The sequence below is a fragment of the Canis lupus genome, chromosome 24 (assembly GCF_048164855.1).
Source record: "Canis lupus baileyi chromosome 24, mCanLup2.hap1, whole genome shotgun sequence".
Taxonomy (NCBI): domain Eukaryota; kingdom Metazoa; phylum Chordata; class Mammalia; order Carnivora; family Canidae; genus Canis; species Canis lupus.
Genome location: NC_132861.1, coordinates 26,474,397 through 26,618,575, shown reverse-complemented (window position 1 = coordinate 26,618,575; position 144,179 = coordinate 26,474,397). Strand labels below are relative to the sequence as shown.

At 35.3% G+C, this 144,179-nt stretch overlaps 2 protein-coding genes, 2 long non-coding RNA genes and 1 pseudogene across 18 annotated transcripts; 2 read left to right on the top strand and 3 right to left on the bottom strand.

Moving 5' to 3' along the window:
* Nucleotides 1-5,735: 5,735 nt before the first annotated feature.
* Nucleotides 5,736-16,618, bottom strand: LOC140615906 (uncharacterized). Its single transcript, XR_012016411.1, has 3 exons — nt 16,421-16,618; nt 8,426-8,538; nt 5,736-6,636 (listed from the first exon to the last, which is right to left on the bottom strand). It is a non-coding gene; the product is annotated as an uncharacterized lncRNA (long non-coding RNA).
* A 146-nt stretch (nt 16,619-16,764) lies between these two features.
* On the top strand, nt 16,765-17,502 carry LOC140616585 (interleukin-15-like; annotated as a pseudogene).
* A 36,116-nt stretch (nt 17,503-53,618) lies between these two features.
* On the bottom strand, nt 53,619-91,925 carry CEP44 (centrosomal protein 44). Of its 13 annotated transcripts, XM_072796017.1 has the most exons (13): nt 91,373-91,862; nt 89,522-89,838; nt 88,831-88,862; nt 83,366-83,502; nt 80,670-80,817; nt 79,170-79,316; nt 78,691-78,810; nt 77,582-77,752; nt 76,402-76,608; nt 75,707-75,782; nt 71,607-71,728; nt 71,313-71,350; nt 67,940-70,544 (listed from the first exon to the last, which is right to left on the bottom strand). In XM_072796017.1, the coding sequence occupies exons 4-13, from the start codon at nt 83,452-83,454 to the stop codon at nt 70,502-70,504; spliced, it is 1,161 nt and encodes a 386-aa protein (XP_072652118.1). In that variant the 5' UTR covers nt 83,455-83,502; nt 88,831-88,862; nt 89,522-89,838; nt 91,373-91,862; the 3' UTR covers nt 67,940-70,501. The 13 variants fall into 13 exon arrangements, with proteins under 13 accessions (XP_072652121.1, XP_072652125.1, XP_072652126.1 ...); XM_072796020.1 differs by lacking the exons at nt 67,940-70,544; nt 71,313-71,350 and adding an exon at nt 53,619-54,531 and having other exon boundaries at nt 91,373-91,865; XM_072796012.1 differs by lacking the exons at nt 67,940-70,544; nt 71,313-71,350 and adding an exon at nt 56,370-59,240 and having other exon boundaries at nt 91,373-91,874.
* On the top strand, nt 89,701-138,242 carry FBXO8 (F-box protein 8). 3 transcript variants are annotated; one of them, XM_072796026.1, is made up of 6 exons: nt 89,701-89,814; nt 110,728-111,064; nt 114,339-114,465; nt 134,159-134,277; nt 135,373-135,569; nt 137,610-138,242. In XM_072796026.1, the coding sequence occupies exons 1-6, from the start codon at nt 89,760-89,762 to the stop codon at nt 137,795-137,797; spliced, it is 1,023 nt and encodes a 340-aa protein (XP_072652127.1). In that variant the 5' UTR covers nt 89,701-89,759; the 3' UTR covers nt 137,798-138,242. The 3 variants fall into 3 exon arrangements, with proteins under 3 accessions (XP_072652127.1, XP_072652129.1, XP_072652128.1); XM_072796028.1 differs by lacking the exon at nt 89,701-89,814 and adding an exon at nt 91,843-91,987; XM_072796027.1 differs by lacking the exon at nt 89,701-89,814 and adding an exon at nt 91,901-92,189.
* Nucleotides 107,180-108,073, bottom strand: LOC140615908 (uncharacterized). The gene is made up of 2 exons (XR_012016413.1): nt 107,918-108,073; nt 107,180-107,631 (listed from the first exon to the last, which is right to left on the bottom strand). It is a non-coding gene; the product is annotated as an uncharacterized lncRNA (long non-coding RNA).
* Nucleotides 138,243-144,179: the final 5,937 nt, after the last annotated feature.

Below are 144,179 nucleotides of genomic sequence, written 5' to 3'. Positions count from 1 at the left end.
CCAGTCCTTAGAGCACCTTCTGTTGGGCCAGTTACTCCCATTCTCCAGTCGCCTGAGAGATACTCCTGATATACCTTGCCTGATGCCTCTTCTTGCATGCCATCAGCCTCCCACCTGGCCTCTCTTTTTGCTGTTGAAGCATGAGAAGATCCAGGACTGCATGAAGTACAACATCTGCACTGGCTCACCCAGCCAGGCCCTGAGGCAGGCAAGCAGGCAGGGAGGCAACTCTCTAACACCAGCTGGCTGGCTCACCCTGAGCCCTAGGCCATCTCAGCTGTCCTGAGACCTGGCTTTCCTGAAGTTTTCTCAAATGCAATTAATGCCATGTGGAATGAACTTGGACCAATAAGAGATGAAAGAGAACATATGACTGGCAGATAAAAATGACTTCATTTCTGCTTTCCTCTATCAGATAGTTGCAAGTTAAAAGGATTCCATACAGCCTTTCGAGAAGAGTCACATGTGACTGACCATGTGTGTTTCTTATAAAGCTGTGGTTTTCCCGCCCTCCTTATCTTTCTTTCTATTTTCACTCATTTTTCCTTCTCTAAAAATTCATACCCAAATAAAATTTTGCTTCGTGCCTCTACTTTCTAAGAAAACCAGACTGGGTCAGGTACCCAGTAAGCCTCCATCCCTTTCCCTACCCAGTCAGTTATTCACTCACTAAATTCCAGTTCCTTTCATCTAATATCATTCACATTTATTCCTTCCTTATCTCTTTAGAGTCAATCTCTTACTCCTGTTCTTACCACTTTTCACTTGGAATTCAACAAAAAGTCTCTTAACTGGCTGAATCAGTCAGAGTTCTCCAGAGAAACAGAACCAATAGGATATGTAGTTCCGATCTGAAAGCTAGCAGGCTCAAGACCCAGGAGTAGTAGATATTTCAGTTGGAGTATAATGGCAGGAAAAACCAATGTCCCAACTGAGAGCAATCAGGAAGGAAATTCCCTTTTAGAGGGTCAGCTTTTTTTCCCCCATATTTAGACATTCAACTGATTAGATGAGGCCCACTCACACTAGGGAAAGCATCTTCTTTAGTCCATCTGCCAATTCAAACGTTAATTTCATCCAGAAACATCCTCACAGACACACCAAAATAATGTTTGACCAAATGTCTGAGCATCCTGTGGTCTAGTAAAAAAATAGTAAAAACACTAAAACACACAAGTAAAAACACACAAAATTACCTACCATAGTCATATTTCCTCTGTTGGTCCCTGATCCTCCAAATCCACTGCACACTGTAGCTCATTTAATCTTCTCAAAAAAATCATCTCCATCTTTCCAATAGACTTTAATAGTTTCTCATGACTTTTAGTATAGCATTCAAATGTCTTTCCCTAGAATAAAAGATTCTTCATGTGTCAATACTAATTGACACAACCTATCCCCTATCATTCCTGTATGTTTATTCTCTGTTCTAAAGTTACTCATTGGGTACTCCTTATCTCATGGACAAACCACCTCCACATTATCGTATATATCAAACTTTCTTCTCCATGTTCCTTCCTTCTATTTTATTTAACCTCCTTCAGAAGTATATTCCATGAGGGCAAAGACCTTATCTGTCTCGTGCCCCCTTACACAGTTTTCAGCATTAATAGTGTGTTGAATAATGGCCAGTCTCTTTTCCTTGAAGCAGAAGGGGTGGACCTAAAGCAGAAAGGGAAAAATATAGCTGTGTCATAGAGCTTATTTCCTTATGCTGTATTGGGATAAACCCTGGATGCTGATGTAGCTTCATGTGACCCATAACATTGCAAAAAAGTGCTCATCTGCCTTGGATTTTTCCCTCCTCCCTCCACCCTCAGAATGCTGAATATGAGAGGCGTCTCTGTGGAGGAACTGAGAAGATAGAAGAAAGCCTCAACCACTTGCTTCCATTTGTGGTCTCACGCCAACCTTTACCCTGCTTGTCTGCTGATGTGGTAGCAACATGAAGCAAAACCAATCTAAAGTATGTCTAACCAGTCATTCTCACCAGTCTTCAAATATAGACTAAACTACATGCTCTGCAATATTTCCAACAAGTAACCAATAAATATTTATTAAATGAAGGAGGGAAGGTGAATGACCAAGCCCTCATTTTCTCTGAAGGAACAACTCAAATCTTACCTCCTTCACAAGAACATTCTCAAGTGCCTTTTTACTAGACCAAAATGAGCTCTCCTAAGTTCCTAAGTTATTATTTTTTTCAGTTTATTATTGGTTTACTTGGCTTATTTTTTTTTCAGACTCTGCAGAACTACACATAAGGCATGTAAGTAAATTGGTAAAATAAGGCCGGTCGAATTATGAAGAATGAAAAAAACCAGCCTGCTAAGAAATGCTGATTCTTTTCATATAATCTAAGAAGAGATCATTACCAAATAGAAATATAACAAAAACTGTAACAAAAACTGTAACTTTAAATTGGCAAGGAAGTTATAGATTATTTGTTTAAATTCTATAATCATTTTTATATGTTTACAATTTAACAAGTATTCCCTTTATAGTCAAAAAGGTATCAAATGTTATTTTCAGAAGAATCATCTAAATGAGTTTCTACTATGTGTCTTCATTCCTAATAAGGCTTTAGGGTAGAAGCTACTCTGCTGATCTACCTTAAAGATATAAAAGAATCAAGGAATCAGCAATCTTGGCTCTGGTTCCAGCATTTATAGGCTAAAGGAAACATTGGGAGACCATGTTCTTTTCTTATTTGAAAAGAACTGAGTAATCTCATATATAGCACCCTAACAATTCGATTTTGTTTTCATTCTTTAGGATGATGTGGTAAGGCCTATATGCCTACTATGATTGTATTCTTTAACTTCAGTTCCTATTAGTTCTAAAATATTGAGCTTGATTTTGGAAGTAAGAATCTAGAAGAATAATTTAGAAATTTTCTGATAAGGAGTCACCTTCCTACAGCAATATAGACAAATTGTCATCTTCTCTTAGCATCATTCTATTTAGAAGCAAGAATTATATTTAATATTGAAGGGCATTAATGAGTTTTAACTATAGCTCTGTCTTGATCCAAAAAAAAAAAAAAAGACATTTTGGAATTTTTTTCATAATGATACCATCAAAGATCTGTGAATTAGTACTAAAGTATCTAAGGCCTTAGGGTCCTGGGAGCCAATTGATGATTCATGGTCTATAAGAAACAGATGGTACTAATAAAACACTATTTCCTTGGAGATGTACAAACTGAAACAACACATGGTCAGAATTAACCAGAATTAAGCATGGGCAAGGGGGGTACATGTTCACAGCTCCCATAGGAACAGTGCCAGAGATGTTCTAACCCAGTCCTCTGTGTCCTGAATGAATTCTCAAAGACTCATATCAGACTTGTGAAGATATGAGTTATGGAAGAGAATGCATGTTCTTAAGTGTAGCATGAGTAAGATTAACTGGAATTACTCATCAGAGCTAGATAGAAGGTCAATACTTATCATTCCATCAGATAGGCTGAATAATGTCCATCTACTAATCCAAAGATGTCTATATGCTAATTCCCAGATTCTGTAATATGTTATTTACCTGGCAATGGGGAATTAAACTTAAAGATCCAATTAAGATGGCTAGTAGGTTGACTATGACATGGAAGACTATTCCATATTTTCTAGGCTGACCTTATGAATGGATGAGGGAGTCAAAATAGTGAGTATTGGAATGATATGATACGAGATAAACTCCACTGGCTATTGCTGGCTTTGAAGGTGGAAGAGGGCCAGAAGACAAGGAATGCAGATGGAAAGAGCAAGAAAATGAAGTATCTCCTAAAGCCTCCAGAAGAGGAACACAGTCCTACCAAACCTTTGATTTTAGCCCAATCGAAACCCATTTTAACTCCAATCTTTGGAATGATAAGATAAATCGGCAATGTGTTAAACCACTATGTTTGTGGCAATTCGTTACAACAGCAATAAGAAACTAGCACAATCAGCAAATAGTTTAAATCTCTGAATCCATTTGTTCGACTACCTACTCTTTATTTACTACTACATAATAGTTGAATTCACTTTACATATTCACCTGCAAACATCTCCATACTTGCTCACAGACAGGGACCATGATTTACTTAACTTTTAGTCTTTGACAACTACTGCAAACCCTTGTTCCAAGAAGTTAAATAAGTTGGTAGTATTTTGCTTACCTCGCATGGCAATAATGCGCTATCAGCTGACAGTCATGGATAGCTCTATCCTCACAGTATTTGAGATTCTAAACAGGAGGATTTCGTTTTAATAATTCAACTCAAGCACTATCTCACTTCTCTCCGGATTTTACCCTAATCATAAAATTTTGAAGACGGAAATGCTAAGTTGTGTCCACTGCTCTCATTTTAGAGGAGAGTACTAAGGCACAGATTGGTGACTCATTCTATTCATTGTTGGTGAGTCTTGCATTAGATCTTGAATCAGTCTTCTTTCCAAAACAAAATGCTGATTCTAGGCATTCAAACTTGCCTTGATTGGCAAGTGAGAACAAAGTAACAATATTTCATATCCTGCCAGCAAATTATCAAAGTCTCCTAATGAATACTAATAAAAACCACAACGAATTCATCAAAATGGAGCCCCTGTTTGGGGATTTTGACAGAGGCGATCTTATGACTGTGAGATGGCTAAGTGTCACTTCTCTAGAGTAAGTATTTATATAAAAAAAGGAATAAAAAGAAATGATATATAATTTGGGTAAAGATAATGAATCATCCTCCAGATGATTTGGTTTTAAAAATGTTTCCTTTCGAAACTAAACTATATGCTCCTTTTTCTGATTCAATCATCTGTAGAAAAGCAGAAATTATCCTCAACTATCTGGCTGCTCACCAGTGAACTATGTGAAAAGACAACAGGCTGTCCAAGCTTACCATTAAAAAATAAATATCTTTGAGATGAAATGTGTCTGTCATAGTAAACATCAAATAAAACTTTCTTATTTTTGGGTATTTGTAGTCAATCTTGAAGTCAATGGTCTTCAGTTGGGTCATGAAGAACCAAACACTTTCAGAAAGTGTCTCATGAAGTCAAAGATTCTTTTTCAAAGACAAAACAAAAATGTGCAGTGGACTTAGAATGCTATCATTAACTTGAAATTTAAACGTAGTTTTCTCCTTTCTTTCCCTGTCATCTTCTTTGATCTCTTCTCTTCTCTATTGGTTGCTTCTGGCTCTTCTCTTTTCATCCTACTGCCTTTTTCATTACAGACAAAGTCTGGAGAGGGTTGAAATGACAAATGGTGTGCTTTTAATAGTCAGCAAATACTACTGCTCTGACCCTGAAACATGGTGACATGGAAGAAGATGGAAGTTTGAGAAGTTGTTTGTTTTGCTGGGAGAAAGAAGATTGGATTTGGCTGGATTTTTAATAAAATGCCTAGAGATTTTTTTTTCCCACTTCTCCACATCTTCACCATCAGAATGTTCTTACTTTCTGTATACAGAGCTATTTATCATATATGGCCTATTTATTTTTTATATGGCTTAGTTTATTATTATTGCTTTTGTGTTCCATAGCATTATTAACTGGCACTAAGACTGATGACTTCTTTTTTAAAGATTTTTTAAATTTACTTATTCATAGAGACACGGGGGGTGGGGGGCAGAGGGAGAAGCAGGCTCCATGCAGGGTGCCCAAGGTCAGACTCAATCCCAGGTCTTCAGGATCACATCCCGGGCTGCAGGCAGCGCTAAACCGCTGCACCCCTGGGATTGCCCGAGTTCTTTTTTAAATATAGTGGACAATATATTGCTACCATACTTTAATCACGCTATTCAATACTTTAATTATGTTAATAGCAAAACAAATTCACCCAACTCCAGATAGGCAGCAGGTATATAACTTATAGAAAAAAATCTAGGTATTTGGAGTCAATTCACTCAAGGAAGAGGCAATTCTCAATAAGTTAAAAGAATAGCATCATGCTTTGGAGGCATCAAGGTCATCTAGTCAAACTACACTGGTTTGTAATTTTTTAAAACTGGAGCCAATAAAATTTAAATGAGGATCTTAAAGCTGCAAAATTAGCTGCAGGCAGAAATGGGATTCAACTCTGTCCCCCTTACTCTCAGACCAGTGGAATGTTAATCACAGATTATTAATCATTGTCTCTGCTGCTGTGAAGCAGAAGCAAGCACTCTTGGTTTCACAGAGCGCAGAGAATAGGAAGGTAAAATTTCAGACCCCTGGAATGTAACTCCAGAGGATCAGGACATGTCACGGTGCCAGAAGTTTTTTTTTTTTTTTTTAATTTGAATGTCCCAGTAACCTAGTGAAACCCTTTAAATAATCTTAAAGACATGCAAATTCCATCCTCAATTGTGTGTGTGTGTGGGGGAAACCTATTATTTACATGCCTTATGAACATTCCAAACTATGGCCTGGCTATTTAAAGAACATAAAGGTGTTAAAAAAAAAAAAAAAAAAAAAAAAAAAAAAGGAGACCAAATAGAAGGCCACAGCGCTAATATCCTGTACATACAACATTCAGGTTAGAATTTTATGATGACTCTGTTGGGCCAGATACAGTGCCCTGCAGGAAACGGGCTTCTTCGTTCTTCGGTCCATCTTCTATGTATAGGTGTTCATATACATACGGATTGGACACATTTGGGATCTTCCTGTGACTTCTCATCTAAAATATCAGAAAATGTTATAGATGGTTACTCCAGCTATGCTCCTGGCTGTACAGAGATCAGAGGGAAGACCATCTTATATGCATTGATATACAAATAAAGAACAAAAGTTAGCACTCCTGTCTCTGATTTATGGTGATCCCTGGAACAGGATTCTCTTTGTCAAAGGCATAAAGCAGGGAACATCAATTTTTTCTTCTAAAGAGCCAGAAAGTAAGTATTCTAGGCTTTGCAGGCCCTATCATCTCTACCAGAACCTGAACTCTGATGTGGTGTGAAAGCAACCATAGATAGTAAGTGAATGTGGCATTGTTCCAATAAAACTTTATTTAAACCCCAAACTAGACTTTTAAATAAATTTCATCTGTCATGAAATCTTTTTCTTTTAAAAATTTTTAACCATTTTAAAATATAAAAACAATTCCTAGTTCCAAGGCCATTCAAAAACAGGAACATTTGGTAAAATATTTGGAATTATTCTCTGTGATATAACGCAAATATCTCTAATTTGTGTTTCAGCAATTCCATATCATTCTAAACCCTTCTGTGTTTTGAGTATGCATAACCACTTGGATGAGGTCCAGATACTTATTTTCTGGAGTGATAGACAGTAAAATCAAGAAGTCACTCCTGTGTCCTGAGATTTGGTGGCTAAATCCCACTCTCCCTTTGGAGTCTGGTGATGTGCTAGGATGATTAAACATGTAGCTCTTTTGGAGCACAGCTTCTGAAGAATCATCCTGAGAGTCATTTCCTGGCTCTAACCAATCTCTCCTCCCAAAAAAAGTCACTGCTTTCATAAATCTTAATCATATACAGTGTGTGGGAGACAAAAGAAGCAAGCAAGTAGAGATATAGCAATGTTAAAGTTAAAGTATTATCACTTACAAGTTCCTGAATCATTTGTAAATATATTTCCAGTGTAAAAAACTTCTACATAGAATGCAAAACAGCAATCTCAAAAAGACTATTAAAGTACAGGTTCCTATTTTATTTGTTTTCTTTTTTCACCAGTGGCTGTCACAAGTGGAAAAAATGAAAGTAAAAGCTATCTAATTTCTGTTTATTCTTTGACCTTCTGAAGGGTGAGCTGTAAATGTTTCTTCCAATTTAGGTCTGATTGAACACTTAGTTGGTCAGACACCTACTCACTGCAGATGCAAGTATGGATCATTCCACTCTTCCAAGTTGCTCAAAATCTATGTAGAAGGCAGGAGCTCCTTCTTTTGGTCATGCCAATATGAATTGAGGTGACTGCTCCAAATATTTCTGTTTCTCCTGTCCTTTTCTGGTCCCACCAGTCCCAAACCCTATATCCTCAGGATTTCTCCAGTGCTCTATGAATTCTTTTCCTCAGTGTCTCCTACTCCCTATGAATCTCTAATGAGTTCCCAAAGTCGTCAAAGAAGGAAGACTCAGCTGGGAAAGACCCCAGGGGACCCAGGACGGATTCTAAACTAATTACTTAGCTAGCACACACTTCCCATATCTATCCTAAGCACCAAAATAATACACTTAGGGGACAGAAGACAGAGCAGGTGTTAAGACACCAAATAAAGAAATACCACCAGGGATGCCTGGGTGGCTCAGTGGTTGAGCATCTGCTTTCGGCTCAGGGAATGATCCCGGGGTCTGGGAATCAAGTCCCACATTGGGGTCCCTGTGAGGAGCCTGTTTCAAACTCCCTCTGCCTGTGTCTCTGCTTCTCTCTCTGTGTCTCTCATGAATAAATAAATAACATCTTTAAAAAAAAAAAAGAAAGAAATACCACCAGCCAGCAACTGTTACCTCAAATTGCATCTTATGCAAGCAGGGAGTGGGCTTGGCAGATCTACTTCATCTCAAGGTAGGCAAACCTTTATGAAGTTCTAATAAGGCTCCCATTGCAATCATTCCCTGAGCTGAAACACATAAAGGATAAAGACTTAGCTCCAGGAGATTCAACTTGCTAGATTTTCTGAACAAGGCATCTATTGTAATTTCACTCTCATAGCAACTACCATGCTGGTCCCCAGCAGGGCCCCAAGGGCTCTACTTTTGAAGTATCAAAAAAACCTTTCCTTACTATGAAGGGACATAGAGCTTTCCAGCAGTCACAGAAGATAAACTTTTCCTCCCTCACTCTCCCTAGGGAAAACTCTGAACTCCAAAGGAAAAAAATAACCCATTATTTTCTAAGTCAGTTAGTGGGTTTGCTTCTTAGGAGAAATAGATAGCACTTGATAAAACTGTGGGCGAGGTCAGGCTTAGGTAGAACTGTGAAGTAGAAGTACCGTCAGCACTGTCCCAGAATCTCTCTGGGCTTCTCTCATCCCTGTGGGCAACCCCTATGCCTCTGAAGCTTACTGCTTCATGTTCTTCTCCAGCCCCACAGAGCTGTCAGTCCTTATGAAAAGGATGCCCATTGTTGGGCATCAGGGACCTGAAATTCAAACTTGACTTTGTCTCTGGTATACTGTACTTAACCTACCCAGGAGAGAGGAAAAAAAAAAAAAAAAAGAAGAAGAAGATGGATGCTAAAAATACCTAGAAATGCAGAAAAAAATATTAACAAATATTCTTTACAATACAAAGATAAACTATGAAAAAAGTAAATCACCAGCAACCAAAAACTAGAAGGAAAGAGGAAACTAGAATATAACTGACTTGAGCTGGTGATCCTTAGTGTTCCAAATTTCTTGTTTTGTTTAGGATTAACTTTGTGTTAGGTCAACTATCTGTGTTGAAATTTTTTTTTCAAGATTTTATTTATTTATTCATTAGAGAGAGAGAGCACAAGCAGGAGGATCTGCAGGTAGAGGGAGAAGTAGGCTCCCACTGAACCTGATGATCCCAGGACCCTGGGGTCATGACCTGAGCTCAAGGCAAACACTTAACTGACCTAGTCACCTGGACATCCCTCTGTGTTGAAATTTTAAAGGTAATCATCAAAGAGCTAAAATAAAGTATGCATCTTTTAACCAGGGAAATTGAACTTAAAAAGCTCACTATTGTATGAGCAGTAAGGAAAAAAGAAAAAAGGCATCTTCTGGGGGGGCCTGATCTTAGGGTCCTGGAATCAAGCCAGAGGCAGGGCTCTCTGCTCAGCAGGGTGTTTGCTCCTCCCTTTCCCTTTGCCCCTCCCCTCAGCTCATGCATTTGCTCTACATCAAATAAATAAATAATAATCTTAAAAAGAAATTTCAAAAAGGCATATTCTTAAAATACACATTTCAAAAAATTCAATATATGTGCATCACCATAATAAAAATCAATGGACTAAATCTGTCAGAGGACAAAGATTTTCATACTGGAACTTTTTTGAAAGCCAACTACATACTGTTTCTAAAAGATACATGTAGGGGCATCTGGGTGGCTCAGTAATTTAAGCGTCTGCCTTTGGCTCAGGTCATGCTTACAGGGTCCTGGGATCCAGTCCTGTTTTGGGCTCCCTGCTCAGCAGGGAATCTGCTTCTGCCTTTCCTCCTACTCATTCTGTCTCTCTCTCAAATAAATAAAATCTTTAAAAGATGCATATAAACAAAATGAATCAGAAAAATAAAATGTAAAGCATAGAAAAAGATACACAGCTATACGTTTTTTAAAAAGCAAAAGCATAGGAAAAAAGTATGTATGACACACATAGAAAAAGATGTATTAACTAAAAAAACCCTAAAGTTATATTAATGTTAAACAAAACAGATACTAAGATAAAATGCTTTTGGAGAGTAAAATGTCATATGAAGATATATAATATTCACATGAAAAGCAAATCTTAGAGACTTTTTGAAGAAAACATAGGTTATCTTTGAAATCTCCACATCAACAAGAATTCCTTAAACAAAGAAAACAATCAATTAAAAATGATACATTAAAAAAAGTTCATTGCCAAAATTAACCCATTACAAAATTAAAAGAAAAGCCAAAGGCTGGGGAAGATGTTTATGAACAGTAGAAGTTTAGTATGCTAAAATATAAAGAAGTTAATAAGTGAAAAGAAATAATTTAATGGAAAAATATACAAAGGGTTTTTGTATGCAAGTCACAAACTAGAAACCTGAACCCAAATGACCAATAAACATAGGAAAAAATATATTCAAGTAAGTATACTCTTGGTGTACTATTTAACAATCACGCTTTCTGATATTTACCCAAAGAAGTTGTAAATTTGTGTCCACATAAAAACCTGCAGCAGATGTTGATAACAGATTTATTCATAGTTGCTAAAATTTGGAAGCAACCAAGATGCCCTTCAGTAAGTGAATGAATAAATAAACTGTGGTACACATAACAATTGAATATTATTGAGCATTACAAAGACGAGCTATCAAACCATGAAACAACATGAAAGAACCTTAGAGGCATATCACTAAGTGAAAAAAGGCAATCTGAAAAGGCCTCGTACTATATGATTCCAACTACATGGCAGTCTAGAAAATGCAAATCAGTGGAGAGGTAGTAAAAGGATCAGTAGTTGCCAGGAGTTGTCTGAATAGGCAAAGTGAGTGTCTGAATAGGCAAAGAATTTTTAGGGCAGTGGAAATACTCTGCATGATACTATAATGATGGTTCATGTCATTATACATTTGTCCAAACCCATAGAATGTGTGATATCAGGAGTAAATCTAATGTAAACTATGGACTTTGGGTGATTACGATTTATTAGTGTAGGTTCATCAGTCATAAAAAATGTACCTCTCTGGGAGATGATATTAACAATAGGGGAACCTATACATATGTGTGGGTAGAGGACATATGAGAAATCTCTGTAACTTCTGCACAAATTTTTGGGAACCTAAAACTGCTCTAAAAATAGTCTTTTTTTAAAAAGATATATTTATTTATTTGAGAGAGAGAGAGCATGTGAGCTTGCATGTGAATGGGGGGGAGGGGCGGAAGGAGCAAATCTCAAGATTCCCTGCTGAGCACAGAGGCCCCCACAGGGCTCAATCTCAGACCTATGGCATCATGACCTCAGCTGAAATCGGTCTCTGAGCCACCCAAGTCCCCTCTAAAAACCAGTTTTAAAAATATATATCTATACATATACTACCTAGAAATAAAGGCACAAATTACAACCACTACATCATTTCATACTAATCAGAATGGCAATTGTTGAAAACCCTGACAATGCCAAGTGTTACCAAAAATGTGGAATTATAGAGCTCTTACCCACTGCTGATTGGAGTTTACCTGGGGAAAAAAAAACATTTTAAGTCCAATCTGCCAAAATCTAGTTGGGTTGGAAATTCATGCACCTTATAACTCAGGAATTCCACCCAGGAAATGTCTCCCACAGGCCCCCTCAAAACCGTACACATAGAGGACAGCTGATACCAGCAGTGGATATATTAGCAAGGAATTTGAAATGAGCTAAATGTCTAACAATGGAATGAATTAATATATTTTATTTTGGTGTATGAGACTATTCAAGAATAAAGCAAATGGTCTAGTACTTCAGTTATCCATATGGTTACTTCTTGGAAACACAATATCATGTTACAGATAAAATGCAGTACAATTTCATTTAAATAAAATTTAAAGATGCCTGAAATTGTTACTTATTTTTAGGGATGCTTACATATGTCACAATACAAGTGGGGAGCAAACACAAACCACATTAGCAGTATTGATAATATATTGTTTCCCAAGTTGGATGATCTAGATATGAGTATTCATTGTATCATGTTCTATACCATTTGGTATGTTTTATTTCATATTATTAATTTTCTCTACATTATATATGTTGATATATATATAAAATATATATACCTATTTACATATTATTTTCATAATTTATCTTTTAAATAAGTGAAAATCTAAAATGTCAACATGCTGTTTTAAGTATCATTGCTACATTTTTAATCCAGAGAAGCTTTCTGGCAATGAAAGATGGAAATGAAACCCTCCTTGCCTTTAAATTATATTGTTCATTTTCTCTCTCAAACTTGTAATCAGAGACGAGTCTGGACACGTGAGTCTTAGCTTTCCACTGTGTGCTTATAATTACTACCAAACCAGTTATACTATCTGATGGGTTCAAAATGCATTGCCTAAAGCTCACCACTTAGTGGCTTACTTTCTAAATTGTTTGCTCCCACTGATCTTCCAAGAGTCAAGGACACATGCTTCAAAAAAAATGAAATAACCAGGAGTTCTCTGCCTGAACACTTCCAATTCTGAGCCAATCCTTCCAATCTTTCTCTTATCTCTCTTAACAGGGACTATGTAACCCTGGTCTCCACATGGTTCTTCTCCATAATTTCAGTAATTAGCTTATCTGCCCTATATTTTACTGAGAGATCTCTAGGAGTAAGCTGATTATTGCATACTTGTTGGTTGTTCTGGTCAGGACCTAGCCAGGAAAATTCATCACGAAGCACTGAAACAGGGGCACCTGGGTGGCTCAGTGATTGAGCATCTACCTTCTGCTCAGGTTGTGATCCCAGGGTCAGGATAGAATCCCTCATCAGACTCCCCGCAGGGAACCTGCCTCTTCCTCTGCCTATGTTCTCTGCCTCTCTCTGTGTGTCTCTCACGAATAAAAAAAATAAAATCTTAAAAAAAAAAAAACACTGAAACACACAGGAGAATTCAAGCTGTTATTTTCCTATGAGATGTTCTATAAATGATAACCTCTTCTTCCAATAAAATTATGTAAGTGAAGGTCTTTCTTTCTTTTTTTTTTTCTAAAGGACTCAAGCATATTATGTTTCCATGAGTCATTTTGTCATTAAAGTCCATATTTTCTGAACTGACTGCATGGTGCAACAGGCCACACAGGGCATGCAAACCTAATTAATATAGCTGAGAGTTTGCAGATGCATAATGGCTCTCTCTGATGTTTCACTGTAGTATTATTTTGTCATATTGTTTCTATGCTGGAGGTGGGAAAGTAACTAAAGTAGTTTACTTTTTCTCATGATCAGGAAAATGGCAATGAGCCAATTCTGTTAAGCCATCTGAGTCTACTACAAATTTTCCAATTAGTCTGAAGGAAATAGTTCACAATATGTGCAAACATTTAGCTGTGATTGTGACCATGTTTGTAAAACTGTAGCAACTGTGTTTGCAACATTTGAAAAAGAGTATGGCACATTCGTACAATGGAATATTAGGCATCCATTTAAAATTATGTTTGAAAATAATATATACTAGTATGGAAATATATTCACAGCATATTGTTAAGGGAAAGAAGTAGATTTCAAAGCAACATATATATGTATCTCTTTTTATATTTAAAAATAGCAAGAATATAAAGTCAAAAGATATGTAACAGGTGAAGAGAATAGTGGCTATCCTTTGCTTTGTAACACAAGTGACTTTTCTTTTAACTTTTCCTAATCTGTACCTTTCAATCTTGTCACAATAATCACATATTGTCTATGTAATAAGAAATTTAAATCCACTTAAATTAACATATGAGATGACAGATTTAAGCAGAAACCAAGTTTTGGTTTTTAAAGATGGAAAAACACTTCAAAAATGTAAAAACTTCAATTTTCTGTCTGCATTGAATACATGAAAAAATGATTACTGGTAACAAAAGGTAAAATTACAAGAAAATTTTATGTCGGCCTTTTGCAAAAGTAAGATCTGCACGATAGAGCCAGCTAAGGATGGACTAGGAAAAATTAACCAAGTCAAGGAACCACTAATTAATTCAAGGACCAAACCTCCTAATTAATGAAAGTTATCAACCATCCCGAAAAGGTGAATCCAAAGAATTTCACAAATTGTTTCAGCTGTTAACAAAGGGATTGGACAGTTGGGCATTCTTGACATAAGGGTGGAACTGCAGGTCTGAGATAGAATGGTGATATATCTCTTGGTATGGAATTATTATTTTTTAAATGAGTGATTTTTGGGGATGCCTGAGTGGCTCAGCGGTTGACCGTCTACCTTTGGCTCAGGGCATGATCGTGGAGTCCCAGGATTTAGTCCCACATCAGGCTCCCTGAATGGAGCCTGCTTCTCCCTCTGCCCATGTCTCTGCTTCTCTCTCTCTCTCTCTCTCTCTCTCTCTGTCTCTCATGAATAAATAAATAAAATCTTTTTAAAAAGTGATTTTTTTAATGTAGCTATTTTTTTAAAGATTTATTTATTTATTTATTTATTTATTTTAGAGTGAGCACAGGTGGGAGGGGCAGAGGGAGAGAGAGTCTCAAGCAGACTGTGCATTGAGTGTGGAACCCCACTTGGGGGCTCGATGTCATGACCCTGAGATCAGGACCTGAGTAGAAACCAAGAGTTGGCCATTTAACCTAATGTACCACCTAGGCACTCTTTGGTGTAGATCCATTTTTACTTCCTTATTCCTAAGGCCTATTGGCCTTAGACAATGTATTCTGTTACATGTGTTAAAAATATTTATTAAAGTGATGAATCACTAAATTCTACACCTGAAACTAATATCACACTGTATGTTAACTAACTGGAACTTCAATAAAAACTTGAAAAAGAAAAAAAAATTCTTATAATTTTAAAAATTTCATTAAATAGGTTTTTCAGTCACTGAGAAGAGATGAGGAATTTTTTAAATAGTGGTTTGGTATCAAAGTGGCTTAACATTTATGAAAAATGAGATTTGTCTTTCTTCTAGCATTTTTTTCTTAGTAGTATAATCATCTAGGAACCTTGAAATAGTGGTAAAATCTTTAGATATCAATATACTACTAGAATTATGCTTAAAATCTTATTTTTTTTTTGAAATCTGAGTCTGTCCAATTAGTTTTTGCAGTTGTTACCATAAAAGTCTTTGAAAGGCCTCTAAGCTTCCACTCAGTCACCTTTGTAGAAGTAAACTTTTGAAACACAAGTCACCAATATGATTCTGTCCCTCCCAAGTGTGCTCTTGGACAATTTAATTGGCTTTCCATTAAGCCAAAGGAATGGCAATCTCTGTTAAGCCAGATATTCCTAACCTTTCAGTGTGGTTGCACATTTACTCACAGTACATGTAGATCTATTAAAAAAAGAAAAGAGGGGCACTTGGGTGGCTCAGTTAGTTAAGTGGTTGCCTTCTGCTCAGGTCATGATCCTGGGGTCCTGTAGTTCACAGGAAAGAGTACTGGAGAGGAATGACTTTACACACAGAGAGAGCTTCAGAAATCTACAGAGGATCATCCTTGAGTCTTCGGCTGAGTTCTGATCAGCACTTGTATGTGAAGAAACTATCAATAACTAAAGAAAGAAATACTCAGAAGGCAAGCCCTAGGGCTCACCCAAAGCTGGAAATAGCTTTTGTGCTCACCGTGAGAACAGAAAGTCTCATCATAGGAGAGCCATTGAATTGAATATTCAAAACATTACAGCCTTGCTAATTCAAAACATTACAGCCTTGCTAATTAGCCCTAAAAACTATTTTGATTCCACCTAACAAAACGTGAAATGACAGTAAAGCTATATACTCTTTACAAGTAATTTAGTAGCCTCCTACAATGAAATTCAAGAATATATAGAAATGTAAAAATATCTAGCACCTAACAATACAAAAATATCTACCACCACCAAAATCTAAAATTTACATTCTCTGCATAAAACCAAGACTTACCAGACATACGAAAGAGCAGAAAAATATCCCCATGATGAGGGGAAAAATCAATCAATAGAAACAGACCCAGAAATAGTGTGGATTCTAGTGGACAAGAGCATCACATAGCTGGTATAATTATATGCCACATGCTCAAGAAGCATTGAGCATGTAGAGACATGAATATATTTTTAAAAGATTCAAACCACTAGAAGTGAAAAATGGGATGTCTGAGTATCTTCTGAATATAAACCCTTAACATGTTCTGTTACCTCTTCCTAGAATACTCTTCCTCTCCCATTTCGTTGCTAAAAGTTGTTACTCAGATTTCATCTCTATTTTCACTTCCTCAAGGAAAATCTGCCTAATTGCTCTTTCACTTTTCTTTTCATTGGGGGTTGGGACTCTCTGGGTTCAGGGCACCCAGGGGGAACCCCAGCTGATTCGATCGTGGCAGTTGAAGCCCGTCGCCAGGGAAGGGAGCCGGGTGGCTGCGCTGGTTGCCACCCTCTGCCCTGAAGCCTAGACTCATTGGAGGAAGTATCCTGGATGGATGGGAACCATTGCCATAGCCCGCTCTTCTTCAATACTTAAGGATTTACCCTGGCATTGAGTAATAAGAATTTCGAAACCACTTTTGAGAACTATTTCCATCCAGTGCTATTTGTGTTAACTTCTGAATATTTTCTGACTGAGGCTGGCATTCATGTCTTCATTTTGGGCTGTATCAGTGCAGGCATTCCTAAAACAGATGCAAACTGGCAGGAGGTTATACTTGATTTGGAAAGAATTGACAATCTTATTCAATCTATACATATTGATACTGTTCTTATCTACTGAAAGTGATGTGCATCCCAGTTGCTAAGTAACAGCAATGAAGTGCTTTCTCCTGGAGTTAGGTGTTATTTCGTTTGAGTCCAACAATAATCCCATTAAGGAAACAGCAGAGAATTTTATCATCCTCACAAACAGTGATTTATCTTCAAAAGGGAATATAACTGAAACAGGATGCAAAGAATGTGAGGAACTGGAGGAAAAAAGTATTAAAGAATTTTTGCAGAGTTTTATACATAGTGTACAAATGTTTATCAACTGTTCTTGATTGTAAATCATCCTTTCCAGCATTTCTGCTATTAACAAACATCTCTCATGGCTTAAAGGAGGTGAAACTCTATGCAGTTCACATAGGCTGCACAAACAAATTTTTCTAACAAGAGGATGATCCTGAATCTTGGATTGGGTGAACTCTTAGAAATGAAGGCAGAAAAATGGCATTGAGTAACGTGGTGTCTATGAACTACCCTGGTACTGATTTTGTTCATTTATTCTTAATTTATTACTGAAATTATACATATTTGTAGCATAATATAAAATATTGAATAAAATTGTGTATATACTCTATCCTTTGGAATTACACTGATATTTACCCCTTGTAAGAAAATAGGGGTTCACGTGACATTTGTTCAGGGGCAATAGTAAAATTGCATAGTCGGCAGGGCTGATGATATGCATTGGTGCAGGCAAACTGTCTGCTCTAGCCAGTGAGGAGCGGCTAACCACCAGCCTTCACTTACTTCTCCAGTAGATATAGCACAAGGAGGAAGAATATATTGGGCTACCAATGAGAAAGGAGGAATAGATACGAAACTGTGCTTTACTCTGTAATTTAGATATTGATACATAAAGCACCTGTTATAAAAGACAGTGCTGAACCCCAGGATGTACAGTGTGTCAGTAAATCTTAGGTGGGAATGACAAAAATAAACTTTCACCAATAGGTGGAATCATGTATAGAAAACCCATGGTTGTAATGTTATATTTCATGCTTTCCCAAGTGCAGGTGTTTTATTTTCACATTTTGTTGCCGTGTTTGTATAATAATAACAAAAAACCCTGCTGATTTGTTAGAGCCAACATTATCTGACATAAAATAATTGTTTATATATTTTTGCACTGTACTGTTTGAAATTTACAAGTTTTTTTTTAATAAAACTATGACTAAAATAGAAAAAAAAAAAAAAAAAGAAAATCTGCCTAATCTCCAAACTAGATCATACCCCTCGGCTACATGATGATACGAATCCAAATACCAACAATTTACTGTCCTTATCACAAATATGCTTTAGGAGATTATATTAAATATTATTTAGGTGATTATGTGTTTAATCCCTGTCTCCATGCTATCCCAAGCACCATGCTGACATGAGTCAATGTTTGGTTTTATTTACTGCCGTCTCCGCTACCTCACATAGTATTGGACACATACAAAAGATTTGACACTTGTGGAAAGAGGGAAGGAATAGGTGGTGGAAATCACCAAGGAAATGGAGAAAGTCTATCTCTTCAGAAGTGTTTACTTATTTATTTATTTATTTAAATATTTTATTTATGTATTCATGAGAGACACAGAGAGAGAGAGAGAATGGCAGAGACACAGGTAGAGGGAGAAGCAGGCTCCATGCAGGGAGACTAATGCCGGACTCGATCCCGCGACTTCAGGACCAAGCCCTGGACCGAAGGCAGGCACTAAACCACTGAGCCACAAGGGATCCCCTCTTCAGAAGTGTTTAAACCCAGAAGCATTATATATATAAAGTATGCAAAAATTGCATACAGTTTCAAATTTGACAGATCAAATATACAAGTCTTGATTGGTGTACATATCTGGTTAAGAAAAACACAAAATTGTTGCCTTTTCTTTAGCTATGGTTCCCAGGAATTAGATTTCTGTTTCTGACACAGATATGCCTAATCTTTAACTTTATAATTAACCTTGGACAACACGAGTTTGAACTATACAAGTCCACGTATATGTGGATTTTTTTTTCAAGAAATAAGTGTATTTTCTCTTCTTTATGATGTTTATAACATTTTCTTTTCTCCAGTTTTCTTTATTCTAAGATTGCATATAACATATAAAATATGCGTTAACTGTTTTCATTATCAGTAAGGCTTCTTGTCAACAGTAGGCTATTGGTAATTAAGTTTTGGAGGGAGTCAAAAGTTGTAAAATCAATGGGATACTTACAAGTACTAGATCTTCACTTGTTGCTTTGATTCCAATTGGAACTTCAGATGGTAGGGGGGACATCTGATGGGGACTGTAAAATGTATTGTTTGTAGCAATAAAATTGGAAAATTGGACCAACTCTATCCCTAAAATTGGAACAACTCTATTCTTACTTATTGCATGTTTTAGAGGCTACAATCTCAGAATATCAGGTAGAAAGAGAGGTACTGGTTGTACTGGGGCAAATGTGAGACATAGTTTTTTTTTGTTTGTTTGTTCTGCTGTTTCTCTAGGTTTTGTTCCTCTAGGATTGCTTTCTTGAAAGATAATTTTAGTACTCTGATTATTGTCAAAAATTGGTTTGTAGGAGGATATTTAAATGTTGTATTATCACCAGTTGAATATTCAAATAGATGAGCTTAATTGATTTTAAGGTGTGTTTTCTTTTGAGATAATGTAATGACTCTTAGTGTTGACTCTGCTACTTACACTGTGTGATTAACAGGATTCAAATGTTTAAATGTTTAACATTAAATGTTTAAACATTTGAATTGGAAGTTAAAAATATGCGTAAATTATGCAAAGATGATGAATGTCCTGGGTAGACCTGTTTGTCCCCTAAGGGAAAAGGCATCTATTAGCACTCTAAAATTCTAAGAAGTCACCAATCCTCTTAAGATAGGACAATCACTTTGATCTATCTGTCATCTGAAAAATTACAGACTATCCCAGCTAGAAAATGGGTCCCCCTCTTCTTCCCAAGCTAGAAATTTGATGCAGGACCAGGGGACCCCTTAACTGTCACCATATACCTTCCTAGATTGCTCTCACAATAGGAAAATAAAATTGCTGATATTGGAAAAAGTAAAGTGTGTTTGGATGTATCTTGTGCAAAATCTGTATTAGGTAGAAGAGGCTATTGCGCTAAGGTAACAAACATTACATGTCATTTCCACCCACAACCATCGACCAAAACTAGTCATGAGGTTCTGATTGCATCAAGGTTGAGAAATAGGAGCTCCGCTATCTCTAGTATGATCCTTATCTTATTCTTCAAGGAATGACACCTGATCAGAGAAATGCCAGCAATTGAGTGTGTGTGTGTGTCTGTGTGAATGTTCATTTGCTCCTCTTGAATCATTTTCTTGTGGTGTCACAGAAACCGGGGCCAGGTTTCATAAGAGAAGAATTGTGCCTTGATGATACTGCTAAAAGATAAACTGAAACATGTTAAATTTTTTTAAGAGTATAAGCAAACTTAATCAATAAATGTATGTGTTCTGAGTGCTCTCCTCATCAGCCATACCACTGTCTCTCTCCTCCTCAGACTTCCTATTTCTTGAAACACATAGCATTGAAATTAGGCTAATTAGTAACCCTACAACGTTATTGTACAACAAACCCTAAGTGCTCAAGTGAAAGGAAGAGTCATACATCTCACACTTGAAATGAAAAGCTAGAAATGATTTTAGTGAGAAAGATATGTCAAAAGCCAAGATAGCCAAATAGTTATCAAATGTGCCTCTCCTGTCAAATAGTTAGCCAGGCTGTGAAAGCAAAGGAAAGGTTCTTGAAGGAAACTAAAAGTGCTACTCCACTGAACACACAAATGTTTAAGAAGGTGAAACAGCCTTATTGCTGATATGGAGAAAGTTTGAGTGGTCTAGATAGAAGATCAAACCAGGCACAGCATTCCCATAAGCCAAAGCTTAATCCAGAACAAGGCTCCAAATTATTTCTGTCCTATGAAGGCTGAGAGGCAAGAAAGCTGCAGGAGAAAAGTTTGAAGTTGCAAGGTTTGGTTCATGAGGTTTAGGAAAGAAGAAAGAAGCCATCTCCATAACAGAAGAGTGCTGATGCAAAAGCTTCAGCGAGCTTTCCAGAAGATCAGACTCAGATCATTAATGAAGACGGCTACACTAAACAATAAATTTTGAATGTAGACAAAACTGCCTTCTATTGGAAGAAGATGCCATCTAGGACTTTCATAGATAGAAGTCAATCCCTAGCTTGAAAGCTTCAAAGCTCAGACTGACTCTCTTGGTAGGGGCTAATGTAGCTGGTGACTTTCAGTTGAAGCTAACACTCATTGACCACTCTGAAAATGTAGGGCCCTTAAGAACTATGCTAAATCTACTCTGCTTGTGCTCTGCAAATGGAACAACAAAGCCTGGTTGACAGCACATCTGTTTACAACATGACTTACTGAATATTTTAAGCCCACTGCTCAGAAAAAAAAGATCCCTTTCAAAATGTGACTGCCCACTGACAGTGCACCTGGTCACCCAAGAGGTCTGATGGAGGTGTATAGTAGGTGGCATGTTGTTTCCATGCTTGCTGGCACAACATCCGTTCTGCAGTCCATGGATCAAGGAGTAATTTTGACTTTCAGGTCTTATTATTTAAGAAATACATTGTGTAAGGCTCTAGCTGCCATACATAGTGTTTCTTCTGATGGGTCTGGACAAAGCAAATTGAAAACCTTCTGGAAAGAACTCACCCTTCCAGATGCCATTAAGAACATTTGTGATTCATGAGAAGACGTCAAAATACCAACGTGAAGAGGAGTTTGGAAGAAGACTCCAACCCTCGAAGTTGACTCCAACCCTCAAAGTTGACTGTGAGGGGTTCAAGAATTCAATGGAGGCAGTAAATGGAGATGTGGTGGAAATAGCAAGAGTTTGAAATAGAAGCAGAGCCTGAAATTGAGTATGAATTGCTGCAATTTCATGATAAAACTTGAATGAGTGAGGAGTTTTTTCTTACAGATGAGCAAAGAAAGTGGTTTCTTAAAATCAAATCTATTCCTGGTTAAGATGATGTGAAGATGGTCAAAATGACAACAAACAATTTAGAATGTTACACAAATGTAATTGATAAAGCAGTGGCAGGTTTGAGAAAATTAAGTCCAATTCTGAAAGAAGTTCTGTGGGCAAAATGCTATCAAACAGCATCACACACTAGTGAGAAATCATTCTTGAAAGGTAGTGTCAATTGATGAGGCGGACTTCGTTGTCTTATGTGAAGAAACTGCCACGGCCACCCCAACCTTCAGCAACAAGCACCCTGATCAGTCAGCAGCCATCAGTGTCAAGGCAAGACCCTCCGCCAGCAAAAGATTATGACTCACTGAAAGCTCAGATGATAGTTAGAAATTTTTAGTAATAGACTGTTTTTTAATGAAGATATGTACACTGTTTTTTAGATGTATTGTACACTCAATAGACTATTATACTGTAAACATATATTTTATATGCACTGGGAAACCAAAAACTTCATTGGACTCATTTTATTGTGCTATTCACTTTATTGAGGTGGTCTGCAACCAAACAGGAAGTTTGGTATGCCTTTGATACTCCTTTCTTCTTATACTCCCTTTGTCTTCCCCCGTTCTCTCTTATACACTTCAGTAATCTCTTCCATGTTTCCAAAATAGCTGTCCTTAACCTCACTGGAGGTAAAGCATGCACAGAAGTAGCTGCAGAGACAGTTTTGATGCTTCTTGTTAGCTGCTGGATTTTGAAGAAGTCAAGGAAGAGATAACAGGAGATTTAAGGTGTGGTTTCTGGCAAGAAACTTCAATCCTATGACTCTTGCTGGACTTAGGGAAGTAAAACAGATGAATCCATAAGCCAGGCTTTAGTCAAGCTAGAGAAGATTGGGTTAGATCAAGAAAGAAGAAATGGAATTGAATGGGACCATGGAAATTGGAAAGGGTGAACAATGAAGGTCATAAAAGATGTTAATATCAGTAATAATGATGATGATAACTAAAACTCATTAAGCACTTGTATGCTAAGAACCCTGGACATCAAGAAATATTTCAAAAATAATGCCAATATTTTAAAACATATATTTCTGCAACCTCCAGAAGATGGTTTGAATATGGACAAGAGATTATTATTTTCCTGATTGTTCAATAAACCTTTGCTAAATAAATTTTTTAAGGTATTGAATTTCCTTAGAAATCTTTTTTTAAAAACTGTTGTACTCATCAGACAAAAGGGCTCAAAATTCCAGGCATTGCCACAAATCATCTTTTGTTTGTTTGTTTGTTTGTTTTTACTTATTCATGAGAGACACAGGTAGAGAGAGGCAGAGAGATATAGGCAGAGGAAGAAGCAGGCTTCCAGCAGGGATCCTGATGCAGGACTCAATCCCAGGACCCCGGGATCATGACCAGAGCCAAAGGCAGATGCTCAACCACTGAGCCACCCAGGTGCCCCACAAATCATCTTTAAAAAAATTTTTTTTTACTTGAGACATATTTTGAGCACGTGCTTTCTCATGATAGGAAAGGAAGGATACTGAAACCATTACTTCATTTTCAAAACTTACTACAAGAGTGTTTAACTGGAGGATGCTGACCTTGGTGGTAAGTTTTCTGGAAGTCAATGTACTATCAACATCTGCCTCTTCCAGGCACTCCTGGTTACATCAGGACTCCCCCACTACAGTCAGCTTGTGGTCAATGTGCTGAAGTCAGGGATCCACTCTAACACAGATGTTTGGAAGAGGGGGTTTTTGACCAAGTTGGGATGCCAAGAAAGAATATCTTAGTTGTTCATTAATTCAACCAAACTTGAATAGACACCAATATTTTCTGTTATGTTCTGAGAACAAAAATGAGTAAAATATGACTCTGCCCCTTGAATAACTGATACTCATTGGAGAAGTTTGGCCTAAATGATAAAAGCTATGATTGTCATAAGACACCCTAAATCAATTCTTGAAAACCCTTTTAAGGAGCAAAATGCTCATTTTCCTATTTAGAGACCACTGTCTTATATTTCAATTTCTCTAATGTATATATTATGTATTATAAAATAATATATAATAATAACTCATATGCAGTATATAACAATAGTATATAATAATATGAGTAATATATAATATAGTGATATTCTCTATATATAATAATTTATAACAATAAATTATGTGTAATAATATAAGATATAATAATATATAGCAGTAATATATAATAATATAAATAATATATAATATAATAATATTCTCCATATGTATATATGTCATATCTATATATGCTATTTATATGTTGTTTCCATATCTTGGCTATTGTGAGTAATGCTGCAATGAACATGGGAGTGCAAGTGTCTCTCTAAGATACTGATTTAATTTCCTTTGCATATATATCCAGAAGAGAGATTGCTGAACCCTTCAAATTGTTTCCCTACACAGCATTCCCACCAACAGTGCATATTGGTTCCAAAAAGGACTAGGTTTTGAGTCCGACAAGTCAGGGCTTAAAAATATGTTCTACCTGCTTCAAACTGTGTGATCAAGTTCACCTCACCTTGCTGATTTCCTGTTTCCTTGAGTTGTAAAAGGAAATTTCATCATAGGGTTCTGAAGATTTGATGATACAACCATTTTATACTGCATAGCACAATATCAGTCACATAGTTACTAAAACCATTTTGCATCTTTTTTCTTTTCTGCTCCCTTGCCTGATTCTACTCAGTTGTGAAATTGGTAGCACAGCTTGTCGGCTTACAAAAGTAAATGCGCTTATTTGGTATGTATAGCCATGCTCTTCTAAAAGGCTTTAGAAACAATCTACTCCATCATATCCTAACTCTCTGTTTTAATGTTGGCATTAATAAAAATGGAATAATTACGTCTTGCTACTTTGCCGAGAGAGCTGAGGTGAGGATGAAGAGGATGCTATTTAAGACTCAATATGAGCATTCAGCATAAACAATAAGTCATGGTAATCAGATCACTTCTGTGGACATGCTTGAAAGAGAATGCTCTGACTTATCCATTACTAGTTTAAAGCATAAAGTACTGAAATTTGCAGTGAGATTAGTTCCAAAGGGCCTCTTCTTTATAACGCAGTGGACGATTTCTTTTATGAAAAGATTCAAGCAATTTCTCAGGAATGTGCTGCTTTGGAGAGATCTGTAGATGCTGAGCACATGAATCAAATTAACTCTTATAGTAAAACATTAATCTAGTCCCCTGGTGCTTTTCCCAAAAGTATTAAAAAGAAGTCACTTATAAAGTGTTGCTAGGAAATTCTGGAGAGAAACTGCAAGAAACAAAATGCAACTTCCGATCATCTGGGCAAGGTCAAGCCTTTTGAAATTATGATGATATGTTCCCCTCTAAGGTTTAGTATATATTCATCTTCATGGAAAGTAACACCTAGATTCTGAGCCCACATTGTCTGTCCGTCTTAGCATTCTGTAATACATATACCCTCCAAAAGATTCGCTTGAATCAAGGATGGATTTTCAAGTGGAAAAGTTATAAGCAAAGAGAAAAACAGAAAAACGTGGGGGCTGAAAGGATAGGGACTGGAAATAGTAGAACAAAGAGGAGTGAAGAATACGTTTTATGCAAAATATCATCTGTCTGAGCACATGCCAAGTTTTTAAGGAAACTAAACATGATAAAAAGTATATACTCAGATGGATTCTTTTTTAAAAAAAAATAGGGTTTTTGGTTTTTTGTTTGTTTGTTTGTTTGTTTGTTTGTTTGTTTTGACAGGGAACTGGAGCACAAGCAGGGGGGAGCTACAGGAAGAGAGAAAGGGAGAAGCAGGCTTCCTGCTAAGCAGGGAGCCTGATGTGAGGTGCCTAGAATCATGACCTAAGTCACCCAAGCACCCTTCCCTCAGTGGATTCTTAAGAAACACTACTGATTAGTTGACTACCTCTCTTTATTAGCTTTGGTGAACCTAGAAAATTTTCTTTAGAAAACTTTTTAATTTCAAAATCCAAGATCACATTTATTATCAAAGCGAAGGAAAAAATAGTGATAAACAATGAAGAGGTAAAGACATTTTAATTGCTTTATAAATAAAGCATTACCAATAATTGTTGTAAACTTATGTTATTCATACATTAACTATTTTATTATTGACTTAGAGAGGAAATTAACAATTTTATTCTTCTAGTGAAATGTATAACCAAACCAAAGCAGAGTTCATCTGCCTAATGTGCAGCAAACCAATAAAAATTATCATGGAGATTTTACGGTGAAGAAAGGCAATTTATTGGTCTGGCACCACCCAGGAGAACAAAGTCCCAAACTCTCTGCAAGTGAGGGCTTTTAAGAGCAAAATTTGGGGCAAGTGACTCCTGTGAAGGTGGATGCCCTTCTTTGGGATGGTATTAGATTCTCCCCTCTCCTAAGACATTAATATTAGCTCTTTATTTCAAAAAACTCTACAATGCTGAGTCTGTTATGCCTTCATATCATATATTTGCTTTAATATCTTTTTTCTTTTTTTTTTGCTTTTTTTGCTTTAATATCTTCTGATCCCAATCAGTCACTCTGTGGGCATGCTTGGAGGAGAATGCTCCAATTTATTCATTACTGATCCCAACCAGGTACTCACAGCAAATGGAATTCATTGGGCATCTGCTCTGGGCCAGGCACAATACTAAACTCTTCCACAGCATGATCACATTCAAACCCCACAACAATGCTACACTGTATTGCCATCCCAACCTCACTGTGCACATCTCATTATAATCATCCCACTTCTCTCTCATCATATCATCCATAAAGTTAGGCTGGCATTGTAGAAGGCAGACTCAAAATTGAACCATTTGGTTGTAAAAATTATCATGATGCCTGACTCACGTAGAAATTTGGTTTAACACTACCATGAATGTTCAAATGAGATCTTGAAAGTGTCTCTCCTACATATAGTCCAAGATCTGATACCCATCATTTTATTCCACGGAAAAAAAAAAAAATGACACAAAAGAACAGCAACATATGCAAATAAATACCTCAAAAATGCCCTTGATGACAATATATATTTAGAATGAGATGTGTAAGTTACTTAATTAATAAGTCATTAATTAAGAAAAACATAGGGTCCCTTGAAACTTGATATTAAGTCAATGTCTTAATTTGCCCCAGCAAGTAAATTTTACAGAAAACCCAGCAAGTGATACAGGGATTTTTTTTTTCTCAGCTTTATCAAAATAAAAGATATGGAATATTTTGAAATATGGTATCATAAAAACGCAGATTTTTGTTCCTCCACCTCACAATCTGGATTGCTTTAATTTATAAATCTAAAAGAAGAAGACATTTTCCCATAAAAGAAACAAAGTGCAGCTGAATTTTGTGTAATTATTAGTAGGAAGAGGCAGAAATAAAGGAATTGCTTAAAATTTCTGAAGATCTTTAGGATTTTGAAGCAGAAAATTGTAAATGCCATCACAGAGGTCAATGCCAAACTTTTTTTCCTCTAAAATTGTTCACTTTCATCCTAGACAGTTAGCCCAAGATTTATTTTACGTTTTATTCTGCCTATAGTCTCTTGCAATGCTATTTATTATACGTTTTAACTTACACCAACGCTAATTTTTTTAAATGATTGGATTTGTTTCTTAAACCTTCCTAATAACCAATAATGTCTATCGTAACAGATTTTTGCTTGCTGAGGGCAAACCAAATTTGGCCCTTTATTTTCTCAGTTTTCTCTAAAACAAAGTCCAAGTGAACAAAACCCCAAACCTCTACTGCCATCCAGTGGTCTCTCTGAATTTTTTCAAATAAAATGATTTCCTTACTTCAGCAAGCTCCATTAGCATTTTAAAAGGAATTTGCCCCCTTAAATTGCTAATGTTTCAAGTATTTTAATCTGAAGCAACTAAAAACAAATGCTTTTTTAAAAAAACTATACATGTCTATCATATGTACGTTATTATCAATAGTTATTTTTACCATTGCAACTAAGCAATAAATACAGTAAAAACTCATTTCCATCTTACTATGTTTCACATGCTATTTCTTTAACTTTTTATTAAAATATAATTCAAAACTCATACATAAAAATTTTATATAGATTCCCATGCAGAGACTGCCAGCCTTTTTCTGGGTAGTTGTACCATTTTAGATACCCACCAGCAATGAATAAGAAATTAAGTTTGAAAAAAAAAAAAAAAAGAAATTAAGTTTGTTGGCATTCTCACCAGCATTGGGAGTTGCCAGTATTTTTTTAAAGATTTATTTGTTTATTTTATTTATTTATTTTTTTAATGATAAATTTATTTTTTATTGGTGTTCAATTTGCCAACATACAGAATAACACCCAGTGCTCATCCCATCAAGTGCCCCCTTCAGTGCCCGTCACCCATTTGTTTATTTTAGTGAGAGAAAGAGAGAAAGAGTGGGGGGCGAGGGGAGCAGAGAGAGAGACAAGAAAACTCCCTGCTTAGCATGGAACCTGATGCAGGGCTTGATCCTAGGACCGTGAGATCATGACCTGAGCTGAAATCAAGAATCTGAAGCTTAACCATCTGAGCCACCCAGGTACCCCCGGAGTTGCCAGTATTTTTAATTTTAGCTATTCTTATAGATATAGAGTGATATCTCATTGGGGTTTTGTTATTCATTTCCTTAATACACATTAACAAATGAGGCTGAATATCCCTTCAAATGTGCTTTTTGCCCTAAGCATCTTCTCCTTGGGAAATGTCTATTTATGTCTTGTGTCCACTTTCTAATTTTTTTTAATTGTTGACTTTGAGAATTCTTTATACGCTTCAGATATAACTCCTTTGTCACATATGGGGCTTGAAAATATTGTCTACTAGTGTGTAACTTGTGCTTTTTATTCTCTTCACAGGATCTTACACAGAACAAAAGCTTATTATTTTGATGAAGTTCAATTTATCAAAAGTGTTTTTGATGGATCGTGTTTTTGATGTCATGTCCAAGTTTTAAGATATTCTTTTGCTTTTTTCCTAAATGCCTTATAGTTTTACATTTTGCATTTAAATCTCTACTGTATTTTAATTTTTGAAAAAGTATGAGGTTTAGGTTGAACTCCATTTTTCAGGATGCCCACTGCTGCAGCACCATCTGTTGAAAATTCTTCCATCGAATTATTTCTGTACCTTTGTCAGAAATCAATTGGATGTGTTTGTGTATAATACATGATTTTTATTTTGCTTTATATTAAATATATTGCATGATGACTCCCAACAACAATCTTTTGATGAAGCTAATATAGAAACATCTGTTGTGCCCAAGATTGCGAATCCGAGAAACCACCAAGGAGCTGACACAAATGTAAGTACAGGAGGGTTTATTTACAAGGTCAAGCTTGGGTCCAAGTATACTCCACACAGCAGAGCAGGGGCTTGGACCCTGAAGTGGGTTACAGCTGGGTTTTTATTGGTTAGTCTAAGGGATTTTCAGAAGGGGTGGAGGAATTTTTTTCCCATTCCAATATGGGGGAAAGGGTGGGGGAGTTTCTTAAGATCTAATATGGGATTCTCTGAGCTCTGTTGTATTTCTGATATGGGATTCCCTGTCAAGGACATTCTGCAGTTTTTTTCTGTAAAGTTCAACTCTTATTAACAGGGGCCTAAGATGGCTGTACTTGTGCTAATGCTAAACTTGAGGTGGGATGGCTTTAATTTCCTCGGCCTCCACACATGAATAAGAGATAATTTATAAAAATGAAAAGGAAAGCTCAATAAAATTAAATGGCTTAGCTAGGAAAACACAAAAAATTATTCAAAGTGAGGAATGGAATCTTACATAATAATCACCTATTAGGTTACAGCCTAATTTTAAATTGAAAGTTGTATCAAAATCAGCAGAAGGCAGGGTCTTTGAAATGACTTCCAAGGTTTAACTCCCAGTTAAGCTTTTTATCAGCTACAGGCCCTTGGGGCTCTAGCTTCTAAAACTTTCAATGTGTGCATTTTGCATTTCCAAAACAAAAATAATAGTGCACCTATCTCCTTGTGTTGCTGTTGAGCTAATAGAAGTAAAACGCTTACTTAGAATAGTGCTTAACATATTAAAAATACAATAAATGCCGGCTATCATTAATCAAATGTGATAAAATATATCTGATAATTCCAGAGACAACTTGAATCAAACCTATCTTTCAACATAAAATATATTCATTCTAAATCTTAAGCAAGTTCTCAAGTCTATTTCTTCACTATATAATGAGATACTTGTGAGGAACAAATGAGTTCAAGTATTAGGAGAATGTATCACAGTTATATAGTATATAGTCCTTTAGCAAATACTGCTTTTCTAAAATGTAAAATACTATTTGTCATATTTTACCATTCTCAGTAAGATCAAATGTTTCTGAAGCCTTAATGTACATATAAAGTATTATGTGAGCTATGACGGTCAAAAAGCAATAAAGGTGGTCCTTATGCTAGATCGCATCTTCTAGGCAAAATGAGGGCAAACAAAATAGAAAAAGGAGGGAAATTATTGCTCCCCATGGTTTATGAGACTAACCAGGTTCAATATCCATAATTTCCAAATGCAGTGTGAGTGATGGAGGATTCCAACACCAACAACTCTACTGACCCAGTTTCTAAAGACAGAGCTAACATTTAGCAAACTCATGAAAATTAAGTTTCTCTGATATCCTAAGAGAAAGAAACACAGATTAAGGAAATCTGCTACAGAAGAACAGCAGTTTGATCAACTTAATTAGCATATATAAGAATTGATTACCAACAAAGAAAATTCCATATGGGGCGTTATGGTTTCTTATCTCTTATGAAAGTACTGATCTAATTCATAATACTAATTTATTGATAATTATTGATAATTATGGGTAAATACTGATAATATTATTTTCTTAAATAGATCATGATTTTGAGACCAAAGTAGAATAAGCTACTTGTCTACTGAGTTCCTGGAGTCTCCTATTAACACCCTATGGTGAGCCAAATCACTGGCCCCCTACCCCTGCTACCTCCTGTTGATTCACCAGGTTGTGGCATATAAAGAGTGACATCTGTTGATTCAGTCCACTTCACTGACAGCAAATACCTGCCTCACTTGTCATGTAGAAGCAGAGAAGATGCCTCAGAGAAGCAACTGAATCTGTTACAAGAAAAGCCAAAGGCTGCCCAAGGCAGTAGTTGTTGAAAAACAAAACCAAAACAAAGCAAACAAAAAAACTACAGCAAGTTTAAGATTTAAAAGAAAAAAGTTGTTCACATTCATGCTTGAAACTCAAGTCTCCACTTGATTTCATCATTTTTTCCATCCTAACAATTTTTCCTCTTAACAATTTTTTGAAAAATAACATCATTGTACTCTTTTTCTTGTGAATTACTTTGTTATATATTTAAGATTTTGAAGACAGCAAATCTTAGAATTGGGAAATAGATATGTATAAATTTCTTTTCAGGATTATGTCCACATCTTTTCAAGAGAAAGAGTCTTGATAGCATAGCCAAGACCTGAATGGTTAACTGAAGCTGAACCCTCTCTGGCATGGGAGCAGGAAAGAGAACTTGCTCACTGGTTACTGTGCAAACTCAGAATCATTCTGAAATTTTCTGAGAGTAATCCAAAACACTCACACGTTTCTTTTAACCAATGACAACCTGTTTTTCCTCCCCCACCCCCACCCCCATGTAAATAAGGTCCACAAACCCAAGGAAGTGTGATCATAATCAGTTTGGGGAGAGCAGACATAGAAATTGAGTCTAAGATTGCTGTTACCATGGGGAGGAAGGGGTATTGTTCATTTTTGACATTTTGAAAATAACTCATAAAACAAGAGTATCTGTACAAAGATTTATAGGGAGCAAGGTATTCTCCTGTATGTTGTTTAACTTTCACAACCTAAATGTAAATAGCAAAGATATAATTGAATCAGTAACATTAAATATATAGCAGGACTTCAGGTTTCATTTTGTTTTTTAGGAAGCTCTGAATAATCTTTGAAACAGAATTGTCATTCTCTTAGATAACACAAGAAATTATTGTATGCATGCAAAGAAAGAAAAAAAGACAGAAAATTATATTAAAGTTAACCAAACAGATTCACTTATGCAAATAGCAACCAGCAGAGCAAAGTAAACTTCACTTGCAAATCTTACAAGTCATAGCCCACACTAAAATTTTAGGTAAACGATACATAACCCTATATTCTTGATCTGCTAAGTTAAATAGTTCTACTTTCTTGAAGGAAAGGGAAAGGTTACATTGCCTGAAGAATTTAGGTCTTATTAACCCTTTCTTCTAGGTAAAGTATCATACCACACACCTCTGTGATAAAGTAATAAAGTGGAGTCCAGTCAAGTTTGTGAGAAATAGAGTACGAGAAGTCTTAAGAAGAGAAAAATAACAAGGAGCACTGGCAATGTCAAGAAGACTCAGGAGAGGGAGATGGAGGGGGATGAATGAAATAGACAAAGGGGACTAAAAGTACTCTTATCTTGATGAGCACTGAGTGATGTAGAAAGAATTGCTGAATCACTATATACCACCCCTGAAACTAATATAACCCGACATGTAAATTATACTGGAATTTAAAAAAAAATTAGTCAACAGCAAAGGGGAAAGCGTGACTGGGACACTGCTAGTAAAACCAGTTTGGGTGGTGTGGAATGATTACATGATGGACAAACAGACATAAAGTTAATTGAGGCTAGACAAGCCAGACAGAGCTACGAGGTCCTGGACAAACGTTAAGGACTTAAAATTTTATTTATCCTTTTGAAAATGGAAATTTATTTATGGCCTTTAATAAGAAAATGACATAATTAAAGGTATTGTTTGGGAAAATTGACCTAATGCTGGTATGCATTTGAATTAGGGAAGTGCAGAGCTAGAGGCAAGAGGACTAGTTAGGAGGCTCCAGGAGCAAGTCTCCCCTGTAGAAGTCAGGGGCAGAGGGAGCAGGAGTTGGAAGGCATGATGCCAATTGGGACTAGCACTGAGCACTTGCAACATGCCAGCTGCTGTCCTGAGCTTCATTTGATCCTGTGAAGTGGACACTAAACAAATTGCCCAAGGTCAATGTACCAAGTATTTGATAAATATATTATATTGAATATGCCCTCCATACAATTCCCTCTATCAGAAAAGATTGAAGAAAGATCAGGGAGGAAAGAATCGGTTTTCTTTTATCACCAGGGCATTTAGCCTGGCCTGTGAGCAAATTTCAGACAGAACTCAAAATTCCTGGAAGACTGTGGCTGCCCACACTCCCACCGTTGAGGTTGGTCCCTTCTCTGAAATACTCAAAGAAATGCTTCCTAGAAATTAAAACAAAAAAAATCATAGTAAATATCTTATTGTAAGTATATTGAAAGAAGAAATCCATGGAAATATCTAGATGGCCTTACACTTCAGGACTCAGACCTTAGATCTCAGCATTCACATTTCATGTACACAGGCCTCTGTCATATGCCTCTTTTACTAATAAGAAAGTGAAGCCTTGGGAATGCAAGCAGCTTACGCAAGGTCAAGCAGGTATGTGATAGGGATCTGAACAAAATTACCATCTTGTCAATGAAGCCCTAGATCATTTCCAGTATATACCACCACCTCATGCTATCCAGAGTTGCATTTATTTTTACTTAGTGGAAAAGAAAAAAGATTGTGGCTGGTAATAGTGAACTATCTCTACTATTTTACACTTATTTTGCTATAAGCACTTCTGAATACTAAAATGTCTTCTGAGACTTCCTCATCAAACACATGATTTATTATTATCTGAAGGAATAGCTTGCTATTCTTCATTCCATATATCAACAGGATCATTTTTCTGACTTTCGTTATCATAAAGAGGCAGAGGCCTCTGTTAAAATCAATGTCGCTCATCTCGTTATCCATAAAGATGTTACATCATGCTGGATTCTTCAAGATGTAAAGGGTGAAAACAATGTAAGTGCATTTCTTTCCCCACTTAGGCTTAAACTACACATCATATGTATCTCCCTTTAAACACTCAATTGTGTAGGCAATTTGAGCTATAATTGTGCTAAAGAACAAAGTTCAAGACATTAACTTAATGTTAATGGCATATGACAGAGGCCTGTGTACATCAAATGTGAATGCTGAGATCTAAGGTCTGAGTCCTGAAATGTAAGGCCATCTAGATATTTCCATGGATTTCTTCTTTCAATATACTTACAATAAGATATTTACTATGATTTTTTTTTTTAATTTCTAGTTCAATGGGTTATTCTCACCACAGTGAGAGGATAGAAACAAAATAGAAAAGAGCTAGCAAATTCATGTTATCTACACAGTGGTCATGGAACTATGGAATTCTAGCCACAGAAAATTAGTATATTTATCATACAGCAGAAACTGTTAAAATTCATAAATATAATTAATTGAAGGGCTAAATTAAGTTTCTATAAAATTGGAGTGAGCACATGGGTTACAAAGAAATGTGCCTATAATAAAAGGAAAGGAAATTCTGTCTCCAGTAATTAGTCCACATTTATTTGTGATTTGTGAGATGCCTAAATCACGAGATAGGGGGAGACTGATTGGCTCCAGTCGATAAATAAAGTTCCCACCTTTGGTTCAGGTTATGATCTCAGACTCAACCTGGCTTTGGGCTCCCTGCTCAGCAGTCTGCTTCTCCCTTGCCTCTGCCCCACCCCTACGCTTTGCTCATACCCTCTCTCTGTCTCAAATAAATAAATAAAATCATTTTTTTTAATTTTGAGAAAAAAAAACAATGAATTTCCTTAAAGGTTTACTTACAAAAAAATTTTTCCGATAAAAATAATGTAGATTTTAAATAATTCTTGCAGATTTAAAAATTTAAAAGTTCAATCATTATGATGGCTTTGGAATAAAATATGCTCTATTTAAGAATATAACCCTAGTGGGGGAACCCCGGGTGGCGCAGCGGTTTAGCTCCTGCCTTTGGCCCAGGGCGCGATCCTGGAGACCCGGGATCAAGTCCCGCGTCGGGCTCCCGATGCATGGTGCCTGCTTCTCCCTCTGCCTATGTCTCTGCCTCTCTCTCTCTCTGTGACTATCATAAATAAATAAATAAATAAAAAAAATTAAAAAAAAAAAAGAATATAACCCTAGTGGGACACCTGGGTGGCGAAGTGGTTGAGCATCTGCCTTTGGCTCAGGGCGTGATCCTGGATTTCCGGAATCATATCCACACTGGGCTCCCTGCAGGGACCTTGCTTCTCCCTCTGCCTATGTCTCTGCCTCTCTGTCTCTCCTGAAAAAATAAAATAATCTTTTTAAAAAAAGAAAAAAATAAAAAAAGGATACCACCCTAGTGTCTAAGTAATATGCCAAAATAAATTCCCTTTTATTTGACATACACATAAAGGAACAAATTAATGATATTGAGGAATTCTTGGAAGTTTGAAGGATTTTCTTTAATATAGATCTTGGGAGTCCATGTACAATGTAAGGTAGACTTTTATTTTTAAGTAAAGAACAAATATACTCCAAGTAACATTCTCACATCTTACTCAATCTAATTGCCAAATTGATTAACAATTTGTATAAGGATACGGTAGGAGAGATTCCTTAGGAACATGAGCACAAAACCATTTTCCTGTCTGTCCGTACCTCTATTTGAAAATGCTGCATTTTCATAGAATGGAAAATCCTGGACTTCTCCTTCACACCACATTGAAAACTTTACTGATCTGATGCGAGACACCACAAAAACTAACCTGGAATCTCAGACAGAATTGGTGCTGACAGGAAGTCAGTTGTATCATTTTACCAACATGGAAGGATCTATTGTATAGGCTGCAATCTTATAGTGTTTAAGAGCAACTGCTCAAATATTTTTACTCTAATATTTGCTTTATAATGACTCCTCCGTGCCTGAAACCCATCTAATATGAGTGTGAATCAGCCAAGATATGCCGTCTGTCTCCAGTAAAGCATCTTCTGAGAGTGTCAGGGAGCCTTCAGATGATACTGAGGTTGTGTAACATTTTACTGCAATGTCATCACATGACAACACACAGGTAAAAGTCGCTTCTGTCAGGAAGGTTTACACTGTCACAGCTGGCTTGGTCTGGATTTACTCTGAAGGTGAGCTTCTCCCACACCTCCAATATTAGTTACAGAGACTACCAAAGAAGGAATCAGAAACCTGGAGCATAACTTAGTAGGGAGATCTCAGGGAAGAATGGAGGGAGTAGCCGAAATGAAAGACATAATGTCACTGGATGCAGGAAAAGACTTTTCCTCCGAATCAAATTTTTAGAAATTACCCTTGACTCTGTAGTCAAAGTTGCAAAGAACACAACTACTTTGAAAATACCTGTGGGAGAAGAATAGTTGAAAACAGTTTGATAAGGCATCTCCATTTAAAGAAAGAATCTTATGTCATCATGATTTCTGGTAGATGAGGACTAATAGAGTATAGAGGCACAGAGATATACTTGATTTAGGAAAAGGCAGGACTCAGTATGATAAACAAAGAAGATCGAGGAAATTATTGGTTTAAACTGAAGGATTAAACCGAAGAATTTGATTACATGTTAAAAATAACCACCCACAAATAGAGTGAATTTTGAAACAATATGAACTCTTGCCTGTGTCTTTGCAAATTGGTGTAAATCACATGCTTTATACCTAACACTTGGTAATTTAGATGAAATTAGATTGAACTCCATGTTTCCATTTGTTATGAAAATCCAAAGACATTCCATGATTGCTGGATACTTTCTGGACAGCTTACTACCTCATGACTTCCTCTGCTTCTTGGGTTCTTGTCCCACACATGCTATCTAAGCACTTCCTCACATCCACCTGGATGTAGAACAGCTCCTTTATTGTGTTCCTCAAAAATCAAACCAAAGCCTTTGTAAGCATACCTGATTTTATTGATGACTGGAGGGATGAAGGGTGAAAACATATAAATTATTATACTGCCCTCTCCCCTAGGTCCATTTTTACCACTTATCAGAAGTTTCTTTCTTGGCTCTTTTTCTCTGCTTTTCTGTTTTGCTGGCTTGTCTTTTCTCTTGTCCCCACCTCTTTTACTCCATATTTCTCCTCCAACCCCATCCCTCACCCCTCTCAGTAGCAAAACAACACATTCCTCTCCTTATTTTGTGCATAGCAGCTTCCCCCTTCTTCTGAAGTGACCATCTGATACCCTCCCAGCATTTATGGACACATTTTCTGAACAGAAACCGTTCACAGAGAAGAATTCTTGACCAAATGTTAGGATAATATTCTCAAACTGTATTACAATTAATATCTGTATTTGAATAAGACAAATTTGGGGCAGCCCGGGTGGCTCAGCAGTTTAGTGCCATCTTCAGTCCAGGGTGTGATCCTGGAGACCTGGGATCAAGTCCCACCTCAGGCTTCCTGCATGGAGCCTGCTTCTCCCTCTGCCTGTGTCTCTGCCTCTCTCTCTCTCTCTCTCTCTCTCTCTGTCTCTCATAAATAAATGAATAAGTAAAATCTTTAAAAAAAAAGACTAATTTGATGTGATCATGTTGAAAATGATTAAGATGGAACCAACGACTTCTCAAAAGTTAACCTCATTAAGTCCTCAGCAAATGCAGGGGAAGAAGAACATTTCCACTACTCTCTGAGGCAATATGGCCAGGAACCTGTGAGTTACATGGACAAAAGACAGATAAGAAAAAAAAGCTTATGATTTTTATTGATGTTAATATATTTTACATGCATGGGGGCTTCACAGGAAAGAAGTGAGAAACCCAAAGAAGTAGTTAGACTCCAGGGCTTATATATATTAATTTAACAAGGGCCAATAAATTGTGGAGAAGTGATCAGATAAAGGAAAGGGAGGTTGGGGGACACTTGGGTGGCTCAGTGGTTGAGCATCTGCCTTCGGCACAAAGTATGATCCTGGACTCCCTGAATCGAGTACCACATTGGGCTCCTTGCATGGAGCCTGCTTCTCCCTCTGCCTATCCTCTGCCAGTCTCTCTGTGTCTCTCATGAATAAATAAATACAAATATTAAAAAAAAAAAAAAGTAAAAGGAGGCTGGGCTTCTAGGGCAGAAAAACCATGTGGAAGTGACTAGAAAATTTATGGGGGCAACTAGTGGAACTGAAAGGATATTTTAGTCAGGTTTGGGTACATAGTCTGGTCTTGGTGCAGCTCTCTATCTCTGGCTATCTAAGGGTTGCTATCCTCACCACGGTACAGGAGGGGAAAATGTATGTCCTGCTTCTCAGGAAGGGCAGAGGGCTCTAATTACAGTCCTTATTCTTAATTGCCTTCAGTTCACAATAATCAGTGTGCCACAGTGGCATATTTGGGGGGTAACAAAGATATCCTGATCTCCTTCACAAACAAGTGAGGCATTTTTCTCCCCACTTGATAGATGAAGGCTCTAAGGCAATATTAGGAAAATTTCCCGACATGACTGGAGTGAGGAGGCCTATAAAACTATTCAGTTCTAGTGGCTCCTATTCACACGTTTCATGATGCTTTTTTATATGGCAACCAAAACGCAATTTTTTGAATGTCTATAATACACACGTTTTGAAACTTGACTATATACTATTTTGTAGTATTTGTTAGCCTTTTGTCTCTGACAGGACAATAAGCTCTTCCAAGACCAATACTAATTTGTGAACTTCTCCTTTGCTATCCCCAAGATTAAGAACCAGTCACCAGGGGATCCCTGGGTGGCGCAGCGGTTTGGTGCCTGCCTTTGGCCCAGGGTGTGATCCTGCAGACCTGGGATCAAATCCCACGTCGGGCTCCTGGTGCATGGAGCCTGCTCCTCCCTCTGCCTGTGTCTCTGCCTCTCTCTCTGTGTGTGACTATCATAAATAAATTTAAAAAAAATAAAAATAAAAAAAGAACCAGTTACCATATTAAATAAGGACTTTTAAATTTCCTTATGCTAATTTTACCATTCTGTGAAGAATTGGGTAAAGCTGCCTTATACAGACTTTAGAATAAAGCTGGATTTATTGATATCTTAAGCTACTACAGGATTAAAACAAGATGAAAACATTTAAGCAAATTATTTTGAAGCATCATCACTCAGGATTAACCTTTAGCAAAATGCTAGGAAATGTAGTTTTACATAAAGAAGCTGGAAAATCCCATTTTCCCTTTACTGTTTTTTTGGGACATTCTGAGGAGTTCCTTTCTCCAAGGCTACCTACTCAGATCCTTTTATCAGGAGCCTAGAGGCATCTAATGGCCCCTCCCTCCACCTATCCTGAGATGTTAGTCAAATAAAGCCATTTCATTGAACAGAAGAAAGAAGAAAGAAAGAAAGAGAAAGAGAAAGAAAGAAGAAAGAAGAAAGAAAGAAGAAAAAGAAAGAAAGAAAGAAAGAAAGAAAAGAAAGAAGAAAGAAAGAAAGAAAGAAAGAAAGAAAGAAAGAAAGAAAGAGAAAGAAAGAAAGAAAGAAAAAAGTGGGTTTAATATAAATATCTGTATTTATAGCTAATATAATTAGCTATAAATATCTAACCACTCATAGTGTATCTGATGCTATTTCTATTTATCTTCTCTCTCTCTCTCTCTCTCTCTCTCTCTCTGGCTGGGAAAAGGTAAGAGAAAAACAGGAAGTGTTAGAAATATTATATCATCAGTTAACTAGAACATTCTTTGGCTTTGATTATCTTTTATGCCTTTCTCCCCCCAAGTGGGCTTAAAACCTTCTATTTCAGAATTTATACTTTTCAGTGACCTTAATAGGTCTAGACATCTTTCTCAATTAGACTGTAATATTTAGCACAATATATACTTTTCTCAAAAATATTTGTGAAATAATGAGTGAAAAATTACCAATATTGGATTAAGTTCCTCAGTTTCCCTCTGTAATTTATCCTAATATTCATTCAAAGTAGTTGGTCCCATGAGGGAGAGTGTGGTTATTAAATCCCTTCAGAGAAGGCAACGTACTTTCTCCATGATTCCACAGGCACCTGACAACACCTTGGCCAGTCAGATGCACTGTGATATCCCCTACAAACAAGATCCCAAGCAGCTCTCTGGTCTACCTAATTTTCTGAGCTAAATTGCAAGGATTGCAGAGAGGTGATGAAACCACACACAGCACACACACAACCTCTCACAAGGAGAGCTCACCCTCCAAACATCACTGCCTTCCCAGGAGGCTCAGCCAGCCCTTCCCTAGGTGTTCAGGGAACCCCTCTGAGAGGACAGCTGGGAAGTAGCAAATCAGAACATAATTCTGATGTTGAATTTATCACTGAGTCTGATTACCTCTTTTCAATACTGGAAAAGACAACATGATATAAAACTAAATTCTCCTTCCTAGGCCTCCTCTGGTAGAAGGCAAACTGCTACACCTTTTCCTTCCACACAATTTTAGTCAACCTAATCCCTCCCTCTATTTTTTAAAGTACAGAAAGGCTGATTAATCTCCTGCCCCTGAATAATCATAATGCAAACACCAACATGATAGGCAAAATTGGGGACAAACATTTGGATATGCTCACCGAAGGCAAATCTATAGTAACTGGTTAATGATTTCTGGCCCTGGGGAGAAGCCAAGGAGTTCAAGTGAAGAAATGTGTAGTAGGATGTGGTTCTTGCACCTTTGACATGGGAATGAAGAGGATCCTTCAGAGCCTGCAGGGAAAAAAAGCATCGTGTTATATGGCCTCTAGTGCGCCATTCCAGCAGATTGAGATACATGGGCAGCACCTCGGCACCCTGAGCAACTGGTCTCCAAATGTAGCCTTTTGGTAGATGATCTGACTCAAAAAGCTTTAGTTTTATGTATTTCTTTAAGAATAGATCCATTGTTATTATCTTGAAATGGAACATCAGAAACACATCAACTTTATGTCTTTCACTTACCTGGAGTTCAAAGTGTTGTAGCAGCTCTGTTTCTTTTCTGTACGAAATTGTTCCAGGTTGACCCAGTTTTCCCCATATGAAGTAAATTGAACAGTTAGGGGTTTACGAGATTTAGCACATGAACTGGATGTCTACATCAAGCACTGTGTCGAGTTGGAATTACTTGCTGTTGGAAAATGAACTGCTATAATAGTTCAGAGCGAATGCTGAGTTTTGTCAAAAATCTGTCACTTTCAATGACAATGAAAATTACATTGAAGAAGTCACTCTGCTTCTGGCTTTGCAGATGGGGTTTTCTGCATCTCATGTAAAATGAATCTGTGGAAGTAATCAAGGAATGTCAAATACCCAATGATGAGATAAAAATGCTGCTTAAGAATTATTAGTTGATTTGGTTTTGTTAGATATTAATCGGAAAGGGTTCCAACTTGTTTTATTGGTACTTAAAATAATCTCTTGACTTAACTTTTTAATTTCATTTCTCTGAAACAAGTCACATGATTCTTTCTCTCTGTGAAAGCACATTTACCAGTCGAAACTACATTCAGTTTTTAAGCTATTGAATTGAGTTTTGTGCTTTAATGAAGTAATTGACTAAACAATTTAACATCAAGCTACGGGAACTCAAAGATGCTCTTAGTGAGTACAAAGTGATAGCAAACCTTTCCTCATCTCATCTGCAAATAGCAAGTAGCTCCCATTGTTTGTAAACTAATATATTTTTACACCAGGAGCAATGTTGTCTTTAAAAAAAATGTCTGTCTTCATGTAAAAATATGAGCACAGACAGAGGGCTGTATTTCAGTGAAAGAGGCAATCAAACCAAGACCAGACCCTGAGGTGGTAGCAAGGGGTCTTATTTGCTTAATTGCTTCTCTTCACCCACACAATATCCTTTTACATGAGAAGGGCAATCTTACAAACAAACAGGGGAGGGAATTGAAAGTACTGAGCCTAAAGCAATAGGATTTTGGACAGTGGAGAGAAATCACCTGGGAAATATTATAACCTTGTTGTCAGAATCCTGGGGTCACATAGGAAGTTGTATAAAGAGGCCTACAGGGACCCATGGATAAAGTAGGAATAGAAATAACATATGGTAAGAACGTGAGAGGAATCAGTCTACCTATCAAATAATTACTGTCATTTTATGTATGCAGGTGGGCAAAAGAGCAACAGGCAACTGGTTAGTCTGATACACGATACTTTTACACACTTGTAATAGTTGCCAAGTTTTACAGTTACCACTATGGTGCTGAGTATAACATTTCAGAAATATTTTTCCAACTGTCTTAAATCCTCTATGGAAAGAGAAAGAAAAAAAAAGGAAGAAGAAGAGAAAAACAGAAAACAATAAGCTAAGCCACTAGGGGTATAATGATGAACAAACCTTACTCAGTCTGTATACCTGAGGAATTCAGTCCTTGGAGTTAAATATTATAGATAGGTAGACAGATGGATAAATTAAAATGTAGCATGGCAAATGCTATTATGGGGATGTGAACAGAATGCCCATGGAGGACAGGGCAAATACTTTTCTTGAGAGAAGTTAGGGTTCTCACAATCTTTGAGGTCGATATTGAAAAAATATCAGCAATTTTCCAAGAAAAAAAAAGAAAATGCAAGTGTGAGATTCCAGTTACAAAGAACAGTCTTGAAGTCTGCCATTTACAGGATGAGCAAGAAGGTCAATGCGAGAAGAGCATGAAGTGTGTGAGAAATAGAAATTCAGGACAGACTTCAAGGTTTGGTAGCAACCAGAACAGAAGGGTTCTCCTCACTCTCTGAGGTTCAGCCTCAGAATCACCTGGAGGAGGGCTTGCTAAATCACAGACTCAAGGATTGTACCCTCAGTACATCTGTGGAGGGACCTAACACTTTGCCTTACTAACAAGTTCCCTGGAGTGCTAATTCTGCTACTCCAGGGACCACCCTTTGAGATACAGGGAGAGACTCTGATATCCTAAGGACTGTTGAGAGACACTAATGAGAGACGATGGAGAAATTGTGGGAAGACACGCAAATCATTGCCTTTGGTTTATAGTGTGAGATTTCACTAGTGTATGGAAGTCTGGTAATAGGAAAATAAATAAGGATTATTAAATATTCTGAGAGAGAAATGAGAGCTTTCTACCTAGTAGAAGCTGGAGGGAAGAAAAATGGCCATGAAATATGTCTCAGGTAGAAGCAACAGGACTTGGCATCCACTTGGATTTGAGAGTTGAGAAAAAAGAAAGAAATGAGGAATGACAAAGTAAGTCTTAGCTCAGGAGAATAGGCACTTAATAGGGACATCAACTGCAGAATCCAGTATACAACACTGGAGCAGGTCTCAAGAAGGAGGGGTAATGTGACTTCTACTTCTAGAAATACTGCTTTATGGTTACTTTTAAAAACATCCCTGTACAGTGCTGGATTAAAATACAAATCCTCTTTAGTGCAGCAAAAACATGACAATATTATAAATGATGGTTATGTGTCACTATGCTTTTGTCCAACCCACAGAATGTACAACACCAAGAATGAATCCTTAGGTAAACTGTGAACTTTGGGTGGTCATGATGAGTCAATGTAGGTTTATCCTTAGTAAAAAAAAAAAAAAAAAAAAAAAAAAAAGGTACCATTCCAGTGAGTGATGTTGACATTGGGAGAGGCTGTGTGGTGGTGGCGGGTGGGGGAGTGGGTAGGAACTATGTGGAAATCTCTGTACTTCCCTCCTTTTAAAAAAGTCTTAAAAAATACAAAATCTTTGATATATGGTGACATACAGTGTCGAATGCTACTCAGAGGTTAAATAGGGTGCAGCACACACACACACACACAAAAGAACTTTGGATTTGGTCAGAGGCCATTCTCTTCCCAGCAAAAATAGTTTTCCTCCATGAAGAGAAAATAAGCCAAATTGTAATCAGTTGAGGAGTGTATAGGACTTAAGAAAGTGAGCACATCAAGGGTCATTGCACTCATAAGAACTATGACATCAAAGAAAAGGGAGGCTGGAAGAACTTGATGGGATGATCAGATCAAGAGAAATTATTGATGTTCACTTGAGGGTATGAAAGGGATTTGAGCATATCCCGGGGCAAAAGCCAGTAAAAAGAAAAAATCCAAAATTCTTGAAATGAGATATAACTGATCAAGCAAAGCCCATAAATAGGCAGGAAGTATTAAGAGATATCTGCCAAAGAATCTGAGTTCTATGCTCTGGTTCTATTGTCACATGAAATGATAATCAGGGCTTCTGGTCATCTGTATCCATGCTTGCAATGACCAGAGTTATCCTTTGACGCTGTCTGTGTGGCTTCTTCAGCTTTGCCAGATCTTAGCTACTCTTACACTTTAAAAACCTACCATGAGCCTACTTAAGCTTTGCCCCCCTAACCCCTGCTGGAAGCCTTGCAGTGTCTGCCCCTTTGGGGAGCCTTGCCAGTTTTCCAGATCCTAATGCAAAGGACACAGACTTCTCTGTTCTCAGGATCCACAAGGCCCCTCCTGTTCTCCCTCAGCTTTGGAGACCTTCTGTGTGTACTGGAGGAGCATTTGTTCCTTTATGTTTTTTTCAAGGCACTCTATCTCTGTCTTCAAATGACACCCCACCCTTTTCCTGCTTCCTGCAAAACATAAATTCTCTGAAAGTTTGAGGCTTTGAAGAACTAAAAGACAGACAGTTTTGTAAACCAGCTTCACTTTCTGTCCTGCCCCTAAACTGCTTGAGACTTTGGGATGAGGGGTAGAGGACAGAAAGGAAACAAAGTATTAACTCTGCTTTACAAGTGAGAATATTGAGGCTTGGGAGACGATTTGTCCAGCTTTTAAAAAGTGGTACATGGTAGAACTAAGAATTCAGCTAAATAAATGCTCATCCCCAAATCCATCCAGTTAACCACCCCACTAACCTCTGCTTTTATTTTCTAAAGATAAAATAATGTGGACTTTTGCACACATCTACTGAAACCGCAAGGGCCTCAGAAAGTCTGCCTTTTATTTATGGTTATGTAGATTTTAAGGATGTGGATTGACCTCATTTCCCAGAGAAATATATAAAAATGAGCTTAACTATGAATATAACATCTAGTATTTGTTTGAAAATTACTGTCTTTAGGGGGATCCCTGGGTGGCTCAGCAGTTTAGCGCCTGTCTTCAGCCCAGGGTGTGATCCTGGAGTCCGGGGATCAAGTCCCACATCGGGCGCCTTGCATGGAGCCTGCTTCTCCCTCTGCCTGTGTCTCTGTTTCTCTCTCTCTCTCTCTCTGTATCTCTCATGAATAAATAGAATCTTTAAAAAAAAAAAGAAAGAAAGAAAGAAAATTACTGTCTTTAGAGTTTTTGAGGACAGGATTAATACTTCTATCTCTCCCCCCCAAAATGTCTCAGACATTTTCTATAAAAAGTAAATAATATTTAGTAATTTATATTCCCACCTATAAATATATCTGGGCTGTTACTCAGTAAGGTTCAGCACTCAGGCACTACATGTTTAAATGGAGAAGGAAGACAAAATGTCCTGGGAAATCAGAGTCCTTAATTACTTGCTACCAGGAAATTATGTGCTTATTTTGAGACACTAGAGCTTTTTTATTTTGGGGCACTCCCAAGTGTGTTACTGATTCATAGTGTAGTAGGGTAAGCAATCTGGTACCTACCCCCCAAAAAAGGCAAGAATGGAATTAGAAAGCCTGAAAAAATCATGATGACCCCTTAGGAAAGAAATATGAATATATATATTCTTATTTCATCCCCTTTTACTCAGTAATTTTACTTTTGAAAATTTAACTCCGATGGTCTTTTGATGTGCCTGCTTGGATAAGCTACGGTTCCCAGTTACTCAGAACCACTTATCAAGGTGTCCTTGTGAAGTTATTTTTTAGATGTGATTAAAGTCCATAATCAACTGACTGTAAATTAAAGAGATTATAAGATAATTTGAGTGGGTCTTATTCAGTTAAAAGGACCTGAAAGCAGCTGAAGCTTCCCAGAAGGCAAAGCTTTGCTTGCAGGCAGCCGTTTCAGCCCATTCCAGAGAGTTCCACCCTGCCCTTCCTGACAGCCTGCCCAATGGATTCCACACTTGCCTAGCTGCCCTCCATGATCATGTGAGCCACTTTGTTATAGTAAGTCTTGTATATCTCCTATAGGTTCTGCTTCTCTGGTTGAACTCTGACTGGTACTCTAAGTAAAATAAATAATCTGAAATTAAGTAAGATGCTCCCTAGAGCATTTTTATAATGGCAAATTTAAATGTGCAATATTATGAGATTAAAGTAATCACAGTATAGTCACTGGATGGGTTTTTAAGTTAAATGCATGAAATTTTGGTAATACAGAACAAACATTAAAGTTTAAGATGCAGGATATAAACTGTATATAGAGAATGGTCACAGTTATGTAAAAATGCACCCCCCCCCCAAAAAAAAAAGCCTCGAAGAGGACTTGTATTAGAAGTTGTCTTTGGGACATGGGATTATTTACTATATTTTAAACTGGGAGATAGGTTAATATTAATCTTTTAAGAAAGTTAGCCATTTATGTTAATGCTGCACACTTCTTCAGAATTAAGGACATTTCCAAATATAAATAATTTTAAAAATACTGCTTTTAAATTCATTGGCGATTTTTCAGAGAAGTCTAGTGCCTTAATCAATTAGAACAATAAGAAAATAAGTAAGTACACAAAAGGCACAGATAAGATAGTTGTTATAATTCTGCTTAGTAAAGAGTTGCCTGAAATTAAATTTTGAGCTGGACATGTTTCTATCAAACTGAGCCATAATTTTAGCACTTGTTATAATAGGCCTAGGTTTTTAAGAATTAATTTTGTTTGTATGCAGTATTACCAATGCTGCTCACAACCCCATCTGTGTGGGTTCCAGTAGCTCTCTGCATATGAATCTGAATGTCTCCCTCTCTTAAGCTGTCTTTGAAAATTAACAATTAAAAAAAAATTTCCACAGTTTTTGCCAGAAAAAGAGTTGAGAAAACATACAGACATAGGTAAAATCAGAGCAATAGACCCATGAGATTATTTAAGTGGTTAAATCCATCTGTATGTATAGAAACGAGTATAAAATGAATTTTCTGTGTCCCAGGATTTGTCCAACGAGGATAAAAACTCAGTATCATACCACCTTCAGTCATTTACCATCTAAACTATTATCACTGCTTAAGCATGTTTTGTACGTAAATTTAAACAGACATTAAATCTAAAGCAGATACGTCTAGAGCGGAACCCATGGTTTTATGTTATTTTATGTGTCTTTCATGTCATGTAAGTACCCATCCAATATATCATGAATACATTTATTGTGCAAGTATGTGTTTATAATGAGAAAAATATTGATATTTCAATAGGTCATATATAAAATCATATATATTTTACATTTTTTATGTATATATACATTTTTTTCTATATATAAAAGGCATGAGAATATGGATTCCAAATACGGGGCCAGTGGGTATTGTTGTTTGGTTGCCTTGTGTCTCTGGATCATGGAGTAACTCCAGATTTTCAGATTTGAAAGAAGTCAAACTTTGGAAGATTTTCAAATCATATAGCAGGGTTTAGGCTAGTGATGTCCTCAAATGCATCTGTGTGCCTCCCTCCCCAGCACCGCTGGGGGCACCAGCTTCTTTGAAAAAATATCCTGTGGAGATGTGCTCTTTAGTCAGCAACCCTGAACTCTATGAGATCATCATCATAATTTCATACAGAAATTTTGGAAGAAGTCAATAAACTTTGGCAATGTGCTGTGGGCATATGAGCTTGTTAGAGAAAACATGTAGTGATGGTGAAGAGTTGATGACAATTTGGGATCCTCTTTTTTGAGGCATCTGTTTTCATTTATATTCAGTTGTTCATCTGCTATTCATTCAGGAAGGTTTGTTAGTAGCTTAGACATATTTAAGCAGTTGAATAGTTGAATCTACATAGAAAGCTAATATAGTTAATGGTCAAAGAAAATTAAGGTAGTAGAATTCATTATATGTATATAATGTGTGTATATATATGTATACATACACACACACACACACACGCACTGCAACAGTGCTTTTTCTTTTTAATTGTAGCCTTATCGCTTTTATTGGCTCTAAAGCACATTATGAATAATGTCGTGGTCCTGAGGCAAGTGAGCTATTCAGTTCTCTGATTCACAATCCGTAGTTTCTGTGTTTTAAAAGTGTCCAGTCCTGTGCTATGGAATAAATGTGGGCCTTTATCCTGGAGCATCAGATAAACTCACTTATATGTAAGGCATTATTTTTATGTTAAGGCAAGTAAGGTTATTTTATTAAATAGAATTCAAAATTTGTTTTGAAACAGAACACTTGGATCATGTCAGGCTATATACCTTTACACCTCTATGACTATACACTTTTGACTCTTCTAGCCACTTTTCATTCACTCACTTCCTTAAACAGAACACCAAAAGCACAAGACATAAAAGAAAATCATTGGTAAATTGGACTTCATTAAAATGAAAAACATTTGCTCTTTAAAAAATGCTATTAAGAAAATGGAAAGGCAAGCCAAAAACTGGGAGAAAATATTCACAACACATGCCAGATGAAAGACTTGTATCCAGAATATATAAAGAATTCTTACAATTTAATAGTAAAACAAGTAACTCAGAAAAAATGTCAAACTGCCAAAGTAGATATATAATACCTGCCAGCAGTGTATGAGAGTCTAGTTACTTATTAACTGTGTGATCTTTGGCAAGTAATGACAACTTTGTCTCAGAAAGAGTGGTTGAATACAAAAATAGTCACAATGAATCTCTCTCCAAGAAGTGGAGTCCACTTCCCCCCACCACACACCCCACCACATTTGAAACCTGGTGGGATTTGTGACTTTCTTTGACCAACAGAATACACTAGAAATGAGGTTGTGCTAGTTCAAAACCTGGGCCTCAAGAGATCATAGAGCCTCTACTCTAGAGCTTTTGGAACCCTGAGACTACCCCTTCCCCCATGAGCAAACACCGCTCCTCTTCCACCCACCCCCCCCCAACCCCAGTTTATAGGCTGGAGAATGAGACACATTGTAGAGAGGCTAAGGCCTTCACAGACCAGTCAAGCTCTGACTCATCAGCTGATCACAAGGGCTAGCTAGCAAAGCCCCGCCCAAACTGCTATCCACAGAACCATGTTAAATTCAGGATTGACAACGGTTATAGCAGCAATGTCCACAATAGCCAAACTGTGGAAGGAGCCTCGGTGTCCATCGAAAGATGAATGGATAAAGATGTGGTCTATGTATACAATGGAATATTACTCGGCCATTAGAAACGACAAATATCCACCATTTGCTTCGAAGTGGATGGACCTGGAGGGTATTATGCTGAGTGAAGTAAGTCAGTTGGAGAAGGACAAACATTATATGGTCTCATTCATTTGGGGAATATAAAAATTAGTGAAAGGGAATAAAGGGGAAAGGAGAAAAAATGAGTGAAAATATCAGTGAGGGTGACAAAACATGAGAGACACCTAACTTTGGGAAACGAACAAGGGGTAGTGGAAAGGGAGGTGGGTGGGGGGTTGGGGTGACTGGGTGATGGGCACTGAGGGGGGCACTTGGCACGATGAGCAGTGGGTGTTATGCTAAATGGTGGCAATTTGAACTCCAATAAAAACATTAAAAAAAAATTCAGGGTTGAGGTTTGAAGCCATTAACTTGGGAGGTAGTTTGTTCATCACAATGGATAATTGATACGGACATATCATCAGTGAGATAAGATAATACAAGTATCTACCAAATTGTATTGTTGAGGTTTAAATGAGATGTGTGTCAGAGCAAGTAAGTATTCAAGTATTTTAGCAATGATTGGTGCTTTGTAATTTTTGATAAACATTCTTTTGTCTGGGAGGAGGCTTTTTCAAAGGCTGGCACTTCCCAGGGCTACTGTCTTATCTGATAACCTATAAAAGTTTCCATTTTGAAAAAATACATTATGGGGGCACTTGGGTGGCTCAGTTAACATCTGCCTTTGGCTCAGATCATGATCTCATGGGCTTGATCTCATCAAGCCCCTGCTCCCTGCTCTGCGGAGTGTCTGCTTCTCCCTCTGCCCCTTACTTCACTTGTGCTCTCTCTCAAACAAATAAATACAATCTAAAAAAAAAAGAAAGAAGAAAGAAAGAAAGAAAAAAAGAAAGAAAGAAAGAAAGAAAGAAAGAAAGAAAGAAAGAAAGAAAGAAAAGAAAGAAAGAAAGAAGAAAGAAAGAAAGAAAGAAGAAAGAAAGAAAGAAAGAAAGAAAGAAAGAAAGAAAGAAAGAAAGAAAGAAAGAAAGAAAGAAAGAAAGAAAGAAAGAAAAGAAAGGTTATGAGCTAACTGGCTGAAAATTATTCTTCCTGACAAGAAAGGTAAAGACACTTTTCTTCTAGATGATGGCTGTTAAATGTAAATACATGATTGGTGCAGAGAGAAAGAAACTATGGTTCTTCTCCCTATTGATCTATCAGCTCATATTCTTCTATCTAATTAAGCTTTTTGTCTTGTGTAGCTGCAAGTTAAATCAAACAGATGTACGGAGGGAGCGGGGGAAAGAGAATGTAAAATTAATATGGTTAAAGAGACAGTTTCCAAGAGGACTACATGAAGCAAGCTTGAGCAGAGTATCTTAATTGTTGTTTCAATGTTAGCTGGGACTCATAGCTGCATTCCATTAAATATTACTGCAAATAATGATGCTCATCAGATTATAATTAGAATTTTATTCCAATGCATCTTTTTTCATGCCCCCAAGTTCAAAAGATATTTCTCAAATATATCCTTAAAAGTGTAAACGCTGATCAAACATTAATCCTTTTTAGTCTTCTCTTATTTTTTTTTTTGCATAATTTTCAAATTTTTACAAAGTCTTTCTCAGCAGTAAGTGCATTAACTGTTACACTAACAAGTGTTAATGTAGTTCCTGTCTTTTCCCGAAAGGACTATAAAACTGCAAGGCTTTTAGGACCTAAGGCAGAGATATAAATATTCAACCCAGGTGTTTCTAAATCACCTTCCACAGTCTCAAACGATGCTATACTTGAATAGCTTTGGCAGGATGTCTTAGAGTGTCTTCTGTTTGTATCTCGTTATGTTACATCCAGAAGAAATGCATACAATAAAGCAAAGCCTGCTGACATATTTATTTTTAGGATAGTTCTGTCATATGAACTTTATAAGCATATTTGAAAATCCAGCTGTGGAAAGGTATGCATACTAGATAAATGGCTATTGGGCACTTGCCAGACCACAAAGTTAAACTGTACATCGCAAAGAAAAATTCTAAAACCAACGTTAGAGCAGTTTGTCTTTTAAGTTAAATCTTCAATTAACCACCTAATTTCTGTTAGTATCGATACAGCAATCTTTTTAATGCCTATTAAAAATAAGAAAATACATTACAGTGTTTTTCTGAAACACTCTTAAATGTTAGGTCTTTTCTGGTTTATAAAAGTCTTGTCTTATCTAAAGTGTTTCTCTTACTATAAATGTCCTCTGTGCCCAATGTAATCAATTTTCCACTTTCAGTAAATTCCAAAGAACTCTACCTTCCAAAAGAAGTGTTGGCTCAACATCTTGGTGGATTGTTTCTATTAGCAAATGCATTATTTAGAGAGGAATGTCACGTGTTCTAGACTTCAATTCCAAGAAGTCAATAGGTTCGATCCTAAGCATTATTTCCTCCAATTAGAAACAAAATGGCATTTATTCCTTCAAAAATAGATTGCTTGAGCCAGAACTTATGGATATGTTCATCCTGAATTATTTTCTCTTTAAACTAAGGCACAGTCTGATTCTAGCTCTATGTATTGAACAAACATCTGAACCTGAACAGTAAATAGTTGTGATTTTTTTAAAGTTTTGTTTTTTTAAGCTTCTATTTATTTATTCAAGAGAGACACACAGAGAGGCAGAGACACAGGCAGAGGGAGAAGCAGACTCCCTGTGGGGACCCTGACGTGGGGCTCGATCCTGGGACTCCAGGATCACACCCTGCGCCAAAGGCAGACACTCAACCACTGAGCCACCCAGGTGTCCCAGTAGTTGTGATTAATGCATACATTGCCTGAGATCTTTGGTCATTCAAATGGGAAGCACGTAACATCTCTGCCACTTTGAGACCCATACCATTTGGGGAGATACTTTCTTAAATATGATCATAAAAATAAAAGTGGATTTTATTTTATTGAAAGGATTTTTTTTTTTTTTTAAAGTATGTGCTAGCAATTTGAGGATTCAACAAATTGCAATGAATGAGCCAAGGCCTGTAAGATATGTCTGGTCCATGGAATTGTGTTTATAAGATGTGTATAAAGTATTGCTGATGTTGTGTGTTCAAAGAAAAAGCAAATGCTGTCTCCATTAATAGTCCTTTCGATTGCCACATATGGTGGCACTGCTGAAATGAATGGCATGGTTCAGTTTAGAATGTATAATCAACACAGGAGCAGCGATCTTAGATCCAAAGGACTTAATTTATTTTGCCATCACCCCAGCTTATGTGGCATACTCTGACCTTAGTGTGACAATCAATTCTACAACAAATGGATTTTCCCTATCCAGCTCTTTTTCTGCTGCTTTCATTGTTATGCTATGTCTTAATTCCCACCCCGCTTAGTCAATGTTTTTGCTTTTCTGGATATATGTATAATACTTATGTGTAGACCTAATAAGCAGTGAGAGGAAAGTAAGGGTGAACCTCTGCAATGTTTGAATTTTTCTCTAGTTACCTTGTACCGACTTTGTATTTTTTTTTCCTGAAGTTGATACAAATATTTAAGTTAATGAAGCAGATCTCTTTTTTTAAGATTTTAATTTATTTATTCATGAGGGATACAGAGAGAGAGGCAGAGACATAGGCAGAGGGAGAAGCAGGCTCCATGCAGGGAGCCCAATGTGGGACTCAATCCCTGAACTCTGGGATCATGCTCTGAGCCAAAGGCGTATTCAACCACTGAGCCACCCAGGCGCCCTCCAGATCTTCCGTTGTTAAGAAATACATTTTTCTACTCTCCATAGCTCCCACTTACAATGACAACAAAGAAATATTAAAACTTTAAACCATGAAGAGAATGGGGTGAAGGGTTACCAGCAGAGGTTTTAACAAATATCTGGCAAATGGAAATCAGATAAACAGGGTTACCTGTGCAAAAGGAAGGAAAAAGCCATAGGTTGGCATGTACCCACTGGGAGAGCTGGAGCTATGAAGGGGGCCAAGCTTTTCAGGCAAAATTCTGGAGAGCCTCTAGACTGAGCAAATGAGCTCCATGAAAACATCAGAGCATGGCAAGGAAAGAAAAACATGGGACCCAAGAAATAAAGACTAAACACAGGAGGAAGGCCAAGGAAAGTTCCATAATGATGAGTTTACACTTAAACAGAAACTCCTACAGATGAATGTAACTTTTACAGACATAAAGACAGGAATAGATACCAATTACCTTAATCACTGTCACCCTGAAAATACTTCCTAAGGAAATAATAGTACATATCATCAAAGATTTCTGTGTAGAAGTGTTTATCATGGCACTTACTGTTTTTAGGAACTTTATAAATCAGCAAAATAAACTCAGAGAGAAAATTATTTAAAAGATTATGGTGTTGTGCCTGGCATGTTGAAGTTCAAATACTTAAATTTTTAAAAGGAAATATTTTGGGGGCACTTGGGTGGCTCAGTTAGTTAAATGTCTGCCTTCAGCTCAGGTCATGATCCTGGTGTCCTGGAATGGAGTCCCACATTGCACTCTCTGCTCAGTGAGGAGTCTGCTTCTCCCTCCCCCTGCTCTTATGCACAGGCTCTAACTCCCTCTTAAATAAGTAAAATCTTTACAAAAATAAAAATTAAAAAAATAAAAGGAAATATTTTGTAGCTATTAAAATCCAAATTGTGCATTGTAAAAAATATTTAATGAACTGGGAAAAGCACATGAGTTTAATGAAAAATAAAAATTACAACTAAAAAATAACATTTATTTTTAACAACCCACACAATCACATAAAAACACAAGACAAAAGTTAGATACATAACACACAACATTAAAGGTTATTTCTTTGTTATGAATTTAGTACAAATTTGCTCTTTGTACTTTTCAAATTGTCAGAATGAAAATGTTCTAACATGTTGAAAGATGAACATGTGGTATATATTCATAATAAAAACAGAAAAGAGATTATATATTCTTATAGTCATTTTATAGGAAGTATGAAAGTTGAAGCTATAATAAGCACCCTTATCTAAAATATTCAAGTTTACATACTCTTTTTGACCTAAGGGTAGAGGAAGTTATTTGTAACTCCTCCAAACTCATCTTTAAAAATTTAACAGGACAGTTCAGTAGTCTATTTTTACCATAAATCTATCTTAAGCAAGAATGTTGATAACCTGAAGGTTAACATGTATTCATTAGTATTTTGTTTTACAAAATCAGAACAAATAATCCAAACAGTCTTATCCTTTTTTAAAACCTAAAAACAAAACAAAAACCAACAAAAAGAAAATCCCTCATGAAATACCTTTTGAACTTTTTCGCTTCAGTTTCTCTCTCATAGCATAATATTTTTAGTTCCCATGCGTAAAGTACATTCTCAGAGCTATAAAGTGTGAGAACATTATCCTGGAAGTAAAATGTTATTGTTAAACCACCAAATATATTTTAACATTGACCATTGGGATGCCTGGGTGGCTCAGCAGTTGAGTGTCTGCCTTTGGCTCAGGGTGTGATCCTGGAGTCCCTGGATCGAGTCCCATATCCGGTTTCTGCATGGAGCCCGCTTCTCCCTCTGTCTATGTTTCTGCTTCATTCTCTGTGTCTCTCATGAATAAATAAAATCTTTAAAAAAAAAAAAAAAAAACACTGACCATCTCGTAACTTCAAAGATATACCAAAACAATTAAAAAAAAAAAAAAAAGAAAAAACAGGTCTCCTTCGACTTTAGCTTTTACAATTTAATCAACTAAAACTGTACTATTAGGGGAAAGGCTAACAATTTTTCTGAAAAGTCTTATGATTTACCTTTGTTAAAATGTGTAAGTTTTGTGTGTTTGAGGGAAGTGCTTTCCTGAGCTATTTTCCTGTTCATCTTGATTCACCTTCCTAATGAAACAGGAAAGCGTATAATTGCCATTACTCTTCACAATCCAGTCTTAAATGCTAATGCTTTGTCATAAATTTTTCTACGTGACTTCAGATTTAAAAAGCCACTTTCATTTATATTAAATGATATTTTGGTCCAGGAAAGTCAAAAGCTATCGATACCCTCTATGTAGAATTCAGTTGGTTTGAATTGTATAATAATAACACAGTACTAATAGCTTTTTGAATGTTTCAAAGTGTTATGGTTAAAAATCATAGTTATTGAATAGTTCTTCTTTGCCATAAGAAGAGATTAAAGAAATAAGGTAATTTTTCCTAAAAAAGTTACACACAATTTTCTGAGTATATCATGATACCATACAGCCTCTGATAATAATGGCAGTATTTTGGTTCACACATTTGAAAAGTCCACAGGTAGATCTGGCTTTGGAAAAAGCTTACTTCAGCAATTCACATACTGTTTTTACCATTGTGCCCTTTGAGATATTGGCTTTTTCTCTGGGTTCACATGGGAGCTTTTCACTCAGGCACAAATAACTATCAGCTCCAGACTTGAATCCTCATATTTACATTGTAGAGAGTAAAAGAGCATCTCTTTTGGTAGCTACCATGGAAAAGAAAAGAGGTTTCTCTTTCTCAAAAAAGACCAAACTCCTTAAGACAAACCAGAATAGAACAAAACAAAACAACCCAACTCCTTGTCCACAGTTGGGTCACCTGCTCACTTGTCAATCAGTATCTGAGAATAAGGAGAATGAGTTATAAGGTAAGTGGATCCACACCTGAATTCATGTCACTTGAAACAACGTGACTCACTCACAAAGGAAAGGCATTGTTGTCCATTAGGAAATATGGGTGAAGTCCCCAAAGGAAGAGAAGTATGAGACTGCACAGCAAATAAGTGTCTATTCTACATATCTATCATAATTATATAGATTATTTCATATTAATAATTGTATGCTTCACTTTTAAGAGAAAACAACCAAAACACCAATTCTGTAGTCTTTAACTCCATGACAAAAATGAGCAATGTTAACAAATCAACATATTTATTTAATTATCTGGAATTACAGATGGGAGATTATTTATCCTATTAGACCCATTTGAAGACATGGTTCTTCAAAAGTGACTTTCTACACGACTAATATCAACATTCTTTGATGACTATCATCCATCCGAGACAGACACATCCCAGCTAATCAACTATTCTTTGATTTTTTTTTCCTTGGTATTTGTCTTTTCTGTCTCTCCTTTCTCTCCAACACTATTTCTTCCCTGTAAACTTGTTTCTCTCCTGGACTGTTACACTGTCCCTAACCAGTGGCATTGGTTGAGGCCTAACCAGTCCTTGTGCCTTACCTTTGTCATCTTCTAATTCCTCTTCTTTTTTATTTATTTTTTTTTATTTTTTATTTTATTTATTTATGATAGTCACAGAGAGAGAGAGAGAGAGAGAGAGAGAGAGGCAGAGACACAGGCAGAGGGAGAAGCAGGCTTCATGCACAGGGAGCCCGACGTGGGATTCGATCCCGGGTCTCCAGGATCGCGCCCTGGGCCAAAGGCAGGCGCCAAACCGCTGCGCCACCCAGGGATCCCTAATTCCTCTTCTAAAACTCACCCTCAACCCCGGGGAATCTTTCTAAAACAAAATTTTAGTCCCCAGGGCTTCCCCTTGTTTCACAAGGTATAAAGCTCCTTAGGATGATATACAAAATTCTACCTCTCCAGTCACTTGTCTACCATTTTTTTTTTTTATAATTTCATGCACATCATACTATGAATACTGTGAATATTCTGACATAGTCTCTAAATACCTGTGGCAGAATTTATCTAAGGTATATGCCACAGTGTGGTATTGCTAATTCTCATGATCTGCACACCTTTACCTTTATGAGATTTTGCCAATGTATTTGCCAAGTAGTTATATGGACTGCATTCCCACCAGAAGTGTTTAAGAACTCCTGTTGACTACAATCTTAATGAAACTTAATATTGTCTGACTTTTAAAATTTTATTAAGTATAGCGGGAACCTCAGAGTATATTTTCATGTTTATATTTGCCCATTCAGGATTTCTTTTCTCAATAATTCCTATTGTTTTTTTATACTGTCTTCTTTCTACTGGATTGTTAACTTATAGGTGTCATTTGTATATTCTGAATACCAATCTGTTATTTTTTTAAGGATTTTATTTATTTATTCATAGGGACACACAGAGAGAGAGAGAGAGGGAGAGGCAGAGACACAGGCAGAGAGAGAAGCAGGCTCCATGCAGGGAGCCCTACGTGGGACTCAATCCCCGGTCTCCAGGACCACTCCTTGAACTGAAGGTGGCGCTAAACTGCTGAGCCACCTGGGCTGCCCCTGTTTGTTTTTCTATTGAAAGAAACTTTGTCTCTGCTTTATCATCTCATATTTTCCTTTGATGGATTAATATTTTTTAAGGGATTCTCCAATTTTTCAGTGAAATCACATGGAAATAAATCACACAAAATTTACAAGTGGAGAATAAAGTATCAGCTAAGAGTCATGAAGGATAAGTGCTCAGAGCCCTTGGGGTTCCTGTTCAACATTTTTTGTTTTCTACAAATCCCTGCAGTAACTTCTGGAAACTCCCAAGGTTCCTGTTGAAGATTTTTTGTTTTCTACAAATCCCTGCAGTAACTTCTGGAACCTCCCAAAGTTCTATGGTGCCCAGTTTGAGAACAAGGGCCTGAGGCTAACTTCTCTGTTTGGGCAAAGAAACCAAGGCTCAGAGATTGAACTACTTGCCCCAGGAGCCCTCAACCAATGCCATCAGGATGGAAAAGGTGGGGGAAATAATGCTAGAGTGGGAAGGGTGCTCAGATGACATCCTTGATCTCAGGCTCTGTTCACCTCCAACAAGCCCACTGCAATAGTTCACCCCCATAGAGGGTGCAAATTGAGAGCTTCAGGCAGTGTGACCTCACATCTTGACTTTGTACCCTTGGCATCCAGACCCCCAGCTTCCCTTCTCAATCTCATAGGCTTCCCTGTGGATATGAATGACATCAAAGAAAGAATTTGAGCACTGGAATCACTTTCTAAATGACTCTATTGGGGAAAACCATGGCTGGCAGAGTAGAAAGGATGGATAAGGACAGTGTAGAAAACAAGAGTTTGGAATGATCTGTCCATTCTCCATGACTGGCAATTTGAACTCTTTGCCAGTTGAGGCTGAAAGGCTTTCCAGGTTGCATGTGGAAAAGACCATCTCTAGTTCAGGTACAGCAGCTGAACAACTCTGGAGTTGGTCAGGCTTGACAGCCAAGCCATAACCACTAGCACATGCCTCTCGTTGATGCGTGTTTTGTCCACAAGAATATCTAAATTATCTGCAGGATACAATGGTGTTGGTTTTAGAGCTCTTAATCCTTTCTAATGTTGACTTTTTCTCAAACAGGTCCAGAGAATTGTCCCTCAGTACACACAAAGGGACTTTGGATTTGTGGGATGGAAGTGGGGCAGTCATGAGCTGTATCTTCATGCACATGATGGGTGTGCACACTGGCCTTAGCTCCAGTGTCCAATTCTCACAGTCTTCGGGATTGGAATTTCCACATCGCTACAACTCAGCTGTTTTCCCCTCCTTGGTGAGAATTCTGGGCATCTGTGGTTTGCTTTATTCATCAAATCAATGAGGTAATAAATCCCCCCTTATACTTAAGCCAATAAAGTACAGCTATTTTTGCAACAGATGCAGGATGTTGAAAATATGGTTAAGTAGCTTCCAGTCTGACATATTTGCAGGGCTGCTGTCTGTATGAACAACCAATCCTTTAGGAATCCCCCATCATTCCAGACAGTAATTCAAGTGCTTAGTAGTAATGTCAGATTTATTTTCTGTCTTATGGCTTGTGTATTTTGTATTTCAAGAACTATTTCCCTACCCCAATGTCATAAAGATAATCTTTTAAATCACAGCTTCTCCAACTTTAATAAGCATATTTTAAAAATGCAGATATAGCTCAAAGATGATGTTGATACTGGTGTTTACAGATCTTACTTTCTTTTCTATTTTCGTATTTATGTCTTTGATCTACCTGAAAATGATTGTGAATAGTGTAAAAAGAGGCTGTAACTGCATTTTCCCCTATATTGGTAGCCATGTATTCCTACAATTATTTACCAAATAATTCATTCTTTCCCCACTAATCAATAAAGCAGTATTTGTCCTATATCTTACTCTCTATATAGTCTGTTTAGGGGATCTCTACTCTGATCTAATAGACTGGCTGCCTTGAAATACAACAGTTACTTAAGAATTTTAATTCTGGGGATCCCTGGGTGGCGCAGCAGTTTGGCGCCTGCCTTTGGCCCAGGGCGCGATCCTGGAGACCCGGGATCGAATCCCACGTCGGGCTCCCGGTGCATGGAGCCTGCTTCTCCCTCTGCCTGTGTCTCTGCCTCTCTCTCTCTCTGTATCTGTCATAAATAAAAAAAATATTAAAAAAAAGAATTTTAATTCTGTTATAATTACTAAAACTGTTATAATTACTACAGCTTTACAAAATTTAAAATATCTTCTTTTTTTAAAGATTTTATTTATTCATGAGAGACAGAGAGAGAGAGAGAGAGGCAGACACACAGGCAGAGGGAGAAGCAGGCTCCATGCGGGGAGCCCGATGTGGGACTCCATCCCAGGACCCTGAGATCAGGCCCTGGGCCGGAGGCAGACACTCAACCGCTGAGCCACCCAGGCATCCCCAAAATTTCAAATATCTTATTGGACAAATCCACACTCCATTTTTCCTCAATTGTCTTAGTTATCTTTGGGGACTTTTTCTTAATCTATATGGTCTTAAAATCTGGAGGAAAACACTGAAAGTTTTGGTTGGAATTAATTGTGATGAAATATAAAATATAAACTGGGTGAGAATGGACAATCTTTATTGAATATTCCTAGCAAGAAGATGGTAAAGCTCTCCATTAACTTACATTTTGTGAGCAGCCCTGGTGGCTCAGTGGTTTAGTGCTGCCTTTGGCCCAGGGTGTGATCCTGGAGACTAGGGATCGAGTCCTACATCAGGCTTCCTGTATAGAGTCTGCTTCTCCCTCTGCCTGTATCTCTGCCTCTCTCTGTGTCTCTCATGAATAAATAAAATCTTTAAAAAAAATTAGTTTTTTTTTAAATTTTACATAAGTTCTATAATCTTCTTCATGAAGCCCAGATGCATCTTTTTATTAATCTATACCTATGTTCATTAATTATCTATTCCTTTTATATATAGTACGTTTATATAAATATATACATATATATGAAAATTTCCATTCATAGCTCCTTTATAGAAATAAAAGTGATTTTTGTATATAGATGTAATATCCCCAAATCCATCAAATTCTACTTATAAAAATTTGTCTAATTTGGTTTTTCTACATAGCCCTTCTCATTACTAAAAATCAGTGATAAAGAGAAATATTAAGAAAGCAGAGTTAAAAGATTCTGTAAAGGAACAAAGACAGACAGACTTCTCATCAGAAATAATGCAAACCAAACAATAGTAGAGAGGCATCTTTAAATTGTTGAAAGGAAGAATAACAAACCTGTTTACCTAAAAATTGGGTACCCAGCAAAAAACTTTAAAAAAACATCTTTTGAAAATGAAAGACTTTTTCAGAATTCATCAGCAAACTAGTGAGAAAAGTTAAAGAAGCCCCTTCAGGCAGAAGGAAAATGATACCAGGAGAAAATGTGGCTCTATATAAAGGAATAAATAGCACCAGAAATGGCAAATATGTGGGCATACATGATTCTTTAAAAATTATTGAAACCTCTTTAAAAAGGATTAATTAAAGCAAAATTAATGAGAATGTTTTGTGTACTTTCTACCACATATAGAAGTAAAATATATAACAAAAAGCTTGAGAGGGAATAGAAGTATGTTAAAATGTTCTTGTACTACTTGAAGTTTTGTAATATTATTTGAAGGTACCCCATAAAAAGTCAAAGATTTATACTGCAAACCTTGGGGCAACCACCAAAACAAAAAAAGCATACTTTAAATAAGTCACTGAAAGATATAAAATAGAAACATAACAAAAATTAAATTAGTGCAAAATAATACAGGAAAAGAAACCAGAACAACAAGAAAGGAAGCAAGAAAAATGGGAAACAGAAACCAATAAGAAGGTGGTAGATTTTAAAGCCAACTATTTCCACAATCAAATTAAATGTAAATGACCCAAACACTCCAGAGATTTTTAGATTGGATGAAAGAACAAGACCAAATTATATGACCTTCAGGAAGCCTACTTTAAATACACCCACAGATATTCTAAAAGATGGGAAATAATTACTGTAATAATACTTTCTAAAGAAAGCTGGAGTGGTCATATCAATGTCAAAGTCAATTTCAGAAGACAGGCTATTACTAGACAAACAGGGCCATTTCATAATGATAGTCAATTAGTCATAAGGAAATAGTCAAAATGTTTATACATCTAACAACAGATTACAAATACATGAGAGTACTAAAAAATTTTTTGTAGCCTCCAACTACAATTATGGTTGGAGATTTCAACCACCCTTCTCTCAATAACTAATAAATAGATCAAGTGGATGTTTTTAAAATTTAAAACTTCTGCCCTTTAAAATACACTTAAGGGGTGCCTGGGTGGCTCAGTCAGTTAAGCGTCTGCATTCAGCTTAGGTCATAATCTCAGGGTCCTGGGATCGAGCCCCTATGTTGGGCTCCCTGCTCAGTGGGGGAGGCTGCTTCTCCCTCTGCCCCTGCTCCTGTGTGCCCTCTCTTACTCAGTCTCTCAAATAAAATTAAAAAAAAAAAAAAAAAAAGAAAAGAAAGAACACAAAAACACTGGGATGCCAGTGGTTGAGCGTCTGCCTTGGCTCAGGTTGTGATCCCAGGGTTCTGGGATGGAGTCCCATGTCAGGATCCCTGCAGGGAGCCTGCTTCTCCCTCTGCTATGTCTCTGCCTCTCTCTGTGTGTCTCTCATGAATAAATAAATCTTAAAAAATAAAATACACTGTTAAGGAAATGAATGAGAAGTCAGATTGGGAGAAATCTTTGTAAACACATGTATCTGACAAAGCACTCTTACAGCTGACTAGGAAGGTAACAGCTTTGAGCCAAACTTCACCAAAGAGGATATACAAATAGCAAATAAGTATATGATGCTCAACATCTTAGAGAAATATAAACTAAAATTAACCCAAGACACCCTTATGCACAGCTTTAATCAGGTCCTATTCACTGCCTTGTTGAGGGAAAGATAACTACCCTAAAATTACGGAGATGGCCCAACAAATGACACCTGATACAGGACAGCTGAAATCAACAGTTTTAAGTTACATGTACTCACAACCTGTGGGAGAAGGACATTGCCTGCCAGGCAGGGCCAGATTGAAGTAACACTTGGAAACAGTAAACAATTAGGGGTTGTGGGAGGTAAGCTTCATAGCATTATGAGGTGCTCCCTGGTTGCTACATCCCTGTGATTGGCTTCTCTGAATAACTCTGTCTGGCTACTCAGGGACAAGCAGGAACTGTGCCTGGTCCCCCTGGTAAGGAGGTTGGTTCTTTTTTTTTTTTTTTTTTTTTAATTTATGATAGTCACAGAGAGAGAGAGGCAGAGACATAGGCAGAGGAAGAAGCAGGCTCCATGCACCGGGAACCTGATGTGGGATTCGATCCCGGGTCTCCAGGATCACGCCCTGGGCCAAAGGCAGGCACCAAACCGCTGCGCCACCCAGGGATCCCAGGAGGTTGGTTCTTATGGGAATCTTATCCATGGCAGCAGAGTCGGGGAGGGGAACTTATGGTTAGGCTGTGGGAGGCCTTCCCCATTTTACCACATATCAAGACGGCACATAATTTCAGCCTGACATTCCATCTTTTTTATTGCCCGCATCCACTAAAAGGTTGATAAAAACCAAGTGTTGGTGAGGATGCAGAGAAATGGAACTCATAAATGGCTGGTGGGGAAATTAAAATGGTATAGCCAATTTAGAAAACACTTTAGCAGTATCTCAGAGAGTTAAATAATCTTATCATGTGACTCAACTATCATTCTTAGATATCATTATCTTCTTATCCAGAAGAAATGAATATGTACTCAAAGCTTTGTATTTGGTTATTCAAACAGCTTTATTCATAATTCCCCAAACTGGAAATAACCATCAACTAAGGCACAATTCAGAAATTGTGGTATTTCCACATAATAAAAGAACTACTCAGCTATATTAAAGGAATGAACTACTATATACAACATGGGTGAATTTCAAAAGCCAAATACTATAGGGTTACATTTACATAAAATTCTAGAAATGATAAAATTAAAATGACAAAATGCAAATTAGTGTTGCTAGGGACCAAGGATGGAGGAAGAAGATTAACTACAAAGAGTTCTATATCTTGATTAGGGTGATGGTGACAAGAATGTACATATTTTTCAAAGCTTAAATTGGTGAATGTGATTGCATTTAAATTATTCTCTAATAAAACTGAAGAAACATGAGGGGGGAAAAAAAACCCTGAAGGCTTTGTTTTTGCTATCACCAAATTACCTCAGGGCGACTGCTGTTTCAAATTCAAGACTAAATTTGTTTTCTCTTGTCCCTTAGGAATTTCTTCTCATTTCTTGTGATATTAATTGTATTTGTTGACTACTTGATAACTTGTTGCACGAGTTTTCATTTTTTAATATCTTGTCTGCCATATTGCTACAAGCTGAAATATTTTCCCCAAATTCACTGGCTTTTGAGGTTTAAATGAGATCAATGTACTTTTGTGCAAAACTTCCTCACTTTTTTTCTTTTTTCTTTATTCATGAGAGACACAAAGAGAGAGGCAGAGACACAGGCAGAGGGAGAAACAGGCTCCCTGTGGGGCCCCTGATGTGGGACTCAATTCCAGGACCCTCGGATCACTCCCTGAGCCAAAGGCAGACACTCAACCACTGAGCCATCGAGGCGTTCCTCCTCACCTTTTTTAATGGGAGAAACTTCCACTAGGGCTAAAAAATAGCAATGCTTAAAATGTGGAGAATGATTTCTAAAGTTACCAACTTGGAAATTAATGCCACATACTATATCTCACATTTAAATACATTACCAGATACAGGAATATCATATCTAAATAAACAGCTGATGTTAAATTGAAATTAGGATGTTGAATTTAGAAATCAGTAAAAGTTGTCTGTGAAATTTGAATTGTATGGTAATATGGGGGTTAGAGGGAGTCTAAGTGTTCATTTATCAAATTACAAAATGAACGGAGATTGTCCCATGTACCAGGCATGTGATAAGTGTGGAGGGTACATCAGTAAACAAAGCTCAGGATGTTTCTCACACAGTTTACAGTGTAGCAGGGAGGACAGATCTTATGCAACAATTGTGAATTGTGGCTTACATAAATGTACAAATTGAAGTGAAGGAAAATCAGAATGCTTTAATAGTATGTAATGGGATGCCTAAATAAACCATGCTAGGGACTTAGGGAATGTTACCTGGAATAAGTTATGTTTAATCTGAAACCATGGGATAAGTAAAGTTCTCTAGACATGGTAGAGAGAATAGGAAACAAAGACTGGGTTAGGGCACCTGAGTGGCTCAGTCAGTTAAGCATCTGACTTCAGCTCAGGTTATGATCTCAGGGTCCTGGGATAGAGCCCCAAGTGAGGCTCTGTGCTCAACGAGAAGTCTGCTTGTTCCTCTGCCTCTCCCTGCTTGTTACACTTTGGGCAATATAAGGTAAAAAGCTGGGAAATTTCTCAGCATACACACAGATATTTCAAAGATAGATATTGGTATGACCTATGCATCTTTAGTGAAGAATCATTTCTGATGAGACACCAAACATTAATTTGTACAAAGTTTACACCTAATTTTGGAAGAAGACTGTTTTAACCCTTACATGTAATTCAAGAGTAAAGAAAAACTGAATGCATTCAAAACCATAAACTATCCATTCAAATGGGGAAATGATCCAAGACATTGAGCATGGGTTATAAAAAGTTGTATTTAGATGAAAGCAGTTTATTTTTTTTTATTTTTTATTTTTTTAATTTTTTATTTATTTATATTTTTTTATTTATGATAGTCACACAGAGAGAGAGAGAGAGAGGCAGAGACATAGGCAGAGGGAGACGCAGGCTCCATTCCCCGGGAGCCCGACATGGGATTCGATCCTGGGTCTCCAGGATCGCGCCCTGGGCCAAAGGCAGGCACTAAACCACTGCGCCACCCAGGGTTCCCTAGATGAAAGCAGTTTAAAAGAATCTGAATTTGGAAGCTTAGATTCAAATGTTGATTATGATGAGAAAGCAAAGGTATGTCAATGGAAACTAGTGCTCCTCAAATTTCGGGTTCCTACAAGTTACTTTGGGTTCTTGGTGCAGTGCAAATCTGATTCAATAGATGGAACTAGTGGCTCAAGATTTTGTATATTTAACAAGATTCTAGTTCAGGATCAATTAGGCAAAATAGTAGACTAATTATTAATGTAATATCACCCCCCTCCATGCAGATACTAAAGTGAAGGTAGTTCTTTTTTAAAAAAAAATTTTTTTTGTTTGTTTATTCATCAGAGGCACAGAGAGAGGCAGAGACACAGGCAGAGGGAGAAGCAGGCTCCATGCAGGGAGCCTGATGTGGGACTCGATACCAGGACTCCAGGATCATGTCCTGAGTCAAAGGCAGACGCTCAACCACTGAGCCACCCAGGTGTCCCAAACACCATCAATTTAAATCAAATTTAAGAAGTCTTAAATGAGAAGAATTGCATTTTCTTAATCCCATTACTTCCCTCCATCTCCAGTCATCATAAACGAGTCACCCCAGCTCTTTGGTAGATTAAGGTGATGGCCTCCTAAATGGTTTCTCTGCTTCTAGCCTTGCCACTTCTTTTTCATTCTCCAGAATATAGCACTAAAATACATGCTTCAAAAACTCAAAATCTGGTTAGATATTCTCCTGCTCACCTTTTCTACTAAATATAAACTGCCCCTGAGGCCTGAATGAAGGAACCTCTAACACCTTGCCCTACAGGATAGCCACTCTCTATGCTACTCCTAGTGAACATCCTTTAAATGGCCTTCCTCTTAAAACCTGGTTTATGCTAGCCCTTTTGCTTAAACCTTCCTTGGCTATCCGTTGTTCATCCGTTAGGACTTACATTAACAGCACAGATTAACAGCACTTCTTACAAGACTTCTCTCCACCCCAGGTTAGTCAGATGCATTACACTTTCTTTTAATTACTTATTAGAAGTTATTACTTATTTAACTGTCTTTTCCTGCTCAGCATCTAGCTCAGTGAGAACAGGAACCATGTTTATCTTGTTCTCTACCTATGGTCAGCGCCTAGATACACTGACATCCAGTAAAGAGGTGTATCAACTTTGATTCTAAATTATTCATTAATATGCCAACAAAGTGTGATGATCCTTTTCTAGAACACATGGTGATTAGATCTTTCTTCAATACATTCTTTCCATTGAAAGGATAGAGCATGACTGACCAGACTGCAACTTCCAACTTGATAAAACTTATCTGGAAACCTTGATTATAATTTCATTATAATTTCATATTCACTTGGTCAACATTTAAGTTGACTGAAATTACTAGGTACCACTTAGTTTGTAATGAATAAACAATTAAACCCTAGGCACTAGGGGGAAATAAACATTGAAGAAAGATTGAAAACCAAGACAGAACCAATGGAGATTAAAGTCATATAAACAAACAATAACTATAAAACTGGTGTAAAAATCAAAAGTATAAATATGGCCCTAAAGCAGCAAAGAGATAAAAGCATACAATTTGGCTTCTGTAGTTGAGAAAAGCCTTTTTAAGGAAGGTACAGTGCCTGGAAGATAAGCTGAGTGGGAGGAAAATCATCCTCAGCAAATGAAATAGCGTGCAAAGCACAACTGAAGAGCTACTAGGTCTATAGGTGATAGCATTGTAGGAGAGGACAGTGAAAATGTAGAAGAGACTGAAGAAAAAGATTTTCACTGTCCAGGGTTTGGGCTTTGCTCAGTAGAATAAGAAATTTAGAGAACATTCTAAGCAATGGGATAGCATAATCTAAGGAACATTTCAAAATACATACTTGCCTATATGAAAGGAGGCTTGGCTGTAAGCAGGAAGGCCAGTGAAGAGTGCAAGCAGAGCACAGGAGAGGGAACACAGTGGCGATGGGAAAGGAGACAAAGGGGTAAAATGGTATACACTGTAGGAGTTAGAGGTTAGGAGTAATCATCTCTGGCTAATGGAGATTGTGTTGTGTTCTTGATAGAAACTGTCACTTTGTAAAAGAAACTAAAAACCAAAACCATTCTAATTGGGATTTAGAGAAGCTAAATTTAGAGAAGCTGTCCAAGTAGTACATATCAACTTATCAACTTCAGGAAAGTGAATGATTGGATCTACAAATTAGGATTTATTATACAATACTCCTATTTCCATCTCTCTACATCCCACTGTTCAACTTTCTTGGGTAATTAGTATTGTGATTCTCTGCTTTTCCTCTTCTTACCACCCATCCATAATATAAAATTCAAATAATTTATACATTTGGGATGCTTAAGCCTTCTGTTTTTAGTTTTAAAATGTTGAGTTGAACATTTTGCATTTGAAACCCTTTTTTAAAAAAATCAAATTACAATTTTCTGAGTAATTTTTAGTTGGCTTCAGAGAGAAAAATAATGGTCCCCATTCCTACAACTATTAGCTATAATAAAAAAATAAAATAAATAAAAATCATTATAAAATAGAAACTTTCACCACTACCACTCCCAAATAAATTGCATGTTGCTACTGCTGTCAGTGCTGCTTTTCTAGCTTCTTTCATTCTGAGTAGTGTAAGGAACCTACCATGTTCACTAAAACATTAAAACTCAAGTGACACAATTAAAGTTTTAATTTTGTAGCTGAACTTTAAAGTTTCACACTCCTCTACCTCTTTACCTTCTCTACAACTTTCAGCTTAAAAGAAAGAGGACAGATGGACCTGGGGATTGTTAAAAAGTAAAAATTAAATCTATAATGTTACTTGAGCTCCAAAAGTGTTGTAGTTTGTAAAACTGACAAGGTCCTTTAATTTTTAATGTTTCCCCAAGAGCCTGTCAATTATATAAAGCTGTGAGTAATGAATGGTATAAAATGCAGTTCCAAAGTCTTTAAGTTTTATTTTTTAGTGAATATATTTATTCCATGTACATTATATTAAAAATTCTAGGACAAAACATAGAACTATTTTTCTCCAACTCCTTATATCTTTGCCTGGGATTTTCACATTGTTGATGTTACTTTTCTTGAGTCTGTTCTAAGTAGTATTTTACTTTACACATTTGTTTAGCATTCTAATACAAGCTTTATCCAGGCCTACTCACAGAGTATAGTACAGGTAGGGCAGCACAAGCTGCAGATGACTTTGTTGGCGGTATAATAAATACCTTTTATCCAGGTTATGGGAGAATTAATGGAATGGAGTTGGTGAAAATTCCCATTAAAGGTTTAATAATGTAGCTCCAAGGAATCTCTCTAAGATTCTCCTCTCTTACTTTCTCAAGACTCTCATGTTAAAAAAGCGGTTTAAGGTTACAAGCTACTTACCAAATTATCTGAGAAAACTTTAAAATTTTTCTACTATTTCTAAAAGAGTTAATAAATAATTTGGCTATTATTCAGTAACTTCAAAGTCAAGTTAGTTTTGTTTTCTGCAAAGATTATGTTGTCAGGGTAGTGTAGAGATTCTTTGTAAGTAAACATAGTGTATGAGTTGATTTTATTAGTTCTTGTTTAAAGTTGTTAGATAAAAATACTATAAAAAGTGGATTCCAAATTTCCAGTTGATAAGACATCTTTTACCATATTTTCAATAGCTACTTATATTTTGCATACTATATGTAAATTAGGACTAAAGAAATGTCAAATCATCTAATTGTGAGTACAATTGACCGCTGAACACAGGTGTCAGGAAGTCTACCCTCCATGCAGTCAAATCCTGCAAATAACTTTGAACTCCCCAAAAACTTAACTAGTAGCCTACTGTTGACCAGAATCCTTTCTAAAAACATAAAAGATGATATAACAGCATCTTTTTAATGTTATATATACTACATACTGTATTCTTACAATAAAGTAAACTAGAGAAAAGGAAATGTTATAAGAAAATCATAAGGGAGAAAAAAATACATTTATAGTACTGTACTATAAAAAATCCATGTTAAAAGTAGACCTGGGCAGTTCTGCACCATTCATACCTGTGCTGTACAAGGGTCAACTGTGTATGTATGCTATATATAGAAAAGAGGGACAGAAGAAAGAGACAGAGAAAAGGAGACTTATTTTTTCTGTGTTGCACAGGAAACGTGTTTTTTTTTTTTTAATTGAGTTTTTCAAAAGAGAAAATATCATTTTTGTTGGGAATCACTTGTTTTAATAAAAGGTAAAACACTGGCATATGAACCACAAGGTGGTGCTATAATTCCATGCTGGTACTGATATTTTTAAAAGTTACTAGTTTTTCCGTTAATAGCTGTAATATCTTGATTTTTATAATTTTTTATAATTAAAAAAATCTGATTTGGTTCATTAATTCTATAAATATTTACTGAAATTGTACTAAATTTAAACTTGTAGTTTTGACTTTAAAAATTCCTAAGCTTTAAAGTCTAATAACCAAACAGAATACTAAAAAATGTTTTCTTTAGTTATTTCTACACAGAATTTTAACTGTTTCATGTGACAAATATCAAAATACACTTATAGAATATAAACAAAGAATAAATAAAATACAATCAGATGATCTAAATAATAATAAAGAAAAAATATTCCTTTTTCCTTCCAAATAATGGAATCAATTTTCTTAAAGATTAACCAGGGCTATTATTACGTTTTTTATGTATAAAGTTAAAAAAAGATCATTTGTCTAGTAATGCATCTGGTAATTTAAAGTGAATTTCATTTTTCTCTTCATCTAAGACTTTTCCTCTAGAAAAAATAGAACTTCCCATCACTTAAAAGAAAACAAAAAACCATACTGTATATCTTGTAATACTGGATGGCCACCATCTGTGTCTGTGCTGCTGGTCTTAAAATGTGTTATGGAATAGAGCACTAAAATACTCAACACATTTTTCATGATGAACTTTCTGACCAGTTTCCAAATACAAAAAGAGAATCATACCTTCACTCTTTCACTGTTAACTGAAAATGTATTACTGCTTTTTGGTTAAACATAAAATCGCATTTTTATTTAATTTTCAATGAGCATTTTTAACTTTTCATTACAACATATTAGTCAGTACAGACGGCAAGATGGTATGCATGAGAGCCTCATGGGTACAATACACAAGTCCCAATTGGAATGTTTCCAACAGGATGTAAACCATAGTCCACAAGCCTGTACTTTAAAAAACATATTACTTAGCACACTGCCAACAAATGTCAACACAAAAATACAGTGCTGTAATGACTTCACTCTGTAAAAGAAATATATTGGCACATAGGTTTTCCTTAGAAAAGTAAAATAGAGTAAAGAAGTGTAATCATAGCATAAAAATAAGTATTTATTCAATACTGGAAAAAACTCATATGCCAAATGGAATTCAAATTCTTCATAAAAATATTGCAGCATATTAAAATTTATAGAGAATTCTTAAAATATACAACATGTACAGTAGCCAAAGTCCTAGAGAAGTTCCTGTAGAAAATTCTATAATTAATGATTTGGACATTTCAGTAACTCTGCAGTTTCTTCAAACCTGAAATATAAGAAGTAAATAACATTAAGCAAAAAAAAAAAAAAATCGTAATAAGGCATAGGATTTAAGTCGCTGAAATTATGCTTTTGAATCTAAAATCTCAGTATTTTTCTTATTTATGGGTACATAATAAATTAAGGATATACTATGGTCAGAAAGGAGAAACAGCAACCAAAGTCAATTATGAGTCTTTAATTTTTAAAGCATAAGTTATTTTAGTGCTTATTAATTTTCAAAGCAATACAGTTAAAGTAGTGGGGTGCATAATCTAATACAAGTTCATTTCATATTTCCTTTTAAGTGTTCTTTAATAACCATTTATAGTTTCACATCTGTACAAGATACAAGTATCATTTTTAGTATTACTTTACCAATACGGTCTGAAAGGCTGGCAATACTTTAACAATACTTAAAATGTTTCCAAACTCTCCACCTACAAATATTATTTAATATTTCGCTAAATCAGTTATCAAAAGTAGATAATACTCTTGATTAACTTTCAACCAAAAATATCTCTGCACTGTTTAATCCCACAATTAATTCCATTAACAATGTTTTACATCACTTGTTGGAAACCAAAACAGTGACTCATCTCACAAACACATAACTGTAGGTGGATTTATTATCCACTGGAGTCCTGAAGGAAATTCCACACCTGATTGAGAGACCTTTAAGGTTTGAAACACATATGCGCTTTCTATATATACTGTAATCCAATACAATTCCCTATAGAGAAATGAATTTCTGTTGCCCCTTTCTGTTACTTACATTTTTTTCATCCTTTCCATTTTCTGGATTGTTGTTTCCTTTAATTTAAAAAGCAACAAATTTAGGCGATTTCTCAAAGTAAACCATCATCAAAGATGGACCACGAACATATAAAACCCACTCTAAAACATTGCATAAAGTACTATTTACTTATCATAAAGAATTTTAACGAGAGATTAAGATTTACAGTTGCACTATTTTTCTTGCCAATGGCATATACAACTAAATCTAATGCTTGCTTGTTCTCCTGACCTTAGAAAGGAAATCATCTAAGCAGTTGCCAGTTTTTCTTACCTCTGAATTCTCTTTCAAACCACAGTAACTAGTACTTGAGGTTCTGGGAGTTGAATCTGATGACACAGTACTATAGCCAGAGGAAAGAGGAATACTTGTTTGCCTCTCTTTGCTTTTTCTGTCTGTGGGGAAATTAATTTTTAGGTTATCTTTTCCTTTCACAGTGGAGTCATCTAAATATTTTATGTATAAATGGAAGAAAAACAGACATTTTAATATGAAGTGGCTAATAGTACAGACCCAGATATATTTTTACTATTCTTTTAAGATAACAACCTAGACATAGAGATCTAGATGTTAAAAATAGGCTAGCAAAAGTTACAAAAGGTACTATTATGTTTATCATAGCAAATCAATTGAATAAATAGGCAAGTTCACAATTTTTAAGTGATTCAGGTATATTTTCTTAAAGTGGTGGTAACTATACCACCACTTGGTTAGTTAAGTAACACTGACTATACTTTTTAAAAATTAAGAAATATTCTATCCTAAGTTAAAGTGTATGGAAAAAACAATGCTTAAAATTCAGGGTTTACAGATTTTTTTTCTAAAGAACTGAACAACTTTCTACTTCCAGTATGATGATACCATTTATTCAACAAAATGATGGTAAATATTTACAACTAAATCAATTATAAAACATCACAGATAAGACAAGCTGCTATTAAATCGATTCCATAAGCCCTATGTTTTATAGCCAAGATACAGGTAGCTTCAAAATCGATGCCAAAAAAAAAAAAAAAATTAGACACCCATTTAAAATGGTTTACATGAGGACTGTTTTATTGTAAACCTACATAGACAACCTCAATTAGGGAAATAGTACTACTACCTGAGGACTGAAACAACTAGAAAGACTTACTTTCATCTCACATGGAGCCAGTCTCTTTTGTCTACTTCTCTTACCTATTTACTCCATTCCTCTGCATGAGTCTGAACAAAATGGCCAGCTCAGCCCAGGCTCAACATCATTTGACTTAGTATCCTAATACCAAATTCCCAAGGGAGAGAAAATGATCTGGCTCAACACCTTTTGGTTTGGTATTCCCTGGATTAGGTGTCTACTTTTGATCCAGTTCAATCAAAATCACATTGTACAACCCTGAAGGTTAGGGTTGTACAATTAGGTTAGGTTAGGGTTAGCTCAACCTAGGTCTTTTAGCAGGAGCTGTTGGCAGTAGATGATTTCAAGGAATAACTTGAAACTAAGAAGGAACTATACCTACCATTCCCCAATCTTGAGTTATTTTCTATGAATAGAAGTGTCCTTTGAAAGTATTGAATTATGCTGTTCAAAAATTGTGGGGGGAGGGGGGAGAGTCCTAGGACAGGAAATAAAGAGTGGGAAGACAGAATGAAAGGTGAATGGAAGGTAAAGGAATGGCTCTCTAGATTCTGCCTTCTGGGGCCTAGATTGGAGGGATCTATCTAGCCTCAAGGGTGTACTTCATGATGGGAAAATGCTGGTATTAGGCAGGCTAGAGTGGCAATTCGAAGAGCCACACAGGGCATTCCAGAGATTACAGAATGAGGCATGTACTAAACATAGGCCATATTTAATAGCCAGATCAGATAAGTGTGTATTACTTTCTGTGACAATTTTTCCTATTGCTTTCCTGAGCTATTGGTATCATCTTCCTCATTTAAACATAATGGCTTCTTAGCTGTGCTATGAGAGTGTGCTAAGGCCATTGTTTTGGAATTTCAGAGTCACTACTAACAGATCTCTGTGAAGACAGGGGATCTCTCAGATCAAGATTTCCTAGCCAACTCGCTCCGCATGGCCCTCAATCTTTCACTGCCAACTTTGGAGAATTATGACCTTACTGCATTAAGAGAACTAGTTAGGTCCTTTGCCATTTAACTGTACAGGTATCTCCCACTTTTTGAAAGTTCATATTATGCCACTTGTCTTTTACAAAAGACCCACATTAGTTCAGTGCTTGTTTTGTAGCAAGTCATTAAAGAGGCATCACACACCCTGAGTAGTGAGAGTAGCCCTGCCAAACTCCTTCCCTGGCAGTTATACTCAGCATCTGAGCACCAGGGCGCCACAGCTTTGAACTGTTTCTGTAAGCAACTGTGCTTTATCACAATTTAATTATGCATCTGTTAGCAAGATGTGTCCTTAGGTATCAGAAAAGCCTAAGAAAAGTTATTTTTTGGGTCTGGGAATGCCCCCAGTTTTCTTATGAATCAATGGTAATTGCTTATTTGCTTTATACCACTTAGGCTTATGAAAGGTTTCACAGTAATGCTCTTCTTTCCGATAGCAGGGAAACCTGAAATTTGTAAGCCAGTACTTCCCAATCAAGAAAAATTTATGTCCAACTGATTTCCAGATATTTTGCCTAAGTATTTCATAATTTGAGATTTTCAAAAGTAAACTTTTTTTTCCCAAACTTTCTCAAGAGTAATGACTATGTATCCAGTCACACAAGTCAAACACAAGTGGTCAGTCTTGACTTTTTCCCTCTCCTTTACCACTTCTGTCAGTAATCAAGGCCTAACAGCTAAAAAAAACTCTTCCTCCTTATCCTCACTATTATAGCCTTAGTAAACACTCTCACTATTCTGAAATAAAATCACTGACTCTACAAATTACTGTCCTTGTGTTATATTCCTATAATGAATCACTATTCTGCTTTAAGATGACTAATAAAACAAATCCGATCCTATCAGCTTTGCTAAAATCTTTAGGACTCCACATAACTCCATGTTTTTGTCTTTCCACTCTTCTGCTTCAATTTCCTTTATACGCCCACATGTACCCTTCCTTCTAGTTTATACTGGAACGACAATTTTGTGATACCATAACTTGATGGATACTTTTCTTGGTAGGAAAAAGCCACAAAAATATCAAAGCAAAAACAGAAAGAGCCTAAGTATCCTCACTGTATCCTCCACTGAATATAATTTCATAGAAAATCAACATCACATAAGGTCACTTCATTACCTTGATGAAACAAAAAAGACTACTCTGTCATGTATGACTATAAACAAGGACACCATGTAAGCAGTAACACACAAATGACCAAGTATATTGTCTCCCAAATAACATGAGTGCTTCTTCTTTCTCACTGAAAATTTCAGCTTTTTCTTATTATTAATCAAACAGTTCCTGCTTCCTGATAGCACTCAAACTGGAAGAACCCTCACTTCTTTAAACTGTCACCAAAATCACCCAGCATAAACCCAATCCTTATAATAAAAAAGCCTCTTCTCACTGATTTTTACCAAGACACCAAGTCACCAAGTCACCTTACAGCTCCCCATGGAAACACTATTTCTGATAAAAGTCACAAAAACCATTCCTAACTTAACATAATCCTAAAATCAGATTGAATTATTGCTCTTCCAAGTGAGATCAAACTCTGCTTCCATGTAGCATGTACATATAAGGTATAAATGTAAGGATTTATATGTAAACTTGATTCTTCTAATTGGTCATGGTCAGATTATAAAGTTTCTGAATTTATAATCTAACCCATTTCAGATGGTGGCCTGTGTACTCATCAAAGTCACAGCACAGTGGTTTAAACTTGTATATGTGTTAACTAAATGGCTTAAAGGTATGGTATGTAATCATGTTAGTAAAATTATAAGCATGAACATGCAAAAGCAAAGTTGGAAAAGGCAAAGTTTTGCAAATAGCAGGAATTCAATATTCTTTCACTATATATAAAAAAAAATTGAGCTCTATATTCAGATATTGGAGATAGAAGTACAGACCTAATTTCTGTCTGCTAGACAGCACATAAGGTAAAGATCTTGATCTCAAGGATCTCAGAGTTGAGCTTTGGAATTTGCTAAATAAATGAATGAATGATAAATGCAAAGAGGAAACATTTTATCAAATCAGAAATGTGTAGTCTAATAAATTTACTGCCCAAACCACTATGTCATGTAAGATAGGTAAGCTGGCTTTTATAGCAATCCTTGACTTCAGCAGTCTATAAATTCAATACTGTCTTTGTTCCAGGAGTTCTGCAGTTTCTAAAAAATAAGGCTTGGGAATATTATCAAATATCAATATAAATCATCCTCATGAAAACTCCTTACCGTACCACCAATACCATTGCCATTACATTAGAACTTACCAGGATTCAGAATATCTATGTCATTACTAGATTCGTAGTCTTCATTGAGTTCACTGAAGTCTATATATTCATTATTCTGAAATAACAGATTTTATTTAGAATAAAAGGAAAAGAAAAATGTTCTCCTTTTATATTCTGCTAAGCATAAAATATAAAGACGATATGAAGAATGTTTAAACATTTTTAACTGAACCTGAAATGGAAATCCTAAGTAAAAAAAAAAAAAAAAAAAAAAAAGACTTCTTAGATTTGACAAGGCTATGGCAAATTTAGTTAACCGTTTCTATGAAATTTGATCAAAGTAAATGAGTGAAAAAGGAAGTCATAATTTAATTTTTCCTGTCCATTTTTCTCTTTTCCCTGTAAAACAGGAGGCTATTTGTGCTAAAGAAATATAATTTTAAGCTTCTCATAAAAGTCAAACAATCCTACCTTATTTTAAATGCTTCGAGGATTAAAAGCTCTAAAAGCTGAACCTATAGTTTTCCAGATTATTGTATTTGATAAAAAAGAAAAACACTAACTGTAACAGCAACAACAAAATGGGTTATATCTAAATAGGACCTCATTTCAACTAAACATTTTCCCACTATCTTAATAGTCTCTTAATTAACTTTTCTAAAATGTACACTTAACAATGAATAAAAACTTGATTATATCTGAGACATCCTATAAATATTAAGTAAAGAAAATACCTTTTTAGACAGCAGCATTTCTGTTTCAAGAAGAGTGACACGACTTAGAAGGTTAGTCCAGGTTTTTTCATTTACCATCACTTTTCCTTTCATTTTTTCTTCCAAAGATTCTAATCTACTCTCTACCAAAGCCAGTTTCTGAAGCTTTTCTTGGCATTCAGTAAGCATTGTCTGTAGTGCAGTAATCTCAGGATTAATTCTAATATCCTAAAATGAATAGAAAGGTTAAAAATCATATTACACAAACTGAAATTCCTTTAAAAATCAACATATCCCCATTTTCACTGCACTGTGTTGTTTCAACAGTTACAGCAGGCAGTATAGCATGAGAGTTGAGTGATCTGTAGAGGCAAGATGCTTGGGCAGTGAAATTACCTCATCTGAGGTGTATAACCCTGATGTCTCAATTCCCTTATATATACAAAAAAAACCCACAAAAAAAACCACACAAAAAAAACAGTACCTACTTAATGGGGTTCCTGTGAGAATTAAATTAATTTGCATAAAGCTCTTGGAAGAATACCTGGTGGTATGATAAAACTGTCACTAACTAGCTTTTGTAATAGCCCTTAGCACAAAGCTAAGAGGGAGTGGCCAAAAAATGACAGTGCATTGAGACTATTCAGTTTGCTATACATGGGAAATAAGTTTAATGACCACGTGGTAGATTTTATAAAGGACAACTTGTATACTGTGATATACAGAAGTTACCAGATACAGAAGACAGACAGAAAAGTTTAGCAGGAGCAGTATGGATTACATGCTATATAATAGGGTCTGTGGCAATGAAATAACAGGAAAGGTATTCAGAAAGTGAGAGAAAAGGACCCAAGGGCCCAAAAAGGAAAATGAAGGAGATAGATAGTAGAGAACCCACATGGTACAGAGTAGTGCCATCTCTATCTCTTGCCAGACTATAAATTCCCTGAAGCAAAGTACTATCTCTTATTCATCTTTGCCTTACCCATAACACCTGGCCCAGCACCCTAAACATAAGTAGGAAATAATATCTGTGGAATCATATACAGTAGACTTATTTATTCTTAAATAATGGTAACAAAGGTGTTGTGTCACGGTTAATAATTTGAAAGCTTAGAGACATTCCAAAGCTTAGATGCTTAAGTAATTATGTCCATCAAAGTAAACACTGGCATCAGCTAAAGAAGTCCAAAATTCTTACTTGTTGTTCAGACTTGATTTCAAGGAACTTTACTTCAGGAACCTTTATTTCAGTAGTCTTTAAGTCACATACATCAAATGCTTCTCTTACATCTGTTACAGTACTTATTGTATCTTCGGGAATGTTAAGGCCATCTTCATTATACAGGTGACGGATCACCACAGCTTTTTTCTGCACAGAAAAAATACATCAGAGCTGCATTAATAGTTTTCTCATATAATTATTTTAAACATATAATTATTTTAAACATCTCATATAATTATTTAAAACATATTTTATTTTAATTTTGCAGAAGAAATATCCATCTTCCTTTTAAGTATTACAAAAGTTTATTTTTAAATGTTTTAAAGAAGATTGTGTTGATTTACTTGAGAGAGAGAGGGGAGAGAGAGCGAGAGAGCGAGACCATGAGCAGGGAAGAGAGGGAGAAGCAGGCTTCCCATGAGTAGAGAACCCGACTCAGGGCTTGATCCCAGGACCCTGAGATCATGACGTGAGCTGAAGGCAGACACTTAACCAACTGAGCCACCCAGGAGCCCCAACATTTACTAAAGTTGAAACAATATATTAAGGTATATGTCAAACACTATTGATTAAACTGTTATTTATATCATTTATATTATTTTGTGTAATGATGAAATTGTGGTCGTGATTTTTAGAGAATTATGTACTAAAAAAATTGAAATACCTATTTCAATGATGTCTGAGATTTGACTCATTGTTTCAGATTTGGGGGAAAGATGTTGGAAAAGTGGTTATAGTACTGATAAAACACAATTAAGGAGGGGTTGATAAACTGCTGATAGTGAGAAAGGGTACTTGAATAATCTTTTTTTTTTTTTTTTTTTTAATTTAACAGAGAGAGAGCGCATGCACACAAGCAGGGGAGCAGCAGGTAGAGGGCAAGGGAGAAGTAGGCTCCTCACTGAGCAGGGAGTCCAATGTGGGGCTTGATGACAGGACCTTGGGATCATGACTCAAGCAGAAGGCAGACACTTAACTGACTGAGCCATCCTGGCACTCCAGCAATGGGTACTTTTATAAATGTTTGAAATGTTCTGTAATTAGATAATTCTTAACACTGAAACATTTTCTTTCAATTTTCCTACCTTTCCTGAAGTTATAAACCTGCCAGTGCTGTCCATGCCAACAGATTCTGTAGATGTCTTCTCAGTGCTTAAAGGTTCTGACTTAATAGAACTGATTTTCTTTCTTTGTTGTGATGGAATCTTTAAAAAAAAAAAAGTATTAAGACTAATTTCATGTGAAAGCTGACATATTTAAATTCTATTTAAATTTTCATATATGAAATATGGCCAAATAATAAGTATCTGATGAGACAGGTCTTTTGAAAACTAAGAAGTGAGGAAATGTTTGAATTGTTAGCTTAGGACTAGTAGTTCAAAGTCACAAATGCTTAAAAACAAGTGACCAGTACTTAAAGGAAACATCAGGTGTGAACATTACAATAATTGTACTAATTGTACTAACTGTAATAATCTGTGTTAGTTTGCTATCTAGGGGATTGACTTTATACATTAAAATACTGGGCCACTTGGAACAAGTTAAAATGAATTAATAAAATTACCTTCTCAAGACTACTTAATTCCTTGTGCTTTTTCATCACACAATTCAAAATATCACAAATAATTTGGATTTTCCATTCTGCAAATCCACATTGGAGAAACTGTTTTTTTGTCAAGATTGGTTTATAATTAAATTGATCACGAAGAAGCTGTAAAAAGGGAATAAATCAAAATCCAAAATGATAAATGGCCACCTGATCAGGAATGTAAAACCATCTCTGAGAGGAGAAGGGAGGATCAAGCCATTGGATTAAGGGTACTAAAGAGATTTATTAGGGTGGTGTGAGTCATGACCAGGTAGGAGAGGTATTCGCAGAGAAAACAGGTAGCTAGGAAGTAGCAGAGAATAGATGGCTGTCCAGGGAGATGAAAAAATATAGCCCATGATCAGAAAGTTCAAATATCTTCATTGGTACTAAAAACCTCCTTAACTTACTAGATAATAAATACCATACCAGATGTCAGAAAAATAATTTAATTCTTCTAGCACATGACTTCTTAGACAAGTTAGTAGGCCTGAGTTTCAATGTCTCATTTGTAAAGTGAGAGAAATAGATCAACTAGATCAGCAATTTTCAAAGCCCACGTTACAGAACCCTAGGATTTTTTTAGAAGTGCCTTTTAGGTTTCCATAGAAGCTTGCTGGGTGTTAGAGGCAAAGATAGGGAAGATGAGACATAGACTCTGCACATAATAGGTCCCATTTTTTCAAATGCAACTCACTACTTAAAAAAATAAATTGATTTGATAAATGGGTTTTATTTTAACAACAGTGAGAAAACCAGTGAGTAAAAATTAATGGTAATCTGAAGGTATTTTTCTAATCATGAGATTAAGTTCAGTATACATACAGTACAAAGGTAGATACTAGAGTACATATAAGACATGGTCCCAGGAAGCCTGGGTGGCTCAAGCGGTTGAGCGTCTCTGCCTTTGGCTCAGGGTCCTGGGATCAAGTCCAGGACTTGATATTTTTTCTGTGCATATCGGGCTCTCTGCTTGCAGCCTGCTTCTCCCTCTGCCTATGTCTCTGCCTCTTTCTCTCTCTCTCTCTCTCCTTCCTCTGCCTATGTCTCTGCCTATCTCTATCTCTTTGTCATGAATAAATAAAATCTTAAAAACAAAACAAAACACATGGTCCCAGACCTCAACAAACATAAAATCTCAAAGCTGTAGTTCCCTCTTACAAATAACTAAATCATAATTCTACAAACCACAAACCTCACTCAATAGTTACATTTCTAACTTCTGCCAATATGCCAAATTTTACTAACATTTGATATAATAAAAGCAAATGATAACCAATGACAAATGTTTACCAACTGCCACTTATTAGATTATAAAACATAAAGGAAACTTAAATTATATCTTGATTCTAATAGGGACTGCATCCAAATGAGAAATGCATTTGAAAATATGGATTGCACATATATTTAAGGGATTATTATAAAACCCTTAAATCATCCAATGACTCCTGAAATAATTCATAAACTCAAAAATACCTTATAGACAGTATCTACAAAACGCAAGTCATTCTTCGCTATGAGCTCTATGTTGGATTCCATCAAAAGTTCTGCTATATAAGGTGAATATGAGGTAAGGGAATAGCTGATGATGGGCAAAGATGCTGCTGTATCTCCCTTTACCAAACTGTTCAGGAGAAAAAAGAAAAGATATTTAATGAGCATAATTTCACAAAGTTAGATTAAGAAATATAAAATATGGTGTCAATAATTTATAAATTAATCCAAATAATTAGAAGATACACAAAACCCTTTAGATTCTATCCCCTACTCTCAGTATAGCCAAATTACTATGAAATAAGTTATTAAACATTTAGCTCTTTAGTAATAGTACAGTCTATTCCCTACAGTATTTGAGTTTGCAAAGTTCAGCTTTACTTAATCAGTCCATTTTCTCTAATTAAATGTACCACCTAGTGCTCAAGTACACATTATAGTTTTGCAAACACTTGTTTTAGTACTTCTTTTGCTCTTTATAATAAACCTTGCAAAGGTAAAATATTATGAATTCTATGTTACAGAGAGAAAAACAGGGCTGGAAAAGGCATCTGCTATAACAGTGTTGATCAGTTTGCAATCTACCACTTATATCTGTGCCGTAATAGATTATGCTAATTTCTCCAGTCTAAAAAGGTATCATTCTTTTCTGCCTGTTATTCGCTCTTATGAATTATTTGGCAAATCTCAAGCCTTCCAGGAAGCCATCTTCAATGTTCTGATCCATACTGATGTTTCGAAAAACTGAGTCCCAGAGCATTCAGTGTCTAATGCCTCAGCTCGGTCTTGTACTGTTTTCTATTTGTCTACACATATGAACCTTGTTTTCTCAATGTGAAGTATCTTCACCGATTCTCTCACAACAAAGTAAGGAGGTATTTGTTCAATTAGCCAGTTATGTGTTCAACCAAAGTAAAAATGTACTTACAGAAAACATTTATTTTCCACAAAATACAAGACATACGTAAATTTCTCCATCCTTACTCAAAATTTTTTTAAAAGGCAGAGAACAAGTGTATAATGATAAAATTTTATTTTTCAGGACAAAACACATTATTTCTTTTACATTTATGGGTACAATAATATTCTACCCAATGAGAAAACTGATCTGACAACCTTGTTTATTCGTTCAAAACAGAACATATAAAAACAATACTTTTGAACAGCAAAATCTGTCCATTTTATGCACATTAGGACTAGAAGACAGCCTGGTCTACGTTTAATGCTTCTTGTTTTAATTCAAAAATCTTGGTTATCCAGTTTTTAAAGGGCTTTGATTGGAAATAGTAATAAAACAGCTCTTATAAACTGGAACAGAGACAGAAACAGCAGATGCTGAGAAAAAGTTTAAAAATGGATAAGTAATAGAAGGAATCAAAATATGTGTGGGGGGAGTGTGTATGTGGGTGAGCGGAGTAATCTGAATTAGCAGCAAGTAGCATTATCTATTTCAACAGACCCAGAGTTACTATGTTGTGAAATAGTCTAAATATTAGTGTTCTTAATGATAGTCCCACGTCAGTTAGAAAATCAAAGCTCAAATGCCATGCTCAAAAGATATGAGAATAATCAGTATATTTTCCAAGTGTTTCTATCCAGAATGTATCTTAAAATGATGCTCCAAGTAGTAAGAAGAAAACATGGCTATTTGGACTGGTTAAGTCCCAGCAAGACTAGAAAATAGAGATTTCCTTGTTTTAATGAAGCAGGATTGGATTGGTATGTGCTGTGGGAACCTTCTGCTTCTCACAAAGAAGGCCTGGAATCAGCCATTAGACTTCAGCTTCCACCCCCTGTCCTCACTATCCTTTCATCTGCAGTTATCTCTTGGGGTTAGCTCTCCCTACTGTCCATCCACTCTTATATGTAAAGCACATTACTTCCGGATTCTCTTTTTTTACTGTTTTAACCAAGTTTTACTCTACTACTAGAACATATACCTAATATGGACTTGTCCCTTGACATTTCACTCATTGAATAAATAAGTGTCTAGTTACCTACTAACACACGCCAGGCATAACTCTAGATGCGGGGATACTGCAGTGGACAAAACAAAGTACCAGTCTATAGTTTATATTCTATTGGGGAATACTTTTAATTGATAATCCCAGGTAAGAAGAAAAAGGAAATATTAAGGGGTAGGAGATGACAAGAGTACCATATTAGAATAGCATGAATATAGAAGAAATGCATGTCGCTACATTCTACAAAAGCAAGTAAGTCATAGTTGGAAAGTGAAAACTACACTGAAAGGTTCAAGTGGGGTCTATTAAATGAGTTAGCTTAATAACAAGCTTTGTGCATGGTGTAAGTTGTCATAAGAAATCCATTAACTAGAATTTTCTAAATTAAAAATACCATCTAACTGAATGTGAGAGGATAGCAAATTATATAATTAGATCCATCATACTTTTATGAGTTTAAAAATTGTACAGAAACCATACCTTATATGGATATATATTGTGGTTCTACTTCTAAAGGTGTTTTAAATCTGTTAGAATTTTTCATTGACCCATATTTGAAAAAAAACAAAACTCCTATAATCCTCTGCTTTCTAAAATATTTTCATCATTTCAAGGAAAAATTTTAAACTGACCCAAGTAAAACCTGTCTTTAGGTCAAATCTTACCTCAACTCATTATCAAAAAGAACACAAGTAAGTTTGATACATAGCTTACCCTACACAATCCACCTCTTGAGGATAATTTAGCATGCGAAGCACTTGTTCTAGGTTCCGTAAGCTTCTTTTTAAGTCACCTGTTGCCATTATTCAACATTACATTCAACTCCAGCTTTCAATAATCTAATTTTTCACCTAAAAATAAATCCATAAAACACTGGTTAAGTCTATTTCTGAATCTTCTCTATTTTGTTCACATCTCTTATAGGGACTTACTATATTTATTTTATCCTAGGTATTTTCCGCTAAATTATCTTTCCTACTGGTCCAGTACTATCGCCTATATACAGTATATTCCCGAATAGAAGATAAGCTTTTCCCCCAAATACTTTTTTTTCCTTACAAAAAAAAATAAGTTTGCCTTATGTTCATATTCTTACAAAGTGTCTCATGGTACTCTACCAAATACTTTATTTTGAACAAAGTACCATTTGGGAAGAGACATCAACCTGAAATAATCTCCATCAGTGACTATTTTAGATGCTTATAAAGGTTACATAATAAAATCAGTAAAAAATGGAGAGAAAGGAATTTATTACAGATTTAGTCATTATTCCCAGGGCTTTGAACTCATAGTTATCCATAAGATGTTTTGCTTAGAAAGTAAAAATTGAGTTAAAAAAAATTAGGAATTGGCTGGTAAAATATGATGGGAGACAGAACATAAAGACTCCTAACTCTGGGAAATGAACTAGGGGTGGTGGAAGGGGAGGTGGGCAGGGGGTGGGGGTGAATGGGTGATGGGCACTGAGGGGGGCACTTGACGGGATGAGCACTGGGTGTTATTCTGTATGTTGGCAAATTGAACACCAATAAAAAATAAATTTATTATTAAAAAATAAAAAATAAAATAAAATGGCTAAATGCCTCTTGGTCAAGAAAAAAAAAGTATATGTTATCTTTATCTCTTTTGTTTAAACATCACTAAAATGAAAGTAAATGATTAAAAACCACATATACTCACCAGGGCAAAATGAATTAGAGGGGATTCCACATGATAGAAGAAGTATCAACAAAATCTTGGAAGATGGAAAGCAGATGAATAAGTGAAAACCAACCTAGCAGAGCAGAGACAGGCTAATCCTGTCTGCCCATTTAGGAGGAAACTACCAGAGCCAAGATAGGTTTAGAAACGAAGTTCCCTAATGCTTTTGAAAGGCTAAGGGGTAAGGCCAAGGGGGTTGAAATAAGGATGATTATTTGAAAGTCCATGAAAGAAAGGAGCTGCTAAACCCTAGATTTTTACTTTTCCTCCCTCCCTTACCCCCTCCCACATACTTTGTTCAGTTAGGCAACTACCTCTCTGCTTCCCCAGGTTTAGCAATGAGTTTTTAGATAATATCAGAGCACAATCAATAACTTTTTAAAAAATGGTGAGTTGTACATCATTAAAATTTAAAATTTCTTTTCTACAAAGGCATTGTTAAGAGAATGAAAAGATAGTTTACAGACTGGGAGAGAATATTTCCAAAACACATAGTAAATAAAATACTTGTTTCCAAAATATACAAAGAACTCTTATAAGAATAAGAAGAAAAACCCCAGCCAATTAAAAAATAGGCAAAATATCTGAATATTCATCTCACCAAAGAAAACATACAGATGACAAGCATATAAGATGCTCAGTATTACATATCATTAAGTAACTGCAAATTAAAAGAGAGACACTGCTACACACCTATTATAATGGCTAAAATCCAAAAAATTGATGATACCAAATGCTTATATGAGAATATGGAACAAAAGGAATTCTTATTTATTCCTGGAAGAAATATAAATGGTATAGTTGTTTTGGAGGACAGTTTAGCAGATACAAAGCTAAACAGTCTTACAATTAGCAATCATGCTAACAAGGTATTAGCCAAATCAAACTGAAAAAGTATGTACATATTACATCCTGCATTTGAATGTTTATAGCAGATCTATTCATAATCACCAAAATGTGAAAGCAACCGAAATGTCCTTCAATAGGTGAATGGATGAAAAAAAATGTGGTATCTTCACACAACAGCATATTTAGTCAGCAATAAGGAAATGAGCAGTGACAAAAAGACACTGATGGATCTTACTGCATCTTCCTAAGTGAAAGAAATCAGTCTGAAAAGGCTACATACTGTATGATTTTAATTATATGACATTCTGGAAAAGGCAAAACTATAGTGACAGTAAAAACAAGAGAGATGAAAGGTGGTTACACAAGGGCTCAGAGGGAAGGAGAAGAGAGGGTTGAATAAGTAAATGTAGGGGAAATTTTTAGGGTAGTGAAAGTATTCTGTATGATACTGTGATGGTAGACATATGACAGTATGTGTTTGTCAAAACCTATAAAACTATATAGCACAAAGAGAACCCTGATGTTTGTAACCTTTAAAAAAACATTTATAAGTTGGTAAACCCCAAGACAGAATGCAGATTGTGACAAGAGAATCTATATTACCAATGTGTGAAACAACCTCATAGAAGTGGATGGGTGGAAAAGGTGCTAAGTAACTACCGGAAATGAGTGGAGCCTGTATGGCTAAAGACAAAATCACTTGCATATAAAAACACTGTACCCTAGTTTATAAAGTTGTTTCCCATGTATTTATGAATTAATTGATACTTCTATGCATTCACCCTGGAATTGAACAATATGTAAGATCGTAGGAGTCAGGTTTCTTACTGCTAGGGTGGTAGTTTATAGATTAGTAAGGAGAGCAGACTAGAATGAGCCATGCCTGTCTAATCAGAGTTAGACACATCCAGAATGAACTTCATGTTCAGCTTAATATAGATACAGATAATTATATACTGAAGTACCTCTCGATACGGGTATACTGTATATTTATATTATATTTATATTTATATATATATTTATACGGGTCTATAAATGCATATGTCCTTTCTCTGCCAGCTGAAAGTGATTAAAAGCAACAACACCCCAGCAGTAAAGAGCACACTTCATATTCAGATCTTAGCGTGTAATGTTGTTCTCCAATAAAAGGACACGACTCCTTGGAGAAATGGTAAATTCTAAGACTGGCACAGAAAATATACAAGATGAGCCTGAAGTATTACATAGCTCCAGAAAATGAGAAAGCATACAAAAAACAAACCAATCCCAAAGTGATGGGGGTTATGTCAATAGGACACAGGAAACAAATGAAACAGTTCCCAATAGTCAAAGGTGAAACTATCTGAATGACAAAATTAATACTATTGGATTATAATCCAAAGTATAAGCAAAACAAAAAGTGAATCACTATAATTCAATACATTAACATATAAAGGATAAAATGCAATCATTTTAATACATTTCATAAAATTCAACATTCCTTTGTGATATAATTCTTAGAGGATATTAGAAATAGAAGGGAACTGTCTGCATTTGATAAAGAATATCTACAAAAACAAAAACAAGACAAAAAACCCTACTGCAAATGTCATACTTCATGGTGAAATATGGGAAGCTTTCTTTCTGAGACTAGGAATGAATCTTGTTTCCTCTCATTTCTCTTAAACATTGTAATAGAGTCATAGTACAAAAATGCAAGAAGAAGAAATAAAAGTAATAAAGACTAAAAAAGAAGAAATAAAATTGTACCTATTCACAGATGACATAATTGTATACAAGAATCCAAAAGAAATAAGTGAATTTAGCAAGGTAGCTAGGTAGAAGGCCAATACATAAGAACTAGTTGTATTTCTCTGTATCAAGTAATTATATGATTTTTAAAACAAATTTTCTTGTATAAATCAAGTAGCCTCAAAAGTATCATGAGCGTGTGAATAAATCTAGAAAAGATGTGTAAGATCTCAAAACCAAAAATCCTAAAACTTTTAGATTTATTAAAGCCCTAAATAGAAAAAGTATACAACTTGTTTAATGATTAGAAGACTCAATAAATTGATCCATAAATTCAATGCATTCTCTTCTCCCTCAAAAAAAAAAAAAAAAAAAAAAAGGGATCCCTGGGTGGCGCAGCGGTTTGGCGCCTGCCTTTGGCCCAGGGCGCGATCCTGGAGACCCGAGATCGAATCCCACGTCGGGCTCCCGGTGCATGGAGCCTGTTTCTCCCTCTGCTTGTGTCTCTGCCTCTCTCTCTCTCTCTCTCTCTGTGACTATCATAAATAAATAAAAATTAAAAAAAAAAGACCCATATGTAAATGTAACATTTAGAATCAGTGAAATTATGCACAAACAGAACAATGGAACAGAAGAGTTCACAAAAGACCATGCATATATTGACACTAGATTTATGACAAAGTTGATGCTGAGTAGCCCTGGAGAAAGGATGGTCTTTTTCAATAAATGGTACTGTGTCAACTTAATATCCAGATAGAGTAAATAAATCTTGATCCCTTGATGTGAATAGTACCTCACATCTTTTACCAAATTAATTCCAGGTTTGTTGAAGATCTAAACATAAAATGCAAGACAACCAGGCTTGCTGGAGATCATAGAGGAGAGTATCTTTGATCTTCAGGTAGAGAAAGATTTTTTACCTTATGAATGAACCACATTAAAATTAGCAACTCTCTTCATCAAAAGACATCTTTAAGAGAGTGGAAAGATAAACCACTGAGAGAAAAATATGTTGTGGATGTATTAAACCAGCAAAAGGATTCATATCTAGAATATGTAAAGAATCTCCTTCAAAGCAATAAGAAAAAGACGATAGAAAATGGGAAAGAGAACTGAACAGGAACTTTCTAAAAGAGTAAATAGTGAAAAGACATTCTATCTTATTTATCATTAGGAAATTCCAAAGTAAATCCAAAATGTGAATCTATAGAACATCTGAAACTCACACAATGCTCTGGAAGGGTAAATTAGTACAACTACTTTACGGAAAATTTTAGGGTGATATCCACTAAGTCTGACATATACAGGGCCTATGAAACAGCAATATGATTCTAGAGAATACATCTATGAAACAGTATGTGTATGTATATGTGCACCAAAAGACAGGAAAAATATTTGAGATTTTAAATAAATGAGTTCATTTTTGTAAATACCGAAGAAAATACCATGGAACTGTATTTTTAAATGACTCATTGCAATGTGTAGAGTTTTCAATCTGATTCTCAAAGAAGATTATTCCCAAAAGAGGTTCATATAATAAATATTGATAGGCAAATAAATGATAAGAAAGAATCTTTGTTAGTGGGACACCTGGGTGGCTCAGCAGTTGGGCGTCTGCCTTTGGTTCAGGGTATGGTCCCGGAGTGCTGGGATCAAGTCCCACATCGGGCTCTCTGCATGGAGCCTGCTTCTCCAACTGTCTGTCTCTGACTTTCTCTGTGTGTATCTCATTAATAAATAAATAAAATATTTAAAAAAAAGAATCTTTGTTAGAAAAAGCTAAAAGGCTTCTAAACTGTAAGTTTAATCAAGCAGTAAGGCAAAGCTCAGTAACACACTTAAAAATATCTATTTTTAAATGTATGGACACTTCATAGAAGGAAAATATATAACAATACCTTGAATAACGAATCCTCTGGGAATGAAGTTCCTTTAAAATGAAGTCATAGGCATTAAAAACAGAACAATTCAGAAATCAGGTAAAGTAGAGTTAGTATAATCTTCCCCCAGTCAACATTCCAGCAGTTGTCCAGGATACAAAACATCTCCTTACATACTTTCTCTGTATTAATAAGGTCAGCAATTTGCAAAATCCTAAACTTAGTAGGCTTTCTATTTTGAGCCGCTAGCCACTCAATGCTGCTTCCCCCCTTTTTAGGAACATAGTATCTTGCTGTTCCAAGACTGTTCTCCTTTAGGGATATGGTAAAGAACAGGTTATTGAATATAATTTATAAACATGCATGGATTTTAGTATTTTTCAGTTAATCAATTACTTCTAAATATTTACATTTTTTAGGCAGAAGGAATTTCAGGTACTGCCAAATGGAAGATAACTAGAAAAAGAGGGAGTGATTCTGAAATCACATTATACAAAATACTGGCCAAGAAAATAGACCTTATTTCACACCTTTTAGGATGACTAGGTGATAGATGGACATAGGGAAACAGTAAGAGAGGGCTTCCCAAGACCAGCCTTACTTCCCTGGGAGATGAAATGGGAACTAATCTGGTTGTAACTGCAAAAAAATATATATTCTTAGGTACTGCCACTAGCCAATATAGTATTGTATTACGTTCCAGACCTACCTATCTTAATATGATTCTTCTAGGGGTACCTTTTCCATCTAAGGCATTCTATAACTTTTATATAAATTGTGTATCTCTCCATAGATTTCCTTTAATTCTTTCAAATGTATATTCCATGCTTCTAATACATGTAATTTTGTTTAATACTTTGTGGTATCTTTCCTTCCTCTGAAGTCCTGGAACATATGTCAATGTCTCAGATTTCTACCTCTGATAATGGAATTTCTGACAACAAAGTATGTCCTTGGAACACATCCTCTTCCATATCAGCAGAACAAATATTTTGAAGAAGGGTAAGATACAAGTACAGGTTGAATCTGCAGGTGAAGGAGATAAGTAATAAAACAGGATAAAAAAAAAAGGGATAAAAGTGAGTATCATACAAAAAAAATGACAGCTACTGTTCTACATTTTCATGAAAGACTTTGCTAAATATATTACAAAACTGAAAAATACTAAAATTAAAGTATTCTATGACTTGTAGAAGCCAATCTACAAGTTATGTGCATTTTATTAGCACAGTACCTGCAGAAATGAAAAATAACTTGTAATTTTTTTAAGCTTGATTAATGTTTTCACTTTATAACCCTTATCAAAAGAAATGAAGAGGAGAACTATTTGTAACATAGATTCCAACCATTACGGTGTACTCAATATTGCTTCCTAGCATCCTCCGGAGAGGTCTCTCCACAAGTCAGATCTGCCTAACTACTTTTATTGGGGGAGACGCGGGGATCCCTGGCTGGTTCAGTGGTTTAGTGCCTGCCTTTGGCTCAGGGCCTGATCCTGGAGACCTGGGATCGAGTCCTGCCTCGGGCTCCCTGCATGGAGCCTGCTTCTCCCTCCTCCTGTGTCTCTGCCTGCCTATCATAAATAAATAAATAAATAGATAGATAGATAGATAGATAGATAGATAAACCAACCAACCTTTTAAAATATATATATACTATTGGGGGAGACGCCGTGAAAACGGAATACAATAGCAGTTTATGATTTTTAATCTAGCTCAGTCTCCTTGCAGTCAGAGTTCCTAAATGATGCCTCCCCATGGAAAGCCATTGAACTCAGAGTGATTTTTGTTCAGAATGAAGCAGGTACACGGACTTTAATGCTTACGGTCCATGGCTAAGAGTTTGTGACATATCTTACAATACTAGATTTTATTAAAAACACACACACACACACACACACAAACAAAAAACTCGTTATCAAAAATAGATAGGAGGTAAAATTAAGCTTACGAAATTTTCGCAAAAGATATTCGGGGAAACACTGGTCTAAGAGATACGCAGAAAAGGTCTGGAAAAGGAAAAACACCGAGAATATTGGGAGAAAAACAAAGAGGGTGCGGGTCGAGCAAGGAGCTCAGTAGGCTTGCCATGTTCACAAAGTGCTCACGAATATAAAATATTTGTGGGTCGCTTTAGGGCAACAGTCTTGGGTACCCATAATTTCGGAATCAAAATGCCCAAGGCTGATTTTTTTTTTCCCCTTAGAGAGGTAAAAAGAATAAAAATAAAAATAAATAATAAAAATCAAAAAACCCTAAATTGTCTAGAAGATGGAGAAATACAGAAAACCCAGGGAAACGCAAGCAAGGGAAACGCTCAGCTTTTCACCTCTTCCTTCCAGTCCGCATTTCGGAGGAGGCTGATCTTTCCTGAGCTCAGAGCTGCCAAGTGAAGGAATCAGCCTGTAACTCGCCCACCCTAACCCTAAACTGAGCTGGCTGCCACGATCTCCCCTACTTGGCTCTTTATCCTAAGGAAGGCCACACCGGTGGAGTCTACAGGCGGGGCACTTCTACGACTCCCCTCCCTCCGTTCGACTTAAAAGGATGAAAAGGCACACCTGGTCATTCGCTCCCGCCCGCCGTTTCGGAAAGGGCAGCAGAGAGAGGCTTCCCCTGCATAACCCGGGGCGCGCCGTCGCCAGCCTCCCCAGCAGCCGCCGAGCACGGAGGAGGGCCCCGCAGGCCTCCCGCCCCGCTCAGCAGGGACAGGGGGAGACAGCATAGGCGACCGGAGCGAGCCACCGGAGCCCAGCCGACAGCAGCGAGGAGCGGCGGCGGCCCGAGGCTCGCGTCGACCGTTTGTATTTCAACAGTGGCTGGAAGCCCGCCGCGCGCCGCGGCAACACCTTCAAAGCTGCCGGCTCCTCGGTGCTTCACGATTCCTCGCTGCAGATTCCACACCACGTTTGTCCAGACCCCCGAGGACGCTGGCTCTGCCGAGGCGCTTTTCAATGGCCAGCCCGATCCCAAGTTGCAGATTAAAAGTTTGCCTAATGTTAGTGCTTAGAGTAGCTCGGGGGACGAAGTGAGAAACGGGGGATCTATAGCGAATCGTAAATACCCGGAACAAAAACGCGGCTTCTCTAAGGCTCAGAACCCTAACGTCACTTCCGGCAACAATAGGAAACGTCAAAAAGTCGGACGGTCGGCAGCTCTGCCTGCTGCAGCTTGAGGTGCGCGGAGTTCAGGGGGATCCTGCGCTGCTTTTGGCGTTCTCGCCGCTGTTAGCTCCACCGGCGGGAACGAGTAAAGTCTGAACCGGCTTCTCCATGGCCTGGGCATCAGTTCCTGGCTGAGCCATTTTCTTTTTTGACTAAAAGCCCCCGCCCAGAGGCCGATTCGTCGCGGCGGCGGTGGGGATCGCAGGTCGCTCAGGTACAAAATATTTCAGAGCTCTTGCCTCTCTCTTCTGCATACTTTTACTTTTCTTCTCGGGAATAAAGACAACCGGTGCTTGCCAGTTGGCAGAAACTTGCCAACCAGCAAGACTTTGGGACCAATGGCAGCGCAGAGCATTTTGAGTGACAGCCGCGGCGGCTTGTTAAAATGTGGAGTCTGTACCAGGAGGCGGGAGTGGGTGTGTCCTTATGTTTCTAGGCCACTGGAGTATAGGTTAACTTGGGACCCCAGGGAGTGTCCCAGCCTCGCTATGAAATAAAGCTGAGACATGGCAAAGGTTACTCTTTTCAAGCCCAAGTGCTGCTTTTCAAATAGAGTATTTTCTTGATGCATATGCAGTTTTCGGTTCTTTGCTTACTTTTCAGTGATACGAATGCAAACACTTCTACTTAAGATCATGATGGCTTTGCCCCGTGCTTCAAATGTCACAGATTTGGCAGGTTCTTAATTTGTCTGTTTGTTTTCTTTGTGACTGGTCTCTACTCTCTTCCATGGCGGGTGTTCCGGTTAAATATTATTACACGAAACTGCATAAGTTAGTCCCAATCCTCATTGAAGTTTTTTTTGTTTTTATTTTTAGGTTATGTAAGCAGTTAGTCATTAAACAACGGAGTCTATTTAACAAGTTGAATTTTTATTTTTCAAGGATCCTAGATGTTTCCCTCCAAATCAATGTATCATGATTTTTATTACTACAAAGTGAAACTGATTTATGTTTTTCATTTCAGCTTTACTCCTCCCTTTTTAATATTTGCAGTATGGTAACCATATTTTTGAAACCATATTTTTAAGAAAATGGTGTACAAAATTGAGCCAATTGATCTGAGAATGAAGAAATAATGTTATTGTTTTTCAAGTTGAATAGGAAACTTCCATTTTTTTGCCAATTATTTTGATAATTTGTCTGATGAGATACTGTATTAGATATCTATTGCTGGGTAACAAATTACTCCAGAATTTAGCAGCTTAAAAAAATAAACATGGCTTATTATCTCACAGTTTCTGTGGGTTAGAAATTTAGTTACAGCTTAGTAGAGAGCCTCTGACTCAAGGTCTTTGAGTTTGTAGTCAACCTACAGTTGGACTATGATCTCATCTGAAGGCTTCACTGAGGGGTAGGAGGATCTGCTTCCAAGTGATTGATAGGCCTAGGTTCTCCACCACATGGGCTTTTACCACAATATGGTAGCTGCTTTCCCACTGGATGAGCAATTGAATAGAGAGTACCCAAGACTGTCAATAGTGTTTTATAACCTAATCTCAGAAGTGATATCTCACCATTAGTGACATTTATTAGTAGTAAATCCAACGAAAAGTCAGTGTGGAGAGGATTTATATAAGGGCATGAATCCCAGGATGCAAGGATCTTTGAGGTCTATCCTCAAGACCACCTAACCCAGCCTGGCTGATAACTTTTAAGAGTGACTAGATAGGAATAACAGCAAAAAATGCATCCAAAAGAAGTGTAGTCAGACAAGGAAAAATGTCAACTTGTAAAGAAATAAATTTGCAAGCATTATCTCTCTTTGAAAACAGCTATTTTCATTTTTTTTGTCTTTTTTCCCCTACTAATTATCTAAAGATAAATCTAATAAATCTCGAGATTTTTCCTGGGAAATTCTGCCTCATGAGGGATGATGTACGTTTTGTGTTTTTAGGGTCTATATGAGCAGAGCATATCACAACTGGAGATGGTGTATTCCTTACCCATTGCCATTTTATATGGTTGACATATCAAAACAAACATGAGCAACGGGGTAGCTCTTAAGGAGAAAAGAGGTTAGGAAAAGCTAGAGGTAATGCTTTTCTAGTATAGAAAGAATGCAAGTCTGTGGAAGTCTTTATGTTGTTGTGAGATCAAATAAAGATGGGAGAGGGATATCTTCAAAGTGTGTTTTTAGGTCTGTTTTTCAGCATTATTAATAGGGGTCCGGTACCACCTTCTATCAGCATTACCTGGCTGTCCATCACTAGCACAGCTTTTGTCAGTGAATCACATAACCTTCTTAAAAATTAAAGGTACAGCCTTTCAGTGTTCTAACATTATTTTGGCTGTGATCTACTGTAAAACTGTATATGCTGCTTCCAGGTTTGAAAGACGTTGTAAAGCTTTACCTGTTAGTAAAGTATTATTCTGGTTTATCTTTTATAACTTAAGTTCTTAACACCAGCCTAAATGTGTCAATTCTCAAATTATGAGTTAGGCTTTTAAATTGAGATTCCCAGAGTACCTGAGTGGTGCAGTCAGTTAAGTGTCTGCCTTCAGTTCAGGCCATGATCCGCAGATTCCCAGGATCAAGCCCTTGCCCTACTCCCTGCTCAGCAGGGAGTCTGCTTCTCCCTCTCCCTCTGCTCCCCCGTCTCTCCCCACCCAGCTCCCTCATGTTCTCTCTCACTCACTGTCTCTCTCTCTCTCTCAAATAAATAAATAAAATCTTTATTAAAAAAAATAGAGATGCCCTGTCAGGTTAACATATTTCATTTATATAGTAGGTTTCAACCAATTAATGAATGTGATATGATAGATAGCTGCAAAATTTTAAACAAATGCTTGAGAAAACACAGTTGAAACACTTCCATCCACCAATTACCTTATGGTAATAACTGCTTAGTAAGCCAAAAACATATAAGTTATTATATTAGTTTAATAGGGGATTTTTGTGTGTTTATTGTGCTTTTGTGTAGATTAGAAGATACTGGTTTTGCTTTTTTCACAATATAAAACCATTGAATTACCAAGAGATTATCATTTGATCACAGTGCATTGCAATTACTTATTCAAATGTATGATTTTACAGTTTATTACTTAACCAAGTGCTATGTATTACTGTTTTTTCTACATTTTGATTCAAATTTGGAAACAAACTAATCCTTTGGCTGGTTTGTGATTAATGCATCAATCGTTGATACTGAAGTGTATGAAATATACATCCAGCTCAAGTTGCTTTTTCATTATTTTACTATTTTAAAACAAGTTTAATGAAATATATCCACCTCCAGAAATTTATATTCTGTTACTTTTTTTCTTTATTTTGTTCTTCTGACAAATTTATTGAGATACATTCTATAATAAAACTAATAAGTTGAATAAGTTCACATCATATGTGGGGCAAGTACTTTAGTGACATAGATATGATAAAAGATCTGTGGTTTCAAGTTTAGGCATTAGGTTTAGTCATCAACATTGGAGAAAAGAGAAAGAACAGAGATTTATACACACACATAGGCCTCCATCACCTCTTTATTTATTTTTCTCATTTAATTTTTATAGAATTATAGAATTTTACAGCTAAAAGAGACCTTAGGGATTGATCATATGGCTCAAAATCCTTGTTTTACAGGTGAGGAAATTGAGACATCAAAATTTAAGTGACTTTCCCAATATAGTTATATTTTCTCATCTTATTTCTGACTTCCCTTGTATTCAGGCTTCCCTCAATATTTTAATATCTCATTTAATTTGTCTGGAAGCAATTCAGTAATTACGGTTTTTATTATGCTTTGCTTTTTAATTCCTTAACTCTCATAGCAATGGCCATTTTGGTTAGTGAGCATGGAGTGTGCTGTGCCCCAAGGAGCTGATATGGTAGTCGATGATTAAGTAATAGTGCAGTTAAGAAAGAACCAGTGTAATTAACAATAATGCTGGTGAGAAGTATGATTGCTTTTACTTTAAAAGTTGAATTTGTTTCTTTACAAGTTGAGAAGTATGATAAATTTATTTAAAGATTTATTTAAAGATTAAAACAGTGGAACATTTCTTGCAAAACAAGCCAAAAGAGTTAAATAAGGCTAAATTTCTCAGCTTTTTTGGTTGCATTTAAATGACACATTTTAATTTTTACATTTGTTTACATGCCATTTGGTAACACTCACTATAGAATCAAATTAAATAACTGGAAAAAAGCTTCAGAAAGTAATATTGTAAGTCTTTTTGAATTAAAAAAAAAAAAAACACTACAAATGGTATGCCTTTTAGTAACACAAACTGCTCTTGCAGGACCAGATCTTTAAATTTAATGAGTAGGTGTTTTTTCTTTTTTTTTTTTTTTTTTATGTGTTTGAGGTACCTTGTGACCTCTTAGTACTTAACTATTTCCCTTTTCTCCTTAGAAAAGACCTCCTTGTGGGCTTACCTTCCTTCTTTCTCTACAATTGTTGCCATTCAATTTTAAGGGTGTGATTGGTTATCATGTTTTTTCTTCTCTCTTTTTTCTCTTTTTTTAAAAAAATTTCTCCACCTACTGTGTTCTAAACTACTTTGGTGGTCTGTTCTTTTGGAAGTAGAGAAATAAATATTGGGCTGCCCATTTGATTCTGAAGGTATTGTAGAAAATATTTTCTCACAGAATTTCTCATGTTCTTATGCCATTGAGTAATATCTCATGATATCATTTAAAGATTCTAGTTGTTACTTCCTAATTGAAAAATATTGAAAATTTCTAAAAGGATAAAAGTAAGTAAATTTCCTCATTTTTAAGTCTTAATAAAATTAGCATTTTAGAGATAACACTTCTGGTAGGCATCTTAGGTCTTTATTTGAGATAAGAAAAATCTTATTTTTAAATTTCACTGTTTAAGAATTTAAATTCAGATGTTATAGAATTACTGAACAAAACTAATTTTTTATAATGAGTTATTTTAATTAGATTATTTCTATGCCAATCATCATATACTGGTGATTTAACAGTGTTTGCTCAGGAAGAGACTTATGGAATTGACTTGCTTCAAATACAAGTATTTAAACAAGAGTGCTTTTTTGATCCTCCAGGCTCGTTTCTATTCTTCCCATCTTCCATGTGTATTTTCTACTTAAATGATGTTGTAAAACCATTCTCTATTACACAGAGTTGTCTCCACAGCATGTGCTATTTGAATGTTTGGTGCCATGGAATTACTAAAAGTACTACTGCAGTTACTTTTGTCTTATAGAATAGTATTTCATTTGATATTCAATTTGTTACCTAGAGATATTTTGATTAAAGTTGCTTAACATTTTTACAGATAAGCTTTATGTTTGATACACCAACAGCTATTAATAGCTATCTTATGCTTTTGTGGAAATACTCTACTCTTGAAAAGAGAACAAGACATTAGAAAGATAGTCAAAAATACTATCTATTTTAGAAACAGCTATGTACTTAATAGAAAAGTGTTATGGTTCTTATAAACTCTAATACATTGACTAATATAGTTGTTGGTGAGTAATTTACACCACCTTCTAGTTAGAAGTGTGCTATGTAATACCGATTCATTTGTCTAAAACTTTTTTAAAATGAGAAAACTGCATCTAAGATCATGTCAGAAATGTACTGCTGTTTCTTGGATTTTTGCATTAAGAAAAAAGTGAAGCAGGACCTACATACTGCTTTACCAATTAAAAGATGCTTTTATATATGTTATCTTAGTTAAGACTTACAGCACTCCTGTCCTACAATACAGAGAAGTGATTTCCCTCATTTTATAGGAAATGGAAGCTCACAAACCTTATTTGAAATATCTAAGGTCACACAGCATATGGCATAATTGGAGATGTAACTTTTAACTCATCTTTCCGAGTAATAATGTCAAGAAAACTTATGCATTTTTCTCAAGCAGACATCATACGCCTATATTCTCTAATCTCAGCATAATAAAACTAGAAATAAATTTTAAAAACCAAAGAGGCCTGAACATTTATTTTTTAAAAATAGGCTCATCCAAATAATTATTACATCAATGCATAGTATTATTATTAATGTTGCTGTTATTTTAATAAAAACAAGGATACGTAAGAATTTAGCAGATTTAAACAAAATTTATTCTGATTTTAAAAATGTTTTTAATACATAAAACCATTATTTGTATATATTAGAAATATTTGAAGAAATCCAATTTACATTAATTTATGTACTTTGATTTTTAATGAAGCAAATTATACCGATTTTCTCTCTAATCTATTTTTCATTTGCATTTTTATTAAATCGAGGAGGCACACAAATACCAATCCTTTAGCATTTATATCCTTACCCAATTTTTTTAACCTTAGAAAGTTTTTTTTTTATTTTTTTGTTAAGATTTTATTTATTTATTTATGAGAGACGCAGAGAGAGGCAGAGACACAGGCAGAGGGAGAAGCAGGCTCCATGCAGGGAGCCTGATGTGGTACTCCATCCCCAGTCTCCAGGATCAGGACCTGAGCCAAAGGCAGACGCTTAACTGCTGAGCCACCCAGGCGTCCCTCTTTACCCAATTATTGATATAGACTATATAAATAGTTAAAACATAGGATTGTGTCTTTAAGGATTTGTATTCCTTGATCATGTCTTCTCTTGACCTATATAGTAAATTCCATGGAGTCAGATAAAATTTCTAGGTTATAGATTTTAATAATTAGTAATATTTCCTGAAATCTAAAATAGTTACTCTTTGCCAAATGACACTAGACTTACTATATCCTTGGTCATTCTCTTTAGAGCAGGCATTAGTTTCTCTTATTTTTTAAAATGTTTTATTAAATTTTTAAAAGATTTATTTTATAGAGATAAAGCATGAGCAGGGGAGGTGCAGAGAGAGGAGAGGGAAAGAAAACCTTGAGTAGACTCCCTGGTGAGCCTGAAGCCCTACTTGGTTAGGACCCTGATAATCATGACCTCAGTTGAAATCAAGAGTCAGCACTCAGCTGACTGAGCCACCCAGGAACCCTTGTTTTTTTTCGTTTTTGTTTTTATATATTAAAAAGCAGTTTATATTGAGGTATGATCCACATACCATAAAATTCACCCGTTTTAAGTGTGCTATTTTGTCCCCCCTTTTTTGAGATAATGCTGGATGCACATGCAGTTGCAAGAAATATGCAGAGGCATCTCTTGTATTCTTTACCCAGTTTCCATGGATGGTAACATTTTACAAAACTGTAATATACAATCACAACCCAGGCATTGACATTGATACAGTCCATCTTTCTTATTCATATTCCCCCAGTTTTATTTTTACTCTCATGTATAAATGGGTGTATGAAATTCTGCACAGGTTCATGTATCTTGTACCATAGTCAAGATACTTAACAGCTCAATAGATTTTATGCCCTTGTATGATTATCCACTTCCCTCCTGGGTAATGATGGTGAACATGTCACCACGTGCTTGTGTACCCTTTGTTATATTCTCTTTAGTGAAATATCTGTTCATGTCTTTTGCCCCCTTTTTAATTGAATTGTTTGATTTTTTTTTTTTTTTTACTGTTGAATTTTGAGAGTTTATGTATTCTAGATACTAGCCCTTTGTCAGGTGTGGTTTTCAAATATCTTATCAGTCTGTACATACTTTGTGTTTTCATCTGCTTCACATGATCTTTCAAAGAGCGAGTTTTTGATTATAGAGGTATGCTTTGTCAGTTCTTACTTTTATGGATCATGCTTTTGATGTCAAGTATGAGAACTCTGCCTGGTCCTAGATCCTTAAGATTTCCTTCTATGAATTTTTTAAAAAGTTTTACAATTTTATGCTTTACATTTAAGTCCATGATACAATTTGAGTTAGCTTTTAAAAGATATGTGAAGTTTAAGTCGAGGTTCATCTAAGTCAGTATTTTATCATTGTTTACCATTCATCCCTTTGTTCACTCAACAAACGTTTACTGAGCACATTATAGATCTAAGGTACTGTTTGGTACTAGATTTATCCATGTAGCCTATTGTGTGGAATCAGTTCCTCATCTTAGGACTTAAAGTTAGTTCTTACTTTGCATGGTACCATGTTAACTGAAATGTGCATATTAGAGCTGTGGCCTTACCTTGCATGGTCCCATGGTCACTATTAGTAGTGCAATACTGTACAAAGCAAGGACTGCCTCTGTACAGGCATACCTCGGAGATATTGAGGGTTTGGTTCCAGACCACCACAATAAACTGAATATCACAGTAAAGCAAATCGAATGAATTTTGTTTTCCCAATGCATATAAAAGTTAGGTTTATATGGTCATCTATTAAGTGTGCAAAAATATTATATCTAAAACCTGTACATACCTTACTTAGAAAGGTAATTGCTAAAAGATGCTAACCGTCATCTGAGCTTCCAGAGAGTCATGCTCATTGATCAGAGACCACCATAACAAATACAATAATGAAAATGTTTGTATTGGACACAGATACAAAGTGGACAGATGCTGTTGGGAAAATGGCATTTATACACTTGCTTAATGCCAAGTTGCCACAAACCTTCAATTTGTTAAAAACTCATTATCTGTGAAGTGTAGTAAAGAAGAACACAATAAAAAAAAGATATGTGTATATATACATTTTTAAAAGTTATATTTCTTTTAATAAATTAAATCCAATAAACTTGAAAAAAGTACAGTATGATAGGTGAGTTCCAAAAGTATTGTTTTAATGAATATATTTGAGTAAATACTATTCTGTAATTAGTATGCTTAAAAATATGAATCTCAACAATTGTAACACTGATTTTAAAGATCTAAGAAATTAACATGCTATTCACAAAGCACTTTAAAATTCAAATTACTGGTGATTACTAGACATAGTAGAAATTTCCTCTTATTGACAGATTTATTTTGTGATATTGCCAGAAGGAACTTTGATATGTTGAATCTTCCCATGAAGTCTTGAAGTTTTCATTTCTAGAAACAATGATCATGATTAAAGATGATGGTAGTGCTTAGTGCCAAAAAGGTATCTGTTCAATCACTGACTGATGACTAAGTACTTGACTTTACTTGTCAAAATTTGTTTTTATATATAGTGTATCAGTCTAAGCAAAGTTAGCTGATGCTTCTTACATTATATATTTACTAGTTATTTTTTTTCTCCTAGCAAAGGTAAATAGCATCTCTTCCAAATTTCACAGATCCTAAATTAATGAAATTTAGAAGCAGGACTATATAGGCTCAGGTAATTAAATCCAAAATAATCAGGTACACTCTGAAATGGAAGAATATAGGATAATAATTTAAAGAGGGTTGAGAGATAACTACAGAACTACCTGTTATTGTAAATTACCTCCTGTGAGCTAGGTTCCCTAAAGTTAGCCCCTTTAAGTCCCATGGGATAAGAATTATCTGTATTGAGGCACCTGGGTGCCTCAGTTAAACATCTGAGTCAGTTAAACATCTGACTCTTTGTTTTAGCTCAGGTCATGATCCAGCCTCGTGTGGGGCTCTGCACTGGTCATGGAGCCTGCTTGAGATTCTTTCTCTCCCTCCCCTGCCCCCAAATATATATATATTTTTTAAAAAAGAATTATCCATTATTTTACTGATGAGGAAAATGAAGACCACAAATATAGGTGAATCAGATTCTGTGTTGGAGTTTGAACCAGAATTTTTTTCACATCAAAACCTATGAGAAAAGCTGCAGCTGGGAACAACAATGGAGGTAATAAGCAGTTACAGAGAAAAAAGAGATGAGAGCCAGTAATGAAGAAACAGATGGTAGATTGCCTTTGCCATCTGTGAGCTCTAACAGTTCTAGCATAAGATTTGGTGGTTAAGAACACAAATTCTTTGGATTCAGACCTAAGTCTAAGTACTAAATTTTACATTTACCAGCTATGAGATCTCAAGCAAAGTTACTTACTTGGGTCACAGTTTCCTCAGCTATAAAATTAGAGTAATAATTTCTACCTATTAGAGTTGTTGTGAGGATTAAAATGAGATCATCTATAAAAGTTTTAAAAGTGCTTAGCACAGAGAGTATTAAATGGTGGTTTATAGTACATAAACAGTATTATAGTTTAATATTTATATTACTAGATATTATATACTTAAAATTATGTACAGAAGGAAGAAACAGCCAGAAATTCCAAGCCTTTAATATGAACACAAAAAGAATTAAAAGGGGTATTTTCAATTTTCTTTAAAAATTTTTTCTCTATCCTTTAAACATTTCTGTCAAAAATGGCAAAAATAATTCTTACTATTTTGATGTTTTCTTTGACAGGAGTCTCTTCTCTTAAGCCATAGTGCTGGGCCTCTATTTCCTTAGTGATGGTTTTTAGTGTGTATAATACTAAACTAAACTAATTTTTAAACTGCATGCACATCAAACGAAGAATTTTTTCAAATTCACCTGGTTGAATTCCACACAAGATTTCTGTTTACAGAAAAGTTGTAAGAATAATAAAAATAACTAGTATATGCTCTAAGAGATTCATCAATTTGAAAATTTTCCAACCTAACTTTAGCACTCTCTCTATATAGAGATAGATATTACTATTTTTCTGAACCATTTGAGACTAGGTTGTATATATTATGTTTTAACACTTCAGTGTGTTTCCTAAGAACAAGAATATCCTGTGACACAGCCACTGTATGGTTACCAATTTTTCCCATGATGATTCTAAATGATTCCTCTAACCCATTATTCCTTTAATCTTTATTAGTTGACATTTTACTATAAAGAACAGCTTTCTTTTTTCCTTTATTTATTGATCATCAATGTAAATTTATGGATTCTTTTTTTATGTGGATTATAATCTATTACTGTCCTTATTTTTATTTTGATGCTCAAATTGTCCTATGTTTGACTAATAGCTTTTTCACATTAGCTCTTGACATTCCTTTTGACATTTTCCCACTGCTTTTGTTTCCATTTTTTTTAGGTCACTGGACATTCATAATCTACATTTAAGGAACATTGCCTTGGGATTTTCTTGGTAGCCCTTAAGGGGGTCCCAGGTGGAGACTGGAAAGATTGAAGTTGGGAGAAAGATATACCTTTTTGCCATATTTATATATTGTAGACCTTCAGTGGATTCCTTCTCTAAGCAAACTCTCAAATATGTAATATGTAGATTTATGCTTTATGATTGTGTTTATTAGATTAAGATTAAAATTAACTTTTGTCAAGAGTCACTGTATGAAATTAGGAAAAACTAGCCAAGTAGTCATTGTGTAAATGCTTCAGCCATACTTTAAAGATTGAACAGTGGGGGATCCCTGGGCGGCGCAGCAGTTTGGCGCCTGCCTTTGGCCGCGATCCTGGAAACCAGGGATCGAATCCCACGTCGGGCTCCCGGTGCATGGAGCCTGTTTCTCCCTCTGCCTGTGTCTCTGCCTCTCTCTCTCTCTCTCTCTCTCTCTGTGTGACTATCATAAATAAATAAAAATTAAAAAAAGAAAAAGATTGAACAGTGGATCTTTGGGACCATAAAATACTCGATTTGTGGATGTATGCACCTGTATAGAGCTGGTGGTCCTTCCTTTGAGATGATTGGTTTGATAGCCATTATACTGGGCCACTTACAAACGTTAGAAGAGAAAGGGAGTCTTTCTCTAGGGTTCAATCTTGAGAGGAAACACTTTTTCATTCAACCTAGATAAGGGAAAGGGGTTGGAGTGTGTGGCTAATCATTCTAGACACTTGATACATGTGTATTGAGGGATAGCTCATGGTCTGTTGTTCCATATTAGTTCATTCAATATTCATGAAGATTGCAAAGGGGCTGGTTTTTTTTTTTTTTCATTATTGTGTAAAGAAGGAAATGGTGACCCAATAATCCCTTGATTTTTGTTTCTCATTTTACTCTCAGTTGTTTCCATAGTTACACTGTGTATTGGACCCCCAAAAGCCTTTTGAGGTTCTGCAAGATAATAAGCCCCTGCTTAATTCTCTGCACTATTCCATATTGTCTTTCTCCTTCCTCTTCATGGCTTCATTAGCAACCACTACTCCTCCCACTTCCATGTTACAGAAATGTGTTGAAATGTTTTGTCCACTCAATAGCCTGTTTTCCTTCTCTTTTAGATTTAAGTTTTCCCTTTTTTATTTATTTTCTCTCATTTTAATAGGAGAAAAAGGTGGTAAATATATGTGTTGAAACTTAAAATTTTAACAAGAAGCTAGGAGTTGACTATAAAAGATTTTTCCAAAAGTGAGTTAGGATATTCTGTTATCTACTACTGTTTAATTGTTATCTCACAAATCATATTAATGAGATGGTACCCTACCATTTATATTTATCCTGGTCCTGGCTTAAGACCTATTCCTGAAACCATGCTAGCATGAATCAAAATAATTTTAGAGTTTAGCATATTAAAATCAAGCTATGTGATACTGAAAGCTTATTTGGAAGGAAAAGCACCATATATGCATAATAACACTGGATGTAACATGCCTAAGATATTGTCAGGTAGAGATGAAACAAAATCATTTAGAGGTGATAGTGACTGCTCCATAAATGGACCTTTAGGTAAGCAAGCAGCTTTATTCACTCTTAGTGATAAAGTTTTTCAAAGACCTTATTTTTTAAACATTTTATTTATTTATTTGAGAGAAAAAAGAGAGAGAGAGCGCATGAGCAGGGGATGGGGAAGCAGACTCCCCACTAGCAGGGAGCCCAATGTGGGGCTCATCCTAGGACCCAGGCCTTATGACCTGAGCCAAAGGCAGACCCTTAACCATCTGAGCCACCCAGGCGCCCGACTTTGTTTATTTTTGAAAAATATTGGAATTTTCCTAAAGTCATGTTAATTTCCATTTATGTTATCCCAGCTACTGTGCCATTGTAGCATAGGACTTTAGAAACACAAAGTTAAGTTTGAACTGTATAAGATAATAAAAATACGAAATTCATATATGTTAGGTTAAAATAATAAAATAGGTGTCTCTTTCAGCTAATGTGACATATTTATCCACAGTATTACTGAGTGTTCAAAGCTGCTCAGTTTGGTGTTACCCATACCATAGCCAGTAGTACCAGGTTTTTGAGTCTTCTATCCATTTGAGAGGTTTGCATATTCATATACATATGTACATGAGTACATTTGCAAGTAGTACAGAATTGAACATAAATATTTGGCCCTTACATGAAAACAGTATGTAATATCTCTGAGACATAAGGAGCATTATTTGACTACTGTATTAAAATGATCAAGATTATAGCCGTGTCTGCATAATTCCAGGAAAATAGAAATTATTAAATAATGTTCATTTGCATGTTTGGCCATTGTTTTGAGATTCTTCATCCAATTTATTTATATATTTTTAAAGATTTTATTTATTTATTCATGAGAGACACAGAAAAAGGCAGAGACACAGGCAGAGGGAGAAGCAGGCTCCCCACAGGGAGCCCAATACAGGACTGGATCCCGGGATCCCGGGGTCACGCCCTGAGCCAAAGGCAGACACTCAGCCCCTGAGACACCCAGGCGTCCCTCTTCATCCAATTTAAAAAAGAGTTTTGAGATTTATTTTGCATTAATCATTCTCTGTAAAAATGTACATTTGAACTTACTAATAAATAATATCTAAATCTTTGTTTATAGTTATCATATTATCATTCCTGAAAATTGCCTTGATATTTTTTTAAACCATAATTTTTTCTCTTCTCTGGAAGGAAGAATTTCAACTTTGAAATCTTGTATGGAATTTTTGTTAGCATAATTTCTCCTCTGTAACCTATGTAATTATGAAATTTTAATTTATTTCCATCAGATGAGAAATAATGAAGCACTGTTCCTCACTTTGGAGACCAAAAGAAAATCTCTTTGGTTTCATTTTGAAGGTCCTTAGAATTTTATAAATCCTCTGAATATGATAAACTTTTAAGTAAAATAAATTCAAATTTGGAGAAAAAGGCATGGGATATTTTAAATAGTATTAATTATAGTCGATCTTTATTTGCAGATTTTGTATTTGTGAATTTTCCTACTCAATAAAATTTATGTTTTTAATCCTGCAAATCAATACTCTCAGCACTTTCACAGTCATTTTCAGAAATGTACAGATCTGCAGAAAATTTGTATCTTGACATGCCATTTCCAGCTAAGGTCAAATAAGGTGATTCTCCACTTTTTTGTTTTAGCTCTCATATTGTAAACTAGTGTCCTTTTTGTGATCTTTTTAGTGGCACATTTTTTAATATTTTGTGCTCTTTTGTTGATGATTTCATTGTTTAAAATGGCCCCCACATTTATTGCTAAAGCACTGTTTAGCCTTCCTAAGTGCAAGAAGATTGTGATGGTGCTTTATAGAGAAAATGCCTATGTTAGATGAGCTCTGATCAGATTTGAGTTCAGTGTTAATAAATCAACAGTGTATATTAAAAGTGTCTTTTAATAGAAACACGCATAAAACAAGCTTATATGTTCATCAGTTGGCAAAAAATGTAGCCAGAAGCATGTGGGAACCTAACCCCTCCATGTCTCCTAGGAACAATGGTTCATATTGGCTAATTTACTGTTTGCAGTGACTTTATAGAACATAACTACCATGAATTACAAGAAATGACCATATTTCTTTTATTTGTACATGAAATAGACTATCTGTGCTCTTGTAAGAGTATTGTTTCCTGGAAGTGTCTATATTCCTCAACCTGTTTTTTTTTTTTTTCCTCAGCCTGTTTTGAGTGAACAAGTTATTAGCAGTGGTTTAATTACAATCTATATTTGTACCAACTGTTTATTTCAAATACAAAAGTTTTTTTGCGTTTAATTTTTTTCAATTTGAAACTCTTTGTATATTCAGTGATTCCACTATGCAGCTTGATATTTTTTGGACTGATTTCCTGGCACAAATGACAGTACTGTATCTTTTATGATGTATGTTTTAATGTTGAAAATCTTTATACTAAGATTTTATTAAAACTTTAATAAGTCATCTGAAAATTTTGTATTTTAAAGTCAGATTTTGATCAATTCAGTCCACACACCTATTTTCAAGAATTTTGAAATCATGTAAGACCCCAGCATGAAACTATCATCATATTTTACATCTCTTTTAGAGGCAGATGTTGACACATTACTAATAACACCAAAATCTGTTTCATGCCATTGTTATTGGCTCTATCATAAGACATGCTGAGGTTTGAAATTTTTTGTGGAATATAAGCAGGCTTTTTCACTTTTCAGGTTTGGGTCTGGTTAGTTGGTTGGTTGGTTGGTTTGGTCATCAATATAAAAATTGTATTTATGAGGAAAAGAATAATGGCTGAAATATGAAGTAACTAAAGGAGATGAAGAATTATGGGTATCAACATGAACAAATGAGTTTATTCAGTAGGCATAACATCTGGACAACTGAAGAATCATTAAGTTTGCCAATGTTCTCATTTTCACTTTATGAAAATATGGTCTTGTCACAACAAACTAATAGCTAATATTTTCGTAGCTATGGAATGAACTTTATATGCATTATCTCATTCAATACAACAACCTCTTGAACTATAGATATTATTATGTAATATGCAAATTATCACATTATATCTGAAGAAACCAAAGCTTAGAATAGTAAATAAATTCCCCAAGGTCCTATAAGTAAATAACAGTGCAGTCAGGATCTAAACTCAAGTCTGTTCGATGTCAGAGTCCACAATATTGTGCTTCCTCCATGACTTACTTCACAGCTTCTGCAATGGATATCATGTCATTGAGAGTTTTATCACTTTTCTGACAGTTCCACCCACATTTCACATTCCTGTTACCCTAAGGAGAATGGAGATGGAACTCTATAAACACCCTTTCCTTTCTCCAAAGCGTAAATTTGATATTAATCTTCCCCAAGTGGTTTATTATACTTTGGTTTTGCCCAGTATCAAGAACCTGCTTTAAAGGGAAAGGACATTTCAGAAGGGCAATTTGTGGTATTATTCATCAGTAGAATAGAGAATGAAGTTTCCTTTGTCTGAATTATGTGCACATAAGACTCAAGCTTCCACCCTCCCCATCACGTTTTTTTTTCCCCCTTCCAAGAGCCAGCTGCTAGCTTTACCTCTTTCTACCTGCCGGATGCTTTCTGAATCACATTATCCAGTGCTCAATTTAAGTGATCCCCATTAAAGTCCAGAGCCTAGGGAAATCACCCTGATTCTGCGTTCCCTAGCAACATCTCTGAGAATAACAACAGCTGCTTAACAGCTGCTTAACCAGAAAGATGCTGCAGGGGAAATACACAGAAATTGATATCAAATGCCTTAAATCTTGAGACTTCAAACATTGTAGTTACCATGTTGTATTATTTACTTTTAGTGGTATAAAAACAAAAGAAAAAAATAATCATCAGAAAAGGACAAGATATGCTAAATGACCTTAGCAAGTAATGTGATTCTAGATATTTTCTTGCTAAGATAAACAGAGAAATAGTCATAATGGACATAATGATCTTTATGATTTCCAATCTTGAAATGTTAATTTGTGTCAAGTTATACTTATGTTATAATATGACATGGCATATTTAAACATTTAGCAAACAAACTTCCTTACAAATTTCTGTTGATATTCTTTATTTTTCTGTTAATAATTTTTGCTCTCTTTAGTTTGCCTTTTCCAGAATGTCATATAATTGGAATCATACACTATGTACTCTTTTCAGATCATTTTCTTTCACTTAGTAATGTGCATTTAAGTTTCTTCCATGTTTTTTCATGGCTTCATAGCTCATTTTTTTTTTAGTTCTAAATATTTCATTGTCTGGATATACCATAGTTTATCCACTGACCTATATTGAAGGATATCTTGGTTGCTTACAAGTTTTGGTAATTATGCCTAAAGTTGTTACAAACATTGTGTGCAGGTTTTTATGTGGATATAAGTTTTCAACTTATTCAGGTAGATACCAAGGGTCACAAATGCCAGATCATATAGTAAAAGCATGTTTAGTTTTGTAAGACACTGCCAAACTGTTTTCCAAAGTGACTGTACCGTTTTGCATTTCCATGCCTTTGCCTGCATATGGTGGTGTCAGTATTTTGGATTTCAAGCATTCTAATATATGTGTAACATTTACTATTTCATTGTTTTAATTTGAGATTGTAGAACAACACATGGTGTGGGGTGTCTTTTCATATGCTTATCTGCTACCAATATATCTTTTTTGGTGGGACATCTGTTGATCTTTTGCAACTTTTTAAGTGAGTTGTTTTCTTATTGTTCAATTTTAAGACTTCTTTGTACATTGTAGATACCAGGCCTTTGTTAGAAGTGTTTTGCAGAGATTTCCTCTGGCTCTGTATTTTCAATCTCTTAATATTCCATATTAAAAATACAATTTAATTATTATGACCTAATCACTAATTTAAGAACTGCTACCATTATTGTGGTATGTATTGTAGAGATAAAAGATTTTTTTTGGTTTCTTTGTTAAAGTTAATTTCCCCATATTTAAAAATTATTAATCTATTCCTTCTCTTTGTACCCCCCATCCCTTTATACTTAAGCTGCTGTGATTCCAAGAAGTTCACTTAAAGGAGAAGAGTGAAAAATTATCCTGGACTGTTTTTCTGTTCTAATCAACAAGTAACCCATTACAGTAGTCATTATCCAGATAATAGCCAATAACTCAGTAAATATACATGTGGAGCATGCCTTTTTAAACACTGAAAAAAATATCTTTGACATTCTTTGAAATGCTACTCAATTTTCAAATTGTTCCTAATATTTAAAATTTCTAGTCACCCTTGAGGTTTTTTCTTTTTTCTTTCCTTTTTTGTTAGTTCTCATTGTAAACAGCTAATTAAAACTGTTTTAAAGATAGGTCGTGCTATGAAATTTATTTTAATGATTTTATTTGAAAATCCGATTTCCCCCCAAATTTTTAAATTACATACATACACATATTAGTAGTCAACTCGGATTTATAAAACAAGAATATTTTTATTTGGAAAAGAGATCCTAGAAGTCTCTATTAATTAAAACCTCTTCTTGATTTCATTTTTCTCAATGAGTTTATTTGCCTAGGAGAAGTTACTTACTCCAAAACCAAGATCAAACAGGAAGTCTAGGCCAGTAGTTTCCTAACATTTATATACTAGGCAGTCTAATATTTCTTAACAGATAAACATAGAGCTACTGATTGGAGGTCAAATGGAGGTAGATGAGGCTGGTACATACTTTCTTCTTTATCTTTTCCCAGGCATCTCTGAGGAATCCACAGGGTTATATGGAGAAGAACTGGAACATTAGTCTAAATTATGATTTTTATTTAAAGCAACAACAAAACCAAATAGTCATTACTAAGTTATTTATCATGGAGTTCTAGGTGTCTAATTTATAAGGTTTCTGAATTAGACTTCAGGGCCTATGTTACATTTTATTACAGTCTACAACTTAAGTGTAGACTGGCAAGAATTAAAGGAAAAACCTGTTTCACAGCTGTTATGCATCTGGGAGTTTGGTTAAAAGGGGCTAGCTTAGCTTAGCCTGGGTTGTGATAAAAAGCAGGGTCTAGAGGCCTTTTAACTAAAGTCCTGTGCTCTGATCAGAGCTGTATTTAATACTGGCCCATAAGTCCACATAATTATAATTTGTAAGAGTCTTTAGGACATCAGTAACTTTTAAATCTTACCATGTGAAAAATGATTATGTCACCTGTGGACTTTAAAAGTAGTCAGCAAACTGGGATAAAGGTGATGATCAAATCAAGTATTTCTGCAACTTTCTCTGTCCAAGTTTTGTACTTTGGATGTTCCAGCTCTTTGTAATATGCCACTCCTTTGAATATGTTTTAATGAATAATGCTAATTCTGATAAATTAATGCTTCGTGTCACAGTTCACCTTCTTACTATATCCTGGCTTTCTCCCAGGCTTGCAGATGGGTCAGGGGCTGTGGAGAGTGGCCAGAAACCAGCAGCTACAGCAAGAAGGTTATAGTGAGCAAGGCTACCTCAGCAGAGACCAGAGCAGGAGGATGGCTGCCAACAACATTTCTAACACCAGTCATCGTAAACAAGTCCAAGGAGGCATTGATATATATCATCTTTTGAAGGCACGGAAATCTAAAGAACAGGAAGGATTCATTAATTTGGAAATGTTGCCCCCTGAGCTAAGCTTTACCATCTTGTCCTACCTGAATGCAACTGACCTCTGCTTAGCTTCATGTGTTTGGCAAGACCTTGCAAATGATGAACTTCTTTGGCAAGGGTAAGTTCAACCTAACATGTTTGATTCAGATATCTCTAAAGGCAGTCATGCTTAAATGTTATTTTTATAATAGACATATATTATGATGTATTTCTTTTTAACCTAGGTTTGTATTTTGACTTGCTCTTTATTAAAACCTGTCAAGATAATGAATTAGCATTACAGTCAAATTTGATATTGGGGAAAGAAGGACAGTATAAAAGAAAATGACTCTGTAGTTAGAAGATAAGTTACCAATCAAGAGATGTCAGTTTATTATAAATCAGAAGTTATAAGTTTATTCTAAAAATACAAGTTGTTGGGGTACCTGCCAATCTTGGTCCGTAGAACATGCAACTAACTCTTGATCTCAGGGTTATTAAATTTGAGCCCAACATTGGATGTAGAGATTACTTTAAAAATAATTTTAAAAAATTCAAAAATAAAAATACAAGTTAAGTGAGAATTTATAATTCCAAAATTTAGAGTGTTCACACCCCAGTATAGTTTGTGCTTCTTATATGAAGGTTATGTTTACTTATTTATATATTTCTTTCTGTCATAGAGGTGCTTGTTAACATAATCTGTGGTGACTGTTTCATCTACTTTTTATTTTTTTCTAACCAACATTTCATCAATGAAGTCAAATAGAATGTAAGGAGATAATCTGCTTGCTGAAGTAAAAGTAGACTATAGAAATTATAGTAGCAATTATACCAATTTAACCTATAAATTTAAGAATGTTTGGAAGATAATCTATTTTATGTAACTGAAGTTACTCTTTAAATAAGATCATATACTTGAGTTGTAAAAATGTTACCAAACTTAGAAGAGTCACTGGATCTTGAGCTTTCTAGAATTCTTTACTAAGGCATATTTACTTTTTTTTTAATAAATTTTTTTTTATAAATTTATTTTTTTTATAAATTTATTTTTATTAAGTTTGCCAACATATAGAATAATACCCAGTGCTCATCACGTCAAGTGCCCACCTTTGTGCCCGTCACCCAGTCACCCCCATCCCCCGCCCACCTCCCCTTCCACCACCCCTAGTTCATTTCCCAGAGTTAGGAGTCTTTCATGTTCTGTCTCCCTTTCTGATATTTCCCACTCATTTTTTTCTCCTTTCCCTTTATTCCCTTTCACTATTTTTTATATTCCCAAAATGAATGATGCTAAGGCTTGCTTATTTATTTATTGATTGATTGATTATTTTAAATGGGACTTTCTAATGATGTGAAAAGACAAAAAGCAAAGATCTTTTTGTTACTTTAAATAATTTCCAAGTGAAAAACTAATTGAGGGAATTAATAAATTATCCAAATAGCCAAACTTTAGTAAAAATGTATTACCAAAAATGACATTTCTAACTTAGGCTTTCTGATGCTACAGAATTATAGTATTAATTATATAGTTAATCTCAGCCTCTAAATAGATAAAAATCATCAGCCTCACCCTGTTACTCTCTCATTGTCTTGTTATAGTGAAGGTACTGTGGAAGTGAGAAAAAATTCTATTTGTGGTGTTTAATAAAAGAACAAAAAAATGCTTTAAAACTGGCTCATTTAAAATTTCTTTTCTGCATTTTTGTATTCCCAGAAAACTTAATTTGTAATCCTGTATCCTGTATTTGAACTCTGAAAAAAAGTTTATTTCTAAGTTATCTGACCTCAATCAGAATGTATTCTTTATCTGGGATTTAAATCTGGATGTTCATTTCTGAAAGGAATGCTTCCTATATTGTTACCACATAATTATGCCTATTTTTATGACATATTTTTTTAATGATAAATTACTTCTATTTTCAATTGAAGGCTAGCTTAGTCTTTATTTTAACTTTGGATGTGTTGAATATTTATTAATGTTGAGAGGTTCTGTTACTTTGACATAACCAGTAATAAAAGTCAAAAGCAATAAAACTAAAGGGTTTGCTAAAATATTGATGTCTAAACAAGCTCCTAAACTTGCTATATTAGAATCAATGATTTAATTTGGTTGGTAAAAATAATGCAAGGATATAAATTAACTATTAAGATATTCTCATATTACATTACATACTTTATCCACTATCCTCACAATTTTTCATGTTACAGGCTGAGACGGTAACATCTTCGTGTTACCCTATATACATTAAATAATTTCTAAATGAAAAACTAATTGTGTGTGACATGAAATTTAGCCAATATTCAATAATGAAAATCAGAAAATGAAACTACTTTAATAATATCTGTCACTACAAGTAGGTGTTTTTGAACACGCAAAAATCAGATAATTTTGAGATAGAGTCATTAAAAGTGCACTAAAATATTTCAGTATTCTCTGTGTCTCTAGAGTATTGCACTTCTATTTAATGATCTATGGTCTAATGATCAAGAATTTCTAGGCATTGTAATAAGAAAAAATGTCTGTGGCCATACCACCCTGAATACGCCTGATCTTGGTAATAAGAAAAAATAAGATTAAACTTTAGCTTTCAAATAATAACCAGTAGCTAATGTCTCTGTACAGAGTTGGACACGACTATCCCAATCTGCAAAAATAATGTGTTTTGATACAAACTACTAGCATTTTAGGTTTCATATAATTTTTAAGCAATCATGTATCACTGTGATGGTAAAAAACTGTTTTGAAGCAGTATCTTAAAAGCATCTATGCTTAATATCACGCATAGTTTTTGATGTATGTACTGAAGTTATAGCATCATAATTTCTATGTTTAGTTTGCCAGTTATCAGTATATATATATATACTGATATATATATATATATGTAAAAAAAATAAAGTGCTGCCCCTACCTAGCAATCTTTACCTCCATTCAATTTTACTTTGCAATAGAGCATATAGTTACTTAATCTTGTTTAGCTTCTTGGTTGAGATTGCTAACTATGGAGTAAGATTCCTTGGGTTTAAATCATCTTTTTAATCTTTTATTGTGTCTATGTTTATCTTTAGCACCAAAATCATTGTGTTGTTATAAAGATTAAGCAAGTTAATACTATTATAATTTTTAAATAGTGCCTGACATCTAGTAAGCACTGAATATTATAAATAAATAGGCTATCATTGCTATTATTAGTAATAGTTTATATTTAACTTCAGATAGTACTCATGAATATTATTAATCTTTATAACTCATGTTTATTAATACTATCAGAGTTGCTAAATTGAAGTCATTTGTCAATCACACTCTAGTAAAAAACAAGTACAGAATTAAACATTTTCAGCTTTAGACGTAAATTTCATGTTACTGTTTTATTATGTGTATATATAATGTTTTCTGATTTTATCTTTTATAGGTTGTGTAAATCCACTTGGGGTCACTGTTCCATATATAATAAGAACCCACCTCTAGGATTTTCTTTCAGAAAATTGTATATGCAGCTGGATGAAGGCAGCCTCACCTTTAATGCCAACCCAGAGGAGGTAAGTGAAGAACTTGAATATTTGTAATAGTTGAACTTTATTACTCTCTTGCTTCAGCTTTCTAGTACAATAAACTTGCAAGTAAAGTAACAGTCATTGATGTTCCTTCTCAATGAGGAAATTACTGAGAAGCCCACTAAGTTGAAGTTAATGCTATATAACATAGTCATTTCTCTTTCCTTTATCAACTCACATTTTAAACCTACCTGCCCATGTTGTATGGCAGCTTCCATGACATATATGCAGTCCTCTACATTGAACTGATTGAAATACTACTCTATTATATGTGGAGAGCACAAGATAAGTTCATCAGATTTATCTGCAGCATTTTCTTCCTGTTTGATTTTTCTATTTAGTAAGGATGCAACTTTTATCAGAGACAATCACAAAGGACATTGTTCATTTGTGACACATCAAAATGCCTTTAACAGTCCATGTTTCCATAGAAACTGCTTTTAGATTGTTATAAAATTGAATAATTTTGTATTAACTAATTATTTCTTACTGTAACATATAAGAATGATCAAAATATGAAGACAGTTCTTTCATTTTTTTTTCTGTATTCTCATTTTAATATATCCTGGAAAGGTCAGATGCTTAGAATTGCTTTTTCCCCCTCAAATGTTTAAATGTCTACTAGACTTATTCTTAGATATCTAATGGAAATTATAAAGCACTCAAAACTACTACTTCTAGGTGAATTCTTTTCTCTGGAAAAATTTAACTGCCAGTTATTTTCTTTTATTTAATTTTCAAAACCAACTTTTTTTTTCATTCATTGTAGAGGTAGTAAGGATTATTTAAATTATGCAGCCAAATATTTTTTAAAATATCTTAACTCGGGATGCGTGGGTAGTAGCTCAGTTGGTTAGGCATCTGCCTTCCACTCTGTTCATGATCCCAGGATCTTGGGATCTAGCCCTGCATCTAGCCAGGCTCTTCCTCAGCGGGGAGCTTGCCTTTCCCTCTCCCTCTGCCATTCCTCCTGCTTGTGCTCCCTCACTCTCTGTCAAATAAATAAATAAATAAATAAATAAATAAATAAATAAAATAACTTTTACTATGTTATAGTTAGAAACATGTTTCCCCATGTACTGTATTTGAATATTAAACAGAAATACTGATTTTATAAATAGGCATATAATACAAATAACATTTTAAAAATTAAATTGACTTTTTGCTTCTTACATACGATTTCTTAACTTTTCTTATACATGAATAAAAATATAACACCATTGCAAAAGTTTACTGATACACCATACATTATCAGTTAAGTTTTAGCCCCACAAATATAACAAAATATATATATTATAAAGCCTGATATAAATATTTGAATTAAGAAGCCTGTTCTCTCACTACTGTTTAATAAGAGTTTTGATGTTCAGATTAAGTAGAAAACTGATACTTAATTTAGAAGACAAACAAATGAATAAATTATCACAAATTTAAGTTTTGGGGATGGCTGGGTGGCTCAGTGGTTAAGCATCTATGTTCAGCTCAGGTCGTGATCCCAGAGTTCCAGGATCGAGTCCCACATCAGGCTCCCTCCACGGAGCCTGCTTCTTTCTCTCTCTGCCTATGTTTCTGCCTCTCTCTCTGTGTCTCTCATGAATAAATAAATAAAATTTTTAAAATTAAATAAATAAATTTAGGTTTTATAACATCCTTTTATGGCAATTTTTTTTTCTGGTGTATTTATTTTATCATAAAATACACTTGTTCTTATTTTTGGTAAAATTTAAGTTCTGTTCCTTCCAAATTACAGCAATAGTCTCCATGTCACTTTCTGATCTTACACTATGGCATAGCTCTCAGTTCAAGAGATTCTTCTATACTTATATATTTGAATAATGGCATGGTTTCAGAGACTTCATTATTAATGTTTATTAGAATTAGATATTACTTGTAGCTAATTAAAACAGTTCCTATGATGAGCTTTATAATAAGTTACATATTTTGCATTAGTGTTTTAAGTTAGTCAAATGATGATTACTGAAGAACCTTGGCAGAATAGTACAGTGTTTAACTCTAGGTACATAAGAATCAGGAAAGGCAGCTATTACAAGCCCCAGTCTTATTATGCCCAATTTATCAAGGCATCTGGTTCCTGTTATAAATTATACTGATAATGAGTAAAACTATCATCTTTAATTCATATCACTTGCAAATGTCATATTCTAAGGAAAGAATAACTTGGTAAGTACTGAGTTGTAGATTTACAAAGTCAGAAAAGTTGGATGTAACTGCTGATATTGATTATGGTAAGTAGCATTCCTTGCTAAAGGAATACCTATTTTTAAAACAAATTATGAGGCCATCATTTTTATGTAAAGATGAAACCATAGATAGGCCCTTATATACTAGAATATGATATGGATTGGTTTAAATATCTAAATTGAAAAAGCTAGATGTCAAAATATGTTTCCATCTTTGCAGCTACATATGTCAGACTATTGAGTTCTTGTTACACCTCCTCTACTGTGTTTGGAGGGGTGGGCAGAGAAAAAAGGTAAAATGAACAGACCTTTTTTTTATGTATAAAACTTTAAAAAATTTTTAAATCGAATATTTGCTAAGAGAGGGGATTGAAGTTATTAACATAAGATTTCTAGATCTTCAGATTTTACTTATCCATCCTACCTTCCATTGTTGAGAGTTGGCTGTATTTTCTTTTTCTTCACTCCTTTGTCTGATTTAAAGATATCTGGGAGCATTCCAGAAGTGTTGAATTCTCTATTCTGAAAGGGGTACACAGTGCTGTCAAGAGACATAAAGCTGAACCTTTCTTTTTTTTTTTTTTTTTAAGCTGAACCTTTCAGAGTGACTTGTGGTTCCAGAATTCTGATTCTGTTCTTTTAAACATCGGTAACTTAGCAGGTATTGTCTGATAACAAAATAGAATCCTATCTTTACCAGAATGCACCTAGGTTGTAGATAGGCAAAGAAGAACATTGAGATAAATACAGTTGTAGATGCAGAGAAACGAGGGAAAATATTTTAATGACTATATTCGTACTTCTTCATTGACTAATATAAATAATATCAACTTGGTTGTTTATCCAAGCGAAATCTTCAGAATTAAAATAATGTAATTGAAAGAGTTATCCTAATAGATGTTTTTATATAGAACTTACCTGTACGAGTCATACTTTAGCCAGGTCTTAGAATGACTCTTGCCAAGTTTTTTAAGTGCTACAAATAAGGAAGTACTTTGGAGGTTGATTTTCTTTCCCACTTCATTGGAGCACTATCATCAGATGTGTTATTTTGGGTTCATTTAAGCTTGAAAAGTAAATTAGTTTTGATGATATGTGTAAATATAAATTTTGATTTATTTTAAGTACCTGAGTTAAGATGTGTATAATTGTTCAGTATTATAAAAACCTACTTTTCCATAATTTCTAGTTCTGTACTTATCATTTTGATAGCAAGCATCATTAAAATATTATAAAAATAAGAATACTTACAGCCACAGGGAACAAGATTCTCCAAAGGACATCGTTCATGTCACGGATATGGGTAACCAAACTCCACAGCAACTGCTGGCAGTGGCTCATGGGGTGGGGGAGAACATCCGCACAGTTTGTGGTACGATTATCTAGCACGCTGTTGTTATCTGCATGACGTTGTGATCTCAGCTGTATGTAAAGTCTTGATCTTGTGCATGAGCTTGTGTACTTTGTGGCAGGTGACCACATTCTAGTAAAGGAATGTGCTAAAAACCATCTGTTTACATTAGGCTGTATTTCCCCTGCATGTACAAGTTATGTGTGTTGATTTTATTCTCCTAGTAGTATTATGATAAAGTAATTTTACTTATCAACCAATTAACTATATTCCTTGAGCTCCGTTTAGTATTAAACATTTTCTCAGTTATTTTTAAATTTAGAATCTGAAAAATTGGAAGCAAACATGATTTAATTTCAGTATATTATAGGTTTTATTTTTGTGTAAATATGTTTAAATTTTTTTTTTAAATAATATTCTTGAGAGGCCTGGGTGGCTCAGTCAGTTGAGCACCAGACTCTTGGTTTCATCTTAGGTCATGATCTTAGGCTCTGTGGGATCGAGCCCCTCAGCTGAGAGTCTGCTGGAGAGTATCTCCCACCCACCCCCTCACTCACATGTGTGCTCTCTCATGTTCTTTCTCTTCTTTAAAAATAAATAAATCTTTTAAAAAAATACTGTCTTTGGGGTCAGGTAAAAGCAGTCTTTTTTTTTTTTAACCTATAGGCACATTTTTCTTGTCTTCATAAAGGAAGATGTACATGCATGCATACAATTTTGTGCATAATAATGAGATTGATCTGAGGTAGAATCTATTATGAGAAATATTTTAAATTGGACCTATGCACACATTTTAAATGGAAATACATAAGCAATTAATTTTCAATATAACATTTTGTTGTTGTTGGGCCAGCTAAAATATAAGCAAGAAGTTTGTAGTTCTCCATTATAAAAGGGAACTCAGGAGTTTATACTCAGATATATTAAATCTTACTGACTTTTTGCTCCAGTATTCAGCAGCGAAATGTTCATTACCATTACTTCATAGCATAACAGTGATGAAAGGTAACTTTTATTTTTATTCTTAAAGATAGAAAACCCTGATTTGTATAATCAGAATGTACAGATAAGCATTTCCCAAATGTATTCTTTGCAGTGATTATTACGCTGGATAATGGACATCGTCAGAGTTCCTGAGTCTAATAAATTTGACCATGATAGGTTATGATTACTTGTCTTATTTAAAGAGTAACTTTTCAAAGCCTTTAATACATTGATGCACATTGTGAGTATATGTTGTATGCAGCATTATTCAGATTTATTTGACATAGTGTTAGATTTATTTGGCAGTCTCTCTCTCTCTCTCTCTCTCTCTCAGCAAAGTAACATTCTAGGGGACATGTTCTGTGATATGCTAGTGTAGATTATCTGTAATCTTATTATGTGTAAAAAAATGTATTTCTAAATAGACACATAGCTTGAATACCTTCTTGTTTACTGAGCATTATATGATGTCTATTTTACCAGTAATCTTTTTTCTTTCTGAAAGTCTGTGAATCTATATTTGTTCTCTTTCCTTTTGTCTAATGGTATTATTACAAAAAAAATTAAAACTGAAAGTTGTGCCTTGAAAGACTGAGAAGTTTATCCATGTTCTATATTTTAATTATCTAATATGTTAAGAAAATTTTTACTTTATAAAATAAGGGTAGGACAACAAACCTAATAACAATATTGAATTTAAATGATTGCCTTTAAGCATTGATATAAGTATGCTTGTCAGATAATTTATAACAAATCATTTATCATTACATCCTTGATATCTCATTCTCTGTACTAACTCAATTATCTCTCGCAACACAGGAGTATTTTCAGTGAAGGCTGACAGGCCACTAAGATGTTTTGAAGTTTGGCAAATGTATTGCCCACTTTTCCTTGTATGTACCAGTTGGGGGGTTTGGGCTGGAAGGAACAGACAGCTTAATAGTGGCTTAATCATATACATTTACCTACCTCCAGAGAGACCCAGAGGTGGGTATCCTAGAGTTATTTCAATGATACACTGATCTCATGGCTTATGCCTTCTTTTGATGATAAGCTGGCCACCACCACTCAAAGTTTCATATCCTCATATGAAAGTATCCTCAGCACAAAGATTGGGGGCAAAACAAAGAAACTCTCCTCAAATTCCTTATGGTTGTTAGGAAGTAAAATGTCTTTTCAGGCACCTTCAGTGTACTTCTACTCATTTCTAATGGACAGACTTAATCACATCAACATTCCTAGACCTCTTGAGAACAGAATAGAAGGGATCACCTGATTGACTTAGAGTCATCATGATTTAGCAACTGTGGTTGAAATGCTAAAAGCAATGAAAAGAGTGAAATGGCTTTCAGGCAGGCCCAAGCATCTGCGACACTAGTTTTACCAGTGAGCCACTTACCGAATTTGTTATTCTGCTTCTCTCATTTCTGGGCTCCACTGGGTTAGACGCCTTTAGTACCCAAAGGAGGAATATTCCTAAGTGGCACAATAATTCAGATTGGTTGCTGAGACTACTTCCTTGTGGTTTTAGGTCCTCCTGCCACTGAGCAAAAATGACCAAGAAAAAAAAAGGATGAGGGTCGGTAATTATGCTGTGGTTGAAGTAATGAAGCCTAATTATCTGTGAAAAATAGTTGTTCCCACAAAGTGGGGAAAACAGAAGGATATAAGTGGAACTCAGGAGATGTGTTCAAGGTCCTTCTCATACCACTGTATCCTATTGTAAAAGTAATTTAAAAAAATCAGAATAGCCCCTATATGGACAGGGTTTAAATCACATCACTTAGACTACTCACTAGATAAAGAACTTGAACCAGCTGAAAGGATTGCTCCATTCCCAGCCTCGGGTGTTGTATACAATTCCAAAATAATTGTGCTGATTTTATTACTGTTGGCTTCCATGGCATCCATGCAATACAGTTCTGACCTGTAAGACTGGAGAAAACATGCAGAGAAAATTTTAAGTTTCAAAAAGAGACCAAAAATACTGTATCAATGTGTATGTGAACATACCTGTATGTGTGTATACTTCTGGGCACTAACGTATGAGCATATAATGACAGAAACAGATGCAGCCATGAGAGCTATTAATAACACAGGGCAAGTAGAACATTGGGAAGAAAGAATTGGGTCCATGAGCCTGACAACCCTGGCGCCAAAATACTTAGAACTTACTTGTTATATAAGAAAATAATCCCTTTACTTTTTTTAATTGGGGTTCTTGTTGTTTGCAATCAAGAGTATCCTAATGCATCATCATCACCATCATCATTATTATTATCCAAACTCATTAAGAGTTTGATATGTAATCCTGAACACATTATCTTATAAAAATAAACAGTGCTAATTATCATTAGCTAATTAATTTTATCCCCAATTTGCTGATGAGAATTTAGAGCAAAGAAGCTAGTTAATACTGAGAGGAGTCCCTAACTATATATAGCTTATAAATCTTTCTCCTCTATTGAAAGTATTTACCCAAAAGAGCTAAAATACTCAAGTTAATTGGAAGAGCCCCTTTCCCCTGATTAGCATTAGAGGTAAAGTGAAAATCCATGTGTCTTAGACACTGTTATCCTCTGGCTAGATAATTTAATATTTTCAGTCTGATTACCACTAGGCAGGTCATACTAAAATGGAGGCCATTCACTTTTTTGAGGGCAATGTGGCATGTGTATGGGTATGTAGGGATATATCTCTCTTTTTAATCTGATCAATCATGTGTTAATTTTATGTTTAAGTAGGTAACTATCCTGTGTCTTTCAGGTCAACTTTATTTTACACCCTGCCCTGACCATAATATATATTCAGTACCCTCCCTTTCCTTTGTCACCAAGAGTCATTCCAGTATGTGGTATAGAATGAGACTCCACAGAAGTATGTGGACTCAGGGTAAACCTTTAGAAGCTTCAGAGGGAAACAAATTTCCCAGGCCCTCTTTTGTCTTAATCTAATTGGAAAAAGAGATTCAACCCGAGAGTATTCTATAGCTTCTTCAATCAGTATTATTCTGTATATTCTTCAGCTGCTTCATTGGATACATTCTGCTTTTGTTTTTCCTAGTTTGTCATGGGAGATACTGTTATCTCATTTAGTGTGAATTATCTAGGGTAAATGCAAACAAATTAGTGGATGCTGTATTGATCTACTACATTGATCAGGATTGAAAGTCCTACTTTCAACTAGAAGAAAGAGTAAAGTTAGAATATTTTACCAACACAGCACTCATACTACAAATTTTAAAATGTGCAGGGCTAAAATGAGCAAGATATTTTTTTCTTTGTTTGAATTTTACTTTTGTTACCAATTTAGATAAATATACCTGGCAAATTTACAAAACTGTGTTAATATTTTAAGTACATTTCAAAGAAAAATCTGTATACCTTTTGTTTCCTTACCATATCCTGACCATCTTAAAAACTCCATGGTTATCTGATGTGACCACGGTTTCTAGAAAGTGACAGCACTTTCTAGATCTAAGTTCTCAATTTTAATGTCCAAAGTAGTTGTCTTTCCTACACATCTTGTCTGAATTTAGCAATTGCTAATACCGATGTCACAGTAAATGTCACTCTAAAAGATGAATTCTTTATTAGAAATCTAAAAAACAGTATTTCCTCAGTTCATGGATGTCAGCAGTTGTACAGCATCAAATCACAGCTTTTGAAATCTGGGAGTATGAAGGAAACACTACATTAAATGCAAATTTTTTGACCAACTAACTGTAGTATACATTTATCCCTAATATTCCATAACATTTTCTTTCATGTCATACTTTCTTTGTAATAAAAATGTTATGGTGTGCATGGGTGGCTCAGGTGGTTGAGCCTCTGCCTTCGGATCAAGTTGTGATCCAGGATCCTGAGGTCAGGCTCCCTGCTCGGTGGGGAGCCTGCTTCTCCCTTCCTCCCAGTTGATGCTCTCTCTGTCAATCAATCTTTGTGAACTACTTTTGGCCATTAGCAGATAAATATAGCATCAGAGTAACCTGTTGCTTTTTTGTAGTGGTGACTCCAACTTTTGAGAGTTTATATTTGAGGTATTTCAAAGTATACTGGAGTTTTGGTCTAATTCATAGGTTTTTGTTCTGGTTAGGTTCTTTTTTTTACCCCTTAGTTTAATTGTATAATCCTTAAAAGTTGATAGGTTCTCTTGAAAGCCACCTACCTAGAGGCTTTGCACAGCAGATTCAATCATTCATTCAACAAATATTTATTAAGTCCCTCTCCACTTACTAATTATATGATTTAGACCTTGGCAAATTATTTAACCTCTGTGCTTCAGTTTCCCTGTCTGTAAAATGGAGACAATATCTGTAATACACGATAATGTGTATTGTGATGTTACTGTGTCTACTAAATGAAATAATGTATGTTAAATGCTTAGTGCCTCTAAATGCTCACCAAAATGTAGCTTTATATTTATACTAGAGGTACAACTATAGCAACTTAGACTATCAAGAACCAAGCACTGCTCTAGGCTTTGGGATTCATCCTCTCTTGGAACTTTTGGATTTTGGTAGATAATGTTCCTTCAGAATATATCGGTCACACCAACATCTGCTAGCTTTAAATGGCAATAACCCTTTGCCATTAATTTCATTTTGTAGCATGTGATGAACAATCTTTTGCATATACAGTAACTTTTGGTGTCAGTGGTAATGCTTAGTTTAATCTTTTGGTGGACATTTTAAACAGTTTAATTAGGTGTCTAAAATTATGTTCAAATTAAAACATGTGTCCTGCCTGAATATGATAGTAGGATGAACAGATACTTTAATTCATGAGTAAGTATACACATGTCCTGGCTGTGAAACTACTATTTAAATCCCACTTGTCTACCATTAAGATTTGGAGTTTTTCTTAATGTTTATTTCAAAATTGTTTCTGAGCTGTTAAGGTATATTTGTGAATGTACATATTAGAATCTAGGTAATATGAGAAAACTTGTTTTTATTAAAGTTGAGCTAGTCATTTAAATAGTTCTATTTGTATGTGATTTTTATAAAGCAAGAATTCTAAATTAGCCAATATTAGTATTCAGATTTGTTACTTTCTCTTTAGTTTGAATTATTATTAATTGTACCTTAACCTAATAGTTTTGTTTCCAGATTTTGACTAGAAAGCTTTTATTTTCTAATTTACAGACAGTTTAGAGAAGAAGGGCCTTTTCCAAGAACCTTACTTTAGCTACCAGCAACTTGTCAATAATATTGATATTTTAGTAGTAATTTATCATTTAAAAATTACTTTCATGTTCCTCATCTTATTGACCTATCTCAGTCATCAGAGCCACACTTTTGGGGACTATTAGAACTCAAAGTGTAACTTTTTCTTTTGAGTCTATTAAAACTAATTAATAAGAACTTTTTTTTTTTTTAGAACTTTTCATTGTTATTTAAAACCTGGGTAATGCTGTTTATGTGATTTTGTCTGATGTCACTGCTTTGTCTCCCGTGAAAAGGAAACAGTACAATCTGTCATACATTTCTTCTCCATTTCTCCAGGACTCCATTAGAAGGATTTTCCATATTTCTTATTAGTTCATCAACATTTTGCACTCTAACATATGGAAACTTCCTCCATAAATTGTTCTTGAAAGCTGAAATCCTTGCCACTTCAAAGTCTGTAAATAAGCTGATTTCATTCCATATTCCATACTCAAAACTGAATAGTACGATTCTTCATTATCCTCCAGAATGTTTAGTTCTGACCACTTTCAGTAACTATGAGAAGGAATTGGGTGCCATATAGCAGCACTGCCTCTTCACAACTTTACCTCCCCCACATAGGCATGGACAGTGTGTGCTCTCTGTTCTTCCGACAGAAGAGACAAGACTGGAATCTGCAGTTCAGATTTCAAACTGACATCAAAATCATCTTCACATGTCTTTCCCAATTGTCTTAATTATAACTAAGTCACACAGAGGCTTCTAGTGAATAGCCTACTTATGGGAACCTCAGTAAGAGAGAAACTTGATTTGTCACTCTTATCATCTTTTCACATAGGATGAGTTTAAAAACCTTGTCATAGTTTTGATTTTAGTCTCAGAGTCTAGTGACTAAATTAGGAATAACAATCATAATATGTATAAGCAGCTTAAGTTACCATGAATCAAAGTGGTATGGAAACTTACAGAAGAAAACCCTGCAAAACTTCATGCGGTAGAATGAAATGAAATGACAGAATGAAAACTTCTATACATAGTCTTAAGCCCTGCTCATTAAGTAATCTATATTTACTTGGCTGCAACTAAAAAGCAAGGTGTTAGTTTATTACTTGACAGATATATCCCCAGATGAATATCACCCTAGTTCTATGTGGTTTTATCCCTTAACTATGGAACATATCCCTTAACTATGTGGTTTTATCCCACATAGTTTAACTATGGATCACATATTCTCTGTTTAAGGTAGAATTTGCCAACTGAGCAAATATTAAAAGGTTTTATATTTTGCTTAAGTGATTCTGAAAGCACTATAAAAAAAGGAGAGATAGAATCAGACCTGTCATCTGAGCCATCAGTGCTCTTTTCAAACAATACAGTGGGAATGCTCCATGTGACATATAGAAGGCTGCTCTCTCTGATGTGCTAATTGTTTTTTACTATCCAGAAAATAAATACCCATAACATTTTTGTATCTCTTAATTTTTATATTTTTAATGTAAAAAGATGACATTCAATTGTTCATTTCACTGTGGCTAAAATACATCTTTGAATATTATTGTATCAGTTCTCATTGTAAGAAAAAGTAGAAATCTAAATCGAACTATGTTTTGTAAATATTTATTGTTAAAATTTAAGGACTGTTATTTTAAAAGTCTTCACATGCCCTTTAAAAAAACTAAATGGGGGATCCCTGGGTGGCGCAGCAGTTTAGCGCCTGCCTTTGGCCCAGGGCATGATCCTGGAGACCCGGGATCGAATCCCACGTCGGGCTCCCTGCATGGAGCCTGCTTCTCCCTCTGCCTATGTCTCTGCCTCTCTCTCTCTCTGTGTGTGTGTGACTATCATAAATAAATAAAAAATTTAAAAAAAAACTAAATGGAATATCCAGTATGCTTTCTATTATATAATGCTCTAAGGATAGACTTATTACTTGAAAAAATAGTAGCCATGGTTCTGGATTTTACATTGTAAAATTTGAACAAAATTAGTTAAACCAAGGTTTTTTCTAAATGTCTTTATTATGCTGTTCTTAAGAAAACAAGGGTACTCCCAATTTTGTTTCATTAGTGATTTCTGTTATTGATACAAACTGCTACATAATGTTTTTGCCAGGTGTCCATGCCAATAGCCAGCCAGTACTTTCAGTACCAGTGGTCAGGGGGTTTTGTTTTTTTAATTAAGACTATGTATTTTTTAAGTCAGCTTTAGGTTTGCAACAACAGTTGGTTCTTTTTCATTTGGCTTTGCTTACCTAGTTTTCTAGAATTCACTCTATTCTCTATGATTTCTGGTTCTGAACATATGTACAGTAAATTTTGCTTTTGAAGCACACTGTGGATAATGATTTGAATCAAAAAATAAGGCTTTATTAAAAGGGAAGAGAAAATGTGGGTATTGATGTAATAGAAGACATATGACAAAGTAAATGTGTCTTAAAACATGAATTATGGGAGAAGAGCCATTCTTAAAAAAAATAAGAAAAAATAGATGACCAAGCCCCAACATATCTTTTTCTTTTTTAAGTTTAAATTCAATTATTAGTTTCAGGGGTAATTTAGTGATTCATCAGTTGTATATAACACCCAGTTCTCATAATATCATGAGCTCTCCTTAATGCTCATCATCCAGTTACCCCAATCCCTCACACCTCTCCCCTCCAGCAATCCTGTTTGTTTCCTATAGTTAAGAGTCTCTTATGGTTTGCCTCCCTTTCTGATTTTGTCTTATTTTTCCCCCTCCCTTTCCCTATGATCCTCTGTTTTGTTTCTTCAATTCTACATATAGGTGAAATCATATGATAATTATCTTTCTCCGATTGAGTTATGTCACTTAGCATAATACCCTCAAGTTCTATCCACATCGTTGCAGATGGTAAGATTTCATTTTTTGATGGCTGAGTAGTATTCCATTGTCTATATACCACATCTTCTTTATCCAACACATTTTTTTTATTCTAAATTCCTTCTTAATATTGGTGTAGGCTACCTGTTCATGATTTCTTGAATTATTTGTCTGCCTCCTAAACAAATTACATTGAAACAACTCACCACTCTAATCTGATCATGTAAGTCTTGGGGCTATATCACTTGCATAACATTTTTTAGTAACATACCCAGTGGAGTCTACTTTACAAAATTTCTTAATTTTTTTCTTGAATTACTACAGCATTTGTTCTATTAAAGAAAACTTAACATGAGGTGGGATGAATTTATGTTAATGTAATAGGATGAATTTACATTAACATAGCCTGGGTTCATCCTGCTGCTTGATACTCCTTTTGTTTGCTCCTAATGGATTCCCTGTTTTGCCCACACCATTGCTGATAGAAATCTTTACCACTTCACTGTGGGATCCAATTGAGCTCTCTTTTCCAACTCTTTCTAGATGGTATATATACCCTAAGAAGAAACCAATATGGACTCTACATTCTGCCTTTGTCAGTTTCTTAATATTGCCTGTCTCTGAACCAGCATATTGTCCTGTCCTCCAGTCTCAGAAAGCATTATTACCTCCCTAAGTCTACCTTCATGATCCAAGATTTTTCCTTCCCTCTTTTGATCAGCTTCATAATTTCCATAATTCCGTCTTCTGTATCACTTAATTTGTTCCTCTGCTTCTTCCATCCCTGTGGTCATTGCATCCAGTCAGTTTCAAATATCTTGGTTATTGCATTTTTCATTTTGGCCTGATTGGTTTTAAGCTCTTTTATCCCTGCAGTGAGGGATTCCCTAGGTGTCTTCTATGCTTTTCTTAAGCCTAGCTAATGTCCTTATAATTGTTGCTTTAAAGTGTGGAGCAGGCATATTTCCTGTTTCGATTAGATCCCTGGCTGTGACCTTTTTTTGTTCTTCCTTTTGGGATGAATTTCTCCATCTTGGCCTTTTGTCTAGGTCTCTGTCTTCTCTGTGTTAAGAAAGCAAGTTATATTTCCTGCTCCTGAGAGTAATGACTTTATGAACAAGGAGTCAGATACTGCCCAGGGCCTGGCACTTCAGGAAGTGTCTCTGGTGTATGCCTCGTGTATTCTGCCACTCTGTTATGTGTGGCTGCTCTATCCCTCAGGGCAGTCCTCTGCAGGCTTTCTCCTTGCAGGCTTTTCTCCTTGGGGAGTGTTTGGACCTTGGCCAGAGTGTGATGAGTTTCAATTCCACTTGTATTTTCAGTCTTTCCCCTGGGTCCCCAAATCTCCACTTGCTGCTCCCATGATCTCTTGCTCTTATGTCAGTTTTTTCCTCTCCCTGTTGATGCTCTTTCTTTTGTCTTCTCACATTCATGGGTCACAATGGTCTTGATAAAACATTTGTTATTGGTAGCCTGGGTGGTTCAGTGGTTTAGCCCAGGGCCTGATCCTGAAGACCTGGAATCAAGTCCCACGTCAGGCTCCCTGCATGGAGCCTGCTTCTCTCTCTGCCTGTGTCTCTGCCTCTCTGTCTCTCTGTCTGTCTCTCTCTCTCTCTCTCTCTCTCTCTCTCTCTCTGTGTGTGTGTGTGTGTCTCATGAATAAATAAATAAAATACTTTAAAAAATAAAGCATTTGTTTCTCTTCTTGACCTTTAATTTTAATGTTCTTTAATATTTTTTCCTCCTTGGTACTAATTTTTCAAGTGAGTGAGCTGTCAGTTTCCTTAACTTTAGCTCATTCCTTAGCTTTCTTCTTAGACTTGAGTCCCCATTATGCTGTGAAGAGAGACCCCTTAAAAGTCACTACTTTCTTTTTTCCCCAATCACCAAATCCGTTACCCTCTTTCCCATTCTAATCTCCTTGAGCTGCCTAAAGGAAAAGGGAAACAAGCTATGTTCTAGGCTAGACACTTTTGTATCTTCACAATAACCACTTAAATAAGATTTTCACTGATTAGGAAACTGAGGTTCAAATTTTGAGTAAATTATGTTCACAAAATCATTAAGTGGCAGAGCCATGATTTTGATCGCTCTTTTGAAAATTATGATCTTTCAATTATAGTAGGTAATTGCATTGTATATCCTTTTCTTTACATTTCAATGATTTTTAGCCTCTGGGATGTTATCCTGTATCTGCCTTCTTCCATCTCTGGCTACTCCTTTACTGATTGATTCTTTTTATTCAAGATCCTTAGTCTGTACCTTGAACCTGCATTTTTTAATGTCTTGTTACATTGCCAACTGCCTACTTTCCCTTTTAGTTTTATCTGTCATCACCTGAAAGTCCAAAATTTTGAAGTCCAAACCCATTACTGTTTCCTTTAAATCAACACTCTCTATAACTTGTGAATTTTTCCCCCTTGTCAGTCATTTCCCTTTTCATCTAAGCCAGAAACATCAGTTAACTTTATTTTTCACTTTTCATTATTCCTTGGCTTGATAGCCAGCATGGTAGCATGTGCTCTCACTTCTTATTTTCATATACATATGTAACATGTGTGGGGGATTTTTTCATATGTTTTTAGAATAGATTCTTTCCTTTGCATTTATTTTGCTTCAAGCCTGGACAATTGTAGTAGCCTACTGTGTAATTTCCCTTTTATTATTTCTCTTTATATTACTATCAAATTTATATTACAGGCCATTGCTTCATCATGTTAAAAAGCCTTCAGAGGCTTCCAGTTACATATAAGGTAGAAAATAAACTTCTTGCCTTAAAATTCAGTGCTATTCCTACTACAGTTTGGTTCCAGACTTGTTATCAAACCCAAAATAGTTCCCCTATTTCCTGAAAATTGCCTTTTTTTTGTATTATAATGCTTTTGCTCATATACTATATCAAGTAAAATATTCATCTCCAGTGTTCCCCTCATTCTGAGCTATCTAAACTTGTACCATTCCTTCAAAGTAGATATCCCAGGAAAACTTGTCTAAGTGTCCTGTCCCACAGTGATTTTTCCTTTCCTGAACTACTGAAGTGCTTATTTTTCATACTTGTTCATTTAGGCCCTGTCATACTCGATTACTAGTTATTTGTGTACCTATCTTATCTCCCCAGATAAACTTTAGATTTTCTTAGAGCAAAAATGTATACTTCTCAGTGTCTATCACTGAATACCTTGCATATATACCTTGCACTTAATACATTTTAAATGAAGATATAGATCATTTTAATATATTTTGAGTCAGTGTTTCAGAAATGCTTTTAAAGCAGATACATACCTATCTACACATATATACAGCATACATACATCTGTTTTACAAACTAGTCTTTGAGTGTCTATCTTTATATTTAAATCTAAAGTTAAATGGATACTTTTAAAAATCACATTACTGGGGCATCTGGGTGGCTCCGTTGGTTCAGCATCTGACTCTTAATTTCAGCTCAGGTCATGATCTCAGGGTTGTGAGATCAAGTTCCTAGTCTTCACTGAGCATGGAGTGCAGACAGACACACACACACACACACACACACACACTCACACACACACACACGCTCACACACATGCTCTCTTTTAAATAAAAATAAAACACCTTACTAAAGAATTTAAGATTTTTAATATGAATATATACATTTATGGTCTTCCAGAGAAATATGAATCTTTATATATCCAATCTATTTTTATAACAGGAATTTTATTTATCCCACTGTAACAGTCCTTTAAAACTATTTTTTAAATAAAATCCATTTTGATCAATAGTTTTCTTCCAGATGACAAAAACTTCCCTTTATTCTATGGAGCCAATTCATTGTAGGACTGACACTATCATAATTTATCTTCGAGTTGAAAGACAAAAATGTCTTAGAATTATTCCCATGTGAAAGAAAAGGAACTATATATACTATGACTCTAACAATTCAGATAATTCTGCAAGTTGAACAGTGAAGAGATAATGGAGTAAAATGTGTGTAGATTAAGCAATCAAAATAAACTAATAATTTTGAAACTTAAGCTTATTTTGGAAATGTAAAAAAAAAAATGAATCAAACAAATGACGAACTATTGGCCTTGAACAACTCAGCTGTAAAATTGCAAGCATGACCTTCCTTACATGGCACTAACCTTCTCCTTATTACTGGCACTCAGTAACCATGCTCCTACATCATCTAGAATAGGGATTCCTAACCTGCAGTCCTTACTTAGGCTTCAGGCATTTAATTTATAATTTAAAAATGTGTATGTGAATTTTTCTGGGAAGAAGTTCTGTAGTTTTAATCAGTTTAAGATCTTCACTAAAACTACACATAATGCCTGTTCCTTTTTCCTTCTGATAAAGCCTTTCAGCTGTCTTAGTCTTAATCTCCTTTCCTAAGTATGTTCTTTAGGGCTAATATCACTACATCCTTCACCTCTTTCTTATCTAACAGGAATTCTAGACCCTTCAACAATCTTATCAGGTCCTGATTTCCTTTATCCAGATAAATTCTAGTTTGTCAGTATGCCCCACAAAATGTGACATCCAGAATCAGACACTTTTATAGTGAATTATGTGGAAAGTAGTGCCTTTTCTGACACTTTGTACAGCCTTCCCCTTTTCTGGAAACTGTTAGTATAGACTAATATTAATATTCATGATTTCCTTTGTCTGTGAGACACCACATGCATACTCTCACTCTGCTGAGAGCCCTAGTCCAGATTAGTAATGTGCTATGTGTTCTAGGGATTTCTCTGTACCATTCTTCTAAAACTGTATTAAAAATAAAAAAAATACTTACACCACTTATTAAACAAACGTATGGTTATTCAACAAATCTCTTACTGTGTTTTCTTTTGTAGTTCATTGCTTACGTAACAAGATAGGAATTCAGATGGTTGCCAGCTTGCTTACTGAAGAAAATTATAATCTGATCTTATGCCTTTTCCTATTTCACATCCCTTGACCCTTCACTTTGATAGCCCTTCTGAAGTAATCTTCCTATCCAGAGAAATCCCAGGCTTGAAAACTGATGCCTCCTTTCCTCATAAAACCAACAGAGTTGGCTTATTTCAACCTGTGTCCTTCATTTTCAGGATTGAGTTTAAAGCTGTATGACTGTGTTCATGCTTACTCCTCTGTATATGAGTGATCTTGGAGACTTCAAATTAGGTGAAAGATTAAATTCCTAAAACATGTATTTCTTAGGAAATTATCAACAACATTATTTTTAGGATGCTTACATGAGGCAAATACCAATGTTCATTTGTAACTAAGAAGCACCAAATGATATTAAAACACATATATCATATAGAGAATTATGTATTATTTAATGGATCATTTAGTGTTTTTTAATATTTTGTATAGTTTTATAAATTGATTAGAATTAGTTTTACATTCTGAAATATTGATTTACAAGTAGTTATAAATAAAAAAGCTATTAAATAATATTTAGTTGGTGTCCCTTGGGGTTTGAATTACTTAGATTAAAATTAAGCACTGCAAATACTTCTGAAATATTCTTTTAAATGGAGGAATTTTGGAAAAAAAATCAAACCTGATAATTTTTACTAAGTAGATGAAATTAAAACATACAGTCAACTCTCGATTATTCAAACTAATGGAGGAAAGGATGGAACAAGCATTACTATTTCTTTAGTTCCTGCCCCCCTCAGATAATTGCTGAGAGTCTCATTCCAAACAAATTGTTTGGCTTTCCATCTTGACCATGTTGTATTTCCTAGCTTTGTATCCAGGATGCAGTCTGAAATATGGCTTATGATTGAGTTGACTAGAAAGTTTCATGTTATCACATTCTGCCCTTCTCATATACATTTTTGAAATTAGTGCTTTAGCACTGCTTTTGTACTATTAAAATTCACATGAGAAACTGATAACATTGCCATTAGGATATTATCCTCATGGCTCATAAAATTAGTTTTATATTAAAAAATCTTATCTTTGAATTACAATTTATAGATAATTATAAACTTTCAAAGGCATTACCTCATGGTACCAAATTGCTTTGTAATTTTTTAATATAAAAATTTTATGAGACTTTTTTATCTAGAAGAGTCATAAAAATTCTTCTAACTTTTTGAATTCTTAATGGGTGCAATATTTCTGAGTACTATATGTGTTTGTAAAAGGGAAGAAATGCTGAAGGAATTTATGTGTGAAAACAGTATGTTGCGTGTATATAATACATCATTTTCTCTACTAATTAACTGCACACAGTGTGCTATTATCCAGACATAAGTATTCATGGGAACGCATGTATCTGGATAACTACGAGTTGAAATAAACACACCTGCCTTTTATTTCAATAACTGCACATTCAAATCCACATAAGGTATTTATTTGAATGTGACCTCCATATACATGAGAAAACATTGGTTTCAGTGTTCAATTTTTTTTGTTGATGTTTTGTTGTTGTTGATTTAAATCTAAGATAGGTACAAACTGTGGATAATGCTTCTCTGGAAAACTTTGCATGCAGGGAAAAGGAAATTCAAAGATAAATCCTATGAAAAAAAAACATTAAAATTGATTTGTCTTCTTACATTTTTGCCTCACTATATGTTGAAGCTAAATTTTTATAGAATGTAATGATGCCTAAAGTGTGTATAGACCATAAACCTGCCTGGAACTGGGCCTACTTTAAGTTAAATTTTAATTTTTTTTCTTTACAGAATAAATTTGTTGATCTTTGATTTGGAGAATCTTATTCTCAAGCTTTTTCCTTAAATAGTGTATTAGACTATGTCTTTAAGAAATCATGTTTTTTTATTAGGCAGTGGAAAAGCATTTGCTACAGGCTTATTTTAAAATCTGTATAGTAGTTCCTCCCCCAGCCACCACTACCATGTAAGCCGTATTTCCGTATAGTTAGTTTTACCTGACATGAGCCAGAAAATTGAATTAGGATTTCTTTAGGAGTCTTAACTTTGAATTTCCTACTTTTCATTGCATGTAAACTATCAACCACAAGTAATAGTTTCAGCTCAAGTTCTAGCTTGTATTTTGCATGTTAAAGCTATAAAAAGTCTATTAATGCTGGAAAGAATTTATGGCTATTGTTCTGCTATTGCCTAATTGTTAAAATTTATAAATAAAGACTGACTTTATTTATGTAGACTTGTCTTTCTGCCTTAGGGAGTGAACTACTTTATGTCCAAGGGTATCCTAGATGACTCACCAAAGGAAATAGCAAAGTTTATCTTCTGTACAAGAACACTAAATTGGAAAAAACTGAGAATCTATCTTGATGAAAGGTAAAAACAATTTTTTTAAGTTTTCATCAGAAATTAGTAAAGCTTAATTCATTAAAAGCATTACTTTACTTTTAAAACCATACTACATTTCAGTCATCTAGTGGAGAAATTTTTCTTTTAGCTATTTATAGCTGCCATTGTAGCCTGAAAATGCAGTCTGTAAACAAATGAATATGACTGTGCTCTAACAAAATTTTATTTGCAAAAATAGATAGTAGGCCATATTTGGCCTAGTAGCTATAATTTTCCTATCCCTACCTTAAACAATTGATAGAAATTAAAGATTATGGTCATATAATCATAGTTAAGTTCAGCAAGAATTGGAACCATATTATAACAAAGGATGGCTATTTATTAGAATGCCATTGATAAAAATATGTATGTATATATAAAAATTATATATATACACACACATACATACATATATTTAGTCAAATATATACACATATATGTACACACATATACACAAGTATTTGTATAATTATAGATAGCCTAAATGTATATAAGTAGAATTGTTACATCCATAAGATGGGATACTGTTGAGTCATTAAAAAGAATGACTTAGATCTGTGTGCAAAGACATAGAAAACTGTTCACAGTATATCATATGAAATAAAAACAAATACTAGAAAAAATATATACTATATGTTGACATTTTATTTTTAAGCCTACATAAATAGTTGTTACCTTTGGTGGTGTGGATTGGTGTGGAAAGTGAGAACTCTTATTATTTTTATAGGTAAAAACATAAAGAATTCTGTTACTGTTTGAATTTAGCCAAAAAGACACTTGAAAAGAAGCTGGCCCTTTTAATATTGCAAAATTTATTTTTAATTCATTTTATATTTAGAATTACTAAAGTCTAAATAGAATTACTAAATTTACCTTACTTTATTATAACCTATCCACAAGAGATTTAAAAATTAATCAGAGTTGTATTTTTTTAATTTTAAGGATTATGTATATTTTGTAGGAGTAGGTGATCTAGAATCAGTAATAAAATATTTTCACCCAAAAACATAATTTATGAGTCTTTATCATTTTTTAAGTGGAGAAATGTTAACTAAAGCTGTATCTTTTTCTTTTTTCCACTAGGAGAGATGTCTTGGATGACCTTGTAACATTGCATAATTTTAGAAATCAATTTTTGCCCAATGCACTGAGAGAATTTTTTCGTCATATCCATGCCCCTGAAGAGCGTGGAGAATATCTTGAAACTCTCATAACAAAGTTCTCACATAGATTCTGTGCTTGTAACCCTGATTTAATGCGAGAACTTGGCCTTAGTCCTGGTAAGAATATATATAGTGACTTTCTTCTATCCCCCTTCCCATCTCCAGGTAAAAATAGTTGTACATGAGGCATTTTTTTCTCACCATGGGGAAACATTCTTTCAGTAATTACGAATACTTCTTTTACTACTTGTAGCAATGACTAATTCTATAGAATACAACATTTATGTGAGCTTAGAATAGTTTATCATGCTTGTCATTTATATGTAGTAAACACACTTGTAGGAAGAAAGACTTAGCTATAAATTCATTAAAATTCTTATTTGAGAATTACATATTATTACTAATTTAACTAAAAACTTGAGAAATTATTTTTGAAGCTTTTCATAGTCCACATACTACATAGGTTAACACCTAGAATTTTTCTACTAAAATTTTTTAATACAACTAATTTTTATAACTTGTGTGTATAAGTATGTATCTACGTGCGCACAAGATAGCCTGAGTATCCTGTGTATTTCTTCATTTGACAGAGCTCTACTTTTCTTGTTATCTCAAAAATTTTATTGTGTTTATTAAGTGGAGATTATAAAACATTTACCCATCATATGAAATTTGTTGAAAATGCTTTTATAAGACAAAATGTTCAATTTTGCTTTATTAAGACTGCAGGAATCTGAAATAAAAACCCCATAGTAGTAGCAAGTAGTTGTAGCAAATAATAGTAGCAAGTATCTTGAGGTTTGTTATTGTTTTGATAGTAAACATCCGATATTGCCTTGGGCATATATAAAGACATTTTGTTGTTGTTGCATGCTACTCAGGTTTAGCAATCTTTTCTCTAAAAATTTACTTTTGAAATTGATACATAAATTCCATGGACCTTTAAAATGCATACCTAAAATGAGGATATTAAGTTAATAATCTTATAAGTTGTTTACTTTTTATTTTTGAGTACTAAGTTAATACATGTCTTTGTCATTAAATACTTCCCAGTTACATATATATATATATTTTTTTTAATTTAAAGATTTTATTCATTTATTCATGAGAGACACAGAGAGAGAGGCAGAGACACAGGCAGAGGGAGAAGCAGGTTCCATGCAGGGAGCCCGATGTGGGACTCGATCCCTGGTCTCCAGGATCAGCCCTGGGCTGAAGGCTGCGCTAAACCTCTGAGCCACCTGGGCTGCCCCCCAATTATATTTTTATAAAAAACATTTTATGTAAATATGTGGCTTTTTTTTAATGGGAAGATAGATATACTAACATTTCAAGTGTATTTTATGGATAGTTGAATGGAAATATCACATTTGAAAGCAATGATGAAAATAAAGCCAATTCTAAAATTATTAAATTTAGAATGAGCTTTCACTATAAAATCTTGAACTATTCTAAAATTATTTATTAGTTGGGGGATCCCTGGGTGGCGCAGCGGTTTAGTGCCTGCCTTTGGCCCAGGGCGCGATCCTGGAGACCTGGGATCGAATCCCACGTCGGGCTCCCGGTGCGTGGAGCCTGCTTCTCCCTCTGCCTATGTCTCTGCCTCTCTCTCTCTCTCTCTCTCTCTCTCTGACTATCATAAATAAATAAAAATTAAAAAATAAAATAAAATAAAATTATTTATTAGTTAAAGAAAATACTCAGTGAATTGTTAGTTGGGATGATCAACCATCCTTGTTTGTCCAGGACTGAAGAGTTTCCCAGGACACAGGATTTTCTTTTTTCTTTTTTTTTTTTTTCCAATAAATTTATTTTTTATTGGTGTTCAATTTGTCAACATACAGAATAACACCCAGTGCTCATCCCGTCAAGTGCCCACCAAAGTGCCGGCCACCCAGTCACCGCCACCCCCCGCCCACCTCCCCTTCCACCACCCCTAGTTCGTTTCCCAGAGTTAGGAGTCTATCATGTTCAGGACACAGGATTTTCAATGCTAAAACTGGAAAAGGCTCAGGCAAACTGGGATGAGTTGGCCATTCTGTATAGTGATGATCTAATCTCAATTTCTTTAAATTATGAAGATTATCATATTAGATAATGCCTTTGGGATATTTTTCAAACCACCTAATAATTTGAGGTGTTTATTTTTAATTCCAGATGCTGTCTATGTACTGTGCTACTCTTTGATTCTACTTTCCATTGACCTCACTAGCCCTCATGTGAAGAATAAAATGTCAAAAAGAGAATTTATTCGAAATACCCGTCGTGCTGCTCAAAACATTAGTGAAGATTTTGTAGGGCACCTGTATGACAACATCTACCTTATCGGCCATGTGGCTGCATAAAAGCACAATTGCTAGGACTTCAACTATTAACTTCAAACTAAAGTTACCCAAGGACTTATTTAGCAGATATGGGGGTTACATTAGTGCTGGTCATTCTAGCCTCTATATACAATCAAGCTCGAGTGTACACCTTTTTTTTTCTTTTACTATTTTCTTTTTTAGTAATTTCCTTGGGGAACTAAAGAATTTTGCAGAATTTTTCTTAATTTTGCTTATCATGTTTTGCACAAAGCAGAGCCATTGTCTGACCCAGCTGTTTAAGAATGTTAAACTGACATACTCTAAAAGATGGTATATTTGTGCATTAGATTTGCTTGAAAAACTACTCATTTTCATTCTTTTTTTAAAATACCATGTAATGTGTACATATTTAACTAAAGAGATTTATAATCATAATTATTTTATTGTAAAGATTTTAACTAAAGCCTTTTCTTTTTCTCTCAAACTGAGTTCTGAAATTTATTTGATTGTGATCTGAGCTTATTACTATCTTCATAAAAGTTGGATCTCACTTGGATAAAAACCAATACCAGTTTCTCTTTCCTTTGAACTTTGAAAAGAGTATTGATTTATTACTAGTAATAAGCAAAACAAGCACTTATTTTTATAGTATAAATTCATCACTTAACTTTCCATTTTTAAAAGTTCTGGGTTACTCATTTCTCATTAAGTCCTTTAAAGCATTTGAGATAGCAAATTATGTTAAAATCTGGGATTCATATATATAGGAACAGAATGGTTTTAGAACTTATATCTTTTGTGATTAGTCAAGCTTTACCATTCTCTTAACTTGATGATTTCTGTTTAGAATCAGTTGACAAAGGGATATTATAAATGAATAAATTATCTTTATTCATTCATTCATTCAATAAATATTTACTAAGGGCCTTCTGTGTACTAAACACTGGGCTGGGTAGTGGCAATACCTAGACATAGGCCCTGCCTTCATAGATATTACATGAGTGGTAACGAAAAGAAAAATAGTGCTTCATGGAGAGCAAGTGTATAAACATAGCTTAATTAACAATTATAATTATGAAATATGTAGCATTGAAATGATAAAGAACAGTATATTTATTTATATGTAAGTCAGAAGTTTCCTGGGAATACTGCTAAGTAAAAAGCAACAGCTTTGAAATGAAACACTATGTGATGAGTAGAGCTGCTAGCCAAGGGGGAGGAACTCAGAAGAAGAGTAGAAACTTTTTACCAGAAGTGTACAGTCCCAGCTTCTTTCCAGATCTGGTCCTAACTGAATAGTGGTTGGTAATAAGAATTTTCAGTGAGAAGACATAGGTAGTGACAGTTTTGGAAGTCAAAGGGACTTTTAGGCTGGAAGCAAACAAGTTCTCAGATCTTGAGGAAAATACCTAAATTTTCACATGTGCATAATTTTGAATTCCATGACAAAATAATTCTTTGTAATTTTTAACTTCAAAACTAATTTATTGAAAACTTTGAGAAGACCAACAGTAATGATAACATTGTATCATTTGTATTTTCCCATGAATGGCAGGCATCTTGCCCTATCTCTTTTTTTTCCTATCCCTGTCTCTCCCTTACCATTAGGTTTTTCTCTACCTCTGTTTTAGTTGTATTCTCTTTTCTTTCCTTATATTTCTTTTTTGTATCCTACATTTCCAACTTTCCCCTTTTTCCTGTTCTTATTTTTTTCTGCCCTGGCCAGATTATATATGTAGATTGGCAGTATTATTTTTTTAACATTTTTTAATGAAAATTTTCAAGCATGAAAATTAAAATATTTTATAGAGAGTACCTATATAACCACTATGTGGATACTACAATTAGAGTATTACTGCATTCACTTTAGCAGATATTTATCCATCCCTCAGTTCATCAATCAACCCATCTTATTGTACAGGTAATAGAAGTTTCAGACATCAGCACACTTTGTTCCTATAGAATTCAACTTGTATATGATTAGCTAGAGATCCACTTTTTAAAAATTCTTTTTTCTTTATAGGTAAAATTTACATTCAATGAAATGCAAAAATATTAAGTGTACTAATCCATGAATCGTAATAAATCCATGTACTTGAGTAAACAAAGCCCATATCAAGATATTCAACCTTACATAACCTATTTACAGTTAATATTTGTACCCCTTCACTTAACATATAGAAACCTTGTAACCATATAGGTATGTTTACCCAATTCCTACATTTGTTATCTTATAGTTGTCATATGTATTACAGATAGCATATTTTACAAACTCCACAATGTAATAATTTGCTTTGAGTAGTCATATACATTTTTTTTGTCATATACATTTTAAACAACAGAAAAAACCCTCATTTATATGTACCCACATTATCATTCTAATGGTTTTATTCCTTCCTGAAAATCCAAGTTTCCTTGGAGTATCACTCATGTCAACCTGAAAAATATTAACATCTATAACAGTTCAGGTCTGCTGGCAATCAATTATCATAGTTTCCTTGTACATGAAAATGTCTTTATTTTGGTTTCCTTTTTGAAGAATACTTATGCTGCATATATAATTCTGTGTTGACAGTTTCTAACCCTCATCAGCATTTAAGTATATTCCTCCACTGTCTTCTGTTCTCCATTGTTTCCAGTGAGAAGTCCGTATATTCAAATTTTCTCCTTATATGTATAAAAATCCCATTTTCCTCTGAGTTTTTTTTTTTGTCAATTATTCTTCAGTCTCATTCCTCTCTCCCCTTTTATACATATGCTAGAACTTTTGATACCATCTTGCAGATTTTTTTTTATCTTCCTCTTTTCTTCAGTTGGATTATTTCTCTTGATCTCTGTTCTAGGTCACTGACTCTTTTGTAATCATTCTTTTAAGCTCATTCAATGAACTATTTTAATTACTGTGCTTTTTGGTTCTAGAAATTCCTTCAAGTTTTTATAATCTATATTTCTTTGCTGAGATTTCCTGTCTTCATTTACTGCAAGCACATTTTCCCTTACAACCTTGAACATAGTAAAATAGCTGCTTTAAATCTCTATCATTTTATCTTCTTTGATTGTCTCTTCTTTTGAGAATAGATTATATTTTCCTGTTTCTTCATATGTTAGTAATTCAGACTTTGTCCTGGACACGGCAAATAAAATATGTAGAAACCCCGTATTATGATACATTTCTCCAAAGACTTTTTCTTTTTCTTTCTTTCTTTCTTTTTTTTTTTTTTAAAAGCTGGAAGTTAACTGGAAGAACTCAGTTGCAAGTTCTGGCTCCCCTGAAGTTGCTCAAATGTCAGTTCACTTTTTTAACCTGGAATCTTTTCTGTATGTACATATTTCAGAGAGAAACCAGAGTTTGGGGCACAGTTCATACACAAAAATTAGAGTGCTTTCTCTTCTTCTCTTGCCATTTTTTCTTTCTTCATTTTCTTGCAGCTGCTTTTGCTCCAAACTGTGCCCCATGGTTCTTCAAGTCAGTAACACAAAAGGCTTCTAGGATGCAGACTGGGGGCTGCCCACAGACAAAAGCTATAAAAATGGGAAACTCATCTACTGCTATTCCCTTCTTCCAAGTATTCTCTCCAATGTAGGATCAGCCTATATTGGGTTGCTTTCCATTACTTTCAGGTGGTTGATTTCTAAACTTTGTCCAAAATTTGTGGTTTTATCTGTTCAAGGATTGGTCTGAAAGAGCTACTTGGCCATCATTTGAAGTAGATCTCTCTTTAATTGGACAGTATTTGTACTACTTACTTGCTTACTAAATAGGGATTTATTCCTGGCATTTTAAAAACTAGGTGAGGGCAGCCCAGGTGGCTCAGCGGTTTAGCACCGCCTTCGGCCCAGGGCATGATCCTGGGAGACCCTGGATCAAGTCCCACGTAAGGCTCCCTGCATGGAGCCTGCTTCTCCCTCTGCCTGTGTCTCTGCCTTTCTCTCTCTCTGTCTCTCATGAATAAATAAATAAAATCTTAAAAAAAAAAACTAGGTGAGTATAAATCTAAATGCTCTATTAAATAATAAAAAAAAACCCTCAGCATAATAAGTGTTTACTGGATGCTTACTCAATTAGAAATTCAGTGTTTTCCAATGGAGGTCCTACTGGCTTAGGGGGAAGGGTATTCATTACAGGATACTGCCCTCTACAGTATGGGACATTAACATGCCTGGATTTTGCATACTAGATGCCAGTAGCATTCCTCAGTTATTGTAATATACAAATAATGTCCCCATGGATTTCCAAGTGACTAAAGTTGAGAACTAGTGGATCTTCTTTCTGATAAAACAAATTTATCTTTCTATAACCAAAACTCCTTATGACACATCTGTTTAAAGTCTTTCAATGCATTCCTTTCTACAAAATTAAGCCTTACCATGGCATATAAAGCTGTACAACCTGAGGGTGCCTGGGTGGCTCAGTTGGTTGAGCATCTGACTCTTGATTTAGGCTCAGGTCATGATCTCAGGGTCCTGGGATTGAGCCCCGATTGGGCTCCATGCTTCCTCTTTCCTCTGCTTCTCTTCCTCTACCCCTACCCGCCCCCCATGCACTCTCTTTCCCTTTTTCTCTGAAATAAATCAATCTTTAAAAAAAAAAAAAAAAAAAAAGACTGTGCAATCTGGCCTCAGCTTATCTTTCTTTAAAGCCTTATCTCCAGCATTCCTCAAATGTGGTCTGATCTGTCTTTACCTTTTATAAACTGGCATTTCTGTGACATCCTGCTCTCCCTTCTATATCTAAAGTTCCCCTACTCATCATCTAAGGTCTACCACAAATATAACTTATTCAGCAAAGCTTTCAGAGGCTGCCTTTCTATTATAAGGCTTGAACTAGGTAAGTGGCAGAGGATTTAGAGAGGAGAAATGAATAAAAAATGAAAATGAAAATTGATAGGATTTAGTGATTTTGAAGGAAGTTTTTTGATATAAGAATCTGGTTGTCCTACTATTCTAGGTAGCTACTAAGAGAAGCAACCAGTGGAGTGATATGGAACAGATAACGATCCCAATTTTTGGATATTTTGAATATTGAAAGTATCAATAGAACATTGGTTGCAGCTGGAGAAGAAGGCTGAAAAAAAGCAGAGGCTGGATATTTAAGTTGGGATCATATTAGTAAATAAAAGGTGTTTTGTTAAGTGAAACACTGGAAAGAACTCTCAGCAGTTTGAGTAAAAAAATTGGGGGGAAACAACATTTTAGGTTTTGATAGACAGAGGGTTTGTGAAGACTATAGAAGGACCAGAGAAGCATGGTATCCCAAGAGCTAGGGAAGTAGGGTTTCAAGAAGAATGCTGAGCTTGCAATACGTGCAGCTCAACCAAGTGGTTTGTGTCCAATCTATATTCAGGCTTCTTTGGGTCTACCTTTTCCGCTTGAGGCTGAGTTCTTTAGTTACAGTAGTGCTAATGGCTTTTATATTGTCTCTGATCAAATATTCTCTTACCCTCAATGCGTAATCTGAGCTCTGCTGAAACCCACAAGAGTACTTATGGTCCACCACAGCTCAGGCCTGTCTACACCTTCCATCCCCACTAAGGGCTGTGCTGTTTCAAGCCCAGAACATACCACACCAATCGCATACTGCTAGTGCATTTTTCCTATACACAATTACCAATTGTGTTTTCTAGTATACTTAAAAAAAAAAAAAGAAGAAGAAGAAGAAGGTAAGGAAAAACAGTACTTAAAAACTGAGTCCTCCAGATTTAAAACTCATTCTAATCTCAACCTGTATCTTCATCCTTCCTTTAGTTTTGTTTTTTGTTTTGTTTTCTTAAAAGCTTGTAACCTCTCCTCCACATTTACCTATTGAAATGTTATTTACCCTTCAAAATCCTCTTACACTCTTTCCTCTCTGGCGCAGCTGTTCCAATTCTTTCAGGTGGTGGAAATTTTATTCTTGTATCTCCCTCGGTACCTAACATAGACCTTGGCCAACTGAATTATTTTAGATCTGGTTTAGTTTGTACATAAGCACATAGAAAGATGGTTTAACTACGTCCATTTTAAATATATATATATTTGGAGCTTTCAGTTGTACACAATTTACAAATTGCAGCATATTAGAGTTAACTTCTTAAAAATATTTAAAAACAAATTCAACCTGCTATTCTAGATATAAATTCATCTCTAGAGGACTTCTGATTTTAAATATTTGGGTGAATCACTACTTTAAGATTGTCTTTTTTTTTATTTCAAGAGCTTAAACCATTGATCTTTTTACTTCTCTAAATTGATCTTTGACATTTTTTTACAATATGATTAATATGGTGTTTGATGAGAGTAAGCTTATTCAGAAGTCTTAACCTTTAAAATAGCAATTTGTTTATTGTAATTGAAGTCTGTTTTTCTGTGTTTAAAGTGAACTTCTTAAATATCACTATTAACTGCCTAGTTTCTTTTTAAGCATTCATAACTGAATATGTCC

Excerpts from the sequence above, each read along its gene's own strand:
- CEP44 (XM_072796016.1), bottom strand. The coding sequence starts at position 83,454 with ATGGCAACAGGTGACTTAAAAAGAAGCTTACGGAACCTAGAACAAGTG. Across the intron at positions 80,818-83,365 it reads CAAGAGGTGGATTGTGTAGG|TTTGGTAAAGGGAGATACAG; the intron begins GTAAGCTATGTA and ends TCTCCTGAACAG. Across the intron at positions 59,241-71,606 it reads GTTTGAAAGAGAATTCAGAG|ATACAGAGAGAGAGAGAGGC; the intron begins GTAAGAAAAACT and ends TATTTATGACAG.
- FBXO8 (XM_072796026.1), top strand. The coding sequence starts at position 89,760 with ATGTCCTTGGAACACATCCTCTTCCATATCAGCAGAACAAATATTTTG. Across the intron at positions 89,815-110,727 it reads AACAAATATTTTGAAGAAGG|GCTTGCAGATGGGTCAGGGG; the intron begins GTAAGATACAAG and ends GCTTTCTCCCAG. Across the intron at positions 114,466-134,158 it reads TTAATGCCAACCCAGAGGAG|GGAGTGAACTACTTTATGTC; the intron begins GTAAGTGAAGAA and ends TTTCTGCCTTAG.